Genomic DNA, 144108 nt, shown 5'->3' on the forward strand with positions numbered 1-144108 from the left:
GGTGTTGCGACCATCTTGTATTTTTCCACCATCTCTGCCACATTTGGCGCGTTTGTGACGTGCTTCCTTCAGGGAAGATGTTTCCTTGATTCTCCCCCCCCTCCCTCTACACCCTCGTCCCTTTTCATCCGTCCCCTGCTGGTCCGAGGGGGATCCGCGTCCACAGCCGACCCCATTAAACCTACAACCGTCAAGATAAGACTCAATCACTGCGAGCCTCTGCATTGGCGTCCCGGATCAATACCGGACCAGAAGAGCGAGCGTGTTCTGTCTACGTGTGATGCGCTCGCCGCCGACACGGGGGAGAGTGAAGGAGGGAAGGAGGGAAGGAGAGGAGATGAGCGAAGCGCACAAACCGGAACGCTGGCTGCTGATTGCACGCGTGTCCACTCGGTTCGGCCTGCAGAGGAGAAGCCGGAGCCGACGGGCACAGAGACCTTTATGTAACGCAGCACATCGGAGCCTCTTTACTTCTGTAACATGCAGTTATTGGGCCCATTTTGAACGAAACAATATCTAGCAGCTAACGGCTAACGGGGAGCGCTGAAGCTCGGCGTGAAAGGACTTTGAGGGGCTGCGGCTCGTTGCTGAGCTTCATCCCACCGGGTGCAGCTTCCTCTCCTGCACAAATGTCACAGTGACTCAACCGTGATTAGGATGTGAAATGTTTGCTTTTTCAGTGATCATTGAGCGCACACAATGAAGTGCACTGCCAACGGCAGTAATCCAGGAGACTGATCCGCTTTATTTATGAATAATGCAGCTCGGATGCACTTCAACGTAACTGGAACGACACACGCACGGGTTCAGATGTAGAACTGTCCCTTTAACACACACACACACACACACACACACACACACACACACACACACACACACACACACGAAGATGGAGTGTTGGCACATTCACTTGCATGTTCCCTAATATTAAAAGTCTTGAATCCGATCTCTTCATCTTTCCTCTCAACGTGACGTTCCTCATGTCCTTTATTTAATCAAGCGAGTTTAATTAAATTCAATTCATTTTATTTTGTGGAGCTCCTCCGTGCCGATACCCTCACATGGTTCACAGAGGTGGTCTCCTTGTTTTACACCTGAATGATTCCACAGTAACCAGGAGGGACGTGAACATCCATGAAGAGACACGAGAGCAGTAAACAAAGTGTTGCTGCGCCTCTTATTGAATTGTAATTGTACTCGTTACTTAATACGACTTTCCTCTCTGAAGATGTGATGAAAGAGCCTCGTTGAGTATTAACAGACCTTCACCGGGTCAAACTGTTCAGATTCTGATCAAAGTGCGTTCAGTTTACTCGTGACTTTCTGTACACGGCCGCGCCGTGATTTAATAACGAGCGAATGAAATCTCGGTTCGGTGACGTATCGCTCGACTTCTCTCTCGTCTTCATCTCACATCTCATCACAGAAACACCTCCCTTCCTCCTCCCTCCCTCCCTCCCTCCTTCCTCCCTCCCTCCTCCCTCCCCCCCTCCTTCTGGATCTGCAGTGAGCGTCTCAGGAATATTCAAATTGCTCCGTGCTCGGGGGAGCATGAAGGATGTGTAACTGAGGTCTCCTGGATTCCTGCCCGTCCATTAGCTTTTGTCCGTCCTCGCCGCATTAAACCTGCGCCGCCTCGACGTCTCCATCATCGGAGGCCTCGGTCGAGGGCGGCGACATTATTGAAAACCGGCCGAGTCGAACGGGATCCTTCTGCCTTCGTGTTGGACCACTTCGTAGGGGTCCAGGGGGGTTTAGTCCTTTAGTTCACCGCCACATGGGGGTGTTCTTCAAGGCAGCATGTGCTGCGTGTGAGAAGATGTCACAATGAGTCAAATTCTCCCCTTTCAAACATTTGGCTGAAATAAACTTTTCAGTTTTGTATTTATGTCAAAATGAACAGCGAGGTGGTCTCTGCTCAAACAGAGGTGGTCTCTGCTGCCGCCCCGTTTTATTTCCATCTTCAGAATCATTTTCAATGAGGCAGAAAAGGGAAGAAGAATAAATCATGCAGACGTTCTTTTAGCTTTAGTCTTCCTCGGGTCGGGGGGATTCACAAGGCTCTTTGTGGGGGCTCTAGGTAGCTTTCGCTGGGGTTTAGCAGCGGCTCGCCCCCCCCAGGTCTGGGGAAGGGGGGGGGGGGAGCATCACTGCTGGCTCATCACAGGAATGGGAGGGAGGCATCGATGAAACGGGACCCTGTGATTATTTAGGTCCACGAGCTGTTACCCTGATGGCTTTTTAATCGCTGCTAATGGAGTTCCCACTAACGTAAGCACACAGGGGGGTTTGTGGAGCGTGTTAGGACCCCCCCCCCCCCCAACACACACACACACCAATTCTCTCTGTCGAGTCTCATGTCCTTCTTGTTTACTTTTCCGTCCTCAAAGTGATGACAGGTGATCGTAACGCTTAGAGACCCGCCTCCTTTATCATTACTTATAGAAAAGTTATTTCACCTCCATCCGTCTCCTCACTTCTCCCTGACGCTGCTGCAGTGGAGGGTGTCCTGCTGCGCCCCCCCCCCCTCCCCCCCTGTGTTTGCCCACCTTCCCCTCTGCTTGGCGCCGCTGACTCGGGCGCCTTGTGAGCAGCGACGTTAGCTGAGAAAACCCTTTGAGCCCAGCTGGTGATTCTGCTGCAGACGCTCCGAACGTATCGGGCCGGTGCTGCCGACTCAGCACAGACCAGCGGTTCCCTTTCATGTGCATTAAAGCCCCCTGCCCCCCCCTGCCCCCCCCTGCCCCTCCCCCGACACCCCGTGGTGCCTCCTCCCCCCCCCCCCCCCCACCCTGAGCACGTGAGTGTGATGGAGCTGTCACGATCAATACTCTCCTGTTTCTGTCTGCAGGTTAAGTGTCTCTGCTTCGTGTGGAAAGTCTGTTTTTACCCCGTAGATGAGCAGGAAGTTAAGAACCGTTTGGGTTCGATTGGCTTGAAAAATGTGGCTAAAATGTCCCTTAACTTTTCATTATGTGTGATTGTCAGTTAGTAATAATAATTGTGCTTTGCTTTAATTATCATGCTTTTATCAATGCTAATTCCTAACATTTGGGAATTAAGGATGTCAATTTTAGCAGAACCTCCACGCCCCCCTGGATCTGCAGCCCGCCAGTGAACCACAGGACCAGTGAACCACTGGACCAGGGAATGACTGGACCAGTGAACCATGGACCAGTGAACCACTGGACCAGGGAACCATGGACCAGTGAACCATGGACCAGTGAACCATGGACCAGAGAACCATGAACCAGTGAACCATGGACCAGGGAACCATGGACCAGTGAACCAGTGAACCACAGGACCAGGGAACCACTGGACCAGTGAACCACAGGACCAGGGAACCACTGGACCAGGGAACCATGGACCAGTGAACCATGGACCAGTGAACCATGGACCAGGGAACCATGGACCAGTGAACCATGGACCAGTGAACCACAGGACCAGGGAACCATGGACCAGTGAATCCACAGGACCAGTGAACCATGGACCAGTGAACCATGGACCAGGGAACCATGGACCAGTGAACCACAGGACCAGGGAACCATGGACCAGTGAATCCACAGGACCAGTGAACCATGGACCAGTGAACCATGGACCAACGAGTGGTCGAGACGTCTTTCGTGAGCTCCGTCGCTGTGATTTGACTCATTTGTGTGTAAACAGGAGAAACACTGCATTCGTTTTTCATTCTTCTTTCCACTGGTCACCAACGGACGCCGTAATGTCCTTAATTACCCCCAGCGGGGCTTTTGATATTTCACAGTACACTTCAAGGTGTATGAGGTGATCCATTTTAATAGTCTGATCAAACGTCTCTCTGCAGCCACTTTGAATATCCTTAAGGAATCTATTTGGTAAGTGCTCAGAGTCCATATCTGTTACATCATCTCGACTGCTGTAGCGGGATATTAGAAATCCATACACTCAAAAGATGATGTACGACTCGGCCTCCGTGGAATTGACTGGCGCTGCGCCGCTTCACATTTCTTTCTTCTTCTGGGGAAGGAGCACGAGGAAAAGGAGAAAAAATCCAGAATAATTAGCATTGTGGAAAGGTCAGAGCCGTGCGGCGGCTCGACATTGAGGCCATTGCTCTTGATTAGCGAGAGATAACATGTGTTTTCGGGCCTCGCGTGGCAGTCGGGCGGCTCAGACGGCCGCGATGTGGCCAAGCTGAAGGCAATTTGGCCAAATTCTCCCCGTGTACGTGTCATCGTCCTTTCACAGTCGGAGGGAATTTCGGAAATAAGTAAATCAGCCAGACAGGAGCATGGTGGGGGGGGGGGGGGCGTCAGAGGTCTGTGTTTTCTTCCAGCCTTTAACAGTTTGTGGTCCAACAGGAAGACGTGTTCTCGCCGATTAATCGCACAGACGAAGGCTGTTGTTGCTTTGGTGTTTGTTGCTTTGTGCGCCTGCAGGATTGTGGTAGAAGTACGTGAAGTATTCAAACACCCGCTGCATTAGGACATCCCAGGGGTGATGTGTCCTCGCGTCTGTCCCCACATCGAGTGTCTAGTAGTCATTGAGCCTGATGCAGACAGAATAATGGTCCTTGTTACCAGTTCGGCGTTTGTGGTTAATGAAGAAAGAATGATGCGTTGTAACGATTAATTCCCACACTACTCAGCCTTACTTCATACTGAATACTTGCTACTTATACTTAGTTGTATACTTTGTTTGGCGTCGTGTTTGAGGCGTTGTCACAGAGACACGTGTCCCCCCGCGTTCCCCTCATCCCAAACCTCTGTGACAAACGCCGGCGTTCCGCCCGCAGATAAAGCTTCAGCTCGATGCGTCCAAGGCCGAGTCTTTGGTTTTGCGTGCGACGTTGTCAACGCACGACAATTGCCGCCAAGCACGCACACAGAGCGCTGTTGTGTCTCCTCCGGCACGTTTTCGTGACGCTGATGCGGCGCTTTGAAAGGCTTTTTGTCCTTCGCGCTGCAGCGTGGAGCTTCCATCTGCACTGTGAGAAGGTCACGGAGCATCAGGGCGCGGGAGACTTATTGGCATTTAGTTCATTTCCTCTGTTTGACACCACGTTCGCCAACAAACACTCAGGAGTCATTTTTGATGGCGAGGTGGAATTAAAGTAAAGCCTCCAAAAATGTTAATGATTATTTAATCTCACTCTGGCTGACTCTGGCTGAAGGTTTATTCTTTCCCTCTTTTATCTTTGATTTTCATTTATGTCCCACACAGTCTTGTGTGTACAGCACGTAAAATGTTCCGTGTCTCATGTTTCCCCTTTGTGGTGAATTCATGTGAATTATTAGTTATCATCTTAACTAATCGTCTTTAAGAAGCAGAAGAACAAGCTCATTTCATATAAATGTATCAAATGTGTGTAAATATTCTAAAGCACGACACTGTGAATGTAACATTATTATTATATATATTATATTATAACCATATATACATCTCTCTCTCTCTCTATATATATATACAGTATATATACATGTATATATATGTATAGATCTATGGTATGAACTGCAGAGCCTCTCTGAAGGGGACTAATGGGCTCTCTGCAAATGAGCGTTGACATTTGGATCAGGTGGAGGTGATGGGTGAGGTGATGGGGTCAAGAGGTCATCGCCCCTCCACGGGCTCTGAAGGGTGAGAAGAGGACATGAGGCAGTTGGATGGGCACGAATAGGAGATGGAGAGAAGGGGGAGGTGGGGGTGGGGACACTCGGTCAGAGCCCCCTCCCTTTATGGAGAGCTTCCTGTCATGCTGCTGCTTTTTAATTGACATTAAAATGCACTGACCAGTGAGTCACTGCCCCCCCCCCCCCCCCCCACTCGTCTCCTCACTTTCCTCCTCTTCATCTCTCCGACTGACGTGGCTGTCGTTCTGCACGCAGCCCGACAGAAGACGGGAGACAGGAGACAGGGAGACTGCCCCTCCACCCTCCTCCACCCTCCTCCACCCCCCCGTTCTTCTCTCCCAGCGGCGGAGACGTGGAGCTCAGGAGCTGATGTCCTCCAAGGATGCCGTCCCCGTTCCGCTCTGCTGTGTCCTCTGTGGACACTAAAGGAACAGAAGGTAATTCGCTCTGCGTCGTCCTCACGTTTGAGCCGCCGAGGCTGTGAAAGTAATAACGTGACACCTTCACCAAACCCTCCGTCACCTACTGATGCAACACACACACACACACACACGCACACGCACACACACACACAGGGTCATTTCCACCTTCTGACTTCCCATCGTTTGTCTTTACGTTTTTTAATCCAGAAGAATGAGACCGTGTAATAATCTGAATGTTCATGTCCACAATGTGTCAACGTGTCAATGTAGGACAGCGTCGATACCGTGAAGCTCCTTCAAGTCTTTCTATCATCACTCACATAAATCTTACCAATAACATATATACATATATAACACGACACTGTTACTGGTCTGCACAGACAGATTCCGTCCACACGCAGCGATTCACAGGAAACAATCGGCCTCATTAGTCTGGACGGGATCAATGGACAAAACCTTTATATTTAAATAGTCTTTTAGAAACATTTAATCAATGGGCACCAAGACCACAAGAGCAAATCAACGCTTTCAATGGGAATGAGTGGAATGAAGTGCACAGAGGGAATCTGACCACTAGATTGTGAACTTAGCATCACAAAGCGGCTCGTCCCTCGCGTCCCGGGACGAGTCTCAATGAGAAGGGACGTGGCCTCCTTCCCTGCTGCGTGTCGCCTCGTATCTGAATAAACCTTCTCCAGAAAGAAGCCGCTGCTCCTCTCTCGTCTCCTCTCTCGTCTCCTCTCTCGTCTCCTCTCTCGTCTCCCCCAGTCACGATGTCTCTCCCACCCGACCGTTTTCCCACAATCCTCCTCTGTTGTCAGTGGTGCAGCAGCACAGAGGTGATTTCCACCTCTACGTTTCCTCCGTCCCTCCAGCTGCACTCGCTGTTTGCTGATTAAAGCGACGGAGCTGTTGGATCAACGGTGTGTGTGTGTGTGTGTGTGTGTGTGTGTGTGTGTGTGTGTGCGTTTCGTGTCCACGTCAGATAGTTCACCGCCTCTTAGTGGCGTAATAAACGGAAAACAAGAAAGTACTTGTTAGCGAGGTTATGTGAGCAGGAGATCTTCTCGCCCTCCGGGGAGCTCAGGCTGCTGATTGGCCTCGGAGGACTTCCTGTGAGAACAACATACAGAACGTATGTGCTGTGTGTTGTTGGCAGAAACACACGGGCTACATGCTGATTTATATCCATCCAATGTACCAATATTATCAGCACACACACACACACACACACACACACACACACACACACACACACACACACACACACACTGGGTTGCAGGTATCAGTTGATCAGCAGTGTGCTGACCAAGCAGAGTGTTTAGACCACTCACACCCCATTGTCGCCCACATACATCACCGAGTGGCTATCTGATCCCCGACAGGAAGTGTGTGTGTGTGTGCGTGTGTGTGTGCGTGTGTGTGTGTGTGTGTGTGTGTGTGTGTGTGTGTGTGCGTGCGTGTGCGTGTGTGTGGATGTCTGTATCAGGTGCAGTTAAGGAATGCTCAGCAAGGTGTGCTGATATTTTACTCCAGTGAGCAGGAGAGTTTATTTATTTGTGTGTCTGAGCAGAATGTGCTGTAGGTTGTGTTACTCTGTGTGTGTGTGTGTGTGTTGTGTGAGGACGTTGTTGGGAAAAGGGTTTCCAGAGGCAACAACCGGAGCACATTGTTAGAAGGATTTGATGTAAAGAAGTAGCAGTAATGGAGGTTGGATTGCAGCCCCGACCTGAGGAGCATCGCTGCGCTTTAATCAAGCAACGAGGTACGAGAGGCTGTACTTTATCCTCCCATGATGCAACAGTTCGGGGGGGGTTGTCCGCTCGCATTGCCCCAAACCATCATCTGTGTCGCACAAACCCACACCTGTTACTGTGCGTGCGCTCGGGTCAATGTGAACAGGTGACTCACTGTCAACCAATCAGAGCGCTGGGTTTCATGCACCCGCTTCATGAAGGTGTGCACACGGTATAAGATATGCGCTTCCTGTGTAATCATCAGGAATAAAAAGAGAGCTGAAAGCAGAAGAAGGACTTGCGTCATCGTCACCGAGATGTGTAATGAAGAGAAAAAGTTGAAAACCCACCAGTGTTTTAAAAAGAGATCCAGCCAGCGTTTGAATTAATGATCAATAACTGCTTCGCTTCACAGGAAGTGTGTTTAAAACATGAGGACCTCTGAGGGACCATGAGGCAACGCGTCGCAACCGCTGCCGGGGAGGTGATGAAGAGGAGGAGCCACACACTGCCTCTTCTTCACCCGCCTCTTCTCCACCGGCCTCTTCTTCACTAGACTCTTCTTCACTGGCCTCTTCTTCACTAGACTCTTCTTCACTGGCCTCTTCTTCACTAGACTCTTCTTCACTAGACTCTTCTTCACTGGCCTCTTCTTCACTGGCCTCTTCCTCACAGGGCGCATTGGTTCTTTGGGGCTTGATGTGGAACTTCATACCTGTGGACACTTGGACTGCTGCTTAGACTGGTGGAGACATTTAATGAGTCCTAATTGACTTTCTGCTGAGGGGGGGGGGTGTCACCCTCCGCGTTTGATCGATCATCTTTTATCTACTTCGTCTGCCGACTGTGAGAGTGTTTTCAAAATGATTCGCCTTAAATCAAACTTGACCCAGAACGCAGCGCCTCGTTGTGTACTTTATTATTTATTTTAATCTCCTATAAAATCCATATTTATGGATATTATTTTATTATATAAAAATAGAATATAGAAATAAACAAATAAATCAGGCAGCTCTGTAATTTCCCTGCAGTTGTGTTGTTGAAATAAGACGTCGTCCACGGATGATTGAGTCTCTAATTAACTAACTGACTCGTGGAGGTCGTGGAGGTCGTGGAGGTCCTGCGCCGCGGCTCACAGCGGGGGGGGTCGGAGGGCGCTCGTGGAACCGCCTGCAGACCTCCGAGCTCCTGCACGCCCCAGCGGTCCAATCACATCTAGGGGATTTCTTTTAAATCCCCCTCGAATCCGCACAGAGCTCAGATATTCACAGCTGTAGTTCAGAAGATGAAGACGCTCACTGGGACTGAAACAGCAGAGGTGGGCGGGGGCGGGCGGAGGTGGGCGGAGGTGGGCAGGGGTTAGGTGAAGGTGGGCGGGGGTGTTTCGTCTGGGATGAAGAAGTAAGACTTCTAAAAGCGGCCGCGTACACATCAGAGCCCGAATGTGTGTAACGAAATTATGAAGCGGGAGATTGACTTCTCTCCCTGAACTGCAGAGCGAAGCATCACAGTCGATTGGTTACGGATGCTTGACTCCGGGCCTTGCCCCCCCCCGCCCCGCCCCCCTCTTGAAACCCTCCTTCTGGGAGCCTCCGGTCGTCCCAAATGGAAATCAATGACAGTCGCCTCGGAGGACGACTTAGCAGCCGCACTAACTGGGAGAAATGGAGCAGCGAGTGCAGAGAGGGAGGACAAATTCAGAGCGATGGAAGTGCCCCGGGAGGAGAGGGGGGGGGTAAAAGTTAAGAGTAGTGAGGAACTTCAGGAGCCCATGGTTGATATCTAGCAGTGTGTTTAAGCCTTAATCCCTGAACACACACGCATGTGGAAGTGGAGTCCTGCATATTAAATGTTATGTCGTAGTATAAATATTGGACTTTATGTCATCAAATAGCATCATGTGACTTTTTAAAGTCCGAACGCCAGAAACACGGGCACAATATTCTTTGTTCTACATCTTCTTTAGTAAATGAAGCTTCAAATGGTGACGTTCAGCTGCTGTTTCCAAGGCAACGGCCCCCCAGCTGGGACCCCGATGCAGAAGCAGTGAGACACAAGCAAAGTCCCCCGACGCTCGTCTCGCTTTGGGCTCCGTCATCACCCTCGACTGCCTCGACTCCCAGTCAGCAAAGTTCCAGCAACTTCTCGACGTGTTTTCACCCGAGACGGAGCGCAAACCTTCTGTTGTCCTCCGCTGCATCCGTCTCCGTCCATCCGTCTCCGTCCTGCGGACCGCCGGGTGGTGCAGGCTCATGTTCCCTTCAAATAATTGGCGTCAGCGTCTTGATGTAACATGAATGGATGCTATTCTGTTTTTGGGGGGGTACAAAGCCTGGGGAGCCACACAGTGATGGAGGGGGGGGGGGGGGGGGGGGGGGCAGAGAAAAGTAGGGGGGAGCTGGAGGGAGAAAGAGAGAGAAGAGGGAGCGTGATGGCGGGACGCATGTGTGAGGGAGACGGGAGGGAGATGAAGGAATCCATTCTGCGCTTTGAAGGAGCCTCTGGAGACGTCGCCATCGCTCCACAAGACGGTCGGCCAATAAGGGAGCGGCACGCGGCCCACCTGACCCCCGTCCTGTCAGGTGATCGATGTTTACCTGTCGGCATGAATCCTGTCGTTGGTGGTTTCACCGACTATTCAGCTCATGTCATTATTTCTATCAATCTCCTTTTGTTCATTAAAATGTCATTTATTCATGTTCAGTAGAATTAATAGAATCTAATTAGTAGAACAGAACTGTGTTTTACTGGATGACAACAATCATTAATGTAAAATTCCCTTCTTTGTAAAGCTCTGCTCCAGATTTGTGTGAGTGGATGAATGTGTGAGTGAATGAATGTGCGAGTGGATGAATGTGCGAGTGGATTAATGTGTGAGTGGATGAATGTGCGAGTGGATCATTGTGCGAGTGGATGAATGTGTGAGTGGATGAATGTGTGAGTGGATGAATGTGAGTGGATGAATGTGTGAGTGGATGAATGTGCGAGTGGATGAATGTGTGAGTGGATGAATGTGCGAGTGGATCATTGTGCGAGTGGATGAATGTGTGAGTGGATGAATGTGTGAGTGGATGAATGTGAGTGGATGAATGTGTGAGTGGATGAATGTGCGAGTGGATGAATGTGTGAGTGGATGAATGTGTGAGTGGATGAATGTGAGTGGATGAATGTGCGAGTGTATGAATGTGCGAGTGGATGAATGTGTGAGTGGATGAATGTGCGAGTGGATGAATGTGCTAGTGGATGAATGTGTGAGTGGATTAATGTGCGAGGGGATCATTGTGCGAGTGGATGAATGTGAGTGGATGAATGTGCGAGTGGATGAATGTGCGAGTGGATGAATGTGTGAGTGGATGAATGTGCGAGTGGATCATTGTGCGAGTGGATGAATGTGTGAGTGGATGAATGTGTGAGTGGATGAATGTGAGTGGATGAATGTGTGAGTGGATGAATGTGCGAGTGGATGAATGTGCGAGTGGATGAATGTGCGAGTGGATCATTGTGCGAGTGGATGAATGTGTGAGTGGATTAATGTGAGTGGATGAATGTGTGAGTGGATGAATGTGAGTGGATCATTGTGAGAGTGGATCATTGTGAGTGGATGAATGTGTGAGTGGATTAATGTGAGTGGATGAATGTGTGAGTGGATGAATGTGCGAGTGGATCATTGTGCGAGTGGATGAATGTGCGAGTGGATCATTGTGTGAGTGGATGAATGTGTGAGTGGATCGTTGTGTGAGTGGATGAATGTGAGTGGATCATTGTGAGAGTGGATCATTGTGAGTGGATGAATGTGAGTGGATGAATGTGAGAGTGGATCATTGTGAGTGGATGAATGTGAGTGGATGAATGTGTGAGTGGATCATTGTGAGTGGATGAATGTGTGAGTGGATCATTGTGAGTGGATGAATGTGAGTGGATGAATGTGTGAGTGGATCATTGTGAGAGTGGATCATTGTGAGTGGATGAATGTGAGTGGATGAATGTGTGAGTGGATCATTGTGAGTGGATGAATGTGTGAGTGGATGAATGTGTGAGTTGATCATTGTAAGTGGATGAATGTGTGAGTGGATGAATGTGCGAGTGGATGAATGTGTGAGTGGATCATTGTGTGAGTGGATGAATGTGTGAGTGGATGAATGTGCAAGTGGATGAATATGTGAGTGGATGAATGTGTGAGTGGATCATTGTGTGAGTGGATGAATGTCTGAGTGGATCATTGTGTGAGTGGATGAATGTCTGAGTGGATCATTGTGTGAGTGGATGAATGTGCGAGTGGATGAATATGTGAGTGGATGAATGTGCGAGTGGATGAATATGTGAGTGAATGAATTGAGTGTGAGGAGGTGATGATGTCATCCCTGCCAGCGGGTCTCTGATGCACAGAAGAACTCCTTAATCCTCCTAAATGAGCGTGTTTGGACATTATTAATTCAACATGACATTTTAAAAAGCTGGATTAGTCTCTTGTTTCCTAAACTGCCTTGTGGTTTTTGCCCCCCCGTCCCCCCCGTCCCCCCCACTCGGACTAAACTGTGGCCTGGGAGGGAGCATTAACATTTATATGGAAACATGGGCTGTTGTTTGACAGACGATAAACGGGGTATTTTACTAACTCTGTCTCAATGGAACAACAGGGACAGACCCCCCCCCCCCCCTCGGCCCCCCGGCCTAAGAGCGCCTTTATTAGTCCGCCTCCTACAACCCTTTGTTGGTCTTTGTACGCGGGTTGGCTGGAGGGGAGTTGGGTGCTGGTGTTTGTTTAGAGGGAGGGGTGGTGGTGGTGGTGGGGGGGGGAGGGGGTGGATGTCAAGCCTGCTTAAGAGGCTCAGAGTCGATGGCAGCGGCAATTTCGAAGTCACACATGATAAATACAACACGAGTGGGACGTGAGTGGGGACAAATCTCAGAGCGGGACGATGCAATAAATCATAAGAATAAATCGGCCAGCGGAGCAGCAGGAAGCGCTGATGATGCCAGACAGCCCCCACCCCCCCCCCCCCCCCCGACTCCCCCCTCTCTCACTAATCACACCTACACACACACACACACACACACACACACACACACACACACACACACACACACACACACCTTTTCTTACAAAATAATCGATAAAGAGCCAAACGTCAAGCAGAAGAGAAAGAACACATCACGTCACACGTCATTTATCTGACGCTTTTATCCAAAGCGACAATAAGAACATTTAACCACAAGGACACAAACTCAGAAGAACAAGAAACAACAAATTTCCTCAAATAAGCCAATTTACAATTTGCTACGGACACGTGATCAGACACAGCACGGACGTGTTGGAAGGAAGTGGACGTTATTTTCAGCCTGATCGTCTCTGTCCTGCTTTGACCCAGAGCCCCCCTGGTTATCTGCCCCCCCCCCCCCCCCCCTCCTCTAAGCCCCTCCCACTCGCTGGTTGGTCTTTGTCAGCGGCTGTTTGTTCATTCTATTGAACTGAACTCCACAGATACGCTATCGGCCCGACATCACACCGAGGATCAGACCATGAAATACACACAGGGACACACAGGGACACACAGAGACACACAGAGACACAAAGGAACACACAGGGACACACAGGGACACACAGAGACACAAAGGAACACACAGGGACACACAGGGACAAACAGGGACAAATAGGGACAAACAGGGACGCACAGAGAGGAGAGACACACAGGGACACACAGAGACAAAGAGAGACACGGGTACACACAGTGTGTGTGTGTGTGGTGCATATGAAAAAATATTGAATTAAATTCACATAATAAGACTGGTTGGGAGGATAGTGCTGGAGACCTGTCAATCACTGTAAGCCCCGCCCTAAAGCATCCCCCGCTTTATGGTCTGTTTGACTCCACATGGACCATCATTCACTACATGAACATCATCTGTGTTGAAGAAGACTAGAGACTGAGACCATGAACTCATGTTTACAATGTTTACTGAGGGAAAAAATCAAGAGAGAAGTAGAGTCATTTCCTCATAGACGTCTATGGGAGCAGAGGAGTCGCCCCCTGCTGGTCACTACAGAGAAGTAGAGTCATTTCCTCATAGACGTCTATGGGAGCAGAGGAGTCGCCCCCTGCTGGTCACTACAGAGAAGCAGAGTCATTTCCTCATAGACGTCTATGGGAGCAGAGGAGTCGCCCCCTGCTGGTCACTACAGAGAAGTAGAGTCATTTCCTCATAGACGTCTATGGGAGCAGAGGAGTCGCCCCCTGCTGGTCACTACAGAGAAGTAGAGTCATTTCCTCATATACGTCTATGGGAGCAGAGGAGTCGCCCCCTGCTGGTCACTACAGAGAAGTAGAGTCATTTCCTCATAGACGTCTATGGGAGCAGAGGAGTCGCCCCCTGCTGGTCACTACAGAGAAGTAGAGTCATTTACTCATAGACGTCTATGGGAGCAGAGGAGTCGCCCCCTGCTGGTCACTACAGAGAAGTAGATTCATTTCCTCATAGACGTCTATGGGAGCAGAGGAGTCGCCCCCTGCTGGTCACTACAGAGAAGTAGAGTCATTTCCTCATAGACGTCTATGGGAGCAGAGGAGTCGCCCCCTGCTGGTCACTACAGAGAAGTAGAGTCATTTCCTCATAGACGTCTATGGGAGCAGAGGAGTCGCCCCCTGCTGGTCACTACAGAGAAGTAGAGTCATTTCCTCATAGACGTCTATGGGAGCAGAGGAGTCGCCCCCTGCTGGTCACTACAGAGAAGTAGAGTCATTTCCTCATAGACGTCTATGGGAGCAGAGGAGTCGCCCCCTGCTGGTCACTACGGAGGCGTAGAGTCGTGTTCTCATAGACGTCTATGGGGGGACACGTGTTGTCCTCGGGATGCATTGTTGATCCCTTTTGTGATCCTGTGGGTCTCATTTAATGTCAAACAAATGCTTCCAGTGCTGCTCGGTGAATCTTCCGTCTAAAATGTCAAGAAGACAAACAAGCTAAAAGATTACAACGGATTTCTGGATTCATTTCATGATAAAAGCTTCTCAACTTCCACTGAGTACAACACACAACTGTCACTTCGACCTTGTTATCTGGTTTTTGTGAAGTTCTCTCCTCGTCTGCTCTTATTTTAGTTTTATATCCGTCTTGTTGTTTATTCGTCGCCGGTACTTATTTCCGTCTTTGCTGCTGAATAACTGAATCAGCTCTCTGGGGATCAATAAGCGTGGATCTCGTCTTGTTTCTTCTTTTCTCGTCTTGACAACAACTCAGCGTTTTGAAGCATTTTGAGGTTTATTTTCTCAACTTTTAGGTGGAATCAGGAGCAGGTTCATTAACACAGAACTTTTTTATTCAGCCGATAACAACACGGATAACGAGGGACAAACCAAATACACGAATTGTGTTTTTATTGTGTTGTTATTTGTTGTATACACTTTAATAACTCACTGCCGAGCTGCAGATTAATCAACCAGAAAAACGTCTCATGTGTCTGATACAAACGTTAAAAGCGTCAAAAACCAAACGAACGTAAAAGTATTTTTTTAGAAACAAGGAAAAATTGAGCTTTGCTTTCGTTTAATGTTTGAGAAGATTGTGTTGAATTTTTCATAATATTGTGTAAATAACAACAAGGTGGGAATAATCTTTCCACGTGACGATGGATGGAAGCATCAGAGTCAGCGTCTCTCCCCTGGACTTCTTCTCACTTTCTGAGAAGTGGGATGGCCGACTCTCCGTCCTGCACTGCTCTCCCTCCCGTTTGGTCCCGATGGCATCGAGTCGCTCTGTGACCTCCAGCTCCTCGTCCCCGTCCGCTCAGAGACGCCGGCGCTCTGAGAGGCAGAGAAACAAATAGCATAATTCAGGAGAGAGACGCCCGACTCCGAGCTGCTCTCTCGTCCTCCTTCGGTGATTTGGATGAATCTGAAGTCCAGCCACACAAAGAGGAGCGAGAGACGGAGGGAAACACAAACACTGACTCTCTCTCTCTGTAAAGCACATTTCCCTTCGAGGCTCCTCATGATAAATGAAAGAAGAGGTATTGCTTATTCTCTCTCTCTCTCTTTCCAACTGAAGTGTGCGGCTTTATTCAGGTCAACATAAAAGAATAAATTGAAACATGATGCTGTGGGCTTTGCCGTGCATGCAGCCTGCTGAATTAAGTCCTGATGTAACAGTAATCCCATCGAGCACAATGTTTGCAAGGCTTTCAAACTGCGAGTGAAGTGCATGTATACGCAGCCTCCGTGTTCCACTCGTCAAACATTCATTTTCATTTATCACGACGCAACAGGGCCGATTTGATGGGTTCAAAGGGATTGAAAATGTTTGGATCATGTATCGATTTATTGGTCCGTTGTCAGTCTGTGACATTTAAAAGCACTGCATGGCCTCCATGTGATGCTTAATCTTAATACGTTTAATAGTCTGTGATCGCTCATGTCATCGTTTCTTCAACTTTTCCACCTGAGCAAGTAATTAATAACATGCAATAAAAACCGTAAAGATTCAGTCGTCAGCAGGCAGGAGGACAGGGAGGAGTTGCCGTGGCGACCTTTGTTCAAACCTGGACGTCTTGTTTAAGCGAGTGATGCGTTCGCTTCAACGCTGCATCCACACGCTCAACAACAACTGCTAATTGCTATGATGCTACTGGAACCCCCCCCCCCCCCCCCCCCCCCCAGGGCTTCTGATCGGGCCCATTTCTCTGAGTTCGACGTAGAATCACTTGACTTTTTCCTCGTGTAGTCACCTTGTTTTCCACGGCTTTCTGTTTCTGACATTTTCTTGGTCCCGTCTTGGTGATTTATTATGTTTCCGGCTCAAGACAAAAGACACCCAGAGACCAAGAGACCAAAAGGATCGATACCAAACTAAATGACTGAGGACGGACGCTGTTGTGCGCTGGCAGATGCACTCGTGCTTTCCTCTGCTGGAGTCACGCCTCATCAGCTGCTCTCGTCCTGACCTTATCCTGCGCGCTCATCTGACATTTCCCGCTCAAAGGCCACAGATGGATGATGCGTCCGTTGGCTGCCTGCAGGAGGAGGATCTGCTTTGGCAGCCAGATGATTTCAGGTGCTGAATATCGCTGTGATATCACACAGCTATGTGAGGTAAGACAAGCCAGGTGGTCCATGGGGGGGGAGTACAGAGTCCGTTGCATTTATTAAATTCAGGCATTTGATGAAAACAGGATGTCAAATAGTGTGACAGGTGAATGTCTGTTTAAAACGATTATAACCTTATCTTCTCCAACAGAGTATTGCAGTGAAACATTGGTGTTTGAGACTAAATCGATTGGTTGAAGCAACACCTGCGATGAGAAAGAGACGATCACCACACATGCAAACAAGGAAAAAACTCTGAAGTCTGCAGAGATTTCACTCAGTTCCTTCAGCTTTAATATTCTTTCTACAACAAGCAGCTGCACCTTAAAAAACAACCGACCAAAAGCAGCCGGACGGAGCTCTGCAGAGCAACGATGAACAACCGCAGAAGAGAGGGGGAGTGATGGGGGAGGCACGGAGCGGAGCGGGACGTACTGCACAGAGCCGCACAAACCAAAGGCCAGTGGTGCTGGATCAGCTTCCTCATCCAGGAGAATCAGAAGCTTTAGAGGATCAATTATTGTCACATTCAGAGTGAGACGCGGAGAAACATGAAAAACAGCAGAAATCAAAGCGCTTCAGCGGCCGCTAACAAAGCTACGCTAATTTGATGAATCATTTGAAGAAATGAAATAAATTGTTCAAACAACCCCTTTTATTTGGTTTGTCAAAGACGTTTCATTTCGAAGTGAGGAAACGTTTCCTCACTGAACGCGCTGCCGACCTTCTCCTCCACCAGTCAAATGCAGAGTTTAGAATCTGCTTCATTTCTTTTAGACAACATTTGAACTTATTTAAATTAGTTGTGAGGAAGTTTCCACACACACACACACACACACACACACACACACACTGCCTGCTGTGCGCATTTTGACTTTGTAAGACTCTGTTCAACAAACGTGTCGTTCATTTGTGGCACAATAATTCACCTGTGTGTGACAGTTGTGTGTTATCGACGTGTTTGTGTAGGTGCTGTAACGAGATGTTGTTATCGAGGATCAGTTCATGTCTCGTGAACCGTGCAGATGAAAATAAAATAAATAGTCAACGTCCACAACAACAATTCTGATGCTGCCGACAAAAAGGCTTTTTTTTTACAATTGCAATTTACAGGCATTTATTTATTTATTTATTTATTTATAAGCCTCTGAACGAGTCGTGCTGAAGAACGTTCGTCAACTTAAACACAGGAAAATCCAAAATAATAATACACTGTGGCTGAAAACTGTAAAGTAAGTAAGTTTTTTTAAAGGAAATGAAAAAAGTCATTTTAACATTCAACGTTTTTTTTCCCTTTACACTTTTTTTTTCCCCCCAAACAAGTGTAAATAGAAATAAAGGGTCATGAGGTCATTTATGGACATGATGACTGAACCGTTCATTATTTTGTGTCTTGCAGTAGAACCACATGGTAATGATGTCACTCACAGTGATTGAGGCACATTCGATCGTTATCAGTGCAGTGGTCATGAAAATTAAGGAAATGCATATTTATCATATTAATAGTGAAACTATTTCATGGAAACTGTTTTCAGCGGTTCTTCTTCCTTCAGGTGTCGGGAACATCTTTAGTTAATTCATTTATACAAAAGCTGTGTTTTCTGTTGCTATCACCATATGAAGCAGGATGTGTGTGTGTCTGTGCGTGTGCGTGAGGACTTACTGACTGCTGATCAGACCCACGTCAGCTGACACCTCCTCTCCTCCAGGATCAGAAGCTCGTGTACTTACAAGACCACATGGATTATCTGCGCTCTGATTAAATCTCAGAGGTCGACTCTGGAGAAAAGGTGCGTTCCTCCCGGCACACACTCCTTTGTAGTCAGCTCGATGCATTTTGATCGGGGGGGTTCGGGGGGTGGGGGGGCTGTTCTGTTGATGCGTGCCGTGTCTTTTGAGGGTCTGCGTTCCGTCGATAAACCGATGAGCGCAACGTTGGTGTCCTTGTGTTCCCAGAAGCTTCCTCTCCGGGCTGCAGGGAGCTGAGCTCATTGCTGCGGGATGTGAACATTAGCTGATCAGAGACCAGCTTGTAACAGCAAACGTGGGCCTTTACAATCCTCTGGGAGGCCGCTAATAAAGACGGAGCGCGCTGCGGAAAGCAAACGGCCGACGTGTGAACTCGCTCCCTCTCGAAAAGGAGCCGTGGCGCTTTGATAAGGCGACACGAGCTGCCTCGTTCTACCTGTGGGACGTCCCATCACCTCCCCCCCCCCAGATCCAGCGGTTCCCAGCTGCTGTGGGGCGCGTCTGGAGACACGTCATTTATCTACAGTGGGCGTGGCCTCGTGCTTCCAGGTGGACCGTCTGTATGCGCACGTGCTTCGGCGCCGCCCCCCCCCCCCCCCTCAACCCGCCTCTTTGGGGACGCCTAAGAGCTGCACCTCATGTCTTTTTCTGGAAATCCATTAGAGGACATGGCTCCTCGCAGCCTCTGGAAAGGCCTCCCAGGGTTCCTTTGACCCTCGACGGAGCCACGTGAGCAACTGGTTAGAAGGTAGGATGAAGTCCGGGCGCTTCCTATTCCTCTGTGGATCATCTGCCGCTTCTCCATCCTGGTGCCTTTGCTTCTACCTCATCGATATATTTGTAATCTCAAATGACCGCTTACATCTCTTGTCAGAATCACACGACACAGTGGAGATCAGGTGCATCACGTAGAAACATGTGTGCATTTACACCAAAGCAGTGATCTGATTTCAAATGTAAAAAGTCAATCACGCGTCTGACTCGTGGACCTGTAATCCCTTTTTCTCTGACTTTTTTCAGGTGGAATTAAAGCCCAATCTGTTTGGATGAAGATTATTCATGCGCAGTCTCTATGCCTTCATATCTGGTTTTCTCTTCTCTGATTAATTCGTCCCACGAGGAAGAGGAGGGTGCAGCTGGAGAAACACATGCTGTCAGCAGCATGAGCGAAGAGCATTACTTTCATTAGGCCCCATTATATCACCACAGACGCCTTGTTAAAATGTCATTTGCTAATTCCTCCCGACGCGCGTCTCCACCCGGCCGGCCCGGCAGGATTAACGCGTCGCTCATCGAGATGTGAGACAAAACAAGCTCATCGTTTATTAGCAAAAGCAAACAGAGGGCGAGAAAAGGGGGGTGGGGGGGGGGGGTGGGCGTCCAATTCTTCTCTGATTAAATTACAGTCTCTTTCAGTTGAATCTTAAATGCGTCTCGTTGGTTCAGTGACAGTTTTGTCAGAAAAGTTACCAAAAATGAATCAAAGTGGTCAAAATGAGAAAAAACTACCTCAATATCAATATTGGAAACATATTTTAGTTGGAAGTTGGTGGTTTTACTAAACATTTTTTTCATAAAACTAAGTTGGTAAATGCAGAAAAACAACATTGTGTCATATTCAAATATTAAAGACCGTATCTAATCACAATAACGATATAATATCAATGACAATGATCAATATCAGACTCACCTGCTAAGACCTTCAAATGAATTGAAATGTGGTTTCATTGGTTGTGGAGGCGTTTTTTTCTTCCGTCCTCCCGGTTGACACAACTTGTGTTACGCTTCGATATCGACATGTGCGCGGTGGCTCGTGCTCCGTTGCGATAAACGCGGCGCTCGCTCGGAGCCGCACGCTAACACTCAACGCCACCAACTTGGGAGGCCGCTGGGCACCAATGAAAAGACGCACCACATCGAAACGTACCGCATTTTCTGCTCCAAAAACAGCTACAAAGAACAGACCCCATTAAAGTCACGAGGATTCACCCACAGGGGCGCCGACCCCCCCCCACCCGACCCTCGCGGACGGGTTCAAAGGACGTGAAATCGACCTTAATGTGGCGAGGCGGCGTCACGGTGCAGATTCGGGTTATTTCAGCGTCGAGCACCCACAGAAAAGCCGTGAAGAGCTAAAGGAGAATCCATGTGAGTCCGATGCGCCAGGCTGTGTGCAGAGGAGCCCCCCCCCCCCGCTCGCCCCCCCCCTGGATGGCTGCCCGGCCGGGTGGGACGAGCCGGAGGCCTCACGAGTCGCAAATAGCAAAGCGCATTCCTCCGTCTGCTCACAGAGCCGCTTAGCGGTTTTAGCCCACGAAATAAAAGCATCCGCTGCAGAAAAAAGAATGTAGAGTTAAATGAAACGCTTTCCTGGTGATGGACTTTACACACATAATGTATTAAAATAGCAGGTGTGCATCTTATAGGGACAGTCCTCTCACCTGGAGAGCTGTTTATTAATGCAGATTGACCAGTTTTGTTTGAATAAATCAACTTGATTGAGCACACGTTTCTGTTCTCACTGCAGCTTCCCTCCGACGTCTTGTATCGTTTGAGGGATCCGCCGTTTCCCCACAACGTGCACCTTGACCTTCGGTCCTCTCGCACACAGATTACAGAAGTAAGAGTAAAAAGAAACGATGCTGCAAACGGTGAAACGTGTAAGTAAAGTCTGCTTTTTACTGAAATCACTGAGGAGCATTTTAACGTTGATGTGATTATTAACGCTTATTTACCCTAAAATAAAGATAAACGGACCTCCAAATAGTCCAAATATATGAATGTTTGTAATGAATGAGCGTTTTTCTAGACTGAAAGCGCTTTAACACTTGATCCCGTCATCATTCACTCATTCACACCCTGATGACGGGGGCGACGCCACCTGCCCGTCAGAGGCCAACATGAACGATGAACAGAATCGAGGAGCCGAGAAGGAGAAAAACACGTTGTCATTAAACAGCTGCTTCTCATCGTTGGCTCATCGTGTGGGGGGTGAGTTCATCAGTCGGGGGGGTGTCGTGTTGTGTTGCCGCTGCGTGGAGACGCACACGATGACACAACGCGGCAGATCAATAAGCCCGCCGGACTCAGGAGGAAACCGAGAAATGAGCACTGAGCGTAAAGAGAGAATGTTTGGCCCCTGACTTCCTGACACTGAAGTCTTGTTTCAGTTTTGTGTTTTCATCCGACACTACAAATATTTGATGGGTTGCCATGAAAAGTCAGCCATTCATGCTCCCCAGAGGATAAACCCCACCACTGCCTGTTTGGAACCTCTGCATGCTTCGTATTTGCGTTCGCGAATGAACTTTATTGGATGGATTTCATTCTGAACCTCGCAGCTATTTATTGACTTATTATTATCACTTATTTTATTCACTTATTATCACTTATTTTATTCACTTATTATCACTTATTTTATTCACTTATTATTATCAATTATTTTATTCACTTATCACTTATTTTATTCACTTATCACTTATTTTATTCACTTATTATCACTTATTTTATTCACTTATTATTATCACTTATTTTATTCACTTATTATCACTTATTTTATTCACTTATTATCACTTATTTTATTCACTTATCACTTATTTTATTCACTTATTATTATCACTTATTTTATTCTCTTATTATTATCACTTATTTTATTCACTTATTATTATCACTTATTTTATTCACTTATTATCAATTATTTTATTCACTTATTATTATCACTTATTTTATTCACTTATTATCACTTATTTTATTCACTTATCACTTATTTTATTCACTTATTATTATCACTTATTTTATTCACTTATTATCACTTATTTTATTCACTTATTATCACTTATTTTATTCACTTATCACTTATTTTATTCACTTATTATTATCACTTATTTTATTCACTTATCAGTTATTTTATTCACTTATTATTATCACTTATTTTATTCACTTATTATCACTTATTTTATTCACTTATTATGTTATTTTATTCACTTAATATTATCACTTATTTTATTCACTTATTACTTATTTTATTCACTTATTATTATCACTTATTTTATTCTCTTATTATTATCACTTATTTTATTCACTTATTATTATCACTTATTTTATTCACTTATTATCAATTATTTTATTCACTTATTATTATCACTTATTTTATTCACTTATTATCACTTATTTTATTCACTTATCACTTATTTTATTCACTTATTATTATCACTTATTTTATTCACTTATTATCACTTATTTTATTCACTTATTATCACTTATTTTATTCACTTATCACTTATTTTATTCACTTATTATTATCACTTATTTTATTCACTTATCAGTTATTTTATTCACTTATTATTATCACTTATTTTATTCACTTATTATCACTTATTTTATTCACTTATTATGTTATTTTATTCACTTAATATTATCACTTATTTTATTCACTTATTACTTATTTTATTCACTTATTATTATAACTTATTTTATTCACTTATGTCTCTTGGAGCTGTTTGCTTTCCTTGCGGGTCTTTTCTCACAGACGCAAATATTTCTCAGCAACAAAGTTGTTGTTATTGTTCTAAGATCAGTTAAATACAGATGTGCATCCACACATCTGTTCGGCCGGACTGAGAAAACGTCTCATTTGTGGCTTCCAGGACTCACATTTCAGTTGTTTTTTGCCGAGATGATGTAATACTTTGCATAATTATCCCTTTTTCATTGTGAGGATGTGGCAGATGTGATTGCAGATGTGGCTCTAGTTGCATGAATCGTATTAAAATGGTTGAATTGCTCCCCGTGAGAAATAGATTATGAATAAATCAAACAATGATAGCCGAGTAGAAGAGATGCATACATGGACACTTTCCCAGAATGCCCTGCTCCGTCTAAACAGCACATGGTCGGCATTGAGGCTCTGGTCATGTGACCCGTGTGCAGCGCAGAGCGTTTTACACAAACACGCCTTGTTTTCCAGGGAGCATTTTGGGCACTTTTAGAGATTATACAGCGCTGCTTGTAAATCATGTGTGACACACTTTAACCATTACCTTTTTACAAACATACAAGTTTGTTTAACAAAATACATGTGAGCTTTCATACCCTTTTTACTTATTTATTCATATAATTAAATCAAATCAAACTATTTCTTTTAAAATATATTTTTGATCACTTTTGACAACAAACTGTTTTTTTTCTTTTGACCCATTTTGGGAAAATATAAAATTAATTTTTAATACTTTCGAAATACTGCACTTATTTAATAACATTTATGACTTAGAATAATAAATATTAATTTTTAACGTGTTTTTAAACCAGGTTCTTCAGTGTACTTGACTTTAAACATACATTATATTTTACTATATATATTTTTTTTTCATGCACTTGGTGACTCCATGTCACTTATTTGTTGTCCAATATTCTGACCTATTTACATGAACAAATCCGTTGTTCAGATGTACAAATACATGATTATTTTTGTCATGCTTGTGTGTAAAGACACAATAAAACAATTGGATGGTTTTTACAATATATTTAATTAGATTTTTTCTTACAAAACAATTCCCTCATAAACCAGAACACACAAAATGCATAAAGAAAACTGTACAGTCAGTTTTTGTCATGTCGAACGAGTTCTAAACATGAACAACGATATCTACAACAGTGGTTCTATCGATGCCCATCAGAGGACAGCTACGTGACCATGTGACACCGGAGGTGGAGCCCAGTGACCATGTGACACCGGAGGTGGAGCCCAGTCACCATGTGACACTGGAGGTGGAGCCCAGTGACCATGTGACACCGGAGGTCCCAACAGACAACATGGCGGCGCGGGAAAGTGACGCTCTCACAGGCCAGATCTCTGAGGGGTCTAGGGTGGTCATGTGTGAGGTTTCTTTATTACATGCATGTCAGAGGGGTGCGGTACTGTTTACGACTCATTGGGGGGGGGAGGGGGGGGGGGTTCTCGGGTGGGTTAGTGACTCTAGGAAGCATTAGAGCTTTTTTAACTATAAGATTCCTTTTATCAGTGATGCAGTGAGAGAAACTGGGCGACCGATTTGACGAGTCTCCATTGAACGAACGTGGACGCTTAGTGTACTTCTCTTCTCAGTGCAACAGTGGCCTACGATTACGTCATCACGTGATGATGTCATCGCCTTCAGAAAGTTAGATAACCAACAGGTTTTCATGGGAGGAGCAGCGATGGACTAAATGACACGCGGGAACGAGCAGTTTGCACGCCGACTTCTACCCAACGCGTCGCGTCACAGGCAGCTCCAGACACGCCGACGTGCCAGCCGGTGACGATCGATCCTTCATTTGTGCTGCCGTTTGTTTACGGGAGAAAACCAACAAACAAACAAAGATGAGCAGATTGACTCCAGCTGGACACGTTTCTCACCGCGGAGATTCATTCATCTTCTTTTGAACTAGTTTGCCAGGAAACGTCAACGGCAAAACGCCAAAGCCTGTGAGATCATGTGACTACGCAGCCGGGCGCTTTCTATAGTCCACTAGTTCTGCTTTCATCTGATCTAAAGATAGATTTATTTGGGCCTCGCAAATCCTGGAAGTACAAGACAAAAGGTTTCAAACGATAAAATGAGAAGCAACCTTTATTAAACGGATGCGTGTTTGAGGAAATAAGAAATTAAGCTTGCAACGCAAATCAGCTTCTTAAAAAAAACTCCTGATTAATTTCATAAAGCGCAAAAGACGGCTGAACGGATGGCGAAGGACATCGAGGACATATTTTAGCTTCAGCTGGAGGCCAGAAGGCATCAAGCTCCGCTGGGTTCACTGTTTGAACTCGTAATAATGGTCATTTTGGTCATTTAACAATCAATAAGTATTGCTACAGAGTATACAGGGCGGACGGAGGCGGCGGGGGGGGGGGCGATGGTGCGGGGCGGAGCTGCGTGGGCGGGCGGTGTAAATAGCGGGTGTCACACGGCGGCGTGGAGCCAGCCTCTGGCGGCTCGAGCACACGGAAAAGGCTTGAGAGGGAGGACACGGCAGCACACCAGGACTCAGAACACACAGACACTGAAGGCCGACGGGACACACGGACACTTTGTGGGGATTAAATGCAGCACTGGTGGAAACGACAAACATTGTGGAGATAAACAAAAGCTTTTTACTCTACAAAAAGTGAGCATTGTGCATAGTTCATAGTTGGTCATAACCCTCTTCAGGTACCTATTTGCTGTGACAACATGGACGGAAGTGCAATAATGTACAGTTCTGTATAGTCGAGTGCGCGTAGATCACCGTTGCACCGAACGCCGTTCACACTTTTTCTTTATGTTTTCTCAATGACTGTATTCTTAAGTGTACTTTTGTTACAATAAACCCGGCCATGGTTCCCTCTCGCTCAGTCCCAAGCTTGAGTCCACCACTTTTGGTCACATAAATCTTAAATGGGTCACTTGGCCCCATCTTTCCTTTTCTAATTGAACTTTTCTTGCCTCTGCGTTTCCTCCTCATGCCTCGCCGACCCAGACCACTGCGTTCCCTCTCTTGATGTCTGACACCTCGCAGTGTGGCGTTCTCTGTTTGCCGTCCAGGACGAAGAGCGACTCCGCCGACGGCGTCACCAGGTACTGTCCGAACGGCCCGCTGGAGACCACCACCCGGTTGGGGCCCCCCCAGGGCCACGCCCGCGGAGGCAGCGGCTCCTTGAGGCCCCGCAGAACCTCGGTGCGGCCCGAGGACAGATCGGCGAACAGCAGGTCCGCGCCGGAGCCCGAGGTGGCCACGACCGCGTGCTGGTTGGACTCGGCGAAGGACGGCTGGAACGCCAGGTCGGAGACGGCCGCGGGCTGGTCCAGCTCGCGGCTCAGGCCCAGCTCGCCGCGGAACGACACCGTCTGCACCACCAGCTTGGAGCGCCGCGGGTCGGGCGTCACCACGTAGCGGCCGTCCGGCGACACGAACGGCTGCCCCGCGACGTCCAGGTTGGGGCCGACCACGGCGTCCGTCACGCTGTCGATGAGGAGCTGCGGCGGGGCCTGCGGGCGGCGCTCGCTCTGGCACCGGACGAAGAAGAAGCCGCCGAGATGCGTGTAGGCCATGCTGACGGGCACGCAGCTGTGGTTCCTCAGGCTGATGGTCTTGACGCGGTGGAAGGTCTCCAGGTCGATCTTGTGAAGCGCCGGTTCGTCTTTGAGAAAGACGAAGGCGAACCTGAAGCAACAGAGTTCAGCGGAAAAGGTCAACGATCTTTGAGGGGCAGAGACGAACGCGGCGAATCCTCGTTACGGATCACCGGGCGGGCCGCGCGGGGGGGTCGCGGCTGAAGGTCAAGTGAGTGTGTTTTTACCTCACGTGGGTGATGATGAGGTTGGTCGGGGGAATGAAGAAGTCGTTGACCCTCTGGAACGTGGTGCGGATGGCGTGGTGAACTTCTCCCACGCTGGCTTGAGGAATCACCTGCGAATCACAGGCAGAACGGAACGAATATGAAATGTTACGTTAGTGTTTACTAGAATAATCTGCAGATCAAAGGTTCCCCCCGACAACCTTTCTACCAAAACATATCTGCAGATTGCTCCCATTAAAAAGCAGAATGCAATGAGGTTCGATGTGTTGGTGGGCGGCCCACTTGGTGGTTATTAGCCTCGCTAATATCTGAGGGGGGGTGGGCGGTTTTAAGCGAGTAGATTTCTGCAGAAACCCGGGGTTGTTTTCTTCATACTTCCCTCCCGGCCGGAGAGCAGCGTCATGAGATGAGGCTCCTCAGAGGCTCCGGCGTACGCGGCTTATTTAGAGAATTCAATAAATCTCCCCGGGCATAAACCCCGACGCTTCAGAGCGCTGGTCGCCCCGGGGGGGGGGGGCAATAAAGCGCTACGGGTTCCCTGGAGGACTCAAAGGCTTGTTGCCCGAGATTAATGCTGAATATTGAAACTCAAATGAGTACTTTGTTTGTTTTATTCCCTGAGGCGCATATCGTATTCATTTATAGATGCATGCAGAATAAAACAAGAGAGGCGGCTGTTTGCTGAGACGCACATCAGAGATTCACCACATGCACTCACACGCTAGAGGAATTAGTGAGGACGCTCATGTATCCATTTATCACACAGTCATTGATTAGACGTCTGTTTAAAAATGTTCGCTTTACTTGCACCGTTTACAATATAATGTTTGCAGATGACTGCAGTTATTGCAGCAATATGATGATCCGGCGTGTCACAATCACTACGTCACATGATTGAAATGGTAAATATCTTTTAGCTATCAGCATTTGAGAAGAACCGGAGAAGAACTGCTTGTGTGTGATGGTGATTTCCTCCATAACGCGAGTTAAGCGTCTCGTAGAGAAGAACCGCTTCTTCTCTTTCTGCTCGCTAATTATTCACTACTCCCGAAAACAGTGTGGAAATATAATGAAACACTAAAGTGTGATTTGGGTTCGGGCAGCGTAATGCTCTCTGATTGGTTTCAAATTACAGGGGGACAAAAGTGTTTTGTCTCTCATGAAAAACACATTTTCATGGTTTTTTTCTGCTTCACTTACGATTCTGAGCGGTGAGAACAATAACACACACACACACACACACGAGGGAAAAGGTGCCAAAGCAAACGCACACACGCCCACGTGACTTATTCACTGCTTCCTGTCGCCAGACCATCGTGACGCCTCCGGGTCCAAAAAGCCTCTAAAACGGAACCAACGTGTTGAACAAAGAGAAACGCAGAAGCAAACGACGACCAACGATGTATTCAAAGAAATGAGCCTCTGGTGTGTATCCCCCCCCCCCCCCCCCCGGCCCCCCCACAGGTGTATTAAATACAAGCACACCTGTGATCATTTCTCTTTGTCGCCGGCGGCCCAAAGGAGCAGCTGGAGCCCGTTTGTGCTGCGCTGGCAAATGTTGGTGGGTCGTGGTACAAATACTTATTACACGAGTACTTTGTAGAGCTCCTTAGTTAGCGTGCTAACCCCACATGGTGGTGGGGGGGGGGGGACAGTGATGAAGAAGGGATGTTTTAAACTTTTAAAGTTGTATTTGAAGTAAATGAGGCTCTTGTTGTGTGGCGACATACAGTGTAATGGAACCTACCTGCAGGGTTGGGTGCGTTCTGTCCATATCCCCCCAGGTGAGGACCCACACCTGGTCATGTGACTTGTCATAGAGCATCTTGACGGGGAAAGGGTCCGTTGTTACGGCCTGCAGGAGACAGAAGGACACGAGGACACGTTCACATACTGACGATATGTAGTAAAGAAATCACAATTGTGATATAAATATATCATCTATAAATCAAAAACAACATTTAAAAACAATAAGAAACGTAACCATGACAACGAGCCTCAGCAAGCAGGCGTCCACGGTGTGCGTGGCGGTTGGCCCCCCCACTGAGAACCCGCATGCACAAATAGAAGCGGAGACGAACGCGTGCAAACTGTGGAGGGAGCGTCTGCAGAGCGCACGGTGCTGCCGGACCGCAATCCCACCAACGGGTCGAGCCCCAGCTGATAATAATAATAATAATAAGGCCGCCAGTTCACGAACCCAAAGAGCGGCTCAGCTTCTTCTGCTTGTTTCCAGGAAACAAACAACTGGGCGAAACGTTGATGAACCCGAGATGTTGCTCACAACAGACAAACAAACCAGAACATTTATCTTTTCACCTCAAAGGCCTTTAACAATAAAGCTATTCATTGTTTTGTGCTGTTTGGCCAAGAGGATAATTAATGCAGCACTCTGACTTGAGCACTAAGAAACCAAAGCAGTTCAGTCCGAACAGAAAGTGCGTTCGTTCTTCTTTCTGCTTCTAAAAGCTCCGAACAAAACCAAGGAGAGCTTTGAAATAACAGAGGAGGAGAAGAAAGGGGAAAAAGGGAGGATGCATTAACCTCCTGCACCAAAAGGCCAGTGTGGGTCTCTGGGAAGAAGAGAGAGGGGGGGAGGTAGGGGGGGATCAAGGGGAGACGGCAGTTTTAAAGTGCTGGACGAGGAAGGAGAGAAAAAAGCGGCAGCTGGTTGGCAGCAACACACCAAAAGGTCGCGACCTGAACCTCAAATGTGCAAGAAGAGCAGAGCTCGGCTCCTCCTTTCATCACATCGCTTTCAACGCGGCGACATTTCACACTGACAGACGTGAATCACAGCAGTGTTCTCCCCCCCGAGTGGGACCTATTTCCTCTCATCGCGTCCCTCGGAATGGATGCGTTGACCCCGGGAGGAACTCCTGAGGGCTTCAGCCTCTAAACAGCCGTTACGGGGGAAGACGAATGGCGAGGCCCCACCTGGGCGCCGTGCTGTTTTTCAGCGCTTGAGGTGCGTTTGATTTATTCCCCCTTCGCACGTGGCCGAACACAAGCTGCGTGCATGTAAATTGAGCGGATGTGACGTGGGTTTTGTTTGCGCCGAGGCCGGAGAGGCTCCACCCACCTGCACCACCTTCTGCGCCTGAATGTCGACGACCAGCAGGCGGCTCTGCAGCGGCTGGCTGGCGTAGACGTACTTGTCCCTGACGTTGACGGCCGAGGACCACACGCAGCGCTGAGGGGACACGCCCTCGCCTTTGGGACACATCTCCTCCTGGCGGAGAAGCAGACAAGAGCAGAGAGCATCATGGGAAGGAGGCGGCGGCTGGTCACCGCGAGCATCTCCAATCATCCAAGCCGCCTAATTGTTATTTGCCTTCGCTTGGATTTGATTCAATCACATCGATTCACTGAGTCATATTTCAGTTTGTATGTTACACGCGTGTGAGACAACAGTTGGTGTTTTAATAAAAACTGGTCATTGAGCAGCGAGCTCCTAATTAAGCCTATTCTTCCTATTTTAGGGGGAAGGATCATTTACTGCATTTATTGATCTGTTTATATTCTATATAAATATATTTATTTATTCATTTTTATTGAACTTAGTTAGTTGGAATATATAAAATACAGTTCAACGGGATGGAAAAGAAACACCAATAAAAAGAGAACCATAAATAGGATTTAAAAAGAACAAAGTAGAATAATAACAAACAGAATAAAACAAGTTAAACACGATAATTAAATTAAAAGGATCATATTTAATTTGAATACATATCAATGTCTTTAACGCAGCATGATTTATTCCAACATTACTTAAATTATTGATGCTACTAAAAACAAAGAAAGTTTCCGTAGTTAGAAATTCATAAACTGAAAGACACACACACACACACACGCACACACACACACACACACACACACACACACACACACACACACACACACACACGCACACACACACACACACACACACACACACACACACACACACACACACACACACACACACAGGTCATGATTCAGGAGCTCCCCCCTCCCCAAAGTGGAGAAAGTGCTGTTGTCAGCAGGACGGGGGCCGCGGCTCATTCACTTGGTATTGATCTTGGATACGATCACAGGGGTTCTGAACCCAAACGGATCCCAAAGCGGGACGAGGCTCCGTGAGCGGGACCCTCCGGGGGATTAAGAGCCTCGGGGGGCCACGCTATGGACTCCACAGTCTACCGCAGGCTGACTAGTGGTCACAGAGGCCACACACACACCGACAGCAGGGGGGGAGAGGGGGGGGGCGGCCTTCATAACAGAAAATAATAGAAGCTTCATCTTCTTCTTCATCTAGGAGCAGGAGGTCTTTAAATGTTTGGCGTTTACTTCTACGGGGCCTGTACGAGGTAACAAAGGAGTCCAGATGAGCCCCCCCGCCCTCTCTGGGACCGTCACGTTGAACGCAGAACTCACGTAGGTGGCCACGATCCTCTCGCTGCGCTTCATGTGTCTGCGTATCTCACACTCGCCGGGCTGCAGCGCCGTGACGCCCTCATCGGAGAACACGTAGAACATGTTCCCCACACTCAGGCCTGGGGGGGGGGGGGGGGGGGACAAAGGCAGACACGTGTTGATACACGGGCAGAAACACACACGCTCCCGTCTCATCTGACACATGACGGACAACCCAATCCCCCCGGCGAGGATCCTGTTAGCGCGTTAGCAGGGACGGGCTGCCAGCCGTTACAAGCCCCCCCCACCTCCCCCACCCCGTGGGCAACATGTCCACAACACACCGCTGCACGAGACGTGGAATCAAAGAAGCGTCCTCTAAGAGAGAATGATTCACGTCTCGTTGGGCAAACCGCCGCCGAAGACTCGGCGAGGATCAGAGGAACTCATCACGTCCGTGGAGACATGGAGAAACGGAGACACGGAGACACGGAGGCGGCGTGAAGAAGAACCGAGACGAGGACTGATTTGTCGGCCTGTTAAGACATATTTAGCTCTATAACGCACAACGTTGTGGTCGCATTCTAAAGCCCTCTGTCTGCTTCTGGCTGCGTGACGCCGCACATGCAACATGCAACATGTATGTCCCTCTGAATGTCCTTGACCATGTGGTAGAAATGTCTCCCGTGTGCAGACGGGACGGAGAAGATCAAACCTCGCCGCAGAGTGACGGTTTGGCTGCAGAGAGAAACGACTTGGTGATCCTTTTGGATCGTGGGCAAACAATTTGGAAAGGGTGCGTATCGAGCTTCAGGCTCCAAGAGACACAAAGAACTGCCCCCCCCTCCCCTCGCCCCCCCCCCCTCCCACCGTTCCCTCCTCCAGGGGAGCACAAAGGCCTTTTGAGGACTGTAATGTATTACCTTCTTCTCTCCACAGGATGTTTGCAACTGCAGATTCAGCCAGCAAGCCGCAGAGAGGGAGAGGGGGGGAGGAGGGGGGTGGGGGTGGGGGGAGGAGGGGGGAGAGTGAGAACATGGAATTACCTTGTGGAAGGAAACAAACATTTCTCTCGTACGATTCCTGTCTGACTACCATTCAGTCGATTCAGTCTTCCCGTGGCCCCCGTCTGCTCTTTCTAGGCGGCGATGGTAAAGCTGCGCCTGCTCGCAGTGATGCAACCCAGTGAAACCCAGGAAATATCAAGTCAAATATGGGATTTGGGTGCATGTCCCCCGCTATGAATTATGGGATGAAATGAGAAACTAGTGCTGCGTGACTCCTCAAATCCGGTAGTTAGGATGTAATCAAGCCGATAAGGAGGAGAGTATTTTAATAATGTGAGAATGACGTCACTCTGATGTCACTTCCCATGGAGGCAGCGTCCTCTCGTCCCGCTAAAGGTGGACTGAGACGGCTCCTTTCTGGATTTGTCTTTGGCCGAGTTGACTTTAAAAGCGACTCACGCGTCTTCTTGGCCGAGTCTTCGACGAACAGCGAGGAGATGTCCTCGTCCACGCCCGCCTCGTTCTTGGCGATGCAGGTGTAGGCGCCGGTGTCCTCGTAGCGCACGCTGCCGATCAGCAGCTCGCTGCCGTTCGCTGCGGGAGGACAAAGGGAAGAACGCGTCGCTCAGCGGGACACTTCCTATGCACCCAGAGACAATGCAGCGAGGGACACTCAATATTAATATCAGGAGCCGACTAACTGGAAATAGAGTAATTACAGATTTAGATTTGCAGTTTGTATTTTCTATGTTCAGCTAAAAAGGAAAAAGACAAAGGCGCCATTTGTGTTATTGTGTCACGTTGTTTTACCAACGTCACGCTCTGACAAAAGCAACCTAATGGATGTGGAAACACTCCGTCACGCAAACTACTGAGAAAGCATCTCCTTGGTGAAGTGCAGGAGCAGCTTTCTCTGAGATGTGTCAGCGTAGTAAAGTATCTCGTGAGGCCTTTCTGACCCTTTTCATCGGCGCCATCCTGCAGCACAAGGCTGCATTGTTTGCCTGAAGCAGCAGCTGAGAGGGACTCGGGTGGAGGCGAGAGGGTCCGCCTCCTACTTTAAGGCCGGCGGTCACCGCGGGGGGGGGGGGGGGGGGGCGGCGCTCTGATGTTTGCCGCGGCGTCGAGCTCTGTGATGTGCAGCTGCACTCTGATCTCCGTGAGCTCCACGCGGCGGCACGTTGGAAGCAACGCGGACATAAAAGAAAGCCTCAGTTTTCGTCTCTCCATCCGCCACCGTTTCTTCTTTTCCACTTTAAACTAAAACTAAAAGCCCAACAAGCCGCGAGTGCTTCACAATATGTACAAACGGTAATAAACCTGCGCGTGTTCTTCTCTCGCTCTCGTGCTGTTAGTGATCACCAGCCCTCTAATTCATGCCTGCTGGGTCGTAAAATAACAAGAAGTTGATGCAAAGCTTTTCACATTAGTGAAATGTCTTTTGGATTGTGATAGTGATTCTCTTTAATCAGGGGAAAGTTGTGAAATGCTTTGAAGTGAAAAGTGCCTTGAAGCAGGCCTTCATAGAACGCGACTGCTATAATTACTTCTAATTCCTAATTATGCTCTGATCAATTGTTACTGAAAACCACCGGATCAACCATTCATTAAATTAGCTTTTTATCATTTTTTTGCAAGCTGGAGGCAGTTCCTGGTGACGCGAGATCTGAGTTGGAGTGAAGTCTTCTTCACTGACTTATCACTGAAAGGCCAAACATTTAGTTGTATTAACTAAAGAACCTCCCCTGTCCTTAATACTGCTGTGCAAAAAGGACCTCTCAGGGACACCTTCTCAAAACACATGCTGTTCTCTCTTTGGTCTGTTTTAGAGCAACTCCTCGTTCACTATCCTGCCCCCCCCCCGCCCAGGTCTCTGTGTCCAGCGAGCAGCTAAATTTAGTTTCTTTAGTACAAACTAAACAAAGTGAGCTCAGGCCGGTTTCAGCACCGCGGACAGCTCCAGAACTCGGAAAAGGTCTTTTCACCTGACTGAATGTTTATAATGTAGGTAGAACCCCCCCGTCCCCCCGTCCTGCCACAGACCTCCACACAGCCAATAAACTCTCCCTTAATACACCCGTCTCTGTACATTCAGGGTGTAGCTCGCACACGCAGCATATTTCATTTCACTTAATCTCCCTTTTCATTCCTCCAAAGTACGTTTGTCAAGTGAACAAAACAGAGACGGTGGAACAAGGTCACCGCGATCTCCGTTTCATCACTTCGGCATCGAATGCAAATGAAGAAAATGTAATATTTCCGCCGCGTTTTTAATAAAAAAGGAGTTAGTCTTGGTTGAGGAAGATTTCCGGCGTACTGCGCCGTCGTCGCGGCGTAATCCCGAAACGCTGCGGCAACAAGACGTGACATGCAGCCCCCCCCCCCCCACCCCCCCCCACTCCCTTACCGATGAGCGAGAGCTGCTTGGAGGATCTGAGCAGCAGGTCCATGCCGTTCTTCAGCCACACCAGTTTGGGGTTGGGGATGCCGTCGGCGTGGCAGTGCAGACTGGCGGACACGCCGGGCTCCTGGGCCTGCGTCTCCGGGTAGACCAGGATCACCGGGGGGACTGGACGCACGCACACACAAACAGCCGGGGAGGAGGCCAGTGAGAACCCAATTACACACCGTTCCAGGGGGAGAGGCACAAACACCCGTTCCAGGGAGGAATATATTCTCACATAACAGGAATCTTCATCACAGCTCGAGTCCTGCATGAAATAGATGCTGGACGTGTCTGCCACACAACACCTCCCCCAGGGAGGAGACCACAAATGAAGGCAGAGGAACGGAGGTGCGAAATGAAATATGAGGTAATACTTTACAGGAACCGGTATGTCGTTTTCGGCTTTGAAGGCACCTTTAAACGTCAAAACGCTGCAATGCAATAATAATGTTGCATTAATGTCGTCTGTTGTTTTGTTTCTAAGTAAATCGATATTCTTAATCAGTAGGGTTAAGAATATCGCTACGGTACGTTTTCAGAAAGTTTCATATTTTAAGGCTCAAAAGCTTCAAATCATTAAATATTTCAGCCAAAAGCAAAGTTTAGCGACGTCCAAAAGAAAACAAATCAGATGTTTTCCATTAATTAACAGAATAGTGCAACTCTACATGACTCAATGAGAAGTTTAACGTGCCCCCCCCCCCCCCGTCCTCTCTCGTGCCAGGACACCTTGAATCCCCGACAAGAACGATCAGTCATCGCCGTCTCCCGAGGCCCCCGGGGGCCGTCTCCATGACTACCGTCCCGTCACTCTCACCCTTTGGCTCCGCCTTCTTTATGTTCAGTGGGCGTCTCAGAAAAAACAAACCAAACTCAAATCGCACACATTTTGTGTCCTTGGAGAGATTTTAGTATTTTAATACATTTTCCCGATATTTGGGAGGCTGTTTCTTTGATTTGTTATGTTCGAGGTAGGACGGTTTTTAACATTCTGCCTCGCTAGATTTTACTGCGAGATGCAGAGCAATAAGAAGAAGGCTGTTATCCAGATGATTAATACGAGCGAGGCGGTGCTTTGATAAGTTCAGGCTGCCCGAGTCAGTGGGAGAGGAGTTTTCACATGTAGTTTAGCTTAAGCAGCTTCGCTCCACTGCATAAAATCGAGCCAACGTTCTGCAGTAACTCAATCGGGCTTTCAGCCTCAAAAGATGGCAAAAGATTCACTATAATGAAATGCCTAGATATTTATCTATATAAATTACAGCGCTGCATATATACGTTCTATCGGGAGGGAAACTAATTGTATCAAATTATCGAAAAGCAAAGCTTCATTACAGCAGAACATCTTTTTAATAAAGATAAAATGTATAGTGATAAAACAAGCAAGGAGGCGATTAATGGATTGGATGCTTGGTGACCATCAGCATGATGCCGACGGTCTTGAGATCTGTTTGATCTTTTGGAGTCAATGCTGCAGCCACTTTGTTCTCTTCCCCGACGGATCACTTAACAAACTCTGCGTTCTCTCGGTGTTCGATGGAACCGGTTCCTCTGCAGTCCGCTGGAGGCGGAACGGTTGTGCAGTAGCTCAGCTAATTCGACAAATGCTAATAAGCAAAAGGTAGAAAAGAAACTAAATAGAGAAACAGGAGTTACACGATTATGTGGGCGTGACCTTTAGCATCCGTCTCTGTCTGACCCGTCAAACGCCATGTACGCCGTCTACAGTGGAGACACAACAGGCCAGATCTACTGAGCGAAGACACACGGCAAACATCTGTATTGTGTCCCATGTGACAACACTGTTTGAATGGGCGGGACACAGTCGGAGTGCTTCTGAAAGTAGGCCTGATTAAAAAAGGCTGGGAACCGCAGACGTCAACGTTGCACGCAATAAATCCATAGCGTGCTTTGTTTCTGGACATTTCCAGCAGCAGAACGTCGGCTCGATGGCCTTTGAGAGTAAGCAGGGAAGCAATAAGAACATCTCGTCACTGGGGAACCACAGAGCATCACAGATAAAACAACAGCATTTCATCCACCACAGCAAGTAAGAAACGAGCTACTGACCATTCACCTGCAGCACATGTGTCTGATGGAGGTATTCGTAGCCGTAGGCATGGCAACTGTAGTTCCCCATGTGGATGGTTGTCACCTTGGTGATGTAGAGGGAGCCGTCGTCCCCAAAGTCCTGCGGTACGGCAAAGGGATGGAAGAGGAAAATTAAGTAAAGAAAGTAAGGAAGGTGGCGCGCGGGGGGAGGAGGGGGGTAGAAATGAAGGTGGCTTCGTAGGATGCTGAAGGAAGAGGAGGCGCAGCACAGCGGGGCGTCATGGGAAAAGACAGCAGATGAAAAAGAGGGATGTGAAGGGGAAGAGGGACCATGAATCAAAGGTTTCCCCGTCGAGCCGAAGCAGGCGTTGGGGAATGTGGTCGTCGTCCCTCGTCGCGCTGCCTCAGCCTGATAAATGGCAAGGGTTAAAAATATAAAGCCCATTAGGTTGATGAATGGAGCGGCTTGTTGTCGGCAGTCACCGGGGGAGGGGGGAGGAGGGGGGGGGGGGGGGTGTTTAGGGCGGATTAAGGCATTAAATAGTTTGCAGATGAGCCAACGTGGAAACCACAAACGTCTGCTTTGGTCCTGAGGGCTCCAGGAGGTGACGTGAGCCGGCGAGGGGGGGGGGGGGGGGTGAAGTTCAGCATTCGCCATCACCAGTGAATTGGGCCATTTGGGCTAAAAAGTTTGACTTCAGTAATAAAACAGCAGGTTGTGCAGAACTGGGAGAAAAGGTGCGTCCGTTAGGGCCGTCTCCTGGACGCCGGTTATCATCCATCAGCCCCCATTTGTAAGCGAGCTGTGCGGTGAGTCATCTGACCTTTGAACTGTTCTAGAAGCAGAGGCGGTGGAGACGGAGAGAAATGTTTTTGACCAAATACCTCAACTATGGAACTATGGGTGGTGAAATCAATATTAGAGACGGGTCGTATTTCTTTGGCTGATCACATATGATCGCACGGGTCCGTTAGCATGCTGTGATTAGCATCATTAGGTTAGCGCGACCATTTACTTACGGCCGGAGGACACGAATAACATATTTTATCTCATAATTGATTTGTCTCATTGTCTCACTGTCCAATGTTGTGCAACAACCGCCGGGTCAAAGTCCTTCTACGTCATGTCAACATATTTTGGCAATAAATGTTCCTGATTCCTGATGATTCTGATGAAGAAGCAAAATGCTACTTGGAGTCAACGTGAAAGATTCGCATTTGGTGCAGTTGAACAGGATGTAGAGTTATAGATTTTTAGTCTGATCGTTTTAACTGTGAAAGGGTTTAGAATAAAAACCTCGTAGGACAAAATGATAGGCTTTTATTTTAATTTCAGTTTTATTAAATGTTCCCATCAGGTGAAGTGAGAAGTGGAAGAATTGATGATTGATTGATGTTTTGCATTTCAGATTCTGCACTTAATCAAAGCCTCTCTTGAACTTTTCACTATTCCTGTAGGCACAGAACTATGCTGATGCAATAAACATAAGAGTGCACGTTAAATATTCTCTTTGTGTTTGCTGAACATGCAAATAAAAGTATCTGTGCAGAAGTAGTTCTTTTGAATAAAGGGAGGTTGGACTTTCGTTCCAGCCTCAATCACTTAATCAGAGCGAGACGAGAGCAGGAAGACACCAGGAGACAGGAGACAAACCGGACTGATTGTATTGGAGGCTCAGCTCTCGGGTTTAAGGGTCATTTCCATCACAAACAGGCCTGATTCCCTGTTAAGCTACACACACAGAAAAATAATGCATGAGCTATCGATTGGGCGTCAAATTAACTTAATATAATAAATGCTTAACACGTGTAACGGCATTTGTCATTAAAACATTTCTAAAGTTAAACTCATGCAGGCAGACGAAGGCTAACAGCGCCTTCGGGGGCCCTCGGGGGCCCTCGGGTGCCATCGCCTCCTCCTCCCGCCTCCACCTCTGCACTCACGTTGATGTCCTCCAGGTCCAGGAAGTTCAGCACGATGCCGTTCCTCTTCCAGATGATGGGCGGGCGCAGCGTCCCCTGGATGGCGCAGGTGAGGACGGCGCTGAGGCCCACCGTCACCGTGGAGACGCTGATGGACTGGTCCTCCGCCAGGCTCAGTTGGACGACCTCTGTCAGGGTGAGAGCGGAGGGACGAGACGGCGTTGGAGAGAGAGGCCGGCAACAGACGGCAGAAAGAGGGAGACAGGAGGGGCAGAGAAAGGAGGACGAGCCCAAATCACAAGCAGCGTGCTGACGTGGCTGCAAGCTCTTTATTAGACGACCAGCGAGGACAAACCGCCGTCCAGGAGGGAATAAAGGCCACGTGTCAGAGGACACACAGCTAGCCAAATATCATTCTTCTCATTAAGGGGAAATTTATGTTCATTGAAATGGCCATCCGATTCAATTCACCTTTACGGCAAATTAAGAATTATTCTTCAATGGATCCCGCCGGCGCCATAAACAGCGACCGTCGCCAAGCTGTGCGGCCAGGCACAGAATCTACAGCCGCAGCCCGTCTGGAGACCCCCCCCTTCTCCCCCCCGGTGGACATTCTGCTTTGTGTCAGATTAAAAATGACGTTGTTTAGCAACATAAGCTGCATTGCATAAATAATAATAATCTAATATTCATGAGAAAATATGCTCCTGACCTCTGACCGCATCTCTGAACCGGTTTGTCTCTCCCGGTGGACAATTGGATTGTCCACTGAATGGAGGGAATGGATGCGAGGCGGCGGTCCACCGGTGACCATCAGTAGCAAACATGGAGAAATGCAAACAAACCAACGCGTTCCAGTCGCTGAGAACAGGTGCAACTCTTTTTCATGTCTGATCAATCATATAAAACGACTACTGACAATAATCGTTGAACTGAAAATAATGAATCAATAAAATAGAACTATAGTGACTAAATAGAGCTGAAGGACACGCACATCTGATCGTATCGTGTTTCAGACTGAACCGCCGAGGTGAATCACCACGCTGAGCCGAGGGTCCAACGGGCATCAGCGCTGCCGCCCCGACGCGGCCCGGAGAAGCACGACTGACTGAAGCGTGCGCCGCCCGGAGACGGCAGGCGCCCCCCCCCCCCCCACCCCCCCGGCTATCCGCTGTCTCTCCAGGTGATAGATGCATCCGGGGTGACAGCTCGGTCCGTCGGGGATGTTTCAGAAGGCCTCGGGGTGCAACGCGCTGCCAGTTCCAACACAGTTGTGCATCAGCGGGGCGGCGACTCCGGTGGCAGAAGCGGCTTCGATGTGCCGTGCGGACAGATGAGGGATGAAGCGCGTTGATCTGACGCCGCCTGGAGGGGCCGTTCCAGGTGGCGCCGTGCATTTCAACAGGGCCACACTGTGAAATGAACACGGTGCGTGGAGGTAAGACGGGTGGCTCGCTGTCTCTCTGCAGCAGCCAACTGTTTATTCCTGTTTGAACAGGAATAAACAGCAAATAGTGCCGAAGTGAAGCTGGGACGTGAGTCTTTGACTCCATGTCAAATCATTTAAAAAAAAAGGGGAAATAAGTTGGAAACAGAAACTTAGTTCAAGTTAACAAACCTGGAAGGCTGAAACATGAGGCTAATATGTGATCGCGACCCGTGTGATTGTGCTCTGTCATAAACCAGCCACATGTGTCCGGATGGAAACATGTAGAGAGTCAACATGCCAGATGTAAACGCCTCCTCTGGTTTGGTGGTTTTTTTTCAGATAGAAAATAACCCTGATTTCAGTCCGGCCCCCCCGCGACGTTTCATCAGCTTCAGGCTCGCCGGATAAACTGCTGCCGGCGAGCGGCCGGCGGTTTGGTATTTTCTTTGCGCGCCGCCTGTCGAGTGGAAACAGTCGGCGGGAGCGACAACAGTTCCACCATCCGCCGCCACCGCTGCCCAAAAAATAAGAGCTGGTAAACAGCAGCAGCAGCAGAATGACATCGGGGATTCTGCCTCATGACACCTTGGAGGTGTAAGAATATGATTTCCATTAGCCGGGCTGAAACAAATCATTTACTCTACAACACGACAACGGAGGCCCTGAAGTGACAAATGAAAGCTTCTCAGTGAGGAGCCCAAAGATGTTATTTTATTTTTGTCCAAAGAAAGACATTTCATTTCTTTGGGAATCAAATTGGTTTCAATCAACATTTACTGAAAAGATATTTCTATATATATACAGACTATATTTCATATTTTTATTCTGAATAAGCTGCTCTGTTTTTCATTTTAAAGTATTATTTTTCTCCCTCAATATGTTTAAAAATAAAATAACTCCCTTGCATCTGGCGTTGCTCTGCTCAGCGTGTGTCTGTCGTCGATGCGTCATGTGTGTTTAACTGTCAGACGCACATAATTAAAAGTCCTCCTAAGACAAGCGTCCACGCGCACGGCACATTCCATTATTCATAGAGACCCTCACGCCGGCCCCCCTGGTTCGCTAAACAAAGATTCAGACATTAATCAGGGTGAGATGCTGTTGTGTTCCTGCTGCTGCAAACGGAGACCTGAGACGCGCAGGAGGCTCTGACCTGCACAATATGAAGGAATAGAAATGTAAATCTTTTTTTCTGATGAAGACGGAAAGTTTCAAATCAAGATACAAAGTTGTGATCTCACGCCTGTTGATACTCGTCTGAGAGTCAGAAAGGTTCCAGAGATGCTCCTTCATTGCCCCACAGGGGGGAGATGCACAGCTTTGTTAAGCTGTTTCTCTTCGCCACACACGGTGTCTTCAAGGAACGTCGGAAAGATAAAAATAGGACGATGGAGACGTTGTTTACAGCTGCAGGCCGTGATGAACCGCAGAGATTCCAGGATTGTTGAAAGAAAACATCTTTTTTTTTTTTTTTACATAAACATGAAAACAAAACCTCCGTATCTCACGTTCCACGACTCGCGCCGAGTAATCGCCCTTTGAAATTGTGTTGCCGCATCTCGACTGCGTGCGGTGGTGTCGTCTCTGTTTGTGTGGTGCACTGAGGGAGACGAGACCCCCCCCCGGTGTGCACAAATGGTGGCGGTTTGTTCCTGTGCCGGTGGGCTGCAGCTATCGCAACGTGCATCACCCGGGTCCCAGACGCGCTGCAGTAATTCAACCAGTCGGTCAGCGCTCTGTTAGCTCTGCACGTCCCGCTGTGCATACATACTGCTCGATTACCTTCATCGCCCACCAACACACGAGCAGGGACTCCAGCCCTCTTTCAGAGTGCCGGGGCGGCGAATATTGGAGCCAATCAGAGACCAGCTCATTAATCACGCTGGATACGGACCCTTAATCTCCTCCACAGGTGCAGCGGAATCTCCGTTCCTCCCACTGTGTCTTTATCATTTTTCTGTTTGCATATTTCTCAGACGGTCTCAGGCTCCATTTACTTATTATTATTTTTTTATCTGTGTGACTCTGACCGCCTGTCAGTCTCGCTTTCGCCTCTCAGACGTCTTAATCTGCCTCGCTCTCTTTCGCCTCCTTGCCCGCCGGAGCAGTGGTGGTGCTTCTCCACCGGTATGCAGGCCAGCGTCGGCCTCGGATCACCGCGAAGGAAACCCAGAGAGCGAGCCGACCGGAGGCAGCGTGTCAGCGCAGGAAGACCAATTTAAAACAAGGCCTTTCGTGCCGCATTAATAAGGAACGAGGAGCAGCAGGAGGAGATCCGGCCATCGGACTGCATTTAAAAGTAAAGAATAGAACACGAGGACACTCTGCAAACCGGAGATTCTGCAACGTTTCTGTGTTGAGCCTGAAATCATGGACGACGTCTCGGTTACTCCACCCACGAGTCGCTTGTCTCATCCAAAGTCGGGCTGAGAGGTGGAGCTCGGATGGAGTCAATGAAGCTGGGGTTGCCGGGGCAACCGGGGCTTTTGTTGTCCACGTTGTGGATGGAAATGAGGGTACGACGACATAAGGGGTGTTGTTCTGAGTCATTGGTGTTTATTTTGCCGGCACGACTCTTTTGTGTCGCTCACTTCACTGAATTAAAATGATACTTTTGACTTCGGGCTGAGTGCGTGACGATTTGATAAAATGCCTCCCCCCTCAGTGCGACGCGATGGACAGCCTAATTACACTGCTGTCCTCTGGGTTTGAGAAGCTAACGGAAATGAGAACGCCGTTGCAAGCGCAAACAATTCGGCTGCTCTCCCAAACATGTCTGACCGGAGACGCGTCCCACAGCGTCCTCTTGCGTCCGCCGGCGTCTCAAAAGGGAACAAAACAAAAAGTCTGTGGGGAAAGACGGCGCGTTTGGCTCGTCCCTCAGTGACCAAGCAGCGGCGCCTGGGTAACGGCGGGCGCAGGAATGAACCGTGCGTCTGCAGCGTTCGCACACACGTTTACCTCAGGGCGACCTCTGACCTCTGCCAGTGCCAACTCCTGCCTTCCGCCCTTTGCTGAAGAGCGAGTTGGAAACGGAGGAACGCCGCCGCCGCAACGTTGTCCTACTTCCTGCGTTCTGACTCGTGAAGGTCAAAGATACGCGGCCCTCCTGCATCGCGGCGAGATACAGCGGTACAGAACACATCTGTCTCCAATCACTTCGATGTCTTTTTATATAGGAAATAGTTTATAGATAAAATGCTAAAAGTGACATTTTAAGTCCTCGAGGCCTAAAAGTGGACCTGCTCTGAGGAGCTTAATGGGAGCAAGCCGACAGTCGCCAGCTAATCTCCCCGCTTCATTACAGCCGATCTGATGGCAGCAGCAGATGTCTCAGCGCGGGAATCTTTCAGCTTTATGGAAACAAAAGAAGACCCCCGCCCCCCCCCCCCCCGGCTAACCCTCCCACTGTAAACCAGAGAGGCTTTTTTCTGACAGCGTTTGCTAAGCGGCCCGTCTCATTTCAAAGGCCTCTCATCCTCGGGGTTGGAGGGATTAGTGGCTCCTGCAGCAGAACCCTGCGCCTCGGGAGCCGCAGCTCGACCCGACCTCGGGGTCGAGCGGAGACGTCCTCACGGGGCTTGTTTGTGCGTCTCCGCCGACGGAGCGGCCTCGTTAGATCTGCAGCTCAGACGAACACGATGAGCGATGCTTTTCTCCAACGCTGCTCTCGTGAGAACAACGAGGTCCGCCGAGGTCAACGGGAGCCAAACACCGGATACTGTGTTGTGCACAATTTAAGGAGGTTCTGTTCTTCTTCCTCACAGAGAAAGAGAGAGGTCACCGTTTGAGCGTGAGACAGAAACCGAAGCTAATGAAACACCTTGTTTGTCTTTTATTAGCTCCCGTTCATCTGATCTGTTACACATTTGTGTTACACAATACGTTCTGTACCGTGAGGTGACCTTGACCTTCGGTTTAACCTCGAGGCCAGGGGAGCTCCTGATGTCCTGATGCCATCCCGAAATAAGGATTTCGACTGTGAGGCGATATGAGAATCCCCTGAGGAGAAGAGGGTCAGATTCTCTGTCATGTGACGACATTAGAGTTCAGTACCGAGTTGGTTGGATGTTAAAACCTCTTGTTCTTGCCCACATTCCCTCTGCTGGAGTCTGTGTGTCTGAACTCATTTCAGAGCTTCGTTCAATAAAAGATAAAAACTGGCATATTAAAACAACCTGATTTTTAAAGGTTACGTCGTTGTTTTTGTCACTCCCACATTATCAATAGAATGATATCAAATATCTTCTGTTTCTTTTAAATCTCGTTAAATGTGGGCTGATTAATTAGCAGAAAAGCTTTGTCACCCTGCATCATTAAAAGCACTAACGGGGTTTCTAAGAAGCTGCTGATGAGTTGATGAAGTTGATAAATGGCTCCATAATTTATTCCCTCTCTCTCTCTCTCTCTCTCTCTCTCACCCACCGTGCAGCGCCGTGCATGCACACCGTTACATTATCACGGATCCTCCAAGCATGACCGGTGGGGTTTTTAAAAATAATTGCGAACGTTTGGGGCAAAATTCCTGCGTGCTTAATAATTAAACCGCGTGAAGGCAGCTGGGCGGGGGGGGGGGGGGGGGGGGGGGTGACCTGCGTGTCACACCAGCGGCTACGCAATGCTGCAAAGTGGCGGAAGCCGAGACCTTCGTGTGAGATGTTTTTTTTCTTCATTGATTTTCAGATATGCATTAAAACACATCTTCACAAACGCTAAAGAAGCAGCTTCGACCTTCACCGGACGACACAGAAAGCAGCCGGAATGAAGCACTCAGATTTCCAAAAACAGAACCCCCCCCCCCCCCCCCCCCCCCCTCCCCCCTCCGTCTGGACAGGCTGCCTGCAGGGCGTCTAACACACTTCAATCATGTGACAAAAGCTCAAAGTCGCACAGGACGCAACAGTCACCTGGAGGAGCTCGCCATCACTACTTTTATTTCTTTCGCTTTAGAAGACGTTCTATTCCCCCCCCCCCACTCCCCTCCCCCCTGCTCCTCCCTGCAGTATCACTGACGTCGGCATCGAACCTTCGACCGCGCCGGTTGTTACTGAACCACAGAAATACAAAGAAATACCAAGAAGCCTCCGAGCTTTAACCCTCCAGCTCATCGTTTCAGGAGGCGGGGCTGTTGCCACGGGAGATATCGGGTGACCCTGATCCCCCCCCCGCCCCCTACCGAGGATAAAGACTTGAGAGATTTTGGGTAGCCTGCTCCCTCCATCATCACCTCCTCCCTGCGCCTCCGACTGTTTCAGCTGCTGCCGAGCGAAAAGGAGCACGAAGCGCTTTGGAGAGTCGGCTGAAAGCAGCTGCTCCAGAAGGAGTGATGAAGTTCTCCCAGAGCAGGACGCCGCCTTCTGTTGAGCAGGTTTACTGCTCCGTCAATCGTCTCCTCAAGGACTCGCGAGGGGACGTCCGGTTTGTGCTGGTGGTCCCGTCCTGTCGGCTGAGGCTTCGTAAACTACCGCCTGCCCTTTGTTGCGTCTGGGCGCCTGGCGAGGAGGGTAAACATGCGTGAGGAGGCCAAAGGGCTTTTAATCAAACAGCCAAACCCTCGTTGTGAGTCTCCAGGTGCAACTCGACACTCGTTACTCAGATAGTCGAGAGGAAGAACGGCTCACGCACTTCTCCAAGAGCTCCCGCTGAGAGCAAAGACTGCGAGGTCTTCCTCCCTTCCTCGGTCCTTCTCCTCCTCCTCCTCATAGCTCCTCCCCCTGTTGCCTGACAAACCCGCGGTTATCATTACCTGCTCTCCGTCCGTCTCCTTTCTGTAGACATAAGGCCTCAAAGACGGGGCTAACTGAAGCTAACTAAAGCTAACTGAGGCTAACTGAGGCTAACTGAAGCTAACTGAAGCGTCTTCATGCAGCTCCTTTCGATGTGGGCTCGGAGGAACCGAAGCCCTCAAGGTGTTTGTGTATGTGTGTGCTTTCAGCTGGAAGCAACATCCCCCTCCTCCCCCTTATCCCTCTCCTCCCCCTTCTCCCTCTCCTCCCCTTCCTCCGTCTCCTCCCTCTCCTCCTGTTGGGTGGAGTTGTGCTTGGTGAATAGTTGCTGGGCACAAACAGAGGAGAACACAACCTCATCACTGTGACCGAGCCAGCTGGACCCGGTGGCTGGTGGCTGGTGGAGAACAGATGTTCCTCCCTGAGTGCATCCAGGGGATCTGTTTCTTCTCTCACGCAGGAACCTTGCTGAGTAGCTGAAAGCGAAGGTTGTGCAGCCGTAACGGATTATCTGCTCGTACTCTGACCTTGTTGGCTCGTCTTTCTCCTTCTTTGAATCCGCTGCTGTCTTCTGTTTTTTTGCTATGCAGTAAAACCTTTTACTCCTCCTTTCCTCATCTGCTCAGTCTATGTCTTTGTTACGAGAGAACATCTTCTGAGCTGATGAAGGTGGAGGCTGGAGGGGATGAGGAGATGAGAGGAGGACGAGTACCACACACAAACACGCATCCACACCGACTCACACTTGTTTGAAATTGAAAGGGAGAGAGGGGAGAGAGAGGGAGAGTGGGGAGAGAGAGGGAGAGAGGGGAGAGAGGGGGAGGAGGGGGGGAGTCCATCCATCCATCCATTGTCAAACCGCTTATCCTGCACACAGGGTCGCGGGGGGGCTGGAGTCCATCCCAGCCAACTTCGGGCGATAGACAGGGTACATCCTGGATTGGTCGCCAGTCAATCGCAGGGCTACACAGAGACACACAACCATTCACACTCACATTCACACATCTACGGGCAATTTAAAGTCCCCAATTAACCTGATCCCCAGAGCATGTCTTTGGACTGTGGGAGGAAGCCGGAGAACCCGGAGAGAACCCACGCAGACACGGGGAGAACATGCAGACTCCACACAGAAAGGCCACTGGGTGGAATCGAACCCAGGACCTTCTTAGGAGGGGGGGAGTGTTCCACCAAAATCAATGGAGGCGTGATAATGAATTATTTCCTCCTCGGTGTTCGAGGAGGATAAAAGGCGACCACATGCTGCGCTGCTAACAGCCTGGGGGGGGGGGGGGAGGCTATTCTACACTCTCCATTCACTCTTCTTCACTCTCCTTCACTCTTCTTCACTCTCCATTCACTATTCTACACTCTCCTTCACTCTTCTTCACTCTCCTTCACTCTTCTTCACCCTTCTTCACTCTCCTTCACCCTCCATTCACTCTTCTTCACTCTCCTTCACTCTTCTTCACTCTCCATTCACTCTTCTTCACTCTCCTTCACTCTTCTTCACTCTCCATTCACTATTCTACACTCTCCTTCACTCTTCACTCTCCTTCACTCTTCACTCTCCTTCACTCTTCACCACCCTTCTTCACCCTTCTTCACTCTTCTTCACTCTCCTTCACTCTCCTTCACTCTTCACCACCCTTCTTCACCCTTCTTCACTCTTCTTCACTCTCCTTCACTCTTCTTCACTCTCCTCTCCGGGGAATTAAACCCATCAGACGAGTGTTGTGCTAAATATAATGACTCGGCCATTAAACGGACAGGCACAGTTGCCATGGCGACTGACTGGGCTTCTCTCCCTGTTGCATTGAGCACAGAGGCTGTGTGACCACAGCGTGTGAAGTGCAGTTTGTGTAGACGTGACTTTACGCGTCGTGGATGTCGAGCGACTGATCTCTCTTCATTCGCAGAGCGTCATTAGATACATGCGTTGTATTTGTACATGTGTGTACTAACGTGTGTGTACTCACATGTCACATGTGTGCACACTCTTGATTAATCAAAGCGACCAAAGCGGCTGCAGCCCGAAAACCTCGGTGATATTCCACTGTGATAAAGGTGGAGGAGGAAGAGAACACAGCGAGCTCGGGGGGCAGCGCTGCATGTGGGGGCTCGATGGAGAAACAATGGGTCCTAATTGGATGCACACCAGCTGTGTGCTTTTTACAGTCCAATCAAAAGAGAGACCGCTGGCTCACGGCGCTGCCCCTTAACTGCTAATTGTTCCCTTAACATGCACCTCGTTGCTGCGCGTTAAGCCGTCCAGATGTGTGTGAACGCGCTCCAGTAAAGTTAAACTTTACGAATCCGATAAAATAACAGAGAATCTGTGATGGTCACCGGTGGATCAAGTAGTTTCCTTTAAGCATCCATCATCTTCCTGTTGTCGTTTTGCTTTCTGGCAGCTCTTCTACTCACCTGCTCACCGGCCTCGTTCCTTCGTTGAAGACCTTCACTTCACAGACCAGAGAAGCTTGATGAGTAACATGGAACCTTCACCCGGCTCCATGTTACCTTCTCCAACCCTTCACCCTGCAGCCAGAGCTAATTCCACCTCCGGAGCGGTGAGAAGGTTAATATCATTACGCCGCGCGCTCGTTCACACGAGGTGGCTCACCCTACACGAAGCATCTCGTTACGCCACGCGTGCGCCCACAGAGGCGGCGTGCGCACAAGACCTGCACGTGTGGAATCTCCTCGCCCGCCGATTCCAGTGGGATTAAGGTGGATTTGGACAGGTGGGGGGGGGGGGGACACGGTGGTAAATGTGAAACTGAACCACCTTTAGAAAGCACAGAGCTGATGGAAGCCATTACTGTCATCTCCGCTGATTACTCCGTCCTGATGGAGCAGGAGGTGTTTTTGTTTGTGTTGTCGCTGTGATCGCTGTGTGACATGGGGGGGGGGGGGGGGGGTCACACCAAACAAGACTGCCAAATGAAATCCCCCCTCAGCCCAATTACCCGGGATGATTTAAAGGTTACACATTGATTAAAGCTCCCACACGCAATGCAGAGTTTTAAATGTAATACGATTTTGGAATGAATACAGGAAATGTTACTTATAGAAACAATAAATGAAACAACAAAATGCAACATTTCAGAACGTCTTCCATTCATTGAGACTGTGACCTTTTCACTACGCAATGAGGCCACGTCAGCCACGTTGACTTACATTTATTCTCTGGTTGTTAGAATGAATCCATACTCGTGGCTGGTTGAGTCAAATCGACTTTAAAGGGGGACTTTAGGAGGCAATAAAACAAAACAAGAAAATGTCTGCTGGTCTTGTTAAAGGTAGAATAAGAGGAAAAATCAATAAGAATGCAATCATCTCAGGAGCATTCTGGCAATTGGCTCTATTCAATTCACGGGGGAGAGAAATGACAGATGGGTTCGGGCGGCGACACAGCGGAGATTTGAGAGATTTTTAAACTTTAGATAAAGAGACAACAAAGAGACCAGAACAACGCAATCTGGAATCCGGTGACTTTGGGAGGACAGAAGAAAAGCATCGACGCAGGAGAGCCGTGGACACAACCTTCTCACATCATTGAGGCCGATGAGCGCTCTTCAATGTCCTAAACGTTCACGCTGCCGGACACACCTGTGATTCCTGGCTACTCTGCTCCCCAAAGCGCTCGCCGGGGACACACACACACACACACACACACACACACACACACACACACAATTCAACACCATCCACATCATCCACAACACCAGATGCCCACTCAAAAACAAGCGCTCCCTCTTGGCGCTGCCGGTCTGCAGGCCAGCAGTTAACCTTGAGCGCAGCTGATCAATAGCTGGTTTGATCGGCGCCGGCCCGTTTCTTCAGGCGCGTCCAAACACCAGACGGGGGGGGGGAGTGGAACGGGATGATAGCGTGACGCTTTCCAACGAAACCGCGAAATCAGCGGCGCTGCCTAATGGACCCGCCCCCCCCCCGAACAGAAAGCAATGGCCGCCTGCCGCGGGCAGCTGCTGCGACGCGTGAACTTCCTCTGCGATTACTGGTCCTAACAAGGTGGAACCTGCCTGAGCTCTCAGCCGCCGCTCTGCCTAAAAGCCCAAAAGGCCACAACGGCGGCGCCCGGTGCTCCAATCGGGACGCCACTGATCCTGATCACCCGTGGCCCAAACACCGTGATCCCGTCCGACTGCGAGGGACGTCTGCGGGCTCCTGGGAGGTCATTTCCACGCCTTTATAAGCATTGGTGTCGCGTGCAGGAAGGTCAAAGACGCAGAAGACACGCGGCGCAGTCCCGCGGTGCGTCTCTGTGCTTCGCTGACGAGGAGGAGGAGGAGGACGAAGGACTCACGGAAGGCTGTGTAGAACTCGTGCAGGCTGAGGTGGCCGTCGTTGTTGTAGTCGTCGTAGCGCAGCAGGTCCTGCATGGTGCACTCCAGCAGGCCGTCCTCCACGTGCTCCTTCGCAGAGACCTGAGCACACAAAACACAGCGGCTGAACAACTCGCACAGCCGGTGTGTCGCACAGCTCGTCTATCTGCTGAGGCCACATTGTGCACATTCGGTATAAATGTAAATTTGACATTTCGCAAGGCGGAGGTACGACCCAAATGTGTTCTTCTTCCTCAGCATCGTTTCAGGAATGTGAGCGGCTTCATTCGGACTCTTTCAGGTGCTAAATGTGATATTCAGAGCAAAGAAGCTAGTCTGCAGGTACAGATATCGAGGAGTCTCTCTCCCTCCTATGCGATGATGGACAAAGACACAATAATAAAGGATTTATATAATCAACACAAATCCAGTATTTTGCATGTTTTTGTTCATTAAATTTAAACAGACTTCTGATGAAAGCTTTCAAATGTTGATGTTCCAATTAGCACAAGTTGTGATTACTTGTGTTTTCCCGCAGATGTTAAAGTGATTTGAATGAATTTACAGCCTGAATACAGTCAGCTTTAAGTATTTTATGAGTGTGCTTTTCATCCCTGGTGAACATCCTCCTGAGAGCCGTTCCGTGTGAAGGGGGGAGGACGGGGGGGTTTATATATCACATAAGTGCTGCTCGTGATTGCTTTTCCATTTTAAAATGTCTTCCACTGCTGCTGCTCCTCCGTTAATGCACAGATGTTCCCCTGGGAAGACGCTCCACTCACTCCGCCATTGTTTGTCATTTACGAGCCGTCTCTTTGGCGGTGGGAGAGCGTCTTCTTCCCCGGGGAGACGTCTTTGAGAAGGTGATGCAGTTTCAGTGAGACAAACAAGAGACGCAGCTCCTGCTTCATACAGGTGTACTGGAATATGTAAAAGATGTGCAGGTTATTCTTTTAAAGAAATAGTTACATATTAAAAAAAAGCCTTTTGCTTAATCATTATAGATTTCTAATGTTCTAAAATGTTAATCCAATGTTTCCAACGTGTGTAATTGCCGGGCTCTGATTGATCCAAAGCTTTCGTTGGATCTCGTAGTGCAGCTCTTCCAGAAAGGGTTTTATTTTACATTTCTGCAGCGACATCCTCTTTAATTTCCAGAGAGGACAAAGCGAGTTGCCAATCACAGCTGCACAGATGAGACAGAAGATGGATCACTGTGGCGTTTTACAGACTATATTTAAATTTCACTAATTAATCACCAGCTTCTAATAAGCCTGGTGTTCAGTGGCATCTTCCATCCTCCAGATAACAAGGAGGCACGACTCACCGAGACCAACGCATCGGGTGGGCGGGGTCTAATTAACACCCGGCGCCGATGCCCATTTCCAGACACCAGATGATGCCCGGGGCCATTCGATTCCCCGGCAACGCCGACCCTTTATCGCGCCGATTTCTGTCCCTCAGGCGACCTTTTTCTGAGTTAATCGGATGGATGAAATGTTTGAGCCACACGCCACTCGCTCTACGTCACAGCCGGGACCGTGGAACCTAAAGCCTGTGGTTGTCTTCACACCAATCAACACTGCCACTGGGTTCTGAACCTTCAACACATCGTGTACGACGAACGCTTAATTCAGGAAAACCAGTTAAACACATATTTTATCAAAACACTGGACCGGCTCAAGTTCTGCGCTGCTCAGAAAGTCATGTGCCTTGATGGACTCGGCTGAGACCAACAGTCATGTGACAAAGTTTAAAATGTGTTGCATTTTCTTTTAGGTTTAAATAATTATATTTATTTGGATTTACAGTGGACCTTTGTGATTAAAGTGTCTCATCTGGATGAGGTCGTTTCCATCGAGCTGTAGGACTTTTCTATCGTTAGAGCAGACGAGGCTGTGGCAGGTTGGATGTGAGAGGAAGGTAAACATGGGGGGGGGAGGGTTTCATCAAAGAGAAGATGACTTTCCTTCCCTTTCTCATCCCTGAACCTGCTGATGTCTCAGCTGCAGTTTCAAAGTCTTTGACGCCACAAAGGTTCTCTTGGCGTGAACAGAATAAACGCCTCCGCCGATCAGACACCCTTTGTCCCCCCCCCCCCCCTCCTCGCCCCGATGACGTCACCCACCTTCTCCAGCTCGCCCCCGACCAGCCGCCCGTCCCCGTCCGCGTCCAGGTATTTGAACATGGTGTCCACCAGCGCCCGCTTGGCCTCCATGTCCCTCTGCCGGCCGCGCTGCCCGCTCGGCGGCGCCGCCGGCTGCATCTCCAGCAGCGTGCTCTTCAGCTTGTTGTACTCCGACATGGTGCACGCGTTGCCTGCAGGAGCGAACACACACAGGGAGGAGGAGGAGGAGACATGTGGACAACCTCGGTTATACGAGAGACACCTTTGGAGAGCAGCTGTGAGTTGTGTGTTTTTATAGAGCGAGATAAAGAGGGACGAATATGTGCGTGCACGTGCGCATGTGTGTATGTAGGTGTGCATGTGTGTATGTGTATGTGTGTGTGTATGTGTGTGTGCATGTGTGTGTGCGTGTGTGTATGTGTGTGCATGTGTGAATATGTGTGTGCACGTGTGTGTATGTATGTGTGCATGTGTGTGCATGTGTGTATGTATGTGCGTGCGTGCGTGCACGTGTGTATATATGTGCATGTGTGAATATGTGTGTGTATGTATGTGCGTGCGTGCGTGCATGTGTGTATGTGTGTGCATGTGTGAATAGGTGTGTGTATGTGTGTGTATGTGTGTGTATGTGTGTGCGTGTGCGTGTGTGTGTGTGTGTGTGCATGTGTGTATGTGTGTGCATGTGCGTGGGTGTATGTGTGTGCATGTGATTATATATGTGTGCGTGTGTGTGCATGTGTGTGCATTTGTGTGCATGTGTGTGCACGTGTGTGTATGTGTGTGCATGTGTGTGCATTTGTGTGCATGTGTGTATATATGTGTGTATGTGTGTGCGCGTGTTTATATGTGTGTATGTGTGTGCATGTGTGTGCATTTGTGTGCATGTGTCTATATATGTGTGTATGTGTGCGCGTGTATATATGTGTGCATGTGTGTGCGTGTGTATGTATGTGTGTGCACGTGTTTATGTGTGTGCACGTGTATATGTGTGTGTATGTGTGTGTATGTATGTGTGTGCGCGTGTGAGCCTCTGGGTGTTTGAAAGATGTTATTTTTTGTGTTTGCTTGATTTGTCTCACAGCTTTCAGTGCAGCGGGGGCCAATTAATTAAAAGTAATCCTTGAATCCACATGAAAACAAAAGGTAAACATCCTCCTCGAGCTTCGTGATCAGAGCCGACGTCTCAAACCCGACTGGGCGTCGAGCTGCTGCTTCTCTGCACGGCGTCGCCCGACGCAGACGTGAGGAGGAAATGAGGGACAACAAATGAATCACCGAGCGTTTTTCTTCCCACTTGAAGACGGGTAATTATGCAGAGGACGCCTGAGCCGCGCTGTGAGGGACTCGTCCCCCTGCTTTCCTCACAGCATCGGCACCAGCCGAGTGCGATGACAGCATGAGAGACGCCGGCACCGCGAGCACGCCAGAAGCACGGGGACGGGACAGGTTGTAAAAAAAGGGAAAATCCGCAGCTTGAATAAATCACGAGGCGACGTCCCTACCTGCCCCCCCCCCGAGGGTACACAGGAACAGATCTAATGGGATTCAAACCCACAGCTTCTCCAGCCGTTGCTGTCGACGAGGCCTCAGCAGCAGGACGGCCGTCTCCCGCTTGGGGACTCGATGGGGAAGCGCGTCTTCAGCATGGACGTGTGTTCATGCTCATGCATGAGTGCACACAAACCAAGGAGCTCCTGGTGGCCCCACAAACAAAGCTCAGTCCTCGATGACCTGCACCCGTCTGACGGGTTATAAGTCAGAGAGAAAAAGACTCCACGTCTCGGTCTTCTTCAACACAACATGATGTTCATTATTTAGAGTCAAATAGACCATAAAGCAGAGTGTGATTTAGGGCGGGGCCTCGTTGTGATTGATCATTTGTTACCAAATTAAGGAGAAATCCAAGGTGAAGCTCCATAGAACCACCAGAACAACTTTATAGTGTCTTTTCTAAGCGTCTCAGACCTGCAGCACAGCCGGAGGAGCTCTGGTCCTGATCTCCCTCCTGCCTGGGACACAGAGAAACAGATAGTTTCACTTCTAATAGTCTTTGTTGGAGGATATTTAGAGCTTACGTGTTTGCCAACCCGGCTCATTTAAGGGCAACACAAACATTTTGTCCGTCCCTGCTGTGATGGATCGCACACCGGAGGGGGGGGACAGTGTGTGTGGAGCCGCGGGACGGGAGCTGCTTTAATTGGGGTGAGGAGGGCCTCTAATTAGTATCGCTCAGGCCGGGTGATCGAGTACATCGATCACAGCGTTCGGAGGGTTCGGAGGTCAACGCAGAAAACTGGGGGTTGTAATGAGAGCAAGTCGTGGATCCCTCAACGTCAACGCGCGTCACGTCACACGCGAACGCACACGCAAAGACAGAGAGCAATCACACAAACGCAGACACACACAATGACTTATTCCATCACCAAGCGCCCCCCCCCCCCCCCCCCCCAATAAGACCCGGTGCAAGGTGCAATGCAGGAGTAACATTGGACACCAGGTGTGAGGTGGATCAGACATGAGGGATCATCACCTCGCTGTCGTCTCTGTCCCCACTCAGCAGATTCACACCGAATTTACATGTCTTCATACATGGGGGGGGTGAGGGGGAGGTGAGGGGGGGGGGGGGGGGGGGCTCCTCTCTTTGCTCCGGACCACTGAGCTCCGTACGCACGACATCATGGGAATGTGTTTCATTGCTTCTGTTACACAAGAAAAAGTGTTGTTGAGAAGATGGAAGAAGGAATAAATGAAGGAGGAGGCAGAGGACGAACTGGTGGACCAATGAGAGACGAGAGATTTATTTATTCACATTCTAAAGGTGCCAGCTAAAAAATAAACAACAATGAAAATAAGAAAACTACCCATGTTTTAGTTTTATCCGACTTCTCCGCCCCCCCGCGGGCTTATTGCTCTATTCAATTCAATTCAATTCATTTTATTTTGTAGCCCATAATCGCAAATTACAAATTAGCCTCAGCGGGCTTTACAGTCTGTACACATACGACATCCTCTGTCCCGAAACCCTCCATCGGCACAGGAACAACTCCGCAAACAATGAAAAAACCCTTCCAAGAGGGAAAAAAGGGAAGAAACCTCAGTGAGAACGTCAGAGGAGGATCCGTCTCCTGATGGACGACTACAATGATGCCATGTGGACAGAATGAACAACGTATAATACATGAGACTATATGACAGAATGATTCAAGTAACTGTGAGTAGTAAACCAGACGCACAGCAGGACCACTGCAGGGTGGAGGTGTGCGTTTTGAAGAGCTGGGAGGAGTCAGCTGATCAGCTGACAGGGGAGGGGGGGGGGCGGGGTGTCGTTTGTGAGAGTTGGGGGCGGAGCCACCGAGCTGCAGCCTACATGCAATTCCCACTGATTCCATAGGACGTTCTGAGGGGGGGGGAGGGGGGGGGTTCTGTAACGTTCCCTCCCCAGGCCCTGGATCTCCGCCCTGCAAAGACGCTGCTGCTGCGTGTCGATGCGTTTCACAGTAGTGTGCGAGTGTCCGCTGCTATTTCTATTCTCTATCGGGGGGGTGTGGCCTCCTTTAGCCACTTGTTAGCATTAGCTTTAACAGCTTATTTAATGACATTTCATGAAGGGACAACGTTGTAATAATATTAATACAAACGTTGGGCTTTTACCTGTTTGTCAGTAAAGTGATTTTGCTTTTTAAATGAAATCAAGAATGAAGATATTTGGTCTCATCAGCCTCCTTTTGCTAAACATTTATATTCATGACCGCGTCAATGCAATTTATTATTTACTGCTTTACGTCCTTCACATTCACACATGTATTTCTTACTAGTGGATAAATTATCCTCAAGCCATGAAGCACAAAACACCTATGAAACAAATAATAAGACTCACAACCACACAGCAACAATAGGAATATGAATACAGAGACACCGGCGCCACGTTGGGCAAAAGAAAATAGTGAGGAATGGCGACCTAATGGAGGCCGACTGGGAACGAGCTCAGCGTCGAGTGTTTTCCAGCATCCGCTGTCCAACACCTGCAGTCTAATCTGCAGCCCGGCGATCCCCAGAGGACCCAGCTTTAAGATTGCCTGGGCGAGACGCAGCCGCCGCGGGCTGAAAGTGGCCCGGCTGAACCCCGGGACCGGCCTCCCACATCACGCTGCCCGAACGCCGCGGCGACCTTCAAAGTTTCAGACCAGAACAAGACTCCACGGCGCTGCAGGGACGTCGCCTTTTTCAACACGCGACAAGTTTGGCATCAAAAGTCAGTTTGAAACCGTCCCGCGGGCCGAGAACCAGAACTTTCTCGGCTGCCGCTCACGTCACGCCACTTCCTCTACTCCTGATCCCGAGTTGAGCTGTGACGTCCTGTCGTCTGTTGAACCCTGATGTCGCCTCACACGTCCACGAGGACCACAAGGGTTCTGTCTTTGTCATCAAGGACCAGTGAGAGCAGTTTAAAACCTCACAATCAGCACAGTCCCAGAACTCTAAAGGAGACAATTAAGCTTCCTCCAAAGCACAGGAGCCTTCCCACAGAAATGTGAGGTCACAGTGGGAAAAGTTGCCTCGCTGAGTCATCACGTAGTTGTCAGAAGTGAGTAACAGTTTTTACGCCCTCACCAGTGAACGTGTGAATCAGTGATGCAGAGTTCTGACACTTGGAAAACACATTAAAAAGACACTGAGCTCTTATTCTTTCTTCTGTGTCAAAGGGAAAAAGGTTCATTACTTTTATCTGAGAGTTTTATCTTTCATCTGAATTCTGCCGATGACTTATGCCTCAAGAAGTCTCTTCATCTGTGTTTCTTCAGCTTCCTTTCTTCTCCGTAGGTCACAACTTTGCCTCCGTAGCAAAACCTCGAGTGTTTGGCGTGGGCGTCTGACAGGAAACCTTTTTGCTCTGCATGAAACAGACATCGCTCGCTTCGGGAAGTGGAACTCAGCGGGATTACGGGAGAGAACATCCTCCATCCTCCATTGCTCCCCTCTGTTGGGAGGCCAGATATGTCTTTTAGTTGAGTTTTCAATAATCGCCAGCAGAGGAATTATACAACGGAGAGAAAGGAGTATTTACATTACAGCACGGAGTGAAATAATAATGAATAACGCTATCAAATATTTCAACCAGAAAATTGGATGCAGCAGGAAGTGTGATTGTTTTCCCTTCATTTTAACACCATTTCATTGTATTAATGCATAAATGGTGAAATTAATTTAGTGTGATGTGGTCGTCATTATTTGATTCTCTCCAATCATGCAGCAGCGCTGGTGTTTTCATTACCATTAGACACGCAAACACAGGGAGCTAATTTAACTTGGATGACGGCTCTAAATTATAATGAGCATATTTCCCCCCCAGCTAATGAGAGATGATGCAATCGGGTGACGATGTGTCATTTATTTCCCTCCCAATGATCACATTCATTCACTTGCAGGCACACGAAGCTTCAGATTCTGTTTCTCTGCGGGGAAACGACCTGAAGCAAAGAAGCTAAAGTTGTATTATGTTGCATTTTACTGCTGGATGTACTGCCATGTTGTACTAATACTCCATGTGCTGCCATGTTGTACTAATACTCCATGTGCTCCCATGTTGTACTAATACTCCATGTACTGCCATGGTTTACTAATACTCCATGTGCTCCCATGTTGTACTAATACTCCATGTACTGCCATGGTTTACTAATACTCCATGTGCTGCCATGTTGTACTAATACTCCATGTGCTCCCATGTTGTACTAATACTCCATGTGCTCCCATGTTGTACTAATACTCCATGTGCTCCCATGTTGTACTAATACTCCATGTGCTTCCATGGTTTACTAATACTCCATGTACTGCCATGGTTTACTAATACTCCATGTACTGCCATGGTTTACTAATACTCCATGTACTGCCATGGTTTACTAATACTCCATGTGTTTCCATGGTTTACTAATACTCTATGTACTGCCATGTTGTACTAATACTCCATGTGTGGCCATGTTGTACTAATACTTCATGTGCGGCCATGTTGTACTAATACTTCTCTTTTGGACATCGTGTCCCTCTGGTCTGTTACTTTGTGGATGAAATGGTTCCTACACAAAGTCATGCTTTGTGTAGCTTCAGGAAAACACTGTTTGTGTATTTTAGATTGTGTTCAAAGACCACATTGAGTTGCGTTTCCCAGGAAGGGAAACGGACGCGTCGGACAGAACAGGAAGTGCGTTTCCCCGGCTGCAGTGGACCGGTACCGGCTCATTAGAGGTCTTCTGGAGTCCTTCTCTCCGCCAGCAGGTAGGAACGGGACGCCATTAAACAGGAAACAGAACTAATGAAGGGGCAAATTAACAAACCGCAAACAAATAGCAGGTTCATTCCCTTCATAAGGCTTCCCTGCTCTCCAGCTATCTGGGTCACACCGTCTGGGGGAAGTCATCAAACGCAAAAGGAAGCACAGGAAATGTGTTTGGTCAAAGGTGCCCTGGATGAACGATGAGTCGCTCTGACCCCTCAGCCTCCAGGTTATTCATGGAAATGAGCAGAACTCATCATCAGCGGTGCTTTTAAAAAGCACGTTTCCACCCAGACCTTCAGGGACTTTTATTGTGGCGGGGATATTTCTTTCAACACTTAAATGATCTCTTTATGTTATATTATTCGTACAGGATCGCTATCAGGGACTAAGGGCTCCACCACACAACACTTTCATAACGGGTTGCAAAGCTATTTAAATACCCGCTGGCTTCCCGCCCCCTCAGGATCCCGGGCCAAGCCCCTCCCCTAGCCCCCCCTCGTGCCAAAGTCTGTCCTTTTATGTGGACAATTTATTCCATCTCATGTAAATTGGTACAGTGTCGGGTGATGTAGTGGACATTTGAAAGCGCTCTGTTGGGAATAACGGCCCTCGTGTTCACTGGGACCAGTTTCACGTGTGTGGGAGGTATTTTCAGTGTAAAACAGTCCAGGTAGATTGAGAAAAAGTAGCGGAAGTCAATTGTGGAGGCGGGGGATTTATTTAGGCCACGCGGTCACATGTACAGTAACGCCTCGGACCCTCGAGGATTCCTGCTTGTAGCACTGACTAATTCGAGAGCATTAGGGAAACACAGTTCAGCGCCGTGCTTTCTGTAATTACCAAAGCCCCCGTGCATGATGAAGACGGCAGGTAGCCCCCGTGCATGATGAAGACGGCAGGTAGCCCCCGTGCATGATGAAGACGGCAGGTAGCCCCCGTGCATGATGAAGACGGCAGGTAGGCTATGTCTCCTCAGAAAGGTGCGAGAGCTACAATGTTAATGAGAGAAATTTAGTCGTGGAGACAACAAGTCACCTCCTCCTTCCTCTACCGCTTTGCTGAGGAAGGTTTTTGGAATTCATCTGACGTCGCCTGAGGTCTGGTTTACTCACGCAGGTCATACAAAGGCATCGGTGACCCCTGACCCCCGCAGGAAGAGGGGACTGTGAGCGGGTGGCTGTGCAGCAGTTCGTGCTGGCTGTTATTTCGGGGATCCACATCCATCGCAAACTCTCGTGTCTGCAGGGCTTTTTTCATCATCCGGAGTAATTAATCAACGGGGAGCAATTAGTGAGTAATGAGGAGGGAGAATCGGAGCGATTACTACCCCAAACAGAGGAGTAACTGCCGCTGTCTCCGGGGACGGAGGACAGAAACACATTCCATAATCAGGAGATTAGACGAGGATTATCGGCCATCTTGAGGACGTAATGTTGGGTAATTAAATTTGTTTATTGTACGCTGCATTGTTCATCAATTGGTCACAAGCCACCTTCGCAGTCACATGATCATTTTATCTCTCAGCGGAATATAAAGACCAGGTAAATGTTGCACATATTCAAGCGCTGTAGCAGCATTGCTTTGCCTGCAGCATCCATCTCCATATCGTTTTAATTAAGTAGCTAAAATAGCATTAAAAACTGCTGCTCCAGATTTGATCTAATTCCCACTGTCAAAGACAGACATGGATTATGTGGAACACTCAATGCCCATAATTTGGTGCACCTTTAATCAACTTAAATGTCTTCATGAGACGCGCTTTCGTTGCAGGTGTCAATAACAATTTAGTCTACTTATCTCAGTTTAGAATTTATAATATTTCTTCTCAGAACAAATGCTTTCAATTTGCTCCAAGTTGACAGAACCGATTAATTCAGTAATGTGTTATCAGGAAATGCATTTATTTACTTTGTATTCCATATTTGTTTAACTACAATGTCGTGCAAAGAAAAATGATTTTCCTGCATCATGTTTAAAAGGCTTGAGCTGGTATTTTACAGTGCAGAATAAGAATAAAACAAGTAGTCAAAATGGAAATGTGCAAATGTGTGAGGTGAGATGGATAATACATTTTGCCTGTGATGGAGAGTCACTTGAGTAGATGAGAGACTGACCCCCCCCCCCCCCCATAACGTGTGATTCGTCTTTTTGTTTGTTTGCCGTGCTCGTCCGTGATTGGCCGCTGCAGATACTTCATGATTTAACCAGGAAGAGACACTCTGGTACTTTGTCTCCTTCTCTTGTGTCAATCGTTGGTTTCCCCCTCGAGGAGCATTTTCTGATTGTCAAGAAGAATACAGCCGGATGGACCAACAGCAACACGTGTCGGGAGCGAAGGCCTCTAAAAGGCCTCTGCTCTGCAAAGTAAATCAAGTTGGTACATCCGTCTTTGCTTGATTACAATCGGGGCTCCTGTAAGTGGACCAAACCATCACAAGTCCTTCTAGTGTGCGAGAATCTGCATTTTAAATGTTCCATTGTGATTGATGAGCAGTGTTCAAGAATGCAAGGCTTCCCCCCAAATGACCGTATAATCACTCTATATATATATATTCTGGTGAAAATGAAGGATGTCCACTAGAAGTATTGGAAGTATTTGGTTTTCCCAAACTGCTGTCCGTTCAAAAATATTCCATGTCTGCTTTTAGTTACAGAAATCATCAATCACGCTACTGTGAAGTGAATATTTTAAAACAGAATTGCTTTTCTTTTTTAATTGAATATATATCTTATCTATAACAAGTTGTAAATCGGCTTATTTAATGAAATTGCACTTTGTTTCTTGTTCTTCTGAATTTGTATCCTTATGGTTATAAGGATTATTGTAAGTCGCTTTGGATAAAAGCGTCAGCTAAATGTCCTTCAGAGGCTCGTGCAGCCTCAGATGAAGGAGTCAGACAGAGAACATCCTCAACATGTTCGTCACTTGCAAAGACTTTATTGCTATTTTGAGTTACTTTTAAAACTTTAGTTGCACTTTCTCTTTACTTTCAAACGCATATTTGCACATTGGGTATTACTATTTAATGTATTTATTATGATTACATTTGTATTAACTTGTTACCTAAATGCATTTGAAGTTCAAAATCCAAAGTTTTTTCATGGAAATAAACGGCCAAATGTTGTAGCCAAAAGGAAAACTTTGTTTCCACGCTCCGACACTGTCGAAAATCGTTGGATTAGTCGAATAATTGAAAAAATAGTCGATAGATTAGTCGCTTACGAAAATAATGCGGGTAGTCAAACCAAAGGGTGTGATCTGGGTAGTTAAACCAAAGGGTGTGATCTGGGTAGTCAAACCAAAGGGTGTGATCTGGGTAGTCAAACCAAAGGGTGTGATCTAGGTAGTTAAACCAAAGGGTGTCATCTGGGTAGCCAAACCAAAGGGTGTGATCCGGGTAGTTAAACCAAAGGGTGTGATCTGGGTAGTTAAACCAAAGGGTGTGATCTGGGTAGTCAAACCAAAGGGTGTGATCTGGGTAGTCAGACCAAAGGGTGTGATCCAGGTAGCCAAACCAAAGGGTGTGATCCGGGTAGTTAAACCAAAGGTGTGATCTGGGTAGTCAAACCAAAGGGTGTGATCCAGGTAGCCAAACCAAAGGGTGTGATCCGGGTAGTTAAACCAAAGGGTGGGATCCGGGTAGTTAAACCAAAGGGTGTGATCCAGGTAGCCAAACCAAAGGGTGTGATCTGGGTAGTTAAACCAAAGGGTGGGATCCAGGTAGCCAAACCAAAGGGTGGGATCTGGGTAGTTAAACCAAAGGGTGTGATCCAGGTAGCCAAACCAAAGGGTGGGATCCGGGTAGTTAAACCAAAGGGTGTGATCCAGGTAGCCAAACCAAAGGGTGGGATCCGGGTAGTTAAACCAAAGGGTGGGATCCGGGTAGTTAAACCAAAGGGTGTGATCTGGGTAGTTTAACCAAAGGGTGTGATCCAGGTAGCCAAACCAAAGGGTGGGATCCGGGTAGTTAAACCAAAGGGTGTGATCCGGGTAGTCAAAGGCGTGTGAGCTGAAGGCACAGCGGCGTATTTTCCATCAGGTGTGATGATGGAACCTTTAAGGTGAGCCGCAGGGCAGCGATCGAGGGCCACTGAGTCTCTACCGGCAGCGTGAACAGCCACAGAAATCCCACCCATGCGTAGAGGGAGCAAGCAGTGGGGAAAAAGAACACACACACACTCCCTCTCACAAACACACACTACCCAGAATAACGCTTTACAAATATTGTCCCACTGCTCCATCGGCTTGCCAGCGGGTGTATCGTGATGAACGGTGTTTGCCTAGTTGGACGTTGACATTAGCTACCGGGGGGAGTGTTGGAGCCGGGGGGGAGGTAGGGGGTGGGGGAGGGGGGGCTGGAGTCCCACCTGCTCTTTGGGAAGGAACAACCAACAACCTCAGGCAGGAACCAACACTAAAGCTCCTCTTCCACTCATGCGAAGAATCTATTCATCAGCCGCTGAAATGAGCTCAAGGTGCCGCACGTAGACCAGTATACACACACACACACACACACACACACACACACATACACACACACACACACACACATAAACACACACGCAAACCTTTCACTCCAAGCAGGACATAAATATTCACGTTTATTGCATTCCACTGAAAATGAAAGCTTCAAAACGATCATTGATTTTACTTCCTTAATCATATAAACTCATTGTGACGGGACGGTTTGTGTGTCACATTGTGTAGAAGTTACAACCCGATTGCATTTCCTGTGAACGTGTTATTGTGACGAGTCCTTCTGCAGCCAGCTGCATTGTTTCCTCACACGATCAAGTGAGAATGTTTCTGCATGCGGGGCTGTTTGGGGCGACGCCAGAGGGCTCGAGATACACCACACACACACACACACACACACACACACACACACACACACACACACACACACACACACACACAAAGAACAAACGCTCCAGTACTGTATTTAGATTTCTTGGATGACTGGCTTTGAGGACGGATTGGATTATGAAAAACTGTAATTGTCCCCATGCAATTACAAAGTGTGTCTTTTATCTGACGTTACTTTTAGTGAGATTCAAACGCTTATTTTAAGCTCTGAAGTGTCAACTCAAGATCTCTTATCTTTCCTCCTATTCATTTCTATCACTTGCAGGAATACGAGTTCTTCGTCTGTCACAATCCACGGCAGATCGTTGAACTTCATTCCGTTACAATCAACATACATGTGGATGGGGATCACGTCTTCCTTGGATGACGACGATATAAAAACACAAAAAACTGCCAAAACTGCCAAATCTGTCAAATAGTCTGACTGAACTCTTAACAACCAAAAACCGGCTAGCGGATTCTGGTGTTTTTTATCATTGAATCTCATTCAGGCAGCTTTACAGTAGAGAGATAAGAAATAATGCAACGACCTCTTGAGGTTTTGGACACATCTGCATTTCAAATGCAGATGTGTCGTACAACAATGTGCCTTTTCAGAGGAGCAATTAACATTCCTTGCATGGTGACAGGAATGGCCTTTTGCACTAATTGGGGCTCCGGGGAGCGTAATGGAGGAGTGAAGACGTCCCCATTTAGATGCTCCGTTACAGCATCTAAATGAGCCGTATCTTTGAAAAATCTAAAAATGTAAATATACATGTGAATGAATTACAAAGCATTTATTGGCGCAAATCAGTTCATGGTACTTTAAGAACACCTTCCTGGAGCGAGAGGTTACGGATTAGGAGTCTGTGCAAAGGTCTCAGGATAATGTCTCAGGCGGATTTAGCATATGATGCAGCACACTGAGGAAGGATGTCAAAGGCTTTGTTTCTGCTGAGGTTCTGCTCAGTATAAGTTGTCTGTGTGACATTAGGAGCATGCATACTGTGGTGGCGTCCCATTATTTACAGTGAAATCTACCACCAGTACTGCAGGGCGATCTAAACCAATGTCCAAGAATGTCCAAGTACACCATCTCACAAGAAAGTTCTCGACAAGTGTTTCAAACTCTCCCTCGGCGCTGATGGTGAATGTAAACCAGAGTTTCACCTTCTGGATGCGGAACACCGGCTGTGCATGAATAGATGCCGTATTTGCTGCGCGCTTTAAAGAAAACGCAAGGTGTGCCCTTCTTTTTCTGTCATTCGCATCTGTTCCCATGGCAACAGACCCACAGCAGCAAGGGATGCTTGATATCTCTGTGAGGCAGGAAAACATTTCATTATTGCCGGTAGATTCTGTGTATGTTCAGCAGGAGCTTCCATTTCACATGATTGTCGTGATTGCTGCGACACAGAGAGCAAAGTGACCGAGGATTTGAAGGATGCAAATGTTGCTGTTTTTGTTTTCAAGTGCTTTTCTACCCAAATAATATCCCCCAGCTCTCACTGGGCACTAGACACTTCAAATATGTAAGTGCATCATGTCAAAAACATGCAGAAAGATACCTGTGGTACATCCTGATCACATGACCGAACCACCTCAGCTTCCCCAACGGCTCCGAGGACAGTTTGTAGCATTGTTTGGGTCCCTTCTTAGAGACACTACGTTTACTTCCGATCCAAAAGAGGTAATACACAGTCGCATTGGAGGTGCACCGCTGATATTAATAAGAACTGCTCAACCATGTGGAGCAAAACCATGTTGGGAGGAAAACCAACCATTTGGGTTGTAATGACGCCGACATTGATCACTATTTCTCATCGATACAGATGCAATTCTGTTATTGCTGCATCTAGATTCAACAGACTAATACACAGTTTTGCAGCTTCATCATTATTATATATAATATGTGACTAAATGTTGAGTTTGTAATGAAGTTGTGTTTGGACGCATAATGTAAACAGTAACATCAGTCTGTCCTTAACATCTGCACTACTGTCCGGTCACTGTGAAGCCTTATTAAAGGAACTCACAGTTAGAACAACGTATGATAGCTAGTAGTCATGGAAGAGAGAAGTCGTGTGTGTGTGTGTGTGTGTGTGTGTGTGTGTGTGTGTGTGTGTGTGTGTCATCCTCTGAACTCCGACCGGGACGAACGTATGAAACCCACATTTTAAGATTCGGGTCCAGATTAACACCCGGCTGAGGACGAGGATCTGCAGCCTGCAGGTGGAGGGTTCACACCGGCAGGGGGGCCGGGGGAGAGAGGGGGGGGGGGGGTGCACTTAGCGGCGGGGCTTTTAGGATGCTCTTGGCTCGGCTCTTCAAAGACGTGGAGCTGAAGGGGCTCTGCGGGGGGGGGTAGAATATCGAATTTTGGGGGAGGCTTCAATGTCAGTCGGTGAAGAGCTTTTTTTTTGCAGATGATTCAGTAAAATAATATTGTATATTCTTTATACTTTGATCCTAATTTTGTACAAAGTTTCTCCAGTATCCTGAGGGAGGAATCCGGGACGCGATCGACAGGGCGGATCCTGAATGAAGCTCCGAGCTGTCTCTCATCCTTAATACTCAAACCACATTCAGCATCTGTACATCTATCAAACCGTGGATCTTTTTTCTTTGTTTTCAGACAGAATCAATCACCAGCCTGTCATTCATACTCCACAAACTGAAAAGCACATTCAAATCAGAATGATTTGCTTTACTACATTCAACAAATAAAGAATCTGTTATTCTATATGAAATTGTGTCTGCACGTGAAAATTCCTTTGAACTTCCAATAAACGTTCATAATGTAAGTAAGTAACGCTCCCTGTTGATGGTGTTGTGGGGTCAGTGTGTTGTTTTCTGAAGGAGAATCTGTCAGTGATGACGAGCAGATTGTTGGTCTGAGGTTAAATTAACTAAATCGACTGTTGCAGAATGTGTGAAGAGTTTTGAAAGTGTGGTTTCAGTATCGAACGATGCTTGTTAGCAATTGAAAAAAAATGAGATAATGGCGTGAAGAATTGTTGTAATTACAAGGACGTATCTGAGTTCAGATACGAGCTGAATCGTGCGTCGCACTAAATAGTGACTAACATGGACCTTGGACGGAGCTCCTTCTTTTAGCTCAATAAAGACGCCGTCGTTCTTCCCACACACACAAATCCGTTATTCTCGTTGGAGATTTGGGAAGAGAGAAAAAAAGGGAAGCTCAAAGGTCGCTGCCGCGTTTCATCTCCTGCCGGAGTGATTGGTTTAGAAACGGAGTCCGTCCACAGCAAAGGTTTAATTGGAAGGGAACACAAATATACGGGACGGTGCGGCTGCTGGATTAACTGGCTCTATAAATGTCTGCCGAGGTAATCGCATCAGGGGAGCGTGTGCGTCCGTGGGAGTGTGTGAGGTGCAGATGTGCACCTCTGGCCGTGCGCGTGTCTCATACCTGCCAATGCCTCGTGTGTCTCGGCAGCGCCGCGACACGCGTCGCCCGCCGACGCCCGACGGAGAGCTCAGTTAAGTCTTTCAATCGCACCAGATGCACCCGTTTGGTCCTGTAATTAACGCCGCTGATCCTCGCGGGTCGCCGAATCCAATCAGAGGAAGATGTGAGGGGCGATTCGCAGCCTCTTATCGATGATGGGCCTCAACTCATTTAGTGCACTTCAAGTATCAATCCCGCCGTTTGGCTAATTAAGCGTATTGTGCACTCGGTGAGTTGAACAACTCCCCCCCGACTGCATGCGAGATGAGGTTAAACACCGAGGTCAGACTACTGGAAGGAAGGAAGAAGTCGCTGCGTCGATGCGTATCAGGGTCGAGCGGCCGTTGGCTGAACGACGCATGTAGTCGCCGGTAAAGTCGCTAAAAGTGTCTGTTGGCGTCTTGTGGTCGATTCCAACTTAGAAAGACAAAGTTCAGGCTACTTCTTTTCAACTTCACGTTCAGTAGAACAACTCCATCGTTGGACATTATTTTGGGTTTAATGTCAACGCTCGGTGAATCGATGGGGGGGGGGGGGGGGCAGCGCGGTGGCCTGAAGACGCACTCCCACTAAGACGGGTTGGAACACGAGGAGAACTCGACACAGAACAGCCGCCTCCAGGGGGGATGCAGGGAGAGGAGGAGGAGTAGAAGGTAGAACTGAAGAAGACGTGAGGAGGAGAGAGAACATCGAAGGAAGAGAAGAGTCTGCAGGCAGAAGTTTCTGTAATACGAACACAGTCCTGACGTTGGACTGAAGGCACAAACGAAGAGCGACCTCCCGCCTCACCGACGAGCCGCGAGCCGACTTTACTAAAACACGGAGAAAGGAGGACAGGGAGAAGCGGGGATCGGGCCTCGGGGATGGAAAGTGAGGTGGATGAGTGAATAAGAAGCGATCGGAGAGCTGGGTTGGGGGGTGAGGGGTCAGGGGGGGGTTGTAGCTGCAGGGGTGGTGGCTCCACCTCTGGCGCTGGACGAAGGAGGCGGAGCTGGGAGCCGCGGAGGGGTCACGGGGAGGACGAGGGCGCGTTGGGAGAGCGGCGTTCCGTGGCCAGTGACCCCCGTTGAATCTGGAAGCGAATCACTCACGGTTTCCATTTCCTCCTCCGCACGCCGCACAGCATCCCGAGCCTCCGTCAGATAAGCGAGCAGGCGCCCGGTGGATGCGACGGCGTCTCAGCAGATAAGACGACCATTAACACGGGTGAAGTGTCTGGCGCCCGCGAGCAGCCTCTCTGTTGTCAATGCAAACAAAAGCGCCTGAAGAGGCTCAGAAGCGGAGAACGAGGAGCTCTCAGGAGCCGCCGGAGTGCTTTTAATGACACCAACGGGAGAAGAAAGCTCTCACTCGCGGGTATTCGAGTTCCTTAAAGCTTTGTTGGGATCATCTGCTGTAACCGGTGCAGCATGAAAGCTTGTTGGAATTAAAGCTACCAGCTAGTAAGCTCGCTAATTCCAACGTGCTTTCACGCTGCACCGGTTACATGAAGAGACTTGTGATAAACTTCCTCCAGTGTTTCCTCTGTTTGGCCTTTGAGGAACACTTTAATAACGCGCTCATTTAACGTACTACTAATGTGTTTCTTTGTTCTAGTTGCTGTAATGTTACGCACTAATCATCGTTGTGTGTATTGTGTTCCCTGATAAACACTGTGTGGGGCTACGAATTCCAATTAAAGCGAGCAAGTTAAGCAGCACCTGTACAAACACGCAGGGGGAATTTTCCTGTATTATTTCTCACTCAATATTCCCGGGATGAGAAGGAAGTTTCCTGTAAGCACTCCTCATTAAAGCTTCGGATTACAACGGCCTTCGTGCATTAGAAGTAGGCCGCGTTTTTCAAGAAACGGTAATGATGCCAATTAACCGTTTAGCTATTAATGACACACACACACACACACACACACACACGGGGATGAGTATGTGGCTTCAAGTCGTCAGTCTGCTACTGACTAAATGTTGTCGTTGTTGTCGGGTTGTGAGAGACAGCCGGTGGTCTCAGTGAGGTCACGCTGAGGTCACGCCGGGGTCGCTGTAAAAAGCCTCCTTCGGTGAGCTTTTAACCAGCTGCTCGGGCGAGAGCTTACGATGCGGATGAAAACATCGGCGTCACGATGATCAGCAGCAGATCTCACGTGGACTGTTGGATGAAGAGCGAGTACCTCGGTGCGAAGGGTGTGTGTGGTGACAGAGGAGGAGGCGTTGAGCACAAACGGCCTCATTTCACTCCAGAGGGAGTTCTTCTCGTCCTCATTGACACTATTTGGACGATGAATGGTGTCTCCGTCTGACGGCAGGAATGAGGGGGTGATGTTTTCATAAAGCCTCCGTGCAGCATGTCGGCCACAACGTGAGTGTGAGGCTGCGAGCAGAAGTGGTAATAAGCTTTTGGCAGCTCATATTTGAGTGGTTTCTATAAAAAGCTGACTCAACATGGAGCGCCTGCTTCCACCATTTGAAGGTTTAAAGGTTTTAGTGTCTGGGGCTTTTTTTTGTTTTTTTTTGTTTGACATTTCTAACTAAATATTTGAGAGGAAAAAGTAGTTCAGTGAAATGTCAAAAAATCTCCTGGAGGCCAAAACAAGCGTGAACCCCGACAGGCAGAGAGGTTCCACTAATGTGAAACCACACTGCAGAACTACTCGCAGAACTCCAGATTGACATTGATGAATGTGGAAATATTACATGCTTACCACCTTGGGTCGAACCTGACCCCCCCTGCAGAGTGTTTGTGTGAATGTGAGATCGCTAATGAACGGGTGAGAGCGGGTGAAGGACGGCCTGCAGCGTAAAGCTCTTTGAGGGGAAAAGACCTGGTGCAAATCCATTAGCCATTAGCCATTAGCCATTAGCCATACTTCCACCAGGTGTGGCTGTCAACGGTAACGAGCGTGAGCGATGAAGGTCATCAAATCACCCCCGGCGCGAAGGGTTCCTGGTCAAGAATGAATCATTTATCCCGATAAAAACCATCATCAGTGTTTTTTCCAGCTGGTTCGTTTCTGCAACACTTTACAGAAATGTCACAAAACAATAAGTAACAATAAAATACTGTGTGTTTTACAACAACACAACGCAGGTACAGACACTCAATCTAACGAAAGGGAGAATTGTGGTGCACAAGCTGAATTTTGGCGGCGCTCGACCAGCACGGGGACGCAACCAGATGGCGCCCCCCCCCCCCCCCCCTCGCTAGCCGTCGGTGACACCAGTAACACAGCCGCTGAAACCCAACAGGTCAGCAGAATCCATCCGGGCAGCTCGGGCCCTCTGAGGAAATCACGCCCGGGGGGGGCGAAGACAATAACACGGGCCGATAACTGGAGGCCGCCGCCGCCGCCCGGCGGGTCCGTAGTCAGGGTCACGGGCTGACGGTGAGCGGCGAGGACGCGGCGTCGCTCGGTGTGTGGACGCGTCGATGCTGCTTCTGTATGTATTCATACAAACGCATAATAGAGCCAAAGCCAGAGAAAGACCGACCTTCTGTCGAAGGGACGCAGAGGACATTAAAGGAAATGTCCTACACACGTCCAATAAATAAATCATGAAATGTAGTGAGACACGATGCCCGACGCGTCAATCACGCATGAACAACGATCGTCTATCTGACTTTGTTTGTGGAAAACGTTTTTTTTAGCTGTGTAGAATCTTTTTCAGGTGAGAAAACTTGTTTTTCCTTTTTTTTTTATGTTCAACTTTTGAATTTGACACCTGATGTTATTATGGCCACTGGCAACGAGCACGGCGGTTTTAAATGAACTAAAAATATACATCAACATTCCCGTATAATATGTGAAGACTTTGTGTGAGATTTCATTCATTGTTTCATTGTCATTAGAATTATTTGATTCATTTATAAATGAAAATAATAATTATATTTATGCAGCAGCAGCAGCACTACAAGGTGGAAGCAAAGATCTCTAGAAAAGATGCTGCGATGGATTAACAGGGACACAGTGTGTGTGTGTGTGTGTGTGTGTGTGTGTCTGCAGATATTGTGCGACTTTCTTCTTCTTCTCCTACTCGGGGTCACTTTGCCTGAAGGTGATGCTCGTATCTCTTATTTCTGTATTTTTCTCTTAAGCTGCGGAGCGATTTAACGCAGATGGGGGGGGCGTGTGGAGAGGAGCTTGACAGAGTCACTCAAGTCGCCCTCTGCGGCGTACCGGGGGCACGGTGACAGCAGAACGAGGGCGCAGGAAATAGATCGGCGGCGTGTAGAAGCTGGTTTCCCACTAAGCCGGAGAAGCAGGTGCCTCACTTTAGTGCGGTCTGGAGACACGTTAGTAATCCCACTCGTTAGCAAATTGGCTCCCAAAAAAAACAAACCCATCTGATAATCAAAGTTTTCGTGGTCGGGTCCAGAAGCGTTGGCAGCCATATGCGTTTCCCTTTTTCCTCGGCGGTTGAGCTGACGGAGGGCCAGGAAAACGCAGCCCGACGGCCAAAATAATTCATTTCTCACTGATGCTGCTGAGAGGAAAACAGCTTCTGAAGATCCGTGATGTGAGCCGAAAACAAAGGAGGAGGAAAGAATCCCACAGCGCCACCTGTAAGAGCTAACAGAGCTAACATTAAGGATCGGTTAATTACCTCAACTACGCAGACAAAGGGGAAGCGAGCGAAGCAAATGACACTAAATCTCAAACAGATTGGCTCAGGTCTCGATTGTCAACGAGCCCGTTGGCGCCACGCAGGCCGGGCGCCGACGCGAAGCTCCCCCCGAGCGCTTCAAGACGCGGTGACAGCCAGCGGCAGCGCTAAGACGAGCGCTTCAAAACACCTTCGGCATGAATAAACAGCCTCTTTCACAGGGGATTATTTTAGTTTGAGTCATGACAGAAGCGGCACGTCTTCACTCCGCGACGTGCTCTTTGTGTGTGTGTGTGTGTGTTGGTGGGGGCTCAGTCCAAGAAGAGGGATGAGTAGGACGTCTGTGAGAGGTGAAGAACGAATGAACAAAACGCGATGAGAGGAAGCAGCCGGGAACGTGAATGAACACATCAAAGATGAAGTCCACACGACATCCAACGCTTTAAAAGGTGTTCGTCAATCAAAAGGGACAAACGAAGCTCCCCTACAGTACAAATAGTCTTTCATCACAGAAATTGTCAAAATATCCAGTATTTTTGGCCTGTGCTTGAGATGGCAGCAGTCATCAGTGATTTGGCGGCGCTCTTTTGGCTAAACGACGGCAAAGGACGCCAAATAAGATTTGATTCTGTTGTCTTTCTTCTGCTGTCATTTGGGTTTCTTTTGTTTGTGAGAAAGCCAGAGTGGGAACGGACTAATTAAAACAAATATTTCACTCATAACTGACAACAAACAGTTATTATTCATTTGAAGAGGAATATAACTGGACATCGTATCGTTTTAGGGTTTTTAAAGAGGATGGATCAAAATAGAAATGAGTCAATGCCAAAGAGGGACTTTGGACCATAGACTGTATTCAAGAAATGGACGTAGTCATGGTGATAGCACACCTTAGTTTGGTCTGTTTGACTCTAAATAAACCATCATTCACTAAATGAACGTCATGCTGTATTGAAGAAGACTTGAAACTAGAGACTGAGACCATAAACTCATGTTTACAATGTTTACTGAGGGAATAAATCAAGAGAGAAGTAGAGTCATTTCCTCATAGACGTCTATGGGAGCAGAGGAGTCGCCCCCTGCTGGTCACTACACAGAATGCAGCTTTAAAACTCCCTTATTACTCCCTCTGCAGAGCTTGCCGTCAGGCGGGGTCGCACAGGTGCACAGCAGGTTTGGGAAACACTGAACTTGATGGTTGTTTAAATTTGAGTTGCACGACTTAAAAACATGGCGACCGATAATAGTTATGTTCTCTTTAGATTTGTAGGCCTTCCTGGTGTGTCAGAACGTCCCCATTCTTTGGAAATATTGGTTGGATGTGTTTCAAGTCATCACGTCAACATTAGATATCTCAGTATGGGACCACACTGGAACTCAGCTGCACTATCCTTGAGAATGTCCCTAGCAGCAGGGGGCCGGGGACAAAGGGCACTTTCTATTTTCACGGGGGAAAGTGATGTTTATGAGACGGGGGACCGGAGCTGGACCAGGGGACGTCTTTATCTGGGACAGGACATCCGTTCCACCGCCGCGAGTCCACGGGGAGGGAATCTGCTTAATGAGGGACGGAAGCTGGACCGCTCGTTAATAAACCCGACGTAACAAATACAGGGCTGTCAGGGGGAAGCCTGGAGGGTGTGTGTGTGTGTGTGTGTGTGTGTGTAACACCTATTCCCCTTTTCCACCAACGAGAACCAGGTGCTGGTTCGGAGCCAGAGCTAGAGCCGGTTCGGAGATGCTTCAACTGACGAGCCTCCAAAGAACCGGTTTGCTTTTCCACCGGCTAAAGAGCCGGCGCACTGAGCGCAGAGCCAAGTCCTACGTCACAGTTACGTCTCATCTTTCCCAGCAACGTTAGCGCGGCGGCGCCAAACACAAACTCATCGTCAACAATGGCGGACGTTGCTTTGCTATTGATGTTCATGGCTTTGCGGAGCGACATCAACGTCCGAACACGGCGGATTAAACGTGTTCGCGCCTTTTTGCCTAGTAGCGTCCATTGTGTTGTTGTTAGCTCGATTAGCTGCTATCGAAAAATGGCGGATCAGAAAGTTTCTCTCGTCTTGTTGGTCACGGTAACCCCGCCCCCAGCCGCTGACGTAAACGGTGCTACTTAAGAAGCACTTTTACTGGTTGGGAGCTGGTGCTTTGGTGGTGGAGAACCAAAGAACCCATTTGAAACTAGGCTCTGGCTCCCAACTAGGACCAGTTCTGCCTTGGTGGAAAAGGGGCACCAGTAGCCCAGTCCGGCCCTACTGCTCATTAACCCAACAGAGTTGTCATGGCAACTTCTGATCCATCGGTCAACAGTTTAGTTCCACTGTGAGCGTCAGTGAAATGTGTCTCTGGGGATCCGCCTCATGAGGCTGTAGCGTCGCAAATGATCATCAAGAAATAGATCTCAATTATTTATCAATAGATAATAATTATTATTTACTTATTTTCTACGTGTGTTTGAAATTCCCAAGGGGAACTCCAAACACACTCCAACATCTTGGGTGCAACACACCAAGCTATGATCTAGTAATAGAAATAAATACTTATAATATATAATAATGAAAAAGCTTTCGAGAGCAGCAAATCTTCACTTTAAAGGAAGTGAAACCATTTTGACTTTTACTTGAAGGATTGTTCCATTATCAGAACATATGCTGATTAATTTGCTGATTGATTAGTTAAATTCCTTCCAAAAAACTGGTTTGGAACCAAGAGGTGGGAAGCAGGAGGTTTTCATATTTGCACAATTTCTATTTCAGATGTTTTGTTCACCAATTATGTCTTCAGGCCACATTTGACCCACTTGAATTCTTTAACATTGCCTTTAATATGAATGCCTGGCGTACATTTGATCACTTCACTCATATAAGTATATATATTCTATAACGCATTAAGAAATAAAGCTAAACCTACCCCCCCCCCCCCCCCCCCCCCTCCCCCACCACTGAAGGGAAACAGATGTCCGTTTGGTCTCCTCATCAGAGGGTCCAGGAGCATCGAGGTCCTGAGTGACACATCTGGTGATCCTCATGTCTCCAATTAGCACAGCTCACTAATGAGCAGATGCACAACGTCACTCTGCTCCAGTGTGGACCAACAACTTCACTTCACCAAACACACAAAGACAACTCAATTTCATCAAAATCCCAAAATCAGCCTTCTCAAAGTGGGAGAAGTGAATTAAAAAGTATTTTGATGGCATCAATTATTTTGTGATGTGATGTCATTTCTGTGGTGTCAAAAACACCCCGACCTCGTCAAAGTAAAAGCCCTTTTATCGCGGTTAGCACTTAGAATCTAAATGTGTTATTAAGTCTGAGTGCAGCTCGCTCTCCTGTTTTATGGACAATGTGCCCCTTTGGAAGCTATTCGGGGTCAAATAACTAAGTAAGCAGTTTATCGTTTTTCCATCCTCGAGGAGATGTGGGGACGAAGCAGAAGGATTTCACTTATTGAACATGTTTATTAGTGAAAAGCCGTTCGTCGGGTCTCCTGCGTCCTCTCTGACACGTTTTATTAGCCTCTCTTTGCTCCCATCGGTATTCTAATTGTAATATGTGCACTCGTGTGTTAAATCAACACGGATTAAAGTAACCGCCAAACGCTTTGCATGTAAATGTGTCACTGACGGATTACACGTCTAAAAAGGTAATACAAATAAGAATCATGCAAAGCGGATGTAATGCATATATTGGACTCTGGAACATTGTGGTTAAACAAGTTGAATTTGTTTCCAACTTTTCATTTGTTTTCAATTGTTGAATTATTAAAACATTTAAGTTAAAAAAATGTCATTTTCAAGCCACACTGGGATTTCCTTCCAGTAAAAAGACCCAAAAAAGGGCAAAAGATGCCTAACGCACAGCTGGAGGGACACCATGGATCCATTTACTCTCTACGAGGGTGTGGTTCTCAGACGGGGAGTAAAAAATGTTTCACCATCGAGCAGTTAAAACGCTCTGGGCTCAAAAATGGGCCAGAAAGACTGTAATCAAAACAAACAGAAGAGAAAAATCAATCAACGTGTTGACAAGGGGCTGAAAAGTAGTTTCATCGACTCTTCACTCGGTTTTTCCGTAGAACAACAATGTATTACGGTGAGTGATGTCAGTGCACGGAAAATAGATGAACTAGTTATCATGTGACGTATTGGGCGTAACGATCCATCGACCCCGATCATCAATCAATCAATTCACGGCTGGATGCTATGAACAATGATTTATATGGTTTAATGTGAAAACACCAATAATCGGTGTGACTTCTGCAACAAAGCTGTGTAGTGAATTCGTCAGACTAGATTTTAAAAAGTGTCAAATAATAATTTTCTGCTTATTATTGAACAGTGCGGATCATGTTCGCTGCAACAATCCCTGCAATAATTAATCATTTATAAAGACCGCGCGGTGAGACGTGCTTTACAGTCAAGTCTTTGTATGCCAGGTGCAATAATGACTTACCATTAACACACACACACACACACACGTGTGTGATTCCCGTGACATCTGACTGGTTTCCAACCTTTTGCATCCAGACGTCTCCAGTTTAAGCCTAATGTGCCGACTGAACATCCCTAATGTGGATTAGCTATGCATGGCCGAGTGTGCCAGGAATCCTTCGCTCGCTGACGTGATACCACTCAACACGCCGCCGTGTGTGTGTGTGTGTGTGTGTGTGTGTGTGTCGACATGAAAGCGAGCACTCTAAATACCTACGGCTCTTGCTTTCTGTTTTAACATGCACACCCCGAGGGATTAGGAAGTGTTTTAGAGACAAGTCTGACCTGGAAAAGCTCAATTCAAAGAGGAGGAGATGCCAGCAGGTACAAACAGTACACACGGTACACACGGTACACACAGTACACACGGTACTCACAGTACACACAGTACACACGGTACACATGGTACACATAGTACACACGGTACTCACAGTACACACAGTACACACGGTACACATGGTACACACAGTACACATGGTACCCACTAAAAGCTGTGTTTACCTCCTCGATGAAACACACCTCGTTTAGATTGCTGCTCTGAACTGATTTAGAAGAAACGTGGTGCCTGATGTCAGCGACCAGCCGAGGTCTCACAGACAAACTGGACCTCGAGCCACAGCGGAACCAAGAAAGACAAACTCTTCCTGTTCTTCCACAGGTGTCAGAACAGCATTTTAGGGGCAACTTCCCCTAAAGTCCCCCTGGTCTGGTACCTCGGTCTGGTACCTCGATCTGGGTCTGTTACCTTGGTCTGGTACCCCGGTCTGGTACCTCAGTCTGCTACCTCGATCTGCTACCTCAGTCTGCTACCTCAATCTTGTACCCCGGTCTGGTACCTCGGTCTGGTACCCTTGTCTCCTACCTCAATCTAGTACCCCAGTCTGGTACCCCTGTCTGCTACCTCGGTCTGGTACCTCGGTCTGATACCCCGGTCTGATACCCCGGTCTGGTACCTCGGTCTGATACCCCTGTCTGCTACCTCGGTCTTGTACCTCGGTCTGATACCCCAGTCTGGTACCTCGGTCTGATACCCCTGTCTGCTACCTCGGTCTTGTACCTCAGTCTGATACCCCGGTCTGGTACCTCGGTCTGATACCCCTGTCTGCTACCTCGGTCTTGTACCTCAGTCTGATACCCCGGTCTGGTACCTCGCTCTATGCACAGATCCGACAACAGGACTTGTCAGACCTCCAGGCTCTCAACAGAGGTGAAAACATGTTTGACTAAAAACCATGTAGCAATTTTTTAACTTAAGTGTGTATTTTTTCAGCCAACCTGCTGCCACTGTGTGCTGCTGGCGGTACCTTTGAAGAAGCAGTCCTTGCTGTGCACCACGTAGATGCGTCTCCTCTGCAGGCAGGCGGTGCGGTAAACCTCGCAGTGGTTCTCGTAGAAGCGCCCGTCCGAGCCGCACACCGGCACGAAGGAGGGCCGACACTTCTCCTGGCAGACGCACTCGGCGCGGCCGGTTTCCGGCATCAGAACGCACTGCCGCCCCCGGCCGCAGTACGTCCTGCGGCAGGGACCCCCGTCCGGGTCGGAAGGGGCTGGAAGAGAGAGAGGGAGGGAAAGTGTTTTACTCAGTGTCCCAACAAGAGTATGGGAGTTCACTCTGATGGAAAGGAGACTTCATCCTTCGTTGCCGAAAGTGAAAATGAAATCATTATACATAAAATTGACGTCTCCGTCTTTTAGAAAGTAACAAAGACCAACAAGTAGGACTCATTGGACTCGTTGTTGTGACCCAGTGGTTGGCAGTGCTCCGCATAAGCTGATTCATTATAACATCCCTACTCAGACTGGCAGAACCTCTCCTTCCTCTCCTGCCAAGCGCAACAGCTGCTCCCCTCAAACACATTGAACAGTGTGCCCGTTGTCAGTGAGGATGACCATTTCATTCTGCAGCAAACCTATAATCATGTTTTCACAGATAGACCACTGTTCTATGGAACTCCAACAGTCATAAACACTCACAAAATAAGAAGGAAGGAAACATTTCAGTAACAAGATGAATTGCATCAGGAATAGAAAAGCATCTCACGCCAAACACCTCCGGCCCTGATCAACGCCGTGCGACGGTGCTAACGAGGAGAGGCCTTTTTTTGGAAATGAAACCTGTGAAGCAAACAGCCAGGTGTCCTCGTTAACACTCCTCGGTCGCACAACACAAACGAGACACAAGACGTGCACACCTCAGCGTGCACAGAGGGTGAACGCGGCGCTCTCACCTTCCGCCTCACCTCCTCAAGCCCTCCCTCACACACACACACACACACACACACACACACACACACACACACACACACACACACACACACACACACACACACACACACACACACAGAGTTCACCCTCTTCACACAGCTCCAGCCCCTCACACACATGACAGCATATCCATCATCACCCCCCACCCTCCCCCCCCCAATTGAATCTCTCAGCCCAGAAGCTGCTGATCCAGCCAGACATCCACCTCGGTTTGATCTCCACGACTCCAGGAGTCTGACCGATTTCTCACCTCGACTTTTTGCAACCATGTGACCTTGGACCGCAACCTGTCAGTCACAAGTTAGCCCCGCCCTAGTGTCTGTTTTACTCTTAAGATTGAGACCATAAACTCATGTTTACAATGTTTACTGAGGGAATAAATCAAGAGGGAAGTAGAGTCATTTCCTCATAGACGTCTATGGGAGCAGAGGAGTCGCCCCCTGCTGGTCACTACAGAGAAGTAGAGTCATTTCCTCATAGAAGTCTATGGGAGCAGAGGAGTCGCCCCCTGCTGGTCACTACAGAGAAGTAGAGTCATTTCCTCATAGACGTCTATGGGAGCAGAGGAGTCGCCCCCTGCTGGTCACTACAGAGAAGTAGAGTCATTTCCTCATAGACGTCTATGGGAGCAGAGGAGTCGCCCCCTGCTGGTCACTACAGAGAAGTAGAGTCATTTCCTCATAGAAGTCTATGGGAGCAGAGGAGTCGCCCCCTGCTGGTCACTACAGAGAAGTAGAGTCATTTCCTCATAGACGTCTATGGGAGCAGAGGAGTCGCCCCCTGCTGGTCACTACAGAGAAGTAGAGTCATTTCCTCATAGACGTCTATGGGAGCAGAGGAGTCGCCCCCTGCTGGTCACTACAGAGAAGTAGAGTCATTTCCTCATAGACGTCTATGGGAGCAGAGGAGTCGCCCCCTGCTGGTCACTACAGAGAATGCAGGTTCAAGGATCTGCAGCAGTGACCTTTGAGAATCGGGGGTTAATGCCGGTCTGCACAGTTGAAGTACCGTTATAAAATCACATACAAAGTTTTGGAGTAAAAGCAAAGCTTCACCCTTCAATGACCCCGTTGGGTTTTTAGCACTGTTTCATCTTGTGAGATCTCAAGCACTGGTTCTGCCTTTTTTCTTTTCTACCTTTGATGTTAACAAGCTGTGCTATTTGCCATGGAAACCAGGATGAATATAAAAGGAGAAACCAGACGCACTGCGCGAATTAACTCAACGTCAGACGGAGGGAAAACAGCAACATAAAACGGGGAAAATACAATCATAATTCGTACAGATAAATAAATAAAGGCACACTACTGAATCTAAAGTCCAGGTGTGTAACATTACATCTGTGTTATGGGACATTGTGAAGGCTGTTTAACCGCTACGAGAGATGGATGCACATCCAGAAGGAACTTTGTGTTGATAAGATGCTGAGGAGGCTTTGTTCACAGAGCCCAGTTCATTATAATCCAACAGGGGTAAACAGACATTAAATGGGCCTGCAGAATCATATCTCCACTCACAGCATATTCAAGCCTGGAGGCGACGTGAGGACAAAGGACCTTAATTACATGAAGCTGACACAAGGGCCGACGCACAGAGCCACACACACACACACACACGCACAGCATTAATACATGAGCGCACTCAGTGTGTGAATCCCAACATACAGATACTAAGAAGAGAAACAATTAGCTCATTGTTCGCTATTTCTGTTTAGTTTTGAAAGCAGGCAAAAAAAATCATATTTTTCTCTCCATTTAAATGTTATTCCCATGTTAAATGTTTGGTTCTCTTTGTTTTCTTCCTGAGCAATGAGGCATTCACCCGGCCACGCAGCCTCTGGAGCGAATCATCCTCTCTGAGAACTAAACAAATTCGCTTGGATACAAAATAAAGTCTTGTAATTAGCAGAGTTCCCTCTATGATGTTTAACTTCAGACCATTGCTGACTTCCTCATCAGTCCCAGATGTGCTGGAGAAGCAGGAGCAGGAGGAGGAGGTGCTGGCGGGTGGAGGAGGGAGGGAGACGGACTCGATATCCCTCTCCGTCCATCCCAATAATGCTCCTTTGCGTCTGGGCGAAGCGTCCGTGGGAAACGCGAAGCGCGCCGGCTCCCTCGTGACCTTGCTGCCGGTGTCAAGGTCGGACGATTACAAGGCGGTTTGTGTTTTCGCGCCGCAGGAGATTAAACGCTTAGCCCCCCCCCCCACACTTTCCTCCCCCCGTCTTGCCCTCTCCCATTTTGCTCAGAGAAAAGACTACATGAACAGCAGCCGTCCCAAACAACACAGACAATGGCGCCTGATTCCCGTCCACAAAGCGCCAGCCGGCTGACATTTAGCCGAGTCCCACGTCGAGGCTGAAGAGGCTCAACGTGGCGTCCGGTGATCCTCGCCGGCGAGCCGCAGGCCGCTTATCGACCGCCGCGTGTCTGTCTTTGTATTCAGCGTCCTCTGCGTCTTTTCTCCACTCTTTGTTTCGCTGTGCTTGTGTCTTCGGGGGGAAATGTCCAACTAAAAGTTTAAAATCCAGCGAGGTACACAATGTGCACAAGCCCAGCGCACACAGACACACACACACATACGCAATCTGCATGCACACAATCCCTCTGCAGGGCACAGACACACACACACAATCTGCATGCACACAAGCCCACTGCAGGGCACAGACACACACACAAGCACACACACACAATCTGCATGCACACAAGCCCACTGCAGGGCACAGACACACACACGCACACAATCTGCATGCACACAAGCCCACTGCAGGGCACAGACACACACACACACGCACACAATCTGCATGCACACAAGCCCACTGCAGGGCACAGACACACACACACACGCACACAACCTGCATGCATACAAGCCCTCTGCAGGGCACAGACACACACACACACACACACACACACAATCTGCATGCACACAAGCCCTCTGCAAGGCACAGACACACACACACAATCTGCATGCACACGAGCCCTCTGCAGGGCACACACACACAATCTGCATGCACACAAGCCCTCTGCAGGGCACACATACACACACACACACATACACACACAATCTGCATGCACACGAGCCCTCTGCAGGGCACACAGACACACACACGGGTCGATATGTGTCGCTTCTCTCTTGAAGAAGGCGCTCACGTTTTAGCCTCTTCCTCTATTTAGCAACTAAAATGTGGCGTATTTAAACCCGAGGCTTCAACGTTTAAAGGCGATCACAACAAACTTGTATTCATTTTGTCTTCAATCTGCCCCTCGGAGGGGACGGGGGGTTGTTGTTTTAGATACGTGCTCCTCAGAGGGCCCGGGAGGGACCAAGAGGAGCTAATTGGACTAGAAGAGCGTTCGTCGTGGGACTCGCCGCCCGCAGCGACACAAAAACACACAATCGCTGCGCGACATTCAGCGCTTCATGCGTTTGTGAGACGCTCGTCTCGCGTCTCCCAACAGAATCGGCTGGTTTGTGCAGGAAAAGCTTCTTCACGGCCGCCGATCCCACAGATTCAGAGACAACAGCGGCCCCCCTGTGGACGAGGCCTCACGCGATGAGCTACACGCACAATACGAGGAATGAACCATGTGTTTATTCGTGTAACTAAGTACTCGTGTTAGTGTACTTATTAGTGCATTGTAACTGGAAGAGGAACCAAACAGCAAAGCTCACACAATGAATGTCAGGAAGGACAAGTGGACTGTTTTAAGTCTCTTTTCTGGAGAGGAGACATCGTCTTTGTGTATTATTAATATTAGTGAAATTTTACACTGCAGCCCCTTTTTGAGCTAATTACCTCCACATTTACTGTTTATTGCTGAAAAAAAAATCTGAATCAGAACCGTTAATTTGCCAATTTGACTTTCTGTTCAAAAAGTGTGAAAAAAATGAATACGAAAATGGACAGAATTCTCCTCCACAGGGGATCCTGTAATTTATTCAGTGAGTAACTTTGTAAGATAATTGCTCTTAATATAAACCCATTACCCCGCCAACCTCCCTCTAACGGCGGGTCGGCCAGCGGCGTCTACAGGTGATCGAATGGATCGGACGCTGAGCGGATGAAGGAGGATGAAGGAGGAAAGAAGCTGATGCTTCTGTTCACAGGAGGCTCCCGTTAAAATCAGAATAACGGAATTACGGTTTGTTGAAGAAATGAACCGTAGGGAGGCGGAGGAGGGTCAGCCGGGTAAAGCAGGAAGTGGTTAACTGAGTTAAATAATGAGACATAAAATGAGAATAAGGAAAGAACAGGGAAAAAAGGCAGGAAAGGACAAAGGCAGCCAACTGAGGGAATAATGCCCATTAGCAGTGAGAATGTATAAGAATGGATGAAAGAGGATTTCAGCTGGCGGGGGGGGGGGGGGGGGGGGGGGGGGGGGGGGGGGGCGGCGCTGACTCGGCCTTCGCAGAGCGGCGATACTCAAATGTCACCGGGCTCATCCGGCTGATAGGCGGGATCAGAGGATCAATACCAGCCTACAGCGGCTCGGCTCCTCTGAAAGAGCAGGCTGGTGGAGCTAGCTGCCCCCCCCCCCCCCGCCCGCCGCCCGGGCCCCCCCCTCACACAGGAGGACGTCTTTTGTTAGTGATGGATGAGACGAAAGGTCAGCGACCACGGCCGCCCTGCAGGAGGACACCTGTTGGTCCCCGGTTGGATGTTTCTCGTTCACACGTTGTATTGATTACGGGTCACATGGTCACGCGGTTATTAGTTGCTATGGTTTACACGCGCTGTTACGTACTGCCGCGTTAGCATGTTAGCAGCAGGTTTGAGCGAGCGCGTGAGTGTGGGGGATCGTCCTGTCTGTGGAGGACACATGCAAACGTCCCTGCTGTGTCCTCGGGAGGCGTAACATCTGCATCAAATGTCCCTGCGTGTTTGCGTGTCCACGAGTGTCCGCGTGGGACGGACGGACGCACGAGTGTTTCTGTTCCCTTCGCCGAGCGATGCAATTTCTCCCTTCTTAGACGGTTGTTCGTCAATGAGGTCCCTCCCATCCACCCTCAGCACCACCTGGTCTCTCTGCAGAACACCGCCCCCCCTCCCTGCAGGGCCACGGGAGAACCGAGCCGCGCCCCCACGGCCCAGGCGACTAATGGCCTCCAAATACGGATGTAGTCTCCTGAAGAAGCTTCTGAAGCTCAATGTGGAGGCTTTCTAACGCTTTAACCGTCGAAATGAAGGAGACAAATGAGTGCAGCTGTTTTTGCACCAGCGTACAAGTTGTTGCCTGAACGCTGCTGTCGGTGGTTGTGGATTCTGCCCCATGTGGCCACTGGAGGCCTCTGACGTTCTCTACTGGCTTCATTCCTCAGCAGCAGGAGCTTTAACGCTTAAACAGCAGCGTTTGAGTTGTGCGTCAGCGCGTGTTCGATTATCTGGATCCTTTCAGCGGAGGACTTTCATTACGTTCTTACACTCATTTGGTTCCCTGTAATGAGCCTCGGAGGTGCAGACGGACAGAAGCGTTGAGCTGCAGTTAACACGTCACCTCCAGCGCGGGCGCCAGGTCGCTTCATTAGAAAGGACTTCGCCGCAGTCACTCAATGACAATCGCACAGCGGCTATGAAATTCCAACATCCGCCCCGTGGTTGATGGCGATACGTCACCGTGGTTAAATGATTTGCTGGCACGGCCCCCACGGAACCCGGCGTGCATTCCAGCTCATCTCCAGCTTGCCACCTAAACACCTGGAAGCCATTGTGTGTGCATCTATACGCAACGAATACACTTTCAACCACATCTGCCTGCTGCACATACTCCTCGTTGGTGTGTTCCTCCTGATACATGCAGACACCAGGGACTCGTGCTTGTTAGCACTTAGCTCATTGTGACCAATGTGTGGCGCATCGACTTCACGCGCTCGTGTGGTCGTATTTAAAGCGGCGGCTTCGGGGAGAAATGTGACTTTCTAACCACCAGCACGCTGAAAACACACAAACTGTAAAGAATTAAGCCGAAGTCACGCACATCCGTCCGCTTTAACGGCGCACGCGTAAGAGGAGGAACAGATCCAATGACATGAACGGTGAGTCAGGCCTCGTGCCGCAGGAAGCGTCAACCAACTGATCCAATTAGGAGCGGATTCATGCTGCCGCGTGAAACTGAGTTTAGGGTTTTGCAAAGCAATGGATACAATCTACGGCGCGTCGGTATTCCCCCGCCTCCGATCTCTGAGTGTGTCCCAATGCGTCAGGTCAGGAAAAGAGGCGATTGTGTCTGTGGAAATCAAGTAGCGCAGCCGAGGCAGAGACGCGGTGGCTGAAGCAGCTTTAAACCAGAGCATCCAGTCAGTTATTAAAGCAACAGGAGCAGCCGACTCGTTCCAGATTGCACCTTCTGGGTTTTCCAGAGGTCGTTTTTTCCCCCTTGTTCTGACATAAAGGGAAGAACATCGGCCAGATTCCGGGGGAAGTGAAGGGAGAAGTGACGTTCCGCGGCTTCGCGGCAGATAAGCAGCGTGATGCTGAGGTTTGATTAAATGTGGGCGTCCTTTGAAAGGACTCGCTGAGAGGTCGTGGTGACACGGGGGTCCCAGACTAGACAATAACAGACATGTGGAATGACGGAGGAGGAGGAGGCTGAGGGGGGGGCTGCACGTACTGAACAGCTCATCACTTCATGGAACATTTGTAGATAAATAGCTGAAAAAAAGGTCTGAAATCCATTTAGATTAAAAAGAATCTCAAAGTTGGACAGGAGGCTCAAAGTGGAGAGTGAGAATGATGTCATGTCGCAGCAGGACGGCGTTCATCCCTCCACACGGCGTCCACGGCGCCGACCACGACACGCCCACCTTCCAGTCTCGTGCACTTTCTCAATCAGCCGGAGAAAATCGGCAAAATCCGAAAAAACATCCTCGGAGGAAGATGTTCAAGCTCCCTGGAGGAGAATCGATGCTTTGTGTGTGTCGTGCGAAGGCCTTCGGCGAATAAAGACGTATAAATTGTTTCTGCCGTCGGCTTCTTTTGTAATATTTCAGTAAGACGAAAGTAGGAAACACTGCTGACAGAATGTGGCGGTGACGAACGTCCACTTGTTCTGATCCACGCGGCGCTTACAGCGACATCAAGTCTGTTCGCCGCACAACAGCTGACGCAAATCCGCCCGATTCACTATTTTTGGAAAGAAAAAAAACATGTCTTTAAATCTTTAAAAACCTTTTCACAGTTCAGCTCAAAAGCATTTCTTCTAAAAGTAAAATAAGCTCCTAATGATCCACGTCGAGTCCCTTGTGCGTGTGACGCATTGAGCAAGTAAATGTTCAGTTATTGAGTAACAACAACGTGTTTTGTGCGACCACAGACACACAACGTACGTTCGTGGGACTCAGAGAACGAGCGACGGTCAGTGACACCTGACGACCAGACGTGAGGAGAGAAAGGACCAGAAGAATTTACCCCCCCCTGCCCCCCCCTCTCCACCCCCCCCATTACGACTGACAGGTCTGATGTCTAAATGGAAGGGACCCAATGAGCATTTTTCAATAAGAGAAAAAAAGGTGGATTTAAAACAGGAGTAAAAAAGCCCATTTTAGACTCTGGGACTCTGGGTGAGGCGGGGGAGGAGGGGGAGGGGGGGGGGGGGTAATGAATAAATAAAACACAACAATAGCCGTCTAAAATAGCTCCGACCGAGAGAGACGGGGGAGACGATCTCATCAGCGCCGCTGTCAGTCCGCTCACTGCTCGGCTGACAGAGCAGACGTGAGGTGAGACGGGGGGGGGGGGGCGGGGGACGGGGGGGGGGACGGGGGACAGGGGGGCGTAGAGTGACCTTTTGACCTGGTTGGCCTCGGGTCGGTGGCCTGATTCCCAGGAGCTCGGGTTGGGTTAATTTCTTTCCACCTGAATGTGAAGATGTGATTCAATTGATGAGTGATTTTTATCAGTGAGGCCAAATCACTTGTTGTTTTTCATGTGACTTTTATTTTTCCTTTTAACGTTTCACACTCGTCTCTCATTTTAGAACCTAAGTGCACTTTGCACTTCTCTCTGACGGCATTTCAAAGGACCAGAAGATGAGTCAGGCGTGACGGCTTCAACACCCTGAAGATCTCACGGTCATCAGAGTCGCTCGCTTCCAGACGGCGCGCGGTGACCTTTGACCTCCGAAGACAACAGCGCCGCGTTAAATCGGCCGAGTTACAAAGAAAGAAGCAGACAATTGAGTGAACGGGGAGGCGAGGGACACGGAGGTGAGACGAGGGTGTAGAGGGAGGGACACGGGTCAGAGGTCGGAGGGCATCTCTGGCTGAGGGAAGGACAAGATGAATCACACAAGCAGTGGGAGGAGTTTGACACAGAGGTGGAGACAGAGGGGCGCAGGGGGGCCGGCTGGACAGCAGCTGGTGGGATGAACGAAGGCCGAGCGTCCGAGGGAGCGACACTGAGCGGTCAACGCACACGCGTGTGTGTTTTGTCCATGTTGACGAGTGTGTGGCGCGATGCGCTGACAGGAAGAGAGGGAGAGAAGATGTGACACCCGGAGGTCACGTGCTCCCGTGGGCATCCAGACCGATCGATGAGACCTCATCATAGACGCTATGAAGCACGAGGCGATGCAGCACGACGCTATGAAGCACGACGCTATGAAGCACGAGGCTATGAAGCACGACGCTATGAAGCACGAGGCTATGAAGCACGACGCTATGAAGCACGAGGCTATGAAGCACATGGCTATGAAGCACGACGCTATGAAGCACGTGGCTATGAAGCACGTGGCTATGAAGCATGAGGCGATGAAGCACGAGGCTATGAAGCACGAGGCTATGAAGCACGACGCTATGAAGCACGAGGCTATGAAGCACGACGCTATGAAGCACGAGGCTATGAAGCACGACGCTATGAAGCACGAGGCTATGAAGCACATGGCTATGAAGCACGACGCTATGAAGCACGTGGCTATGAAGCACGTGGCTATGAAGCATGAGGCGATGAAGCACGAGGCTATGAAGCACGAGGCGATGAAGCACGAGGCTATGAAGCACGGCGCTATGAAGCACGAGGCTATGAAGCACGTGGCTATGAAGCACGAGGCTATGAAGCACGGCGCTATGAAGCACGGCGCTATGAAGCACGCCGCTATGAAGCACGAGGCTATGAAGCACGTGGCTATGAAGCACGACGCTATGAAGCACGTGGCTATGAAGCACGGGGCTATGAAGCACGTGGCTATGAAGCACGACGCTATGAAGCACGTGGCTATGAAGCACGGGGCTATGAAGCACGTGGCTATGAAGCACGAGGCGATGAAGCACGAGGCTATGAAGCACGAGGCGATGAAGCACGAGGCTATGAAGCACGGCGCTATGAAGCACGCCGCTATGAAGCACGCCGCTATGAAGCACGAGGCTATGAAGCACGAGGCTATGAAGCACGACGCTTTGAAGCGTGACGCTTTGAAGCGTGACGCTTTGAAGCGCGACGCGATGAAGCGCGACGCGATGAAGCGCGACGCGATGAAGCGCGACGCTTTGAAACGCGACGCTTTGAAGCACATGCTATGAAGCGTGACGCTATGAAGCACGACGCCATGAAGCACGACGCCATGAAGCACGACGCAATACGGCGGCTTTTTGATCAAAATGGTCGCATGTTTTGGAGAAATGGGGAAATAGGAGGAAGAGGGACACGCCTCCTCCTCCTGGCGGTGTGGGCCACATCTGAAGCACGCCGGCTCCTCCTGAGCTCGGCGGGAAGCACGAGGAGCCGACGCCTCTCCTCAGCCGGGCCAGAAGGATCCTGGGTGGGCTTTCTGGAAGGATCCCGGTGTTCGCGTGAGGGGTTCACGCAGGGGGCAAGACGGGAACACTCAGCTTCAATCAGATCACAATCCATAATAGATGGGCCCTGTAAATATCTTATGAGGGACGGCTATGGAGCAAATGACTCAGGAACACACACACACAAGGACACACACACACGTGCAAACAAAAGAACCCAAACAGCAGAAGCCTGCAGAGGAGACGTCCCACCCCGAGTGTGTTTATCTAATATTCATGGAATGTCCTAATGGACCTCTTGTGCAGTCTTGTTTTGTCGTTTGTCTGCTGGAAAAAAAACAGCTTGTAAAAGACCTGCGTTCGCTTCAGAATGTGACGTTCGGGTTGCAGCGAGAAAGGATGGAATACATGAATAGAGAACGCCGTCAGCAGGGGGAGTAAGTAAATGTCACTGGTGAAGAATTGGAAATGTCCACCCTGGTTGCTCAAAGTTACAGGTTGTGTCAAGTGAGCAGCTCGAGCACCAGCGAAAGGAGGTCGTTCCATAAGGAGGCGATTATGATTATGTATTTCATGGCGGGGGGCTGAGAGCGCAGTGGTCAGACTGGAAGGGGGGGGGGGGGGCGGCGCCTGTCACCTTCACTTCATCATTCAGCTGTTTATGGCTCTGAAGCGCTGAAATATTACTGAGGATTTCTGTCGTTAACGAAGGTGGGAAGCAGCTGACAGCTGGTTCGCTCAGTGTCGCGTTGCGTTCGTGCAACATTTAGGGACCCGGGGCGCGCTGACCGCCATTAGACCACCTCCCAGCCACAGGGGGGGTTGGGCCGCTGCGAGCCGTCTGGTCGGCGATGATATTATGAGCGCGGCCCCCCCACCCCCCCTGGGGGGAGCACTAAGAGCAAAGCCCGTCCCTGTTCACCATCAATAATTGAGCAGGATTCGGGGTTAGAAGAAGTGCGGCGCGATGCGGCGCCCGGGCGGAGGAGGCGCCCTGCTAGGCGAGCATTAGCTCCGTTACCCGAAAGAGTGGAGGCTGATGGGAACAGAATGGGTGGAGGAGGGGGAGGAGGGGGTGAGTCATCGACTACTCGGCTGTCTACCGAGACACGCCAGGCGAAGCGGAAAAGGGGGCCGGACTTCAGCCCAGCAGGGAGGCTACTTCAGGGCGGAGCCAACCACATCAGGGCGGAGTCCCGTAGACCCCTCTAATGTAGAAGATGAAGACGGAGGAGGAGGAGGAGAAGAATAAGAAAAGGACAGAGGAGGAAGTAAATGAATAAAAATAGAGAAGTAGGAGTTTGAATTTGTCACAAACACAGATAATGAAACAAACACTCTTTGTTTAAAAAGGATTTACGTGCTTCATTTGTGAACAACATCATTTTTTCTGTAATTTATTTTGCTGCAGATGGATCGCTCCGTGACTTTAACAAGATTAGAACCATAAACGGTGTTAAATCGAAGCGCGGCTGGTTAGGAGTACGAGGAGAACAAGGAACAGCCGGTGGCCCTCGGACGCGGGGAAAGCACAGCGGCATTGTGGGAGGCGAGCGGACCTGTGAGCTGGGATTACTTTGTCTGTAGCTGTAAACGTTGAACTCTCATGCGATGATCCCAGACCAGATATTTCATTCTCATAACTCGTTCAAATGGCCCTAAAATCGGTTGAATATGGACACAAAAACACGTGTCATTGAACCAAATGTACACTGGATGTTGTTTGTCAACTGTGCAACGTCAAAGTTTCTCCCAACAGGGAAAACTAAAGCAAGCCGTACGAAACAATAGCGTTTTCCAGGAGGAGGTTTGGGTGGAACGGGATGCGCGTCGACCTCGGCGGTGATTTGCATTAAGCAGGTGACGCACATTTGCATTTTTATGGAGTTCCGGCGGCCTTCTTCTGCCCTTAACTCCCTTTGAACAGGCGAGGCAGGAGATAGGGATGTTAATTATGGACCACGAGGACCACAATGGGATGATCTCAATGGCTTTATTGTGTTATTCCAGATAGGTTTTAATTGAATTATGGACATAATGGCGGAGGGGATTGCTGTACACGGTGTTCGCTCAAATTAACCCAATCAATTACACCTACAAAGGGGCTTTTTTTCAGAACAAGACAATCGTTTCTGGTTTTATGTACAATATAAAATGTTAAAAATGTTTTGGTGGAAAGAGCGATATAATGAGATCGCTGTTGAAGGTCACTGGCTTCATCATCCAGCCACTGATGTCGGTGAATGAATTCAAATATTTAGCTTATTCAGCACAGATATTTACTTCATTACAAAAGTGGATGACGAGAAATATTTTAGGATTCAACCAGCGACCCGATGCTCAAGTCCTTCCTTAACCGTAGAGGAGACAATCGCTTTATTCTCATCTGTCAGCCGGATCAAAGAATAAATATGATATAATAAGAGAACATCTACCGAGGAGAGAGGAGGAGTAAACGGGATGGACATGTTCCTTCCTCCTCCTCCTCCTCCTCTTCATCCTTCTTCTCATTCTAAATCCATACGTGGACGAACGCCCCGTTTCCCCTTTTATTCCACATGTCTCTTCCCTGTGAGATGTCACTAAGAGCAGGAGAACAGAGACCTGACAGCCCCCCACACCCCCCCCCCCCATCTAACACATCAATGTCACGGTCAGCCTGAGAAGAGCACTTTATTCCATCTCTCCTCGCAGCATCAGCCGCCTTCGGTCCACTCAGCAAGAGCTGCAAGAAGAAAGCTCCGTCTCAGCATCGTCAATGTTTTCCCATATTGGCAACATCGTACATTTAATGACATTAACTTTAGATCAAACTGAACTGGACGGTGTTGAATTACATAGTTCGCTTTGTTCCCTCTCAGGTGGAAGTACGAGTCTGTTACACACTGTTACACACTGTTACACACACACTAACGGCAGGTTGTTGTGGACAACAAGACAGTTTGGTCCTCCGACTCTTCTCACCCTATTAGTCATAATTAGTCATAATTAGTCATAATTAGGTGGAGTTGCCGTGTGCTGATTCGAGATTATAAATCTTGGGGACGACAGCGAGAGTTGGATCCAGTCTTGATTAAAATGAGTTGGATCAAATTGTACGAGAATAAAAGAACAACGAGTCAATTCAGTTTGTATTTGATGTTGTGTTCATTTCAGAATGATTAAACACTTCTTATTTATCATACGGCTTCGTGATGAATACGATTCAAATGGAATTTAATCATCAACTGTGCAGCTATATAAAGGCCGGTGTGTTCATGAGCCCCCAGATCACGCCAACCAACGCCAACACCCCCCCCCATCTGCAGTGTGCGTGTCCCTGAGCAATGCAGCCCACTAGTGATAAAAGCTGTTATCACCCTGCAGACCTTTTCTCCTGGGGGGCTTTAGCGGCGCATCGAAGACCACCTCAGTCGGCTTTAATATTCCAGAAAAAGTTAAAAAGACGATTCAAAGGAATGTTGTGATGCCTTTTCTACCTCATCTCTCCCTCGGGGGGGAGGCAGGTGATGGTTCTAAGCCCCGCCCACCGGTAACCAGGTATCGGGCAGACGGCTACCTGGGAATGAATCAGGTGATGTTCCTCTCGTTGAGCTGCCAAAGCGGAACACAGAGACGTGCTCCTTGGAGAGAGAAGGAGCTCTCTCCTCCCGCTCGGCGCTCCCGACGGTGACGGCCGGCGGTAAGCAAACGCCGCGTCGGCGCCGGGAGCTGGAAGTACAAATAGGATCGGCGGGGAAAGTGATTACCGGGGCAAACGCCCGTCAGGCACCAGCGGAGCCAAACATCACCGGCGTTATTAAGCTAAACCGTTGACAGAGTGGAGGAGAAACATGGAAAGAGTCAAATAAGATCTCAGAAATGAAATAAAAGCAGATGTGTGTTCTGTGAAGTTCTTCGGGCCTCATTCTTCTGTTCACACATTCCCTCAGTTCCTGTCATCTTACCGGTGAAAGAAAGCCCTCAAAGCCCTTTGCCCCCCCGGCCATTATGACCATTAGAGCCTCGTCCTCCGGGTCCGAGTGGCATTACGGAGCTTCATCATCTTCAATCAGCTCCTGTGATTGCTGCTGATTACAGGTGAAGCCGGCCAATCAGCTGCAGGCGGGGGAACGCCGGCGAACAACAGACCGGACCGCTTTGTGCCGCCCCCGTCCCTCCGGACCTCGGCTCCGACGCCACATGAAGACCACCACCAACCCCCCCCTCCATCCTGCTCATACTTTCAACACTGTTTGTGAGGGAAGTGATAACAGCAGCCAGCCACATGTTTGTCCTTCAAAACAGGAGGGAAGAGAGTTTGTGAGGGAGAAAGAGGGAGGGAGGGAGAGAGAGAGAAAGGGAGGGAGAGAGAGAGATAAAGGGAGGGAGGGAGAGAGAGAGACTACAAAAGCAATTAATAAAAACAAAGCCCCAATTCCCAGAATGCCTCTGAACGGGCCACTCTTCCGATACGTCCCTGCCTTGCTGTGCTGTGCATGTTCTCCCCAGCTGCCATCGCGACTATAAATATCACTTATCACACCAAGTGGCTTCTCTCTTGAGAGGAAGGGGGAGGAGGGGGGAGGAAGGGGGGGGGGGGGGGGGTAAAAGGGACCAAAAATACTGGTGCAGGTATGATTGCTTGCCAAGACAAATGGCATCCATCATCTTTAGCTGAGCTCCATATTCATCCTCAATTGGAATCCAGCCATGCATACGGGTGAGGGGGGGAGGGAGGGGGGGCTGATTTGGTTGAGTGCTCGGCCTCCACCCTCCTCCACCCCCCCTCCCTCCAACTCTTTAAAAGCTGTGTCTCTTCCACGTGGTGTTGGTTTGAGGAGAGCTCATTTCTTCAGACCCTCGTTAGCTGATTATTAACCGCTTAGCGGCGGGTTCAGTGGGAGGGGGGGGGGGGTAAGGGGGGTCCGAGCCGATGCAGGAGTATATTAAATCCTTCATTTACGTCGACGTTAACGTGCAGTGCAAAGTGCGTCCCAGGTGTTTTAAGTCGGAGGTCCGGAGTCGAGCGGAGCGCCGTCTTCTCTCCTGCTTGAAATTATTTAAAAAGCTGTGACAGCGTGTTGATTCTAACACGCCGAAGAGCGAAATTAACATCGATTTTTGCCGTGTAGCAGGAATGCTGATCAATGTGAGCGCTGAGAGCGATGTGTGTGAGTGAAGCGCACACACACACACACACACGCACACACACGCACACAGAAGCAGCATGAGGGGGCTTGTGCAAACATCCATCAGGTGCTGGACCTTCTCCCTGTGCTGCGTGCAGAGCCTCATCTCACAGTGACACACACACCTACCCAGCATGCATCAGCACGGCCCCGAAGGTAAGCGAGGCGCCCAGCTGTGGTTCTGGCTCCAGGTGGCTGTTCTAGCTGTCAATCAACCTTCACAGCGCCTCCGTTTGTACGACTCCACTCTAACAAACGTCCTCTCGCATTGTTTCGCATCAGTTAGTGTTGCCGTGGTAACCGAAGAGGTCCCACCCAAAGGGAGGAAAGGGGGACTGTTGCCTCGGTTCAGTCCTCAGTGGTTCTTCTACAAAGAAGGACGAGCAACACGATCCAAACGTGAAGAATAACTAACATGACCTACAAACGCGTTGGGCTCTGACCCTCTGGCCGTACCTCATTCTCCTCTCGCTATAAACCTTCAGAGTCTTTAAGGGCCCTTCGGGGGTTAAACCCCCCCAGCCGGCTGAGAGAACCTCGTGGAGCAGATCCAACAGCGATCGATTTTCCTCACAATCATCTCTGAGCTAAGAGCGGCCTCTTCAAACGCTCCCACTTAAGAGATGCGTAATAAAAATAATAGTGTCCGAGCCCCGCCAGCTCTTCAACTTTTATTATTTCTGCTCCTTGAAAATGTGGTCGTTTCTCCGGGGGGAACTTCAGTGCTCTTCTGCACCAAACATCGTTAAAACAATAGATAGAGCAGACGGGCTTTATTGCTGCTTTAGTTCACCCTGGAAGAACTTAAGCCGCGTGACAGAGAGCCGTGACACGGACCGCTCCGGACGTCCCATCGGCGAGACGCCTCACCCGTCCTTTTCATGTGTGTTTGGCACAAAGAGGGTTGGAGTGTCTTAGAATTGCTTCTTCGTTGCTATTTAAACTCTGATGTGTGTGTGTGTGTGTGTGTGTGTGTGTGTGTGTGTGTGGGCCAAGATGTCCTCTGAATATTACGAGGAGGAAAATGCAAAGGAATCCTTTAATCCTCGATGAGGACGGGATCTCCCTTAAACGAAAGCAATGGCGGCTGACAAATGTCCCCCCACCGTCCTCCCGGCGTGGCGTGCTGCCGTCTTCCTCCTCACACACCGTCATCGCGTGGGAGTCTTCTGCATTTGGGGGGAGACGTCTAAATAACACTGAGATACGCCGTTAATGCCACATGAATGGAGCTACGTCCCCGAGAGCGTCTCCCCGCTGTGCCAAATGAACGGGGACGAGGCGAACGCGGCGTGCGTTAATGAGCCTCATCAAAGCGCTTCGACCTGCACGTTGTTACTTCACGTTGCTGCAAATAAACGACTTCGCCGGCATCTCGGCGCTCCGATTTAATAAAGGTCCCAATTGAATGTCCACTGGGGGGGGGGGGGGTCATGAGGTCCTGTGTCCTCATGTCTTTGTCTTCATGTCCACTGATTCATCCGTTACCATTAAAGGCTGCGGGTCAATCAGTGTCCTCCGGTCTCTTTCACTCGGAGGTGTAATATCAGCGTCCGTATCGTCACTGTGAATTTACGTGTCTCTATGTGTCTTAAAGGTGGACACGTGCTGATGTTTGAAGTTGGAGGTGAATACGTGTGAATCCGTGTGCGTCTCTCAGGTAACGTACGCGCGACAACAACAGGACGGGGAACGCTGAGGACAGTCGGGAAACGAATGGCGGATTGTCTTCGCTTGCTGCTGTTCCACGAATGCACATTACGGAAGCCATCCGAGGACGACGGTAAACTGTGATTAAGGTCGGCAGTCGGACAGCCGCGGTGAATTATTACGGCGGGAGTGGCTTTTTTTTCCCTCCACTGCGACATATTTTATCTTGTGTGGGTGTAAATCTTTAGATGACTTTCAATCCTACAGCCGCATTATTAGCTATCATTTATAATACATGCAGATTGGACCTCCGGCCTTTATGCACAATGACTAAAATGACTAAACCCTGCTTCTGACCAGCAGGGGGCGACTCCTCTGCTCCCATAGACGTCTATGAGGAAATGACTCTACTTCTCTGTAGTGACCAGCAGGGGGAGACTCCTCTGCTCCCATAGACGTCTATGAGGAAATGACTCTTGATTTATTCCCTCAGTAAACATTGTAAACATGAGTTTATAATGTTTGTGTTCATGTTCATAAGTTTAGTGAATGATGGTCCAGTTAGAGTCAAACAGACCATAGAGCAGGGGAGGCTTTAGGGCGGGGCTTACAGTGATTGACAGGTCTCTACTTCACAGTCCACACACTGTTACTTCGGCTTCAAAACGGTAGTCCACAAACCCCTGGGTGATGTCATTTCAATTTGCCAATAATAGTTTGGAACGTTATGCAAGGAGAAGCGGGCGGATTAGATTTTCCGCGGTTAATTAGAATCGACCAAACATAAATTAATCATGGATCATCAGTCTCACGTTATGTGAATGCAGAACGATGCTCTGACCGCCCGACCTTCCGGAAGAGTAAATAATCAACAAGACAACCACAGCCGGACGGCGAACAGCTTGAATATGACACTCTGAGCCAGAAGAACCCAAAGGAACAACAAAACAAGCCGTTCTTCATTTCTCTACTTCGATCACAGGGATCTCTGCTCTGTCTCAACCACCCGAGTCATTTTCTTTCCTCCCGCCGGGAGCGAAATCATCCCTTCGCTCACCGAGAGGGAGAGAGACAGCCTCGCCGCCTGACTCCACGCCGCCGCCGCTTAGCGTAGCGAGCAGCAATGTCACGGCGGATCGCTCTTTCCTCCCGGCGACGTCCTTAACCGATGACACCCTGACGCATCCACGGCCCGGGGGCCTCGCCGCTGAAGAGCCTCTCCTCCGGGGGGGCCCGCTCGTTCACCGCTCGCACACCTGGAAGCCGGCCCCACCATTACGCATGATATTCTGCACAAATTGCTCCATTTGTGTTCGGGTGGCAGCTGCGTTTCCCTGAAGAGGGCGGTTGAGATGCGCGGGGTATTTTATTCCTCGGTGTGATTGCCTCTTTGTTGTCTCCTTGGTGGAAGGGAAGTTTTAGGGCTTTTACAGGGCGGGAAATGGTGTGAATGCTGGCTTTTTATTGCTCAGTGGCTCTCAATTGGTTCTGAGTGAGTGATTGCAAAGACGGGAATCCCTAAATACCAGGAAAGAGCACACAGAGCACTCAATGTAACGACATGACCGGAGCAAAATCTCTTTTCTCTGATCGATACGGGCGAATCGGTGGCCTTTAAAGTTTCTTTTCTTCAACCTTTTCATCATCGCCTCACAAAAAGTGGCCAATGAGCTGTGTAATGGAAGAATATTTGGAGGTAATGAGGTCGAATGAGGATAAACGTTCTTGGTACACATGTTCTCTAGTTGCATCAGCTTCTATGTTGCAGATATTGGAGATGTCTTAACAGCCAGAATCACACAGGTTGCCAAAGCCGGTGACTGGGTGATTAAAGCAAACTACATCACAAAATGATCTCATGTTGTTGTGAAAAACAGGCAAGGAGTCAGATTTCTGATTCAATGCATAATAAAGCGTCCATCACCGTTACCATCATGTTGGTTACTTTTCGTACCAAAAGTTACATCATGCTGTATTGAAGAATTGAAACTGGAGACTGAAACGCACGTTTACAACATTTACTGAGGGAATAAATGAAGAGAGAAGCAGTGGTGTTCTCATAGACGTCTATGGGAGCAGAGGAGTCGCCCCCTGCTGGTCACTACAGAGAAGTAGAGTCATTTTCTCATAGACGTCTATGGGAGCAGAGGAGTCGCCCCCTGCTGGTCACTACAGAGAAGTAGAGTCATTTCCTCATAGACGTCTATGGGAGCAGAGGAGTCGCCCCCTGCTGGTCACTACAGAGAAGTAGAGTCATTTTCTCATAGACGTCTATGGGAGCAGAGGAGTCGCCCCCTGCTGGTCACTACAGAGAAGTAGAGTCATTTCCTCATAGACGTCTATGGGAGCAGAGGAGTCGCCCCCTGCTGGTCACTACAGAGAAGTAGAGTCATTTCCTCATAGACGTCTATGGGAGCAGAGGAGTCGCCCCCTGCTGGTCACTACAGAGAAGTAGAGTCATTTTCTCATAGACGTCTATGGGAGCAGAGGAGTCGCCCCCTGCTGGTCACTACAGAGAAGTAGAGTCATTTCCTCATAGACGTCTATGGGAGCAGAGGAGTCGCCCCCTGCTGGTCACTACAGAGAAGTAGAGTCATTTCCTCATAGACGTCTATGGGAGCAGAGGAGTCGCCCCCTGCTGGTCACTACAGAGAAGTAGAGTCATTTCCTCATAGACGTCTATGGGAGCAGAGGAGTCGCCCCCTGCTGGTCACTACAGAGAAGTAGAGTCATTTCCTCATAGACGTCTATGGGAGCAGAGGAGTCGCCCCCTGCTGGTCGGAAGGAAGAACACAAGTTCAGCTCGTCAGGTGGAAGTCAATTAACTCCCAACTGCAATTACATGACATTCCATTAACTGCAGGTGAATGTTTCCTGTTTAATAACGCTGCCCTCATCAGAACAAGTTGAGCAAAAAACTTTTAGAAGAAGCGTGACCTCTCCGGCCCAGAGGGGGGTTTTAATTATGAGGAAAGAAATCTGGTAATATGGAGGGATATAACATCTGACACCGTAATTAATCTTATGATTGTGCCGATAAACCAAAATAACCCCCCACCTCTGACCCGACTCCAGTCCTTCACAAGCCGTGACCTCATCACATTACACATGCATCATTCTGGTCACCTTTTTGGACACCTGCACGATCTTCACTCGGAAACGAAGGAGCCCTGGCGGCGCCTTTGCTGTTGTTGCAGCTGCGCTCTCTCCCCCGGTAGCTGGCCGCTCAAACCATTTTACATTTAAATTTGTTGGATAATAAATTATTCAGCAATATAATTCCGAAGAAATATTTCTGAGAAAAAGCAACCCACCTGCGTAGCCAACGGTGTCTTTTTCCCTCCCTGTCTGGCATTAAATTACACCCACAACAACATTCTCATTAATCTTCATGCGTTCCAAAGGGCCTCGGGGAGCATTACTTACTTTTAAAAATAGATTCCGGTTCCATGACAATGATCAGACAATCGTGGGAGTCCGTGAGTTTATTTCTGGGGACTTTTCCTCTGTGGGATTCTGGCAGGCAGAAGTTTGCTCAGATCACGATGTCTGTTGCCTTTTATGTGCCGAGTGGATGTCGGCAAAGAGCTTCAGAGAAATCTGAAATTGCGTATTGAATTGAGGAAGCAAACCCTCAAAGGCGGAACCCTGGCAGAGCGCCCGCTCATGCTGCCAACACCCCGACAATGGTAATTGCTTGTCATATTTAGGGAAATTATGGAGGAAACACCAATGCCACACTGAAATCAATTTTTTGTTTTAAATTCAAAGCCCATTTGATTCATTGTATTATTACGCGGTCCTGGCAGGGAGCACCGCCTCCACGGCTCACTGACTCACTGCCTTTAACGTCGGATCCCGTTGTTTCATCCTCTCCGTCTGAGTATCCGACATTGGTTCTTCTGGCAGAGACAGCGCTTCGTAATACGGAGAGCGACGTAGCATCTAAAGGATTCCGGGGCTCTGGGCCTCGCCACATGTAGGATGTGTAATATGTGACGGCATCATTCCGTGAAGAGATCTTCTCATACACATTGTCATTACATTATGATAATGAAAAGGTACCGTTGTCCGTAAAACACGAGAGACTTGAGAGTTTCAACAGGGTGGCTCGTCACTCTGCAGTGAATGAATCTTTTAGAATTAACCCTAAAAACACGGTGAGGTACGCAGCGTGTTTTAGGGTTTACTGTCGTAGAAACGGGACCTGACAGTTCAGAATATTTCCACTTCCCTGTGGGAATGCAGACACACCTCGTCCTCTGCAAAAATCACAACAACTCCAACAGGTAAATGAATGTGCAGGTGAGGCTGTGTGTGTGTGTGTGTGTGTGTGTGTGTGTGTGTGTGTGTGTTGGATGGCGTGGAAGAAAAGCGGCGGGGAAAGAAACTGAGCGCAGAGGCGAATAATCTGAATTCAAAAGCAATCATTTGTTCTCAGCTCATGAAGCCGTCTTGGGTGGAAGGGTGGAGGTAAAGAATGGAGGTAAAGGGTGGAGGTAAGGGGTGGATGTAAAGGATGGAGGTTAAAGATGGAGATAAAGGGTGGCTGTTGAAGATGTAGTTAAAGGGTGGATGTAAAGGATGGAGGTAAAGGGTGGATGTAAAGAGTGTAGGAAAGGGGTGGATGTAAAGGATGTAGGTAATGGGTGGCGGTAAAGGATGGAGGTAAAGGATGGATGTTAAAGATGGAGGTAGAGGGTGGATGTAAAGGATGGAGGTAATGGGTGGTGGTTAACGATGGAGGTTAACGATGGAGGTAAAGGATGGATGTAACAGGTGGAGGTTAAAGATGGAGGTAAAGGGTGGTGGCGGTTAACGATCGAGGTTAACGATGGATGTAACAGGTGGAGGTTAAAGATGGAGGTAACGGGTGGAGGTTAAAGATTGAGGTAACGGGTGTAGGTTAAAGATGGAGGTAAAGGGTGGAGGTTAAATATGGAGGTAAAGGCTGTAGGTTAAAGATGGAAGTAAAGGCTGTAGGTTAAAGATGGAGGTAACGGGTGGAGGTTAAAGATGGAGGTAAAGGGTGGATGTTAAATATGGAGGTAAAGGGTGGAGGTTAAAGATGGAGATAACGGGTGGAGGTTAAAGATGGAGGTAACGGGTGGAGGTTAAAGATGGAGGTAACGGGTGGATCTGAGGGTCTCACAGGGTCATCTGCTCCCACGTGGACCTCCAGTCGTTACGTGAAGCATAAACTGCGTTACAATCACAGTAATTAGCCGTGATTTAACCACCCGTTGACGTAGAAAAAGACACCACCTTCAGATGGAAAAGTGGGTCCACACTTTGTGTGAATAATCGACCTGTGCATCCGATTCAGAAAGTCATTTTTGCGCCTGTGATCATCACGCGGATCATAACAAAGTTCTCATTCTGTAAGCTCCTCTATAAAAAGGAGGGTTGGTTTTTGGCGCCGGCCGTTTCATTTTTACAATTTTGATGAAGTTGTCGATGAACTTAGCGCTCTGCAGCCTTTATCGCTCTGCGGCTTCATGAAATGACGTTTCAAAGATTTTTACGACTCAACTGAGATCGTGAATTACACCTCGGTGAGCGTTGGTTCTTCTGCACGTTCTAATTACGCTACGAGACGAGAGCCAAAGTTCTCATTTAGACCCGCGAGTGTTATGATGGTTTCTGGGGTTTCTTTTGATTTACGTCGCTTCTCCAAGTGAGAACTCCACGACTGAAGTAAAGTAAATGTGAGTGTTTTTCTCAACCTTCACTGCAGGTGGAGGGCAGAACTTCCACATGCATAATACAGCATCCGCCTCAAACACCATCACTTCTAGGACTCTGTGACGGTGTTTCTCCCCTTAAAGCGGCTGCACACCGAGTCAAAATGATCGAGTGCCACCTTGCTTTTCGGGCAGTAGTTTAGTCAACGTCCTTTCCCGGTGTTGCGCAACACCCACTGGCGTCCATGTTGCCGTTGCTTCAGTCGTCTTCTCGCGACTCAACCACTTAAAGATCGAGCATGTCGTGTTTTCCAGATTGTGCTCTGTTTGCAAATTAAATCTGGGACCAATCGTTCTTATTTTCCAGTAAGATGTTGTTACACAATATAATATTATTTGGTATTGATTTGAGCTTCGTCCCCTTTTCTTCCTTCCAGCTCCTCAGTCGTTCGAGCTCATTAAAGTCGCTCTCTTGTCAACTTCGTCCCCTCTAATTCTCACCCAATTACAACCCAAATGAACCAGAGGACTGTTTAACCGGCTCTGCCTCTTCCCGTAGCTGAATGTGTGACGGTAACGAACCCTGAGGTTCAGAAACAAATCGCTCAGTGCCGAATTAGTCCCCCTTCTAGATGGGTAACATTCAATGATTCCACGTGGACCCCCCAGCGATAACGTGATCGCTGACAGCGGATGGACCCGATGGTGGCATCCAGCCGGGGATGGAGAGGATTCTGCCTGAGCCGACTTCTACACCTTCACGCGCAGCGTCCTATAACTGGGTCGGTTTGATTAATGTCATTGTCTCAGCCTGAGGAGCAAAGGCGCTATAAAAGAGCTGGGCGATTATGAGGGAGGGGGAGATATGGACCAAACCGCCAGGAGAAAAAGCAAAGGGTGAACTAGAGCGAAGGAGCGGTTGGAATGTGAGAGGAGCAGCAGGAAGCAACAGACAGAAGATAATTAGCCTCCAGAGGGAAGGAAAGCTCACGTATTACAGCGGCCGTCCTCGACTCATGCAGGGAGACACGTCACGGGGGGGGGGGGGGTCGCGCCCCTCCCTCATCGAAACACACAGAAGGAGGATGAAGAGTCAGACGCTGGATCTCGATGCTTCGTGAGGTTTCTGCTACCTGAGCGACTCGTGCCTTGCGGTCGATGGTAAAAAACTGCTCTGGTTGCGAAGCTGACACAGCCAGAAAGTAAGTCCACCCCCCCTGTCCCCTGTGCGTGAATCCCAGCCCGTCCCCTTTGACCCGCGTTGCTGCCGTAAACCTCCAACGCGCTGAAACCTTTGCAGCTCCGGCGGATTATCGGGAGGTTTAGCGTGTGGCTTCTGGCGCCTCGTGGGGTTGTTTGGGTGGGTTCTGTCCACTCCTTCACCTCCCTCCTCACCACCATCTGTGGAGGCAGTGATGAGGACGCCGCGCGTCGCCTTTCCCCGTCGAGATGCGCGGGACCGCAGCTGGATTCCAAGAGGCAGGTGAGGAAGCACGTAGAGCTGGAAGAGCAATTATCACCGAGAAAGCCGCCTTTCTGCACACAACACTGAGTTGAGTGGAACTCATAGGTAAAAACAATACGGATGCATACTAAGCAGGAAGGGGAGTCCTCTGGGGTCATGTTGAGGTCAGAGAGAACTGCCGTGCGAGCAGAGAAGACGTCACGTCGTAATGGGACAATACTCACAGAGGAAGTGGCTTGTCAAACAGGAAGCACTCTGGACACGTCGCTGTTGCAGTAACTGGAGCACATAAACCCTTCAATCCTGCTGCCCACTAAAAAAATACTTTGCATGCACGATTCTGGCGACGCTGTTAAATAACTGTGGGCTCAGATCTGTTGATTTCATGTCCTATCTGACCCCTTTGTTCCTCCTCGATAACGCTTTCATCTCTGCGTCCGTGACACGAGGGACGGAGGTTCAGCTAACCGGCCGATGTCCCACTGCTCCATCAAATAGTCCAAGGAGATGTGGCGCGTGGTCAATGGGCCGTACGCACACAGCGCGTCTCCAGCCTCCTACAGCACGTCCTCATTCACCTCTTCCCAGAGAAACTGGTGTGCTCCACTAGTGGACCATTCAGGTGGTTCTGGACTCACACGGTGGAGCAGACTGAGCGGGACGTCCCGCTCCCCCCGACTGCATCATTATTCACCTGACGAATATGTCCAGTTCCCTTAAAGAACCGTTGTCCCTTCGAATGAGACACAGATATGATCAAATACAATAGCACTGCTTCCTGTCAGATGGTGTTGAACGCGACTCAATAGACTAAATATGAAGCTCCTGGTTTGTGGATTATCTGCTGGCATGCGGTGACAACCCGAACGCGTTCAATCTGACACTGTGTGCGAGGAGGAGAATCGGTTTCGCCTCAGACTGTCAGTCACGTCGTCATCAGAGCCTCTTCCCCGTAACAGCCTCATGCACCGTCCGCCTTATGACATTTGAATTCCTTCCCAGCAATCAGGGAAAACAAAGCGTGTGCCAGAGCAGCAGCAGCACGCGGAGCGCGTGTTGCACAGAATGCAGTTTGCCTTGAACACGGCGAGTACTCACGTTGATGGATGCTCCCGTCCACGTTCCCCTCCTCCTGCAAACACAGAGCACACACACACACACAGTGGTTATTACAGGCCGGAGGAGCGGGAGGAAAACAGCCCCCGCCAGCTTTGTGCAGCCATTCTTTACCCTCCGGCACCCTTTCTAGGCTCAGAGAGAGACGTCAGAAAAGCAAAAGGTGAACAGGAAGAGACAGCGGAGGGACGAGGACCCCCCCGCCCCCCCTTCAATCACCCTAATTGGAAGACACTTCCCAGCAGGCTGCAGGACGGCATTTTATCACCATGTCAAACAGTTGACACGGAAAGGAGAAGTAATTCACTTTGTCACTTTGTACCTGTGAGCGATATCGACGCGCAGCTTCAGGTTTCAATAGATGTCACTTTCATTCGCGTCTTTCTGACGGCGCTTTGTGTCGATGCGATTGGACGAGGAAGCGGAGGACGATCACGTCTGGAATTCCAAGCTGACTAAAGCACATTTACTGGCGGTTCGGACCTCCCTGCAGGGACTGAAGATAGAACGGCGACGGGTTCAAACAGGTTGGATTCCAGGGCAACGTCCGGAAGCGTCAGAGAAAAGCCCTCCGAGCCCCCACAACGCGCTGGGGGTAAATAAAAGCATGTTTCCTTTGAAATACCCCCAAAAACAACGTTTATGACTGTGGGGCGGCCGAAAACGTCAATATCATTTCTTTAGAATGAGAAAAGGCATAAAACTGAAATTTCTTTAGAAACACTAAAACCGTGGAGAGTTCGGAGTCATGAAGCGGCTTTGGTTGTTCAGCGTGTCACGTTTGTGTGCAAACATTGGAAGATTTGTCGTGCATCGCGCTTGTTACAGCAGCGCGAGCGCTCGATGTGTCGGAAACCGTAAAAAACGAAAGGGCCGACGCGCCGCCTTAGAAAGAGGACGCGGGCCGGTCTCCCAGTGACGGCGTTTGTGGAGCAGCCGACGTGTGACATTTTGCGTCGTTGCGGATGTCACCGTAATGAGGCTCGGTGATAAAAAGATGTGCACGTCTGTGAGGCCTCCTCGGCTTCCCGGGAGACCGAGAGGCTCGCGGAAGACACAACGCCGCTTTCAGCTGTTCCCGTCGTCGCCTCCTCCTCTGCCTGCACGTCTCTACCCCCCCTCCCCCGTCGCACGCCATCTGTCTGTCTTAATTGTGGACGTGCCTCCTCATGGCGGCGGGATGGAATTGAGTGTGCTCATCAGCACCGCCTTCCATCACCTGGAGCGCGGCTGTTTGATCAATTGATTGGAGAATCAAAGCCGGCGTGGAGGTGAAAGAGGGGCTTTGGGCATCTTTCTAAAAATACTATTCTCCACGTCTGCACAGGGATCTTTTTGTCACATTCTTTTCTACATTCGGCCTCAAAGGATTTGTATGCCGTAAAATAATAGTTTTAATTGACGGCAGCTTCTGCAAGTTCGCTAGTACACACACACACACACACACACACACACACACGATTAGTATGCAGTAGTAGAAATGTACATACATTTAAATTTAATTTGCGCCCCCCTTCTCTGTAAGTAAACATGATGATATTTTTGTGGGCAAAACGTAAGTGGATAAGGAATAATTCTCCAAAGCAAGAAAAAAATAAGATAAGATTTTATTGGTCCTGCGTTGGGGAAATCTAAAAGGATTTAAAGACATTTGCTGACGATTGATGGCAAGTTTTGTTTGCTTGTCTATAACGCCTGAAGAAAGTCAACATTATCCTGAGGCTTCATCATAAAAGTCGCCCCTACGCGTCTAGCAGATTACTTTTCCGAGCACTGCAGGCGACGGTTAGCCCGCTGGTTAGCTAGCTGCTTAGCGCGTTGGTTAGCTCGTTGGTTAGCTCTCTAGTTAGCTCGTTGGTTAGCTCTCTAGTTAGCTCGTTGGTTAGCTCGCTGGTTAGCTCGTTGGTTAGCTCTCTGGTTAGCTCTCTGGTTAGCTCGTTGGTTAGCTCGCTGGTTAGCTCGTTGGTTAGCTCTCTGGTTAGCTCTCTGGTTAGCTCGCTGGTTAGCTCTCTGGTTAGCTCGTTGGTTAGTTCTCTGGTTAGCTCGCTGGTTAGCTCGTTGGTTAGCTCTCTGGTTAGCTCGTTGGTTAGCTCGCTGGTTAGCTCGTTGGTTAGCTCTCTGGTTAGCTCGTTGGTTAGCTCTCTGGTTAGCTCGCTGGTTAGCTCGTTGGTTAGCTCGCTGGTTAGCTTGCTGGTTAGCTCGTTGGTTAGCTAGCTTGCCGTCTCTAAAGTGCATGGTATTGTGGCAGAATCTCGGTTTATCACCTTGAATGTTTGCAACATCCATTCTGGCACCCAGCAGCCCATCGAGAGGACGTTTGCGTTGGACAACTTGGGCCCACTACTTTCTGCGAGGTGAATCGTCCCTTCAGTCTCTCCTGTGACTCCGGCTAACAATTCATAGAACCACCAAGTTGTCTGAAAAAGATTCTAAAGGGCAAACCCTGAAGCCGGAGGCTTATGTCAGAGTTGTGTGTCCTTTATTTAGGATCCGATGGCGTTAACACTACATGTCATATAGTGTTCTTCTCAGGGCGGGTTGGGCTCTGACGTCCCAGAAGGAATACATGTGAACACAATCAGCATCAGGGTTCGTGTGGGTTTTACAACCTCGACCAACATGCAGCAGGTCAGGCGCACTGAGCTGAAAGATTTCCAGCCAGGTTTTATACAGATAACGTTTATCAACCAGCAAGCAATGAGTAATGGAGCTTAATTGGCCACGGCCTCCAAAATCAGGAATACGGGTTGTGCTAAAAGAGTGGTCTAAATATTTAAAGCTGGTTTATCGTTTGCTTAAATCACCGGCAGTTGTGTATAAAGCAACATCACTGCTGCTACGGTTACCTGGTTGATTTTACATGATGTCATCAGCTGCACGCCAGCCAATCAGAACCTAATACTACACGTGTACCTCTACTACATCCCGTACGCCTACGTCAATGGGCTTTGTAGTAGATACAGAGTTTAAGATGGCCGCAGCACTGAACTAATGTCTGGGAGTAACGTGCTTCCATCTCCGATGCCATTGAAAGAAGAATCGCACGCTGCGGCTGCAGAGACATTTGGTGGCGACGCAATTTGAACAGCGGGGCAATTCAAGAAAACGTGTGTCTGTTGCAAAGCGTTCTTGAATAGCCCCCCCACGCACCCCCCCCACTCTTATATGCGCTGCTACGCCGACCCTCTTCATTCACGGAGCCACATGTTTACGTGCCGACTCATTCTCTCCATCTCTGTAAGCAACAAAGCTCTGCCCGGATTAGTCACCTGCACGCCGACACGGTTCCAGTGTTCTCGCGGAGCTGCAGCTGCGGGTTTTTGTTGGGCACGAGGAGCATGTTGCTACTTTGACCTTTTCGGAGATGCCGCCTGATTAGCATGAAAAGGCATCAAAAGGAGGAGCAGCGGGGGGAGGAACTCGTGCACAAACTGCTTCAGGAGCCATTTGAACAGGGAGCGAAAGAAAGAAAAACACATGTGCCAATCTGCTCCCAGAAGAGCGCTTCGTAATCCCAGTCACCTTCACAAGGAACCCTCGAAACCGTAAATTTACTCCCGCAAACGTCTGGATTTATTTGTATAGCACATTTCAGCAACAAGGCAATTCAAAGTGCTTAAAAATAAAATCATTAAAAACATGCAAACATAAAGCGAGAAAATGTATAAACAGCGGTTCATTTCTCACTGCTTCATTTCTCACTGCTTCATTTCTCACTGCTTCATTTCTCGTGTTTATTCCGTCTGTTTCACCCTTAAGACACGTCATTGTTTACATGGTGTGTATTATTCTGCGAGCGTCTACAGAAGAAGAAGGAAAACAACATTCCCAAAAGCTTTGAGAATCCTTCCTGCATAATTATTCCCCCGAGGGTTTAACTTTAGGATTCTGGTGCCAACTGGCAGCTTCTAAAGTTCAAATTTGGGGGGGGGGTGAGGAACACACCCACCCGGCACACGCCTCGTTGCTGCCGCGTTGGTCAGCTGAACACGTCTAGGAGTAAATGTTGAGCATCCGTCATTCAAATGAATCCATTATGCATTTTATAAGGATCAAATCTCTTTAAATGAAAGATATTCAGCCTTTTTTTGAACTTGCTAACTAACTTTCATCAAGTCTCGTGCAGATGTTTTCTACTTTTACATCCGCAGCCTTGAGCTTCGAAAGGGGACGTCCAAACAAACAAATGGAGCCCTTCATCACTCCAACGCTTTATTCTCTCGCTGAAGTCTCCCTCACCCAAAAAGATGGCGCTCAAATTCAAAGAAAACGGTATTTGAAATGTGAAACTTACAAGCGTGGATTACAAACAACAAGAGTGTGTGTTAGAAGCTCACCGTGGAGCGCCGGTCCTGGTGGGAGTCACGTGGCACGGTGGGCGTCCCGCCGCCGCCCCACCTGCCGCCCTTGAGCCCTTGGGCCAGGCAGCACCCTGCGGCCCCCAGCAGAGCGGCCGCAGCCCAAACGCCCAGGCCGCCCATGAGTGAGCACCTGAAAGCAGAAGCAAAGCAAAGTCCTTAGTGCTCACGTTCAGAATGAGGTTGAGATGTGAGACAAATAATCTTCGTGTTACGAATACGAGACGCGTGTCGTCTGAAATGATGCTGTTCATGCACACAATGAGGAGAAGGCCACACGCACACACACACAGCCGCGCTTCAAAGCCTCCACTGATGGGGACAATTATCCGTATAACAAAAGGACACAGAAAGTCTTTTGATGTCAACAAAGAGACAAGCCTCTGAAGCGCGGTGCCGTGTGCATAAACTCAGGGGATCAATTCTGCCGCCGCGACACGACGGCTCGCGCACACAAAGACCTTCTGGACGCAGAGCGCACAAAGCTTCCTGCACCCGACGCCCTTTATTTCAGACGTGACTTGCTCCATTTGTAAATCACATCGGAAATGGACAGAATATATTTAATACTTATAACATAAAAGCTTTTTTTTCACGGCTTAAGAGTGGACGAACCAGACCGATGGAAAAGAAAAGCCTTTAAATCATGTAAATACTGTTATACAAAACAACACACATCAAATAGCAAAGTGCAGAATTAGTCAAACTTAAATACTACCAGCTTCTCAAGAGAAGTATTTATTTTGGGTTGTACTTTGTTTGCACTGACGTTCCTGTTATTGTGTCCACCCCCTTATCTGCTGACGTGGGCTCCTACGGTGACACCGCGGTACCTTATTGTTGTTTACGGTGTATTATGTGGCTTTATTGTGTGTTTTACTGCAGAACCTTCGGGGGCCGTAAAGTTTGGAGATGAACTGAAACAAGGGCAGAGAAAACGCCGCGACGCATCTCAAGCAGCGCAGGTGTTTGTGGCGTTTAACCAGAATACTGAATAATGAAACGGTGCTGCGACTCACCTTGACCTGTAATCGCCCCGTGCGTCGCGCTGGAAATGTATTCGCTGCTTTACATATTTATTTACTCCTTTTCCACCAAATAATCTCATCTTTGGAAACCTTTCTGTTTTCAATATATAAAGACTGTTGTTGTTCTTTTCTGTTAACATTTAATCAATAATTGATGATTTAGCTTTACCTTCAGAGCTCAATCACACTGACACACTTTACTTAAAGCTGCATCTTCCCCTTTAAATGTTACACATATTCATAGGAACCAACACAAAACGCGTGTCCTTGTTTTAACACTGTGCAGTAGAAATGCACTGAGCAGTAACAGTTATAGGTGTTATTCTGGCTGTTTATATGAGATTTCATTGCAGCTATTGTGCATTCGTTTTTGTTTTTTTATCACTGCTTATTTATAATACTTGATTTTTATCTTTTTATCGTGTCTCTTGTTACTATAACTGTGTAAATCCTGTAAATTTCCTCGCTGCTCTATAATAGATTGTTGAATCTTCTCTTATTTCGGACACGTTAAAGATGTACATGAAGTATTAAAAGTAACCGCTAACAAGGCACGAGGCAGATTCCCCCTGTAAGTATTGTGTACAACAATGCAGCGTATTTCTTGTAGACCCACTCACAGCTTTTTTGTTTTAGCAAAGAGATGAGAAATGAAAAGCTCAGAGGGGTAAAATGTCGGTGAAAGGACCCCTGAGTTGATTATTTTGTCAAATATAGGAATTCACCTAAAAAGTAAAAAGCCAAAAGGCCCAATATTAAATGATCTGAGAACGAACAAGTGGTTCAAAATAGATAGTGGTGTAAAAACTAAGTGTATAATGTCGAAAACAATACTAAAATGCAGTACTTAGTGTACTTTGGACCTGTGCGGGTTTACAGTACACGCGTACCGGGGACCCGTCATGGAAACGTCACATGACTAGCGAGCCCGAGGCTAACGGGCCTCACACAGGAGAGCCCACCCTGCTGAAATTAACCACCAAATGAGATCTGCCAGTCACTGTCCTAATGGGCTGCATGGCCCCCGGCAATGACACACACACACACGCACACGCATGCATACATGAGTACACACGAGCACACACACACACATGTGGAATGAATGGTCCATGTTGAAATTCATCAGCAGGGAGAGAGTCTGCGACGAGGCCAATTATCTGATCCGCGTATTAAACGGCTTAAAGAGACAGACGCTCCGGTACTCGCCATCTCACACGTTGTGTGTCTCTTTGTGTGCAACTTTCACTCTCTGAGGCAGCAAAGCTTCGCCTATATATATATATATACATTTATATTATATATATTATATATATATACATATAATATATATGTATATATATCTTAATGCTAATGTAGTGTGCAGCCACGTGTCAAAGCATCTCTACTGTTGCACCAACGATAATAAAAGAAGCGTCTCGTCTGCGTTGCGCGGCGCTCAGAGACGGTGAAGCGCCATCTGCTAGCCATCAAACTTTAAGATGAGGCGTTCGGGAGAAGGTGCCGTCTCGCGTTCCTCTGAGACGCATCAGCTGCTTTCAGCCGGGAGACGTTTCTTTTTCTAGGTCAAAGGTAAAATATTCAGTTTTTAAAGCCGCGCTTGATTTTTGTTCTTCTGGATGGAAGCGTTGACGGACTCACAGACACGTAGGAGAAGATGGGAGAAAGTGTCATATGGAAACAATCTGAATGTTAAAACGACAAAATGTTTCTTTGAGATTAAATCTGCTAAAAATAAAGACTGAATTTCTGCAGATGTTTCCCAACGGCGGCCCTTTATTATGGCAATGACTAAAATAAATGCATTAATAAAACATGTAGTTTATTTATGATTACTTTCAGAATGGGATTTATTTCTAGAGCAAACAGTCATTTCCTGGATATGTTTATTTATTCTATCTTCAGCCTTTAGTCTTCTACTTCCAGCGGTTTTCTCACGATAATAAACAAAGAAACAAACAACAAACCTCAAAAATTGCCTTTAACTACAAGCTGACAAATTACGTATTAAACTCAGTATAAAAACACAAGTTGGTAAACTTGAATTTGCTGTTCCTTACAAAGAAACAGAATCACATCCACACGTTGAAAGCAGACACACATCAAGAAACCAACTCAATTAGAATTTGGAATTTTGACTTGAGGAGCTCGATGGCCTTTTGGTAGAAAAATGAAAATGTCAGAATTATATTGCTTTTACTGAGAGTCTTCTGAACCAACAACATAAAACTGCCGTTCTTCCTCAGCATGAGAATCACAAAACATCTGGCTCTGCTGTGAAAACAACACAGTAACTGCCAGGCTGAGGCTAATGGTGATATGTGTCGGCAATATAACACGTATGGATCCGGGGAGCTTGATGTTCCTCGGCGGCGCTGTTGACTGACTCGCTTTCACTTTCTCCAACATTTCCTGTGTTTTTTCCGGGTGGAGCTCATATCCTTTATTGACTGAGATGATCTAAGGAATTCTTGTCAGCCAGCAGACAAGAATGTTGGTGATTTGGAATAATCAGCATTGGACCAAATAAGTCATGTCCAAAATCCTCACAGCCTCTATGATTTCAAAGGAGGGAGGTAAACAGCCAGCAGGCTAGCAGGCCGGAAGCTAGCAGGCGGTAGGCTAGCAGGCGGTAGATTAGCAGGCGGTACACTAGCAGGCCGGAAGCTAGCAGGCGGTAGGCTAGCAAGCAGTAGACTAGCAGGAGGTAGATTAGCAGGCGGTACACTAGCAGGCCGGAAGCTAGCAGGCGGTAGACTAGCAGGCGGTAGGCTAACAGGCAGTAGGCTAACAGGCAGTAGGCTAACAGGCGGTAGGCTAACAGGCAGTAGGCTAGCAGGCCGGAAGCTAGCAGGCGGTAGACTAGCAGGCCGGAAGCTAGCAGGTGGTAGGCCAAGAGGCGGTAGGCTAGCAGGCGGTAGGCTAGCAGGCCGGAATGTCAGATTTCAGGAACTTTGATTTATCCTTTTAATGTCTGAGCTTTGAATACAGTCCAGGGCAATAAATGAGGAGCTGTAGTTCATAAATGATTGACACTCTCTCACAGCCCAGCAGCTAATTAGCGGTACAGCCAAACCCCATCTGCCAGCGGTAAAAAACGGCGCCTCTTGCTTGATGGGATTGGCTGTCTGGGCCAAAGGGACATTGATAAGCTTAAAAGTTGGGAAAACTATTAGACTTTTGCGCGTTGTTTGTCTGCCGGCGGCATGGGGAACGCCTCCAGGTGTGCAGTCAACGGTTGTAAATGACACATTCCAGTTCCAGTACGACAATCCCTCCGACCCCCACACTCAGCGTGCTTCCTCCCTGCAAGTTGCTGCCTTTTTAAGAAAAGATGACAGAGGAAGGAATAAACTCTCGCGCTCGCACTGCCAGGTTTGCAGTTCACTGATCGCTTCCTAAGTCAACATGTTCTTAGGAAAGTTTCCAACATTCACATTTTTTTTTAGCTCAATAGACTTTTCACCCTTTTAAAAGTAGAAGGTGAAGATTATCTGGTGGTGCATGCCCCGTTTTGGGAGGAACCCCTGCTATCGTCCCACGGCTGCCGAACCGATCTGCCTGCACTCGGCTTTAAAACACCCCCCTCTTCCTCCCGCAGACGTCTGTGTCGCAGGAGGTGGAGCCGCCGAGGTGATCGCCTTCACCCGTAATGTTTTCAAGAGGCCTGTCCGCGGCGGCAATTCCTTCTTCCATATTTATCACTCTCGGTCTGGGAAGGTACCGAGGAGACCGGCGGTGTCAATCTGTCTGACAGCCGTGCATCCGGATGCCGCGGCGTAGACCTCCTTATCTCCCACACTCCAGGTGAACAGGATACGCATCCATGGTGCGTTTTTTTTTACGTCCCTTTATTTATTTATCTATTTATATGACAAGATGTAATAAATCTCAGGAGGCTCTGCGGAGGATTTATACAGCACGGTAGCCTGGAACGATAAGGTTATGAACTGTCATTCACTGTAATGCAAGAGGCTCGTACGCACTGGCCCTCGGGAAAGGAGCTGGGGCGTTTGGGGGGTTTGGGGCGTTTGGGGCGTTTGGGGGGGTGTTCAAAGCTGACGGGCCTCATCAGCCGAGGGTCCAGACAGCTCACAGTCAAAAGGATTTAACTGAGACAGCTCGCAACTGATTAAGAGAAGAGAAGATCTAATTAATGATGACTGACAATTTCCATCTTCATCACTCAACGATAAAATATTAGGTAGCATGAAGCTGGTAGTTTGGGTACAGCTAACCGTTGCTTAGCACCAATAAAACAAGGAGAAACGATTTGAATGACACAAAAAAATATAGTTTTCCACCTGCACAGATTCTGTCACATAAATTCCTAAAGTTGGTCAATACATTCTATAAAAAGACCCCAAAACCCAGCATCCTCCGTGGCAGGTGTCAAAAATATACTGTGCATCTCCATTTAAAAAAAGTGATTTCCTAGAATAGAAGCACATTTTACTCAAATAGTACAATAGTACAAAGGCTGAGTGGAAGCCAGTCTTTGTAGTATAGAGAATATGGATAGCTGTATGAAGTAAAGCATTTCAGCCTTCACACATTATAGAATATAGTATGCAGGGAAGTGGCTGAATACAACGATCACACAAAGAACACACACACAAGACGAGGAAACAGCAGAGCACACAATGGGGGCCAGAACCAAAGGAACACAGGGGCATCATGGGATGAGTCAAACCAAACCAGAAGACAGGTGGCTGCGTCATGCTCAGCCAAAGGTCACCAAGTACCACCACTTCCATAATGGACTCAAACCATGAGCTTTTGCAAAAAAGACGGAGGTTTGATTTGAATAGATGCAACGAGGGTACGTTCACACGTGCTGGTGGACATCTGTAGGAAACGTAAGGAGAAATGAAACCTGCAGGTTCAACACCAGTAAGTGGGGAGGGGGGCAAAGTAAACTTTACCAAAGCCGGCAGGCCACAACAGACCGAACTAAAACGATCAAAGGCAGGTGGGTCTTTAAGCCACATTGAAATTGTCAATGGTGGAACGGGAGTTTATTCCAGAGCCTGGGAGCGGCAGCAGAACAGTCTCTGGTTTTGAGGCCTGAAGGGCCGACTGGGGGGGACGAGCACTCGGTTAGAAAGGTCACCAAGGCATCGTGGGCTTTTCTGCATTACCTCCCAATGAATCAAGAGCCTGACCTCACTTGAAGAGAGGCAAGAGGCCCCTCCTTCCCTTTTCATTGACTCGGCACAGACTTCTCCCCGTGAACAGATCGCCGGCGCTCGGGTGTTAAACCCTGAACTCCAGCTCGTCAGGTGGGCTGAAATACGCACAAAGCAGCGAGTGACTCGGTAGATACAGAACCCCCCCCCCCACCCCGTGGGCTGTGTGAAACCTCCACAGCCGCAAATAGGATACCAGGGGGATCAGTGGACTGCTGTAAGTAGCAAAAACAGAATTGTGGGGGAGGTCAGCGCGGAGAGAAAATGCCTCCTCCAGCATCCGTGGCTCCTCAGGGGCACTTTGTGGGGAGGAATGTCTGCGCCCCCACGCACCACCATTCAGCTTCATTCCTCCACGCTAACTCAGCCGCTGCAATACAACGCCAACCTCACTCAAGTCAATGCTAACGGTCTTCCGAATCAGGAGCATTCAAAGTCAGTATGAATGATTTTTACCACAGGGACGAAGACTATTCAGATATAAAGGTTCCAGAGGGGGTTGTTTGGGGTTTGCCTTCTCCCTCTCGACCGACTCTTCCCTCAGTTTCTTCCGCTCGGCGGGAAGCTCTTTGCTCAGGGCGCCGAGCTCAGCGGCTGCGTTCACACAGAGGAAAAGGTCATTTCTAGTGAAGTTCAACACCAGTGATCAGAATTTCAAGTGAAGCGTTTTGTGGCCCTGCGCCCTGCCGTTACATTTCTCTGGGTTTGAGCGCTAAACCCACTTCAATTTAAAACTAATCACGATGTGAGTGAAGGCTGAGACTGGCTGTCCGCGATGCATTTTACTTTGGGTTTTGGAGTATACAGGAACGATGTATTTCTTTGGAAAAATTGCAAAAGCGGAACAAATCAAAGTCAACCGGCGTAAAGACAAAAGAAAATGAATAAAACAGCGTGGTGGATGAAGTGGGATTGGTTTGCCCGGGGGGATAGCTTTGTTGGGCAGAAATAAATCTCAGTCCTGATTAGTTGAGCTCAGCATGGGGTTCACATCAAGGGATCGGAAGCATCTCGATGGCTCATGAGTCCGACGCTATAATAATTATAACTGTCATGAAAAAATGACATTTTTCATTTCAATTACAGTGTAATTTATTAATTTATTCTATTTATTAAGATTAATTGAATCTTAAATGGACTTGTCATCGTGATCTTTTTATTTGGATTGTTTAATGCCTGATGCAGCATTGATGAGGGGGGCGGCGGTGGGGCGGTAGAGAGAAGATTTGACTATTTGCATGTATATCCACGATAATAATAACTAACACCTTGACCGTGACAAACTCAGGAAAAGCTAATTCCTCTGGCCGAGAGAGATACATGTGTGTCATTGAACTGTCCCTATGATGCACAAACTGTATCAGGTATCCAGACTGAAGTATTGAAACTGTAAATTAAAGAACACTGACTGCAGCTTCATCTTTCACTCAAAGGTCAATTACATGTTCATGTTGAAATCATAGAGGAGCAGACTGATGCTCATCAGAGAGCCATGGAAGCCTGTGGAGCCTCCTGCTCAGCCCGACACAGCAGAACATCTTTCTCCAACCATAACACGCACGCACAGGCGCGAGCTGCTTCTCGTGCGGGTTTTTCGGTGCTTTGCAGAATGTCACGGTGAAGGTTTCCTCTGTCCGAGTGAGTGACGCCGGTGTGTCTCTGGCGTGGATCTGTGAGTGTGTGAGTCATCCCACTATTAGTCCGTCTCCGAAGCACAACAAGCGGCCTTAATCTGCCGGTACGCCGCGCTGTGACAGATAATAAATTACACGCGCAATAAGCCGACCGAGTCACCGACGCCCAACCCGCACACTGTGACCCGGGGCGCACCTGACAAGGTGCGGGGCTCCATGGGGCTCCTGCGAGACCCTGAAACTGACCTGTGCTAAATTGTGTTCTAAATGTTCTCACCCTTTGGTTAAATTGTCTTTTAATCATAGTGGCGTGTTTTTTTTTACCGTTATTCTCAGCTATTAAAATATATAATAAATCCAACTAGTGAACACAAACGACACGTTCAGACAGCCGACATCACGTTTGGTCGCTTGTGTGTTTGCCCTCGCGATGAAGGAGCGCGCGGAGGCCTCCAGGTCGCATGTGTTTTACCAGCTGGAGGTCCAGCTGAGAACTGCTGCGGTGAATAGATACGATATCGATCCAGGGCTCTACATGTGCACGCCTGCTGCATGCGAGGGTGCGCGCGTCGGTGCGTACGGGAGACGTGGCCGAGAGTTGGAGGAGCCGAGGTTTACCCCGGTGGTCGGTCGACAGCACAGCGATGAACGGCCCCAAAAGGGACAGAACGACGAAGCCCCAGAAAGAGCCGCTGGCGCGGGTTCAGCACCGCGGAGAGCTCCGGCGGTGGGACGAGCGCCACAGTCTTCTCTGGTCTGATGGCGTCTCACTGTGAGTGTCTCACTTTGTTCCCCCCTGTGCTGCTCCGCATTCCGGGGCATGGGGGGGGGGGGGTGTCAACTGGAGCCAAACTCTGAGAGAGCCTATGCCCGCGTCTGCACGAGGTGTCCACGCGAGGCGGCCCCGCGGACGCTTCTCCTCCGGTGTTGCGCCACATTCCAGGCGGTGGAGTTCAACACTGTCAAATATGACCGCTGACAGCTAGGCTGCCCCTGCACGCCCCCCACCCCCCACCCCCCGCTTTCCGGACGCAGTAATTCAAAAGTACGCCACCGCCACCTTGTTTAGTTTGCACTGAGCGGCGCCATGCAGCCTCACGAGCCACCAAACTTGCAACACCCGCCCTTACTGATGATCAGGAGACACGGCGTGCACCTTACCTGTGGTAGTGCGAGGCAAGAGGGCAGAAGGGAAGGGGTATTCGAGAGGGGGCAGTGGGGCGAAATGCCACAGATTCCCTCGCAGCGACGACACCAAAACTGCGCTCTTCCTCTCCTTCTTCTCCTTCTTCGCGTTGTTTGTCGTGTGTTCTTCTGTTAGCTCCTCTCCTCTCCTCCGGCTCGGCGGGCTGCAGACGGCGGTGGGCTGGATTGCTACGGGCGGGTGCGTGAGGCGGCGGGGTTGAGCGCGTCCCGACTGTCCATCCTGCAGGTTCCTCCGGCTGGGTGTCCTCTCCGCGCTGCGCTCCGGCTCTGCCCTATTTACGCTCCTCCGGCGGCGCGCTCCTCTCTGACGTCAGCCGCTGCACGCCGCGTACTGCGCACAGGCTGCAGAGCCACCGCGCTGCACGCGAAGCGACACCTGTGCGTGCGCGCGAAGCGTGTGCGTGTGTGTGTTTGGACATTCCTTAGGACCACGAAATAAGAGTTGTTGCATTTGTGTATTTATTTCAGGGTTGGTAACCTTTCTGTAATGCATTACGTCACACTTTACATTTGCCTTACCTTATCCAAGGTAAAGATGAGAATGGAGTTAACAGAGAAGACCACTGAAGTTTCTGTTTGTTGGTTCTTCCAGCGAGAACATTAAACAGTCAAATGGTGTCATATGCATATTTGATTTTTTTTCCCAGATTGTTTTAGACACAGGCTTTATTTCGAGAAACGCTGCAGAGCGTCACTAATCAACGAGGCGGCTGTGATGGTCACAGACGGCAGAGGACGGGCAGGTGGTTCCAATCACTTTCACAGATGAGCAAGTTCACAGCGGACCAGCTGCCCATCAAGGCCCCGTCCAAAGGATCATTTACACACACACACACACACACACACACACACACACACACACACACACACACACACACACACACACACACACACACACACACACACACACACACACAGCGCACTGTAACTGCAGTAACGTCACAGGTAAAAGTGTCCCAGTGAGCCTGACTTTAACAACCAACCATCCTTCTCCCACTTTGTTCTCCCCCTGGTGTTAAAGTAAAAAGAGGGATATCTACAAATGGCACAATTAAGCCCACACAGTGTGTCCTGAAATATGGAAGGATAGTTGTGTCCCCATCAAAGTTGCATGTAAATTATTAATGCTCTATAACATTCATTAAGAAAGTGGGAAGAATAAGAAGAAAGAAAATGAATTGGGGGGGTCGGGGGGGCAACAATGTTCTGCAACAGTATAATGCAACGACGTATGAAATTAACATAACTGAATGAATAAATAACAACTTCTCTTTTTGGGAGTATTTCTTCTAATTGGATATAAATCTGATTCTGATGAATCATAAACGTTTAAAAGGCTGTTAGAGAATTAGTTCAAAGAAGTTGAGGTTCAAACCGTAAAAATAATTAGAATATATATGTTGTAATGTGCTCGTAGAACATGTCTAAATATTCCAGCATCATAGTGGAGGGGGGGGGGGGGGGCATTAGTTAGAATATTCCCACTCTCACAATGAAGCAATGAAAGGAATGATGGAGACATTTTTTTATTCATCCCTGACCGACACTTTCATTATTGCTGCTGAATGCGAGTCGTATTAACATGGAGCGCTGAGAACAAAGCTGATTCATTCTTAATTCTTTTATTGTTTCCAGACACAGAGCGCAGAGCCGTTGACAAAAAAGAAAAGTTCAATAGATTGAAGTGCTCGTGTTAAAGTTCTCCTTCAGAAAACGGTTTTATTTTAAAACACTCAGCTTAGTGACTCCCTCACTGACTAAATATGCATTTATGTCCTCCTGCCCCCCCGCTGGTGCTTGAGCCGCGTGCACGACTAGAAACACGATGCAGCGTCCGTCTCCATCTGGAAAGTGCTGTTAGCGCCCTTTTGCTGTTAGCGGATTAGCGTTAGCACTCCTCTGCTAGTTTGAAAAACATCAAGTCGGTGAGTCAGCAACTTGACAGCGGGGAACATTTTTAAAGCTGCGCTTCTTTTTTATGTCTATAATTTATTCGGTCTCGCTGGAGTCTCTGCTGCAGTGAAAGACTTCTATTCGTTGAGTGAAGTGAGTTCTGATCGTGAAAATAAACCGACTGGAGTCTTCTGGCTCCGAGGAGAACATATTAACCGTGTGTTTTACACATTTATAAACTATCGTACTCTATTTCCCAGCTGGTTTCATTTCCTGCCGACTCATTTGTTCTGTTTTGCGCCAGATGTTCTGGAGGTTTTTTCGTGGTGGGAAAGATGCTTGTTATGATGTTGATCAACCTTCCAACCCTTTCACATTAAAGTACAGGAGGAACCTTTGTTTCCCTGCTGAGTGATCTGCTGTCATCACACCACATCACCAAGAGAGACGATCGCGTAATAAACTTTGTAAGATAACAGAATTGGGTCACCGAGCAGCCTGACAGCAAGCCGGCCATTTGGGACAATAAGACATCGACTGTTACGCTGTTAGAGAGACGAGGCAAACTAAAACATTACAATCTGTTCTGTGGCAGGCAAACAGGCAGGCATGCAGGCATCCAGGCATGCAGGCATGCATACAGGCAAACAGGCATGCAGGCATCCAGGCATCCAGGCATGCAGGCATGCAAGCATGCATGCATACAGGCAAACAGGCATGCAGGCATCCAGGCATGCATGCATGCAGGCATCCAGGCATCCAGGCATCCAGGCATGCATGCATGCAGGCATCCAGGCATGCATGCAGGCATGCAGGCATACAGGCATACATTCTTTGTCGTGTAACAAATTAAATAAAACACTTGTCACATTCTTACAACCAGATCCTTCTTTGAAAAACATAATTGTTCATCTTTGGGAGGCATTTGTTTTTGTTGCAGTGATGCTGATTTGCGTCGTGTGATTGTGGTTCTGCTGAAGCCTCCTGCGAGGTCTTTAAGTTATTAACCTTGCCCCCCCCCTCAGCCTCCAGATGGATTCTCATTGTCTGCAAACATCCAGCAGTCTGAAAAACTCTTCTCGTGGTGGTTTCTCCAGATTTACACCTTCGGGACTTTTCCAGGAGGACGTTCTGAGAACATTGTCTGTGGCCCTCAGCAGCGGATGTAGTCGGATCCTCAGTATTGACGAATGCACATCAGATCAATTCATAAAGCCGGCAGCTCTCTTCGCAGTGCAGAGACGATCTCAGAGCGCTGTAGGCGTACCCTGAGAAGCGAATCAATCACACCTAAATGGTGCAAATATGAATCGACCCTCGGGGGGCTCAGACAGACGACCGGCCGTGCGCGGCATCGCAAGAGGGACGTCGTGAGCATTTCACCTTCAGCTTCGCCCACGGCTGAGCAGACGGAGCTCCAGACTAGCATGTCGGCATCATTATCTCCCGAGTGTGTGTACTCGCAGTCTAACGGCAGAAACATAACGTGTTCTCCCCTCAACCTTAAAGGCACTCATGTGTCAGCAGTAAAAGGGCCGCGCTCCCCCTCCGAGACAGAGACACCAGGAGACAGAGTCATAACTCCTCTTTATGGCCTCCTGCTGCTGCACCAGGTGCTTCCCACGCAGCCGCTCAACAGTTGTGTTTCCCTTCGTCGTTTAGAAAAGCTTATGCAGATTTAAGTTGAATGTCCAAGAATGACTGACAACAACCCCAAGAGGTTAACATGAGAATCAACACACAAACAATGCAACAATAGTTTAGAGGGGGCAGGGGGGGGGGAGAAGATGTTATGTTAGCTTCTCTTTGTAGTCTCCAGCCAGACCACTTATTATGGACACACACACACACACACACACGTGGCCCCCATAAGATTAATGCACACTTGCTCCCACACACACAGAAACACTCTGGGGCACTTGCACCAAACTACACCCCCCCACACACCTTGTAATGGTCTTTGTTTCCTCTTCCTGTCCAGCTCCGGTGTGATGGCAGTGCGGCCCCCCGGTCCCCCAGATGACCGTAGAGATCGAGCTAACAGATGAGAGCAGCAGTGAGGCGCTGGAGGTAATGGTGGCTACAGCTCCGGCTTACAGCCCATATTTCTCCCTCGTGCCCCCCCCCTCCCCCCCCTCCCCCGTGACACCTGCAGCAGGGAGCTGCTCGTATTAGAGAGGCGGGTCGCGTAGAGAAAAACAGGAGCAGGCACACAACTTTTACGTTTGTGCCGTTGGTGCAAACAGGGACAAACATTTATTTATGAAACTTGAGAAATGACGAAGTGCAAATACAAATAAACTGTAAACAGAGATGGTTCAGTTCACAATGGCACCGTTAAGAGATTATAAGTGGAATATGACTGTGACAAAGGCAGCAGAGCAGTGGGACAAAGATTCCCAAATATGTGCTGTTGAATATCTGTATGTTATTATAGGATTCCTGATATATATATATATATATATATATATATATATATATATATATATATATATATATATATATATATGTGATATATATATATATATATATGTATTATATATATTGCCATAATGTGACAGACATACAAGTAATTTGACTTGGCGGTTGGTGTGTAACAGCAGACAGTACGACAATGGACGACAAGACAATATCGTGCAAGAGGAAAAAAATAAAATGTTTATATATATATATATATATATATATGTATATATATATATATATATATATATATATATATATATATATATATGTATATATGTATATATATATATATATATATATATATATATATATATATATATATATATACATGTATATATGTATATTGTATATTGTAAATGTATATTGTACATTCATATGTATATTATCTGAGCAGTGGCTCTCACTGAGCGTGGATGTGGAGCGGTCGAAATGAGGATTTATTTCTCCTTATTTCACCACAAAAAGCAGCGATCACTATATATATATACTTATATATATACTATATATATATATACATATATATATATATATATATATTGTGTTCTCTTCGCCAATCCACTTAAATGCCTCCGTCAGGAAGTCAATGCAGTCTGGAGGACTTGCTGATCCTGCACACGGGGAAGCGGTGGACTTTACCTGACTTGGCATATTTATATTTATGTTCCACCTCTTGCCTCGGCTTTGGCGTGATGTTGTTATGAATGTTCCATTTGCTGCTAATTCTGCAGTTAATGTGAGATTCACTGGCCATGTGAGTTCTCAAATAGCAGTCCACCATCTCCTAAACACTTCTAGTTATTAAAGGCTAAATGATTTGTGCCGAGTCAATACTGTTGAATTATTTTGAAATGTAATCTATTAAGCAGAGAAAGTAGAGGGATAAAATAATTGTGTCGTGTCCTCTTGCTCTACCGGAGAAGCTGAGAGACACAATATCAAAATGCCCTTTTAACAACGTTATTCACTTGTCTTGTTTTAAGTCCCCGTGTGTGGTCAACATGTGCAACAGCATCACAAGCTGAGACGCACACCCGTCCTAGTGGACACACACACACACACACACACACACTTCGATCTCTTTATTATTTCACTTTGTTCCTAATGGCGACATGTAGTGCAGAGATTTGAAGCTTTAAAATGTTGCATTTATGTATCGCAAAGAGGGCTGTACCCTCCCCAATTATATATACATATTTTATATACATTATACCATTTTATATTATTGATCCTTTGTAAATGATAACAGTGCCTTTTTCAGATATGACTCAGGTGGTAAGATTGTACATTCTGCTTCTGAAACAATGACATTACATCTCATTACTGTCACGGTGTGGTTTTATTTCCTGTCTTATTTTGTAGTTTTCTGCTTCTTGTCTCCCCGGGTAACTTCACTTCCTGCCTTGTCCTGTCTTCCCCTGTGATTGTCTGATTGTTTCCACCTGTGTCCAATCACCTGCACCTCCCTAGTTTATTTAAACTGTGTGTCTCTTGTGTCACTTGTCGCGTCATTGTCTATCGTCCTGGATGTTCCTTTTTCCTGCCGGCCTTTTTGCCCCCTGTTCCTGTGTGTGTTTTTGCCCCTTAGCCTTTTGCCTTTTGGACTATTAAAGTCTTTTCGTGTTTCGAACTCTGCATTTGAGTCCTGCCTTCCACTCACCCTGACAATCACATGTCATTCAGCTGATGCTTTTATCCAAAGCGACTTAAGAACAACAAAAGAACAAAAGAACAAAAAACAAAAAGGTGCAATTTCACAAATAAGCCGATCTACAACTTGCTATAGATAAGCGACATTATTATAAGTACAATGTAAGTGCTGAGATTTGTTATAAGCATTTTACATTACATGTCGTTTATAAACCTTTGATTCCCCAAATCCTCGCTGTGATTTGCACATCAGAGTAGAAATTAGGAGGCGATAAAGTGGAAGTGGAGGTTTTGTTACACTCCTCTGATTCCCTCCGAGCTCCGTCTTTACCTGCAGCCACAACAGGAACTATTTGCATTTATTCCTTCGGATTTCAAAGAGACATGAACTATTTAACCGAGGGGGGGTTATAAATGTCCGCTGGCCCTGCCAAAGCACGGGGCCAATCAATACCCTTGATGTGGATCGTCGTCATTACCGGAGAGCCGGCTTGGCCTCAGTCCCCCCTCAGCCTAATTAATACGCTCAGATGAAAAACAAACGGCCCGTTTTCACTCGTCAATTCAATTCCATTTTCAAAATCCAATCAAAGAGTCAAATTAAATCAGCGTTCCTTCAGAATGAATGAAGAACACCTTTGACCGGAGCTTCGGTCCAGTCAGAGTCCTGATCAGCGACCGTCTCAGGATTCACTTTGGCCACGCGGCGGATTAATGAGCGATTACAGACCCCCCCCCCCCTGCCCCCTCCCAGTAACTTCATGTTGACCCGCTCCGCCCCCGCAGCCATCAGTCAATCACACCTTGCTCATCCATCAGCAGCGACTTCCTGTCAAAAGTCTCCTTCAACTTCTCAGCTCCTTTCCAAAGGAAGAACAGGGCTTCAGAAGTCCAGCAAATGACTCCACCTTTCTCCGAGAAACCATTAAATATCACCCCCACCCCCCAAAAGAGCTTCTCCCTGTACCTCATTTATATCCCCCCCTTCACTAACGAAGCATATTTAACAGGTTAATTTAATAAAGCATCAGCACTTTTGCTCATATTGAGCCAGTCGGTCTATTACAAGGAAGGAGCAGGTGTGCAGTGAATGTTTTATCCATTGTGCTGTAAAACGAAGGATTTATTCAAACAGATGGTCGTTTTCTGAAAATAGCCTAAAAACTGCCTCAGCTCCCGAGGACCTCAGAACATCTTCTATTACCAGGCGTAAGGAGGTGTAGATGTGCAGTAATTGTAGACAGATACTATTTTATAGTTACATCATGGGGGATTTATCAGGAATCAGGAACATTTACTGCCAAAATATGTTAGACGTACAAAGAATTTGACTTGCATAACATCAGAGAATAAGATAATGGACAACAAGACAGATAAGATATCGTAGTGCAAGAAAATGAATTTACAATTTATTAAAAAATAAAGTGCACAAGCGATAACCATACTCCACAGACTGTGTTGTGACTGACAAGTGAAAGTGACATGTGCAGTATGAAGGGGAGTGACCGGTGGGATGTTATAGTCAGTCAGTGGGGGACCGGCTCTGTTGATGAGCCCGACTGCCGACGGGAAGAAACTGTTGGTGTGGCGGGAGGTCTTAGTCCTGATGGACCTCAGCCTCCTGCCAGATGGAAGGGGCACAAACAGGTTTTGTCCGGGGTGAGAGGGGTCGGCCGCGATCTTTTTAGCTGCTTCAGAGACCTGGAAGCGAACAAGTCCTGCAGGGACGGCAGATTGCAGCCGATCAGCCTCTCTGCAGAGCGGAGGACACGCTGCAGCCTGCCCTTGTCCTTGGCTGTGGCTGCAGCGTAGCAGACGGTGATGGAGGAGCAGAGGATGGACTCGATGATGGCCGTGTAGAAGTGGACCATCATCGTCTTTGGCAGGTTGAATTTCTTCAGCTGCCTCAGGAAGAACAACCTCTGCTGAGCCTTCTTGGTGATGGAGCTGATGTTCAGCTCCCACTTGAGGTCCTGGGTGATGATGGAGCCCAGGAAACGGAAGGAATCCACAATAGTGACGGGGGAGTCGCACAGGGTGATGGGGGAGGGTGGGGCTCTGTTCGGCCAGAAATCCACACCCATCTCCACTGTCTTTAGAGCGTTGAGCTCCAGGTTGTTCTGACTGCACCACGACACCAGGTGGTCAGACTCCACCTGTAGGCGGACTCGTCCCCACCAGAGATCAGTCCAATGAGGGTGGTGTCATCCGCAAACTTCAGGAGCCGGAGCTGATGGTCTGAGAGACAGGTCAGTGATCCACGTAGACCACTGACGTGGACATTAATGACCATCCCCCAGGACATTGTCTATCAAATCTGCAGTAGAACTCGTTCAGCTCTTCTGCCAGGCGGAGGTCATTCATGGAGTGGGGGGGTTTGGGCTTGTAGTTTGTGAGGTGTTTGAGGCCTCTCCAAACCGAGTCACTTGAACCGAGTCCTGAAACCATCCAGTCCGTGCAGTCCAAGCAGGCCCGAAGATCCTCCAGCGCCTCACTGGTCCACTTCTTGGATTCCCTCACCACAGGTTTGCAGAGCTTTAGGTTCTGCCTGTATGCAGGAATCAGATGGACCATGACGTGTCCGAGGGTCCCAGTGCAGCCCGAGGGACCCTCTCTGGTGGGGCATTTAATAAACTGTCTGTACTTAAGTTCATGGGTGAACAGAGCCATGGGTGAACCACTACATTATTCAACCCTTTATTCCAGGTCATTTTTAACTGGTCTGGTATTGAGTATTGGGCTGCTCCACATTGACTCTGTACAATCGATTCATATTCTCCTCATTTTCCAGCTGATTCAGTGGATTTGGGGTCATAGTTCATCAATCCTCGTTTCCCACAGAGATTTGGAATGAAAATATACGCTGCGTATACGCAGATAATAATAAATATGATAAGTGTGGGCTCCACTGCTCTGACATTATCAAACATAATTTAATCTTTGTCAGTATGATCACGTATTCTCCTAATTTCTCTTGTCATTTACTTTTAGGGTCAATGCAATTCTCCACATCCAGAAATCTATTTGGCTTGTTTTGTTAAACACTCATTTACAACTTTTTGTTATTTAGTGCCGCATGACACGTGATGGATTTAAATACCTCACCAAGTCCTCGACTTTAAATAAAGTATTCAATATGTAACACGTATTTCACCAGCCAATCATAAATGCAGAGAATCGCCCTGGTTCCATCACGCCGACTGCTGATTCCTTTACATTGTGTCGCTGAGAGGGTTGCGATGTACGAATATGTGCTGGGGTGTGTTCAGTGACGAGGTCCGTTTGATGTGGGGAAACTATTTGCTGAGAGTCCCAAAAGGAATCCCCCATCTCACATAACGCCGATTCACGATCTCAGAGAAGCAAAGGAAACCCTCTCATCTCCACCAGGCAATCGAATTAAAGTCATTAAGTGGTGATGAATGAGCTGGGGGGGGCGTTGTGTGCCAGCTCTCCTGCCCCCCATGCTGATTCCCACCAGTCGCTGCCAGCGGCCAGCTGGCCCGTCTCCATGCGGCCGAGACCACGTGAAGCTCAGAGGCAACTCTTTGTGCCCAACAGGTGGATCATCTCCACAGGGACGGGCTTTGCTTGTTTAGCAGCAAAAAATATTCAAAAGAGGGGGGGGGGGGGGCTGAACCACCAGGCCCGACCTTGGGTAGAGAGACGCAAAGTAGAAAAGTAGGTGGAAAAAGTAAAGAAAGTGCAGGTAAAATCAAATGTGAGTATTGGAAGTGTAGCTGAAGGCACAAAGAAGATAAAGGAAATGAACGTTTATTCTGATAATCCAATAAAATCCAGAAGAGATGTGACGCAGAGAGGACCGAGATCATCTCTAACAGCTCACACGCACCTCACGTCCTCACAATATTTACATCCTTCAGAAGGGAGAGTAAACATCTCGCCTCACTTCCCCGCGTGCCGGCGTCCTGCTCGTCCAGGCGGGCGGGCGGGCGGCCTGTTTGAGGCGCAGAAGCTCTCAGGACGCACAAACAACGTGTTTGCCTCCCTCCTCCACGTCGGCCCGGAGACGCCATCTGCTGCGCCCTTCGTCCTCAACGGGCCGAGCGCTTTGCCGCCGGCAACCCAGAGGGCGCTCGGGTGGTCCGTGCGTCTGCACCTGTCTGCATCGGCCAGGAGATACAGAGAGACGCAACGTGGCTATCGAGGGACATGCAGCATCTTCGGGAGGCAGCGAGTGTGAACGTAAGTCCTCCATTGTTGCCCAGCAGGAGGCCGTGTGCGTGTGTGTGTGCGTGTGTGGACGGGAACATGCAGTTCATATTCATGATAACCTCATTTAAATGTGAGTCAAATATTGTTTAACTTAACATCAGTGCGATGAACTCACCTAGTTGTGTCCCCAGAGGACGGGTGCTGGTGTGTCCCTTGCCGGTTTGTGTGTCGAGGAACATTAGAGGAACCTTCGGCGTGAGGTTCTGTCTGTAATTGGAAGTTACACGTAGTAGTTAAGTGGTGAATGAAACAGTTCATGTGACCTGCGTTACAGTCCCGCGTTGATTAATCCAAGGAGACGTGTAACCAAAGAGTGAGACGATTGCGCCAAAGAAAGCGCGTGAAAGAAAAAGGTCAATTCAGCACGTTCACGCGAAGAGAAAGATCCAACGCGCCTCACAGCGTGCAGGTGGAAAGTAATTGAACATTGTGACGAGTGCTTTTCCCCACAGATGACTTCTTCACAGCCACCAAATGACGGCATTACGGCCCGAGATGAAGCGCCCGGGCCGCTCTGGTGCTGGCGGCTGTTTGTGGGAGTCACTGTAGCGTGGGATGACCTTGGGATGGGAGGCGTCGCATCATTTCCCCTGCGCCCACGACACGAGATGGTGCCCTCCCAAGCTCAGCTGGTGTCCGTGAAGCACCGCCCTCCTCCTCCTCCTCCGCCAGAATCTCCCCCAGACCGCCTGATATCTGGTCCGGAGTGACCTTACATCCCGTTTGGCGGCACAATATCGTGGTGGTGGCGAACGCAATCAGCGGGGTCCTTCAGGCTCCAGCTGCTTCTATAAAAACTCCCTCACCTGAACATTTATCGGCCAGTAGTTTGAAAGGTCACAGGGGTCAAACCAAAGGGACCTTCGTGCGACTCTCAATGGGTCAGATGCTGCAACGGAGTTCTGTCAGATTAATGCATGAATATAATGTCAGATAAAAATATGTTTCTCTCTTTTATTTATGTTGCTGTCGAGCACACAGACAGAGATTTACAGAGCAGATGAGTTTGTTACAGCGAAATAAAGAAATTCATTGTATTTATAATAGTTACACCATCTGTCCAAGTTGTTACAGTTAAAAGAGATTTTTGTCGGACAACAAAAGTGAAGACAACATTTTAGGGCCCCGTCCTACTTTATCTGGTCTGTTCGACTCTAAATGGCCCATAATACATTGAATGAACATCATTCTGTATTGAAGAAGACTTGAAACTAGAGACTGAGACCATGAACTCACCAGCTGTGCCCCCCGTGTCCCCCTGTATTTAAGCTTATGCTGTTGTGAGTGTGGCTGATCGGATCAGATCAGAACCAGAACACCTGATTTCCCCGGAGGTCGAACAAGACGGCGTGCAAACGTTGGGCCCTCTTCTTGGGGCCGCTGCCGATCCTTCTCCTTCGATAAAACACTCTGTTTCCTCGTGGGCCGACTTCACATGACAGTAACTAACTTATGGGCAAAGAGCCTTTATCCATTCAGCACATTTCAAGGCAGAAAAAAACTGAATAAATCAATTCAGATCCAATGAAATTAGATGAAACAAAATGAATACTGATTAATATCATTTATCATTCTGGGTATTATTTTTAATTAATAACACAAACTATAACAAAAAGAGAAAAATAAGCATAAAGTCGTATTGGCATTAACAAGCTTGCAGGGGACGAGATGGTCGCTTTGACCTTGTGCTGAGAGACCTTCGCACTGTGCAGCTACTCTCTGTAATCACTTCACATGCAGCAACATGTGCGCTCGCAGGCGGAGGATTCCCGCGGACAGAACGCGGTGGATTGATCGAGCGCAGCCTTCAGGAAGCCCTGATTGGGTTTGATTCTTTTTGCACAATAAGAGCACGCTTCCATCAATTACACTCTCGGGGGATGGATGAGATTAAAACGACTCACTGGCTGACTTTCTAATGCAGAAGTTTGAACAAAGCAGCTACACTTGTTTCCTCGCAGAAAAAAAAGGATCGATACGTGAATCGGATGAAGAATGGCTTTATTCATGGAGGGCAGGAGAGCGGGATGGATTCGTCTTCGTAGCGTCGGGGAGACTCTGACAACTTGCTAGCAGAGATAAATTTGTGCAGGCGAACCCGGTACAAGGGCACGTACACATAGCTGCAAACACACACACACACACACACCTACGCATGTATACATACAGTCAACGGAGTATTTCTCGTGCATCGGTAGCATGGCGGCTCGGGCGGAGAAAGGGCCGCTTGCTCGCTGGTCTTCCTCTGAACAGAAGCACAGAAGTAAACATGACATTACGAGCGTCAAACAACCCCGTTAAGAGCGTATGAAAAGCGGCGAGTTGTGCGACGCCCGAGGTCACTCAGACCCGGCACAGATGCTGAGCGTCCTACTCTCCCCGCGGCGAGCGCTCCCATCGCCCCCCCCCCCCCCGGTCTCAGGCCCACTTACCTCTAATTACTGCACCCTGACGGCAGGGCCAATCACCAGCAGGTTAATTGCCTGATCTCTGCCATATGCACGGCCGCCTCCCCCGGGGCCACGCGCACGGGCCGTCCCACGCCGCCTGAAGGTCGCTCTCAGATGTCAAATCTAAGTCGCAAAGTAGGACGCAGAAGATCTAAAGCGTTTGTGAATATTCTCCCCTGGAGCGAGCGGAGTGGGAGCAGCGGCAGCTGGATTTTAAGAGGATTCCAAAGGTTGCAGCATGCGTGAAAAAGGTGTCAAACACCATCAGCTTGTGACGGAGGCGCGGGTAGCGAAATAGGCGGCTGTAGACCCGCCGAGTGCTTTCGGTAGTAGCGGTGTTGTTTGACTCGTTTTAAGACGTAGGCGGAGACGCGGTTTGATTCCTGAGAGGAAGAATAGAGACTTGATGCCGTGATGATCAGCGCGAGAAGAACTTGTGTGAAGCCGCATGGACCCGCCGGCCACCGCGAGGCGCTGAAAACAAGCTTTCAAAAAGCCCGGCGGACATATTAGCAGCTTTTAAAAGGAAGAATTCAGGATTTAGTAAGTGAAGCAGTCAGTCAGTGTGAGATTGGAATTGAGGCCCTTTAAGTAGCGCCGGTCGCATCGCGGAGCACCGGCGAGCGAGTTGGACCACATGTGAACGAGGAAGCAGGACGTTTGCGCCGAGCAAAGTCGTGTCCTTGAGTCCCAAGATTGTGCAGTTATTTGAAACGGTCCTTCACGTCATTGGAAATATATCACACACACACACACACACACACACACACACAGTGTAGCTCAGCCTCAGTCTAGCAAATGGCATCGCGTTGATGGAAAACGGCACATCCGGGGGGAGAGGACAGATATTACACGGATCATTAGCTGCAAATATAAAAAAGGGAGCAGCACAGAGGCCTAATGACGCTTTGATAAGCTCCGTTCTGGAAGTAAACGTAATCTGTTGACTTTCAATTCTTTTGTCACACCGCCGATGTCAGCCGAGGCAGAATGAAGTGGCGTGCCGCGGGTGGAGCGAGGCGGCGCCCCTCCAGGGAAAACGGGAGCTCCCCGAGACGAGATGAAGACGTGAATGTCATTTTGAACGTAGCGTTTCCTACACGAGGAGCTCTGGAGAACGTCCACAGCTGCTCCTCATCTGGCTCCACGCGAAGGCCCGCCTCCTCCCAGCCGCCACGCGTCTTGAGGACACGTGTCCTCTGCAATTATTGGACGGCCATGAGTGAGCAGGGCGGGGAAGGACACTCTCCCAATAGAAAAACCAATGTAATCTGACTATTTTATGTTTTGCTTGCTTCACCTTAATACAAAATATGCAAATGAGGACATTTGGCCAATATGTAAAATGTTGAGCCTAAAATGGGAAAAACATGAGTGGAAGATCTGCCTGACAGCTGCTGTCATCGTCCCAGGACTCGTTTGGCACATTAGTGTCGCCAGATATCATCTAGCGTGGATTGCATGCGAATTGAACCATGTAAATACCAAAGGTCAAGGTTTTTATTCCCTTGATATACAGTCTGTGGTTCCGTGACCTTTAGACGTTTCCAGACGTCCCGTATTGAACGCAGTTCGGAGTGAGACTCCAAAATGTTCTAACCAACGACCCGAGTCGGCGATGCCATGAGACGTGAATCCAATCAGCCCCAAAGACAGAACAACGTGGTCGAGGGTCTGAAAAACACCAAAGTTACTCCCCAGTTACTACGAGGAGCTTTCATGTTGAGTGTGGCGCCCCCTGTGGAGGGAAGTGGGAACCCACGTGACCACTGGAGGCCTGTGAGTGTTGCCTGAAGGAGTCAATCGGCCCTGAGGACATGAAGGGAGACGTGTTACTGACAAAGGGCCGGTTTGGTGACACAGATTGGAGATTAGTGGTCTCTGCGGTTCATTCCTCCTCCACCACCAGTTACTATTTTCCTTTCTGTAAGGGAGCTCTCCACATTAATTGTTGTGCGTCTCCGTCTTGCTGCACGCAGCTCGACCCGTCTTCACCTCATCACTTGGAAATGCAAATGATCACTCGGGATGATTCTCATGCATCAGGAGCGCCGCCGCGTCGCATTGCGTTTCTGAGCGGGTCGACCGAGGCGCCCCCCCCCGCCCCCCCCGCTTCCTTTATATTCATTTCCTTTACGAAAACCCTCAAATCCTCCACGGCATTTAGAAAGCAATCGCGGCCCAGAGCAGTGTTTACTCTGCACGCAATCTGGGAAGCGTGGTGAGCGGCGGCACGGGAACACAGATTCATATTCAGATGTCCGCTGCCTTCGGAGGGCCTCGTGAATCCTCAAATAGCAGCAAAAGGACGCAGCGCGCGGGGACCAGAGTATTGACCCCACTGTGAATAAAGGTGACTCGCTCACGGTTCAGCGGTGCAGCAGGAATCCATGGGACCTTCCCGGCATGGGCGGGTTCACTAGCTTTCAGTTCATTGATTAACAGAAGTAGAATCAGGTCGCTGCTCCACTTGTTTTAACGAGATCGATGTGGCGTGTCGACAGTTGCATTGTGGGATAATAAATACAATAGATAAAGATTTGCAAACAGCTCTCCAGAGTGACGAATCGCCTTCAGTGTAATCATGTTGGGAAACTTAATTTAGTCCCCGGACCCCTGAGATGGAACCATGAAATGCCTGAATGTTTATTTTCTGTAACAGAACCGGACCCGGCGCAGGTTGGTCTGAACCTGGTCCGGAAGTCTCATTACATTTGTTTTATCGGCTAATTCATGGATTGGAACTGGTTTGTATGAAGTCTCGTAAAGTCTCCCAAAGTAGGACCCCCCCCACCCCCGCCTGCCTCCCCCGGCCGTGTTTCTGGCCAAAGTCAAAGTGGCGCCGCCTCGGTTAACCCGGCCCGTGTCGTACACGCGTGCTGTCCAAAAACCGGCCCGATGGCAACCGACAACTGCATCCATCTTCATTACCCGCCGGAGAACACAGACCTGCCCCCCAATCAATAACGCTCACAATTAGTTCCCCTCCTGGGGGGGGCAGAGGCAGGTACACAAGTTGTGGGGGGGGGGGGGGGGGGGGGGGTGTAACAGGGTTTGTTGGCGGCCCCCAACACAGCTGGACAGGGTGGCCCTGGTCCGTGACAGCCACATGTCCCGACATTAGCCAACATCCCTGGGGAGGCCCTGCATTCCATGTGTGTGTGTGTGTGTGTGTGTGTGTGTGTGTGTGTGTGTGAGCACTCATGTGCGTTGTTTGGATTTCCACCTTCGCTCGGTGACCTGGAAAGTCTCCTCTAAAGAGTCAGCGAGGTGGGGGCTCTGAGGAGGGGGCTGAGGGGGGGGGGGGCTCTGAGGGGGGGGGTTGATGGATCAGTATCAAACCGTAAAAATAGATAACGGTCATTTGTTGGGGGGGGGGGGGGTTCACCCTGACCAACAAGGCTTAGATAAACCGAGCAAACCCACAGCATACAAGTCCCAGCATGCCGCAGTGTCATTTGGATGCGCTCAGCAACCTGCCATGGGGGGGGGGGGGGGGGATACCTGGTTTCCTCTGGTGATCAAATAGATTAAGACGATATAAGAAAGGGGAGAACAAATCACATGTTGCCTGAAGGGGCTGATGTGTCACTGGGGGCTTCTAGTCCTTTATTTACCCTTCTGTTTACAAACTTCTCCTCCCAAGACAAAGTCATGGCAGCCCCCCCCTGAAGGTCAGCAGATGAGTGTCCCTGATCATATATATGATATAGATATATTGTGTCTCTGCTGGTCTCCATCACACACTCTCCGCTCTGCCGTGAACTCTCTTATCCGGCACAAGACGTTGCGACAAATGAAGAGACCGGCCACATTTCTTCTTTTATGTTCTCAGAAATTATTAATGGAGCTTTTAAAAACCCCAAGAATGGCAAATACATATTCGATCTCCCTGAGGGGCAGCGATGAAAGTCCACAGGAGCAAACTGCTCTGCAGAAAAATGTATTAACTCAGCGTTACAAGAAGGCTGAACAAATAAGAGATGTACTCTTATAATAAATGAGGCTTCAGCAACCAGGAACCTGAGGAACGCTTCCCGAGGCAGCAGGAAGAATGTGCTGTTTTATTGTATTTAAAGATCTAAGATCTAATTTATTGATGTTCGCTGCGGAACGAAATGAACACATTTCCATTCTGGACGAGAGGAAGACGGGAATGTTTCTGGAAAAGTGGAATAATACACGAAGCAGCTGAGGGACAGTTTAACTGTACAACTCGTGTATCTCATCGACGTCCTTGAAGGTTAAACGCGGGGGTCTCGGGGGGCCCTGCGGCGCCGCTAAATCACCGCGTGTCAGCGGTAAACTTTGATCATGACGAATAACGGTGTTTTCATGTGAGGCCGCGCAATCGGACATCAATAAGGCCTAATGGCGTGTCAGCGTATTAATGGGTAACGCCACGGAGCTCATGAAAACACACTGTCCCATCGCGTGGAAAGGCCCTGATGATCCCACGGCGTCCCGCCCGCTGATGGATATCAGCTCCTCGTCTGTCGCGGTGTGAGAGGTGTGATCACCTATCGGCGCTCCGCTAGATAAACAGGGCAAGACTCCCCAACCACACCCGAGACAAGGAGCTGAGCATTTCACTAACTGGGCGCCACCCAAAGGTCAACCGAAGGTCACTCTTACCACAGGTCAAATCCTCTCCTCGCTTCCTCGCCGCCTCCGTATTCATTTAGTCCCACTGCTGGATGTCACGTGGGGGGCTCTAACTAAAGGGGTAAACATGGTGCTCGTATCTCATGGAGGACGTTCCATTCGGTCACCTGATTAGTTTGGCCCCGCCCACTCGCTCGACTCCTCCTTATCGGAGAGGACTGTTGCATCTCCTCTTTCTTTCTCTCTGTTTTGTGTCTGTTTGTTAGCTTCTCTCCGAGCGCGTTAAATAAAGATTCCACTGCAGGCAGAAACGAACCCGGCATTCAATCTGAGGTGTTTGCACAAGAAGCGCCGACGCCAGCAGGCCGCCGCGCTCTCACCCGGGCTGCGCCTACAGAACGCAGGCAGGTACCCATGCAGCTGATTAACAGCCCCCCCGTCCCCTCGTGGAGTGTTCGTCTGCAGAATGAACACTTCCTGTTGTTTTCCAAAGGCAAACTCCCCACTGTGGGTTTATTAAAGATACAGCATGTTTACATGTTGTTTTTGGTACTTAATGTTGTGACATAAATAACACTTGGATGCTTATTAAAAAAGATGATTAGCATTCTTTCGCTGAGCTGTAACGCGGCTAATCGTGTCGATCTCTCAAAGCTCATTATTAAAATCTTGGATGTATTAAAGAAGAGCTGGCAGTGCTTTCTCCATAAGACGATGAGAACCCTCTTTAGGAAACATACTGAAAGCATAATAATAGGTTCTGGTAGTTCAATCATTTGAGTATGAGGTTAGCCTAGCTTAGCATAAAGATTGGAAATGAATTAAAAGCTGCGTTGCTGCTGATGCATACTGATCAAACTTCATCTCGACAACGTCCGGTGTGTTTTCCGACGTGATTTTTACGACCTTTTACTTCTTTTACTATGCTAAGCTACGCTAAACACCTCCATCTCGTCCCGTCTCATCTGATGCCACCTTGAACTCTGCAGGACATCCTCCCAGTGAGACTTGCGCTTCAACCCGTGTTGGACCTCGAGAGACGGCGGAAAGAACAATAAGATGTAATTTGAAGCTTTAAAGTGTTTGTTGCATTTGGGTTCGTTTTTTCTGTATCTGAAACAAACTGGAGACACTTCTTTTTTTTATCATAGCAGCTTCCTGGGAACTGAAAGCGACCAACTGGAGACCTTTTCCTTTTCTCAGAGACGTACAGACAAAGAAAAAAGGTTTTTTAGATAAAATGGCGAGAATGAGAATTGAAGGATTGGATGAACACGTTAATGCAACCAAAGCCAGATCTTTTGATGGAAAGGTTACGTGTCGATCTCCGTTACCACGGAGATGCCGAATTGAAGAAAGGAATTAGGGGAAGATAGTGGGCAGGAAAATGTCACCCGTCTGTTGTCATGTTAACCACAAATGTTTGTGTTTTTTTTCTTTACATCCAACCTCCAACAACGCGATGACGGACTTGCATGGAAAATATTCCATGAATCCATTTTTAACAAGAAGGAATCAGACAATAAGAGGACACCTTCTACCTTCTAGCTAGAGCGCTTAGAATAATCAGTAGATGTTTAAATGTTCAGTGGCAGACATGCACACATCTCCTCAACGTGCCAGATGTGTCCCTGAAATCCACACTGAGCACAGAAGGTTCTGCTTTAAAGACGCTTCACAGATTAAAGCCCATCGTGACCTTGTGGAGGGCCGCTGATCAATGCTAATGACTCCATGATTGCAGACGCTCGGCCTCTGGCGTTCACGACTCACTGCCCACAGTGCATTCAGGAGCAGAAGCGTCGCACTTATTGGAAGACAAAGACACTCGCAGACGACGGCAGGACCACGTTAATGGCGTCCGAGCCACAATCTCCCCAACGGCCGTTTTACTTAAAGTTATAAACATACTGACTTACAAAAAACGCCAATTCTGCCTCGCTGCTTAAGTAACTGTACATAGATTTTTGCTGCTATTTCAAAATAAAAGCATTGCATTTCACAAAAATACACCTTTTCTTTCTCAATAGGAGAAATATTCCAACCCACAGAAAATCTTCACACTACTCGTGTTTTTTGTGGATATAAAAGTTCTCCAGTTTACTTATAAATCAATCTGACAAAATAATTGAACCACTCGTTCATGTTCTGTGTGAAATATTTGTGACAAAAAACATGGCTAGAGAGAAAATATGTCGACGCCCCGGCAGTTAAACAGGTTCTCCACCCGACGGATGGTGCTCGACGCAGAGCTCCACCCAATCCTGCAAGGAATCCTCCCCCAAAGTCAGTCTCTCCTCAACAGCAGGAGCCTGCGATGGTGATGAGGACGACGCTGTGATTGACCTGCTGTGTGTGTGTGTGTGTGTGTGTGTGTGTGTGTGTGTGTGTGTGTGTGTCCTCGTGAAGGTGAAGCTGCAGGCACTGAGAGCTCCGGTCTGATTACTTCGGCTTTTGTTCAAAGACACGGCTTCAGGTAGACACCACCCGTATGTCTCACACACACACACACACACACACACACACACACGCACACACACACACAGTGTGTGAGAGCCACAGGGGTCTCTGCCATAACTCATGTGAACAAATGGAATGTTTAAACGGGGCGATATTTGCAGATGGAGGTTCTGCAGCTCGGATAATGCCGTCTGCAGGCGTTCTCTCACTCCCGTTGTTCACTACGTGGATTTTTAGGATAGAACAATATTCCAGGGAACTAAACAAGATGTGCATTTACAGATTAGGGCAGAAGGGTTTGGCCTAATCTCACAAAATCTGACATTTACCCCGGAGGAAATTCGATTTGTTTATTGCAGGAGATGCTTTGTCTCGTAACCTCCTCATGAGTTCATGTTCTGTGCCGGTGCAACGTACGCTGGATGAGACACGCCGCGCTTCCTGCAGACGTGTTGCCCCATGCGTCCGCTCCCTTGTTGCCTCCACGTAGCGCTTGATGCTAACAGAGGAAAACACACACTACAACTCGCCTTGTTGCATCCGGAACATGCGGAGCCCCCGTGTTCGGAATGCTGTGAGCGGGATGTTTATGCACGTCTCTGCGTGACAACAGCATCTCTCACTATATTATACCGTAAGATTACACCTCCCTGACGGTGAGGATCCACGGGGGCGAATTCCACACTAGCAGCGTGTTCTTTGTGTTGTTCTTTGTGGGGAACTAAACCAAACAGAGACGCTCTCACTACAATGAAATGAATCGAGGAACACGCCGTGATTCAGAGCCCTGAAGAAACCTCGTAGCGTCTCATCACTTTCTTTATACGTTCTATTCTCCTCAACTCGTAAACATTCATGCAGCCCTGTAAATATTTCTGTAAAGAGCTTCACATTTAAAACATAACCTGAACATCTGTGGGTTTTTTACACCTCAGCAGCAGAGGTACAAACGGAGCAGAAAGCCCTTTATTTCCCTACTTGTGTCCACGTGTCCCTTTATTGATCTGTGCTCCCACACAACGTGCCCGACAAGTCCATCACGCTGCCTCGGGCCTGTTGGGCATCACTCTGCAAATCACCCTGCAGATCCCAGACGCATGAGGCCGTTTGAGGGAAAGTACTGAAACCCACCGAGCCGCACAGATCGACGCCATAATGCCCAACCACGCTTTCCTCCTCTCTGCCACGCTCACGTTTCAGAGGCTTTGCCTACTAGTGTCATAATCTAAAGGTATAACAACGGTGCATAATACATGACGCACAACACATTTTCACCTTTATCTCAGGGGGGGGGCGACTGTGTGAGAAAGCTGGAAGCCGCGTACGCATCCGCTCGGTGCATTACGGGCTGGAGCGCCGCGCCGGCTGAACCCGAGCCACTCGACTCTAAACGAGGGCCTCTAATTGCCGGCGTGTCAACAATCGGATCGGGCTAATTAGCCGCGGCGCCGCGACGGGGGGGGGGGGGGGGGGGGGGGGAGGTTCTCACCGGGTGTGATTGCAGCACGTGCCTTTTCTCGTCCATGTTGGCATTTCCTAATTTTGGGGGACAATAGCTGCAAATTAGAAGACTGGAGGAGGACTGGATCGTGCCGAGTGTGACAGCGAGTGAGAGGAGATCGTTCCCATTCGGGGAGGTTTGTTTGCTCTCAATTTACGCAAATCAACAGTTCAGAGCTGCTTCATTATCTCACTGAGAAAAGCAGCATGAAAGCAGCCGCTGAATCGGAACTACAATCCAACGTGTACATACGTATTTGTAGTTACCGGAGGTTTGCACTTGGTTCATTGAGCAGTGACATCATCATCAATTCACTCTCAAAAGATCATTTTCACTATATTTCTTTCAGTGAACTTCGGGGTGCGAATCCAAGCTGTCGGAGCCACCGGCTGGCCCCCCCCAGGAGATGTTACCACATGTCTGGAATAACTAAAAGTGATTTCGGAGAGGAGCGGACAGACGGCTCGATGTGTTTAAACATTATATTTACATTTAGCTGAGGCTTTTTTCCCCCAAAGCAACGTGCAACAAGTGCATCCAACCGACAGGCTGCTTCCTCGTCGCCATGGAGACCAGAAGACAATGAAAACTAAGGAACATCTTGTTTAGACGTTGAGTATAGCTAGCGTAGCATAGACAAGCTAACGCTAGTCAACAATGAACTAAGATCAGAACGTGCCATGCTAATGTTAGCTCCACAGGCTTTGCAATACAAACGTATATATTTAAACACGACGAGCTGCACTGAACCAGCGTGAGATATTCTCAAAGTGCGGTTTTTAAATGTTGGATTTTAAAGCTTCCCAAGCTGCCGTTGAGCACAACAAGACCAAATGTACAAAATCCAAACAACAGCTGCCGTGTAAACACAAGCGTCACTTCTCATTATCTGGGCGATGAATCATAGGATGAAGACATCCAGCCTCCTTCACGCGGTTCTGCATCAGCTACTCGCGCACCCGGAACATAAGCCAATTTGGAGATCCTTTGTATGACGAAGCATCGATCGGCCACACTGCAGGAGAAGGCTCGGGGGAGCCGTGGCATCAGCACAACCAGGAACAAGCAGAGCAGAGGAGGCGTCGCAATGAGTCACGAGGCCGATGAGAGCCGCTGATTCAGACGTGTTTCAGAAACGTCTTCATCCCCCCTGAATGCCAATACGATGGAAGATGATTGGATTTCATCTGGTGGTCTACTAGCTATCTGTTCATCAAGTGTTTGATTTAACTCCACTTTAAGACTTGGCTTTAGACAACTCAACGTCACGGAGAAATACACTTTAATTGATTTCATTCTGAGTGTTAGAAGATTGTGAAACATTAAAATGTGAAGCCGCCGTCACTCGTTTCGCTTTTTGGCCGCAAACGCGATCGGTCGCCCCTGAAGCATCAAACGACGGCGTTGGAGAACGTGCACGTGTGTGTGTGTGTGTGTATCTGAACGCACTCTGGCAGTGATGTAGATGCTGATGCAGCCTTACAGACCCCCCCGTGCATTTACCCCACGCCGGCATGCATTTGTTCTACTGGGTGATATTATATTCACACACACACCCTCGCTGGGACGGATAAATGGACACACTTAGGCACACACACGCACTAAATCCAACACTTGATATATTGCACACTCACGGCGCACGAGATGGATGTGATGTTCCCGCCCGTGTTATGCGGGACATTTTTTGCCCTCCGTTTCACTCGTGTTTGGCCTGTAAACTGTGAGAAGCTGCGCTTTCAAATGAGTAATTAGAGAGTCGTGATGCAGAGCTTCGTTTTATTTGTTTTCCCCTAAAGAGCCGAATGAAGAACTGGGAGGGAAAAGGGGGGAGAGAGGGGAGGGGGGAGGAGAAGGCGGGCACGCAGCGCTAAGACAAATAGATTGGATAGTTATAGAGATAGATCGTCTAGTCGTGTCAACCCGATCGCTCATACCTGAAGTATTGATCGCTTTTACTCTATTAGCTGTTCAGAATATTCTCTATCTGGATTTAATGTGATGTGTAGGAAGAAGAAGCAGAAGACAAAGAGGAAGCTTTTGAGTTAGTCAAGATAATATAAATACATTCTGTATCAAAACGGCTAGAATCAATACTTTTAGTTGAGTCGGCCCTCAGTGGATGTAGAGAGAATCCACGAGCATGCAGACCTGTGGACAGACTCTACAGCTCAACATGTGTACACACAATCATAGTTACTGATGCCATTTTCTTGCATTGTGTTGTCTTACTGTCTGATGTTATGCACCAAAGTCAAATTCCTCGTATGTCGAACATATTTTGGTAATAAATGTTCCTGATTCCCGGTGACCTCCTTGTATCCCCCCTCACGTGTCCCATATGGAGTGTTTGGAGTTTGAAAAGCTGTCTGTTTGTGAACAGATTGAGGCCAAACGTTACAAAATTCATTAGATTCACCATTTGCCTGCATCTATCAGAATGCGACCAAACGCTTACAGACGTGCATCCACTCCCAATAATATGTAGAAAAAAAGACCAAAACACACGATTGTATCGTCCGCACAGAATATGCAATGAAGAGTATTGATCCTAACAAAATTTAACGGTGTGTTGCTTAATAAGTTATTAAGGCCGGCGAGTTTGCAAAAGAAAAAACACACCTTTTCTTTTGTTTTGTGTGACTAATCTACTTATCTCAACACACACAGCTTTTTAATTAGCACACAGTATCCTGACACACAAACCGACATGTTTACCATCATTACAACGCTACCCGTGACTCGATATGCTCGTCAGCACAATTAGCGCTTCGAGGATAATCACGGCTCTTTAATGCCTCGGCCGGATAAAACACCGAACGCAATCAACGCTCCTCCATCCTATTAGCGCTGAAAGCTAACCGCTTAGCCGCGGAGGAGCTCACAGCCTTTGCGTTCTTCTCAACCTTCACAGCTAGCGGTAGCTCCAGATGCTAAAAGACTAAATCCCGCCCCAGCTAGCTTGTCTCCAAATGTCCTGTTCTAATATCCTCCGTCATTTAGGTTCCTTTGCAGTACGGATATATTTTACGCTTTGTCTTCATCTACCGTGCCGGGAGGAGACAGGCTGCCGGCTAGTTAGCTGCCGGCTAGTTAGCTGCCGTAGTGTGAGCTTCTGAATGGCCGCCTCGCCCTTCGGCAACAAGGGAAGCCATAGACGTGTTGACCTCCAGCTCACGTTGCCGGATATCTAGATGCTCGCTAGAAGATAACTGGATTGAGTTGGTTCCTTCTCTAGTTTAACGTTTAACTTGATAAAATAATTAAAAACACAACTCATGAGTAACCAACCAACCAAAAGGAGAAACTGAGTGCTTTCGACTAGTAACGCAAACAAAGTTGTGAGTTGGCTTCGATCACTGGATGTTCACACAGGATGACATGCCTTGAAATTGGTGTCACTATTAATTAAATTTAATTCCCAGTTGGTGGATAATAATTAGACTCAAAACACTTTTTCCATTTCAACAACTGAAGTATGAATGGCTGAAGTGCAAAGCTAATGTTTGATTACTTTCCATACTTCAGTACAGATCCAACATAAACTATGTATTTATCTTCATAGAAATGAAAGTAGGCCAGATCCTGGCCGGTGCAAGTTGTGGTTTCCTGGTTGTTGTGTTACAGAATGCCTGCATGTTGTATTTGTACAACCTACCAAGTGGATACCCGCATTGTCTACTCGTGGTAATTCTGCATAAATGAAGGTTTCTAGCTCTGCCGTCGGGCACCGGAGGTTAATAGAAAGAAAATAACAATCGCATTGTCTCAGGAGGAAGTCTACTATACAAAGGCAGCGGCTTTATCAAGTAAAACGCACAATGACGCAGTGGAGCAGGACAACAATCCAAAAGCTCGAATCACACAGACTCACAACGAGCACAGCAACAACTCCCCAACAGGTGACCCCCCCGAGTGGCCTGTCCTCTCCTGCCCCCCCCTCCCCCCGACCGGACTAAACCAACGCATGGGGGCGCGTATGACCAGCAAGGAAAACCCATTTAGCATCGTATTGATTGAGCTGGAGATAAATCAGTTAAAGGACGGCTCCACTTTGTGCCAAACTAGTCCCAGGAGGCCTCGCTGCAGGAAGCGTAATACATCTGGAAAGGTGCAGTGGGACCCTTCGCACGGGGGGGGGGGAGAAGATACATAAATCACACTGTAATGATCGGTTATTGGCAGACAATTAGCCCAACGGACCCGTCCGTGTGGGCGGCGCGTCACACGCGCATCCATCACCCCTCCCACCACGTGTTCAATTACAGATGTTAGATTCCAATTACGCCTAAATCACTGCGGAATCTGGACGCTCCGTCCGCGTTACGACTGATTTGTCGTGATGCAGCAACAATGATCGGTAGGCGACGGCACCGAGAGGCGACCTGGAAGAACACGACAAAGAGCCCGGATTCAACCGCAACCCGGCCCCCCCCCCCAGGACGAAGACGTCGCATTCAACCCGCGTGTGAGATAGCGCCTCCGAGGGGGAGACAAGGGAGACGGGGAGGACGTGGGGGGGGTGACAAGATGAGGGAGGAAAGTGAGAGAATGAAATGAGGGCTGGACAGGTGATTAGCTGGGAGGAGGCGCACAGAGCGGCTGGAAGCCTCTCGGCCTGATGAGCTGCTCGTCTTTAATGGAGGGAGAGCTTTCTTTTTCATTCTTAAACTGGAGTTAATTTAGAAAATTTGACAAGCAAAAGGCCTTTTTTTAACAGCAGCATTTGGACACGTCAAGGCAGGTTGAACGTGTCATCTCACCTGCGATTCCACGGCCTCTAAAAGAGCGTCAATGGTAGGCAAAAAAACCCCTTTACATTCAGGCATTAAGGCAGGAGAATAATGAAGGAGGCGACGAGGCGGCTTCCTGAGAGCCAGACGGGTTCACCGGGTACAGAAGCTCGTGCTGCTCAACGTTCCCTCTGAGACACGGTGGGCGAGCAAACCCTGCAAAACGACATTAATACTGTTATATGCTACAGTCCCCCCACTAAAGATCCATACGACATGCAGCCCCTTAACTTATTCACTATCTACATTACAGGAATGTGAAATGTGAACGTATTTCTAATTCATGATTTCAACATTCATCCCGTTGGCTTCAATGTTTTTCCATCGATTAGTTAGGGTGGTTTTTTCTCTCGTGACGGCCGGCCAACCGTGCAGAAACCTCTTAAAATGTATTTATTGCTTGATTGAATCCTTGATAATCTCATTCTGAATGCGTGAACCGAGGCGGTTTGAGTCTCTTTGACGACACATGTAGGTCGGCCTCCCCCAGGCGAGCCTCCAAAGCGCCGAACTTCCTTCACACGTAAAACACGCGCCGCCACGCTGCTTCTTCATCGCTCAGAGCCCAAACGGCCTTGTCGTGCTCCCTGCTGTGCACGCGCAGCCCCTAATCGGATCCCTCTCATCCGCCGTGTCCGGTACATCGGGGCGGCGACGCACGCTGCGGCTGCTGGGACACGGATACGCGGGAGCCGCTCCTCCTCCTCCTCCTCCTCCTCCTCCTCCTCCTCGCCTCCTGCTCTCTAATCACATTTCCAGAGAAAAGAGGCGGCAGCGTTTATCTGTAGCAGGTGTCTGATGCTCCTTGTTGCTTTCAAGGTCCGCGTCACACACGCCGGGCGTGAATAACACGCCGGTCCGGGGAGCGGGAATGAGCGCAATGAGGGAAATAAATGAATCAAGCTGTAAAAGGAATGTATCCTCTGCACGTCGCCGCGGCAACAGAGGGCTGGACCACAGCAGGTAACGTGGCATCGACCACAGGAACCGACAAGCTTACACAAACACACAAAGCAACATGCACACAATGAGCACAAAGATGTGCCCGATGCGCCGTTCTAAAGGATCACACTTACCCGTCCTGACCCCTTCTGTTTGTCTAATTAACGGCGCCTCCAAGAACCTGAGTTGTGTTTGCTTAAGGTTCATAATACTGTAAATGATCACAGCTGTCCAACTCGGGCAGGATGTGGAGTTAATGCCGAGGGTCCCGTTCTCACCGGGGAGGGTTGTAAACACTCATTAGCGTGAGGCTGATTAATAGTTTCCATAGAATCAAGGTCAGGAGACTCATTGTGTGTGTGTGTGTGTGTGTGTGTGTGTGTGTCAGAGAGAGAGACATTGGGACGGTTTGGCTTTATGGAGGAAGAACAACGAGCGAGAGGAAGTAAAAGACAAAGGGGACGACGCAGAGAAAAGAGAGTGAGCGAACGAATGAAACGGCAACAATAAAGACTTGAGGCTCTTCGCTCGTCTGACGGCGCTGCCGGATTTAGCGGCGACAGTCAGCTAACAGATGCCGGC

At 48.6% G+C, this 144108-nt stretch overlaps 1 protein-coding gene and 1 long non-coding RNA gene across 2 annotated transcripts; both read right to left on the minus strand.

The window, feature by feature from the left end:
- Positions 1-15066: 15066 nt before the first annotated feature.
- LOC120821419 (uncharacterized) lies at positions 15067-19097 on the minus strand. The gene is made up of 2 exons (XR_005712538.2): positions 18511-19097; positions 15067-15569 (listed from the first exon to the last, which is right to left on the minus strand). It is a non-coding gene; the product is annotated as an uncharacterized LOC120821419 (long non-coding RNA).
- Positions 19098-24102: 5005 nt separating this feature from the next.
- Positions 24103-116874, minus strand: fstl4 (follistatin-like 4). The gene is made up of 16 exons (XM_040181938.2): positions 116495-116874; positions 107465-107618; positions 103110-103143; positions 77352-77594; positions 52366-52556; positions 50219-50339; positions 38755-38921; positions 36829-36949; positions 34720-34881; positions 32772-32906; positions 32229-32255; positions 31327-31445; positions 29993-30142; positions 28658-28765; positions 26911-27020; positions 24103-26774 (listed from the first exon to the last, which is right to left on the minus strand). The coding sequence occupies exons 2-16, from the start codon at positions 107606-107608 to the stop codon at positions 26072-26074; spliced, it is 2535 nt and encodes an 844-aa protein (XP_040037872.2). The 5' UTR covers positions 107609-107618; positions 116495-116874; the 3' UTR covers positions 24103-26071.
- Between the last annotated feature and the right edge of the window lie 27234 nt (positions 116875-144108).

The sequence above is a fragment of the Gasterosteus aculeatus genome, chromosome 7, assembly GCF_964276395.1.
Source record: "Gasterosteus aculeatus chromosome 7, fGasAcu3.hap1.1, whole genome shotgun sequence".
In the NCBI taxonomy this organism is placed as follows: domain Eukaryota; kingdom Metazoa; phylum Chordata; class Actinopteri; order Perciformes; family Gasterosteidae; genus Gasterosteus; species Gasterosteus aculeatus.

What these genes read in the sequence shown, in the direction of transcription:
- fstl4 (XM_040181938.2), bottom strand. Translation starts at nt 107,608, where the DNA reads ATGGGCGGCCTGGGCGTTTGGGCTGCGGCCGCTCTGCTGGGGGCCGCA. An exon ending in CATCCTGTGGAGAGAAGAAG is followed by an intron (nt 31,446 to 32,228) that starts GTAATACATTAC and finishes CCCCCCCCCCAG; the next exon opens with GCCTGAGTGTGGGGAACATG. An exon ending in CTCATCATCACCCACGTGAG is followed by an intron (nt 26,775 to 26,910) that starts GTAAAAACACAC and finishes CTGTTGCTTCAG; the next exon opens with GTTCGCCTTCGTCTTTCTCA.